Source organism: Salvelinus namaycush, chromosome 11 (genome assembly GCF_016432855.1).
Source record: "Salvelinus namaycush isolate Seneca chromosome 11, SaNama_1.0, whole genome shotgun sequence".
NCBI lineage: Eukaryota > Metazoa > Chordata > Actinopteri > Salmoniformes > Salmonidae > Salvelinus > Salvelinus namaycush.
The window spans coordinates 18,581,840-18,704,892 of NC_052317.1; the positions used below are offsets into that span (position 1 = coordinate 18,581,840).

The 123,053-nt window shown below is 44.2% G+C and overlaps 3 protein-coding genes across 4 annotated transcripts; 1 reads left to right on the forward strand and 2 right to left on the reverse strand.

Moving 5' to 3' along the window:
• The first annotated feature begins 38,956 nt into the window (after positions 1-38,956).
• On the forward strand, positions 38,957-96,544 carry LOC120055885 (zinc finger SWIM domain-containing protein 5-like). Of its 2 annotated transcripts, none has more exons than XM_039003921.1 (13): positions 38,957-39,489; positions 82,753-83,109; positions 84,064-84,212; positions 84,777-84,927; positions 86,273-86,449; positions 86,700-86,876; positions 87,343-87,534; positions 87,749-87,886; positions 89,854-90,111; positions 90,842-90,977; positions 92,084-92,241; positions 92,420-92,583; positions 92,706-96,544. In XM_039003921.1, exons 1-13 carry the CDS (start codon positions 38,991-38,993, stop codon positions 93,648-93,650), a joined length of 3,501 nt encoding a protein of 1,166 aa, XP_038859849.1. In that variant the 5' UTR covers positions 38,957-38,990; the 3' UTR covers positions 93,651-96,544. The 2 variants fall into 2 exon arrangements, with proteins under 2 accessions (XP_038859849.1, XP_038859850.1); XM_039003922.1 differs by having other exon boundaries at positions 87,343-87,489.
• A 6,420-nt stretch (positions 96,545-102,964) lies between these two features.
• LOC120055538 (uroporphyrinogen decarboxylase-like) lies at positions 102,965-107,896 on the reverse strand. Its single transcript, XM_039003404.1, has 10 exons — positions 107,733-107,896; positions 107,016-107,128; positions 106,783-106,862; positions 106,628-106,690; positions 106,198-106,395; positions 105,876-106,037; positions 105,031-105,165; positions 104,372-104,472; positions 104,057-104,123; positions 102,965-103,361 (listed from the first exon to the last, which is right to left on the reverse strand). Exons 1-10 carry the CDS (start codon positions 107,753-107,755, stop codon positions 103,200-103,202), a joined length of 1,104 nt encoding a protein of 367 aa, XP_038859332.1. The 5' UTR covers positions 107,756-107,896; the 3' UTR covers positions 102,965-103,199.
• A 392-nt stretch (positions 107,897-108,288) lies between these two features.
• Positions 108,289-121,661, reverse strand: LOC120055886 (tyrosine-protein kinase Lyn-like). Its single transcript, XM_039003923.1, has 13 exons — positions 121,508-121,661; positions 118,394-118,530; positions 118,174-118,228; positions 117,903-118,008; positions 117,623-117,721; positions 117,350-117,453; positions 117,078-117,227; positions 116,697-116,849; positions 114,879-115,061; positions 114,638-114,714; positions 111,888-112,041; positions 109,588-109,719; positions 108,289-109,166 (listed from the first exon to the last, which is right to left on the reverse strand). Exons 2-13 carry the CDS (start codon positions 118,523-118,525, stop codon positions 108,964-108,966), a joined length of 1,548 nt encoding a protein of 515 aa, XP_038859851.1. The 5' UTR covers positions 118,526-118,530; positions 121,508-121,661; the 3' UTR covers positions 108,289-108,963.
• Between the last annotated feature and the right edge of the window lie 1,392 nt (positions 121,662-123,053).

Genomic DNA, 123,053 nt, shown 5'->3' on the forward strand with positions numbered 1-123,053 from the left:
GTAGTAGTAGTAGTAGTAGTAGGCCTAGAAAAGGGTATTCTTACAACCTAGCTATCTGTGTATTTGACTGGTGTGGCCACTGAGGTATAATAAGAACTAGACTGCATCCAAGATGGCCAACTTTTGTTTTCAACGTAATCTACTCACGTCCGCATACGCCGTTTCGTGGTTGCTGCCAACTTTCTTATTGTGATTACTCCACCTGTGTACTACCACTCTGTGCGCACTGGACAGACAGCAGTATTGTGAGAACATGCTCTGGGAACTCTGTCAGAGCATGTGTACAGCAAAACAAGCCAACCAGCACTTCCCTGGCTAGCTGGCGTCATGACCTCAGAGCATGAATATAAAATGTTAACATCTTTGGCTGTAAGTGATGATGAAAAAATAAATCTGCCTCTGCAATTATAATTTGAATAATCCAATGGATGTTTTGTTCTCAAATTAACTTCTCTGTGGATCCGTCAATGGGAATTGTCTTTCTCGGCCGTGATTTAGTTAAACTGCAGTACATAACCAATACTGTAGGTGTAGTCAAAAGCGTGCTTCCATCCTCTGGCACCTTTGGTATGGCAGTTGTAAGGATTATGAGACATTTCAATTTAAAGGGCAATTCCATCACTTTTAAAACTCATTTTCATTATCTCCAGCACAATACCAGCGTATACATAAGTGAAAACCACACATTTCTATGTTTTGTAGAAAAAAATATTAAGTTAAAAATTTCTACTGGATGACCATCAAAAGTTAAAACACTTTAAAAACAGTGAAAATAACAGAAAATAACCTCCCTCTGGCTAAAAACTTGTTGCAGGTTTGAAAACCACTGTTTTTCTTACTTTTAATCCTACCCTGTGATATCACAGAGACCATTTTTTAGGATCTTTCTTCTTATCTCTTTATCCACAGATCATAGAAACGTGTGATTTTCACATATGTAGACACTGGTATGGTCCTAGAGATGTTGAATATGAGGTTGAAAAGTGGTGGAATTTACCTTTAAGTACTATTCTTTATCCAGAGGTATTATAGCGGTTCTTTGTTTAAAACTACCAGCAACACCAGTTTCCTCTGCCTCATGCCGTTGCCAGCTTGAGTGACACAGTTGTGCCATGAGATGTCATATCGATCAGGTCTGAGCGCTCATTTCCCAGGCAGGTTGCCTTCCCCTGCTCTGTCTCAATGCCTGGACATTTAATGCGGGGAGGCAGGAGGAATTTTCTGATTAATAAAGATATTATGCAAATGTGCATTCCCTGCCTGCCTTGCAGCCCTGAGGTGCGGGGGATCGCAAGGCATATTGTTCATAATGTGCGCCAAAGGAATGACAGTAGCTGGAGGTAGATGGTGAAATAACGAGTAAGCAAGGTGCCATACATGTTAGAATGTTTTTCTTGGAACCAAACTACAGTGCATTCGGAAAGTATTCAGACCCCTTGACATTTTCCATATTTTGTTACGTTATTCTAAAATTGACTAAACCATTTCCCCCCTCATCAATCTACACACAATACGCCATAATTACAAAGCAAAAACAGGTTTTTAGAAATGTTTGCTAATTTATTAAAGATAAAAAACTGAAATATCACATTTAACATAAGCATTCAGACCCTTTACGCAGAACTTTTTTGAAGCACCTTTGACAACGATTACAGCCTCAAATCTTCTTGGGTATGACGCTACAAGTTTGGCACACCTCTATTTGGGGAGTTTTTCACATTCTTCTCTGCAGATCCACTCAAGTTCTGTCAGGTTGGATGGGGAGCGTTGCTGCACAGCTATTTTCAGGTCTCTCGAGAGATGTTAGATTTGGTTTAAGTCTGGGCTCTGGCTGCGCCACTCAGGGACATTCAGAGACTTGTCCCGAAGCCACTCCTGTGTTGTCTTGGCTGTGTGCTTAAGGTCGTTGTCGTGTTGGAAGGTGAACCTTCGCCCAAGTCTGAGGTCCTGAATGCTCTGGAGCAGGTTTTCATCAAGAATCTCTCTGTACTTTCTCCGTTCATCTTGGCCTCAATCCTGATTAGTCTCCCAGTCCCTGCCAGTGAAAACCCCCTCACAGCATGATGCTGCCATCATCATGCTTAACCCGAGGGATGGTGCCAGGTTTCCTCCAGAGGTGACACTTGGCATTCAGGCCAAAGAGTTCAATCTTGGTTTCATCAGACCAGAGAATCTTGTTTCTCATGGTCTGAGAGTCTTTAGGTGGCTTTTGGCAAACTCCCAAGCGGGCTGTCATGTGCCTTTTCCTGAGGAGTGGCTTCCGTCTGGCCACTCTACCATAAAGGCCTGATTGGTGGAGTGCTGCAGAGATGGTTGTCCTTCTGGAAGGTTCTTCCATCTCCACAGAGGAACTCTAGAGCTCTGTCAGTGTGACCATTGGGGTCTTGGTCACCTCCCTGGCCAAGGCCCTTCTCCCTTGACTGTTCAGTTTGTCCGGGCGGCCAGCTCTTGGAAGAGTCTTGGTGGTTCCAAACTTGTTCCATTTAAGAATGATGGAGACCAGTATGTTCTTGGGGACCTTCAATGCTGCAGAAATGTTTTGGTACTCTTCCGCAGAGCTGTGCCTCAACAAAATCCTATCTCGGAGCTCTACGGACAAGTCCTTTGACCTCATGGCTCCCCCTTTTTTCTCCAAACATAATATGGTCATTATGGCCAAACAGTTATATTTTTGTTTCATCAGACCAGAGGACATTTCTCCAAAAAGTACGATCTTTGTCCCCATGGGCAGTTGCAAACCATAGTCTGGCTTTTTTTATGGCCGTTTTGGAGCAGTGGCTTCTTCCTTGCTGAGCGGCCTTTCAGGTTATGTCGATGTAGGACTCGTTTTACTGTGGATATAGATACTTTTGTACCTGTTTCCTCCAGCATCTTCACAATGTCCTTTGCTGTTTGTTGTTCTGGGATTGATTTGCACTTTTCCCATCAAAGTACGTTCATCTCTAGGAGACAGAACGCGTCTCTTTCCTGAGCGGTATGACGGCTGCGTGGTCCCATGGTGTTTATACTATTGTTTGTACAGATGAACGTGGTACCTTCAGGCGTTTGGAAATTTCCCCCAAGGATGAACCAGACTTGTGGAGGTCTACAATTTTTTTTCTGAGGTCTTGGCTGATTTCTTTTGATTTTCCCATTATGTCAAGCAAAGAGACACTGAGTTTGAAGGTAGGCCTTGAAATACATCCACAGGTACACCTCCAATTGACTCAAATTATGTCAATTAGCCTATCAGAAGCTTCTAAAGCCATGACATAATTTTCTTGAATTTTCCAAGCTGTTTAAAGGCACAGTCAACTTAGTGTATGTAAACTTCTGACCCACTGGAATTGTGATACAGTGAATTATAAGTGAAATAATCTGTCTGTAAACAATTATTGGGAAAATGACTTGTGTCATGCACAAAGTAGATGTCCTAACCGACTTGCCAAAACTATAGTTTGTTAACAAGAAATTTGTGGAGTGGTTGAAAAACGAGTTTTAATGACTCCAACCTAAGTGTATGTAAACTTCCGACTTCAACTGTAGACAGATGTGTGCTTTACCAAATCATATTCAGTCAACTGAATTTACCACAGGTGGACTCCAATCAAGCTGTAGAAACATCTCAAGGATGATCAATGGAAACATGATGCACCTGAGCTCAATTTCGAGTCTCACAGCAAAGGGTCTGAATACTTATGTAAATAAGTTATTTCTGTTTAAAAAAAAATCTTTAATACATTTGCAAAAATGTTTTTAAAAAACGGGTTTTGCTTAATCATTATGGGCTATTGTGTGTAAATTGCTGAGATTGTTTTTATTTAATCCATTTTAGAAAAAGACTGTAACGTAACAAAATGTGGGAAAAATCAAGGGGTCTGAATACTTTCCGAAAGCACTGTATTTCAGGTATTGACCACAGGCTGCTGTAGGAATGTTCTCTTCCATCTCTTTCATACTATACTCTACTCTTTTCAACATTAACCACCACTCTTGCTTCTTGCCCGTACTGCTAAGCACAGTGGTCTCATTCTATCTGTGATCTCTGTTTCTTCAAGGTTGGACTGGAGGTGCCACTCGTTCCTGGCTGGACACTACAAGCACATTTAGAAAAGACGAGAGACAAATCTTGTTTCTAGCATTTTCTCTTAACATGTTTGTCCTCCCATTTGCCTATTTTTCATCGTTTGACCCCCCCTCCCACCCGCCACCCCACCACCCCACCACAGCTGGCCATGCTTTCTCCGTAAGACCAAGGCTTTCTCTATTATTACCATGCTTGCCTGGAGTCCTTTGACCCCTCCTCCTCTGAGCAGCCGGGCGTCTCGCGTCCAGGGACATGGGCCATCCGCTCACTCCATCACAGCTCCCCACTTAGCTCTCTTGTTGTAGTCCACCCTCATAAATTTGCCCAGTGGGACTGTTGACCAGGGCCAGGGGTTGGCTGGTAACTCTAGCCCAGTGGCCAGCCTCCTCCTGGGGGACAGTAGAGGTCTTTGTTCCCCTGTCATGCCTCACATTCCCAGAGCAGCCATGGGTCCCCTAGAAGGCAGAGTTCATGGGGAGGGACACAGTGCCATAGCCTCATAACTCCCAGACTGATTCCGTGGTAGCGAACATTCACGTAAACTCGCGAGATCAGGCAGCTTGCGAGGCTAAGAGACCCATTCTTCTACACCATGGTTTCCAAATCCCGCCCCCAGGCATACCCATTGAGAGCAGAGCAGTGATATGGCTCAAGCCCTCATTAAATATGGCAGTTTCAGACAATGGCTTTAGACAGAGGTGCTTGAAGGTAGTTGTTACACCCCTAAGGCTCCGATTGAAAGACATGCAGTTTGGCATCCAGGATTAGACTACTACATAAAGGGTCAATGCATCTGGATTGGAGTGAGGTGGGGGCAGTGAAGGATGGAAGGATGGATCCTTTCAAGACTTATGTTTAAAAGACAGAAAGAAAGGTCAATGGTAGGAGTGAAATTATATTGTTGCTATTTGAAGACACAACAGTTGATGTTGTACGTAAAATTGGGAATTTGGCTTAAAGCTGTAAAAAATAGAAAAAAAACATACCATAATATCATAGCATGTAACATTTGACTGTCCACATTAAATCCACAGTAAAAAAAGATAACATCTGATAATAAGCTACATAAAACCTGATAGTACACAATGTATTTTTCCGTTCCCTGAGAGGAAAAGGACAATCTGAGACAGAGCCCCCTGGCCGCTGTTGTTCCCCCATCCAAAAGAATTGGAGCGGACACTTCAGGCTAGGCCATGATGTCCCCGCAAAGGATTTGTTTAATGGAAATTTGGTGTAGGAGTACATCCCCCGAGGGACACTGAGCTGTAACAAATCTCAAGGACGTGCTCCAAAATATGACATTTACCCGCTGCTGGCATCACAAATCATTCACACCAGGATGTACTAACCAGTGCACACAGATCCAACCAACCGTCACCGGAAAATACATCCCCCTCCAGGACCACGCTCTCTTTTCTTCCTCTTTTTCCCTCCACACTAGCCCACAACACACAGGATTTATTTCTGCACCTCCCGTTTCTACTAAATACCAAGTCTGATGATGGACAGGTTCTTAATTAGAATTATTGACGTGTTCTTAGGGATTTAAGGACAGGTGAGACAAGATGTTCTGTTAAAATATGTTTAGTTCATAGCTGTGTGATTGTAAAGTGAACGTCTAGCTATACTGTATGTGCAGTATAGTTAGATGTACAAATAACATACAGTACCTGACAGTCAGTGATTATTCCAGATAATGAAAAAGGTGAGGCTTTGACAAGGCACTGCATTGCACACAAATACTGGGCTCTGTTGGAGGATAGACTGTTAGGGAAGTTAGCCCAGGGAGGGAGGGGGAGATGGGACGAGGGTGATCCAGAGAGGTGGGTGGGTAAATGTTTCTGATGTGGACAGGAATGAGTTCCGACAGCTAGACTAAGGATGGAGGAAGGAGCTTATTTCACGGCTGATTTGTTTTAATATCTGGAGCAACAGCAGGAGGGAATGTGGGGTAGAGGGCTACGGAGAAGGGTATCGAAGCCAGGCACTGGGAGAGAGAGAGGGGATTGGAGATTGTGTGGTGGGAGGGAGGGACAAGGTGGAATGTTGGAGAAGAAGAAGAAGAAGAACAAGGTTGAGGGTTTATATAACAGGTAACTTAAGAGAAGGGAACATGAAAGGAGGCAGGTGATCATGGCTATAGAAGGGATCATGGCTATAGAAGGTGAGAGGCTAGAGAGAGAGATAGAGAAAGAGAATAAGAGAGGGATGTTGTTCTCTGGAAGAGAACAGAAAAGAGAGATCAGATGGACCGAGAATGAATGAAAGAATGAGAACAAGAAGGGGGGGGGGGTAATCTCTGTAAGAGAGAACCAGTGTAGGGTAGAGGTTATGAGGTATGGGGAGCTGTGTTCTCAGGGCTGAACGAGGTGATGTCAGGTGATGGTCAGGCTCAGAGAGAATCAGAGGAGAGCAGCCCTTTGATGCGATCAGAGGTGAAGAGCAGAAAGGTGAAGAGCACATGAAAGGCCCCAGAGCTAAAAGAGAGAGTGGCAGAACACAGAGAGAGAGAGAAATAGTAGAGCGAGAGAGTGCTCTACCCTGATAGAGGATGAGTTGGAGAGATCACGCAGTTTCTGCATATTACCTGCCTCACCAACAACATCCCATTAGCATGTCTATAGCTGCTAGCACAACATCTAAAATACATCTATGCAGTAATATAAACCAAAATATCATCTTGAGTTAAAAGAAAGAATTATGAGAAATGAAATCAGCAGGAAAGTAATTGTGGTTTGCCTAAGAATGAGCATGGACATTGATAGGAGCTGATTGCTGCTACTGAGAATCAAAGTGAAGAGGAGAGGAAGGGAATATTAGCAGTCCTGCTTAGCCAAGCCCAGCGTGGAGGGACGAGCCCAGAGCCAGGCTAATAGGTCTGTGATCCATGGGTAACATCTGTCAGCAGGACGCAGCTCCCCTGCTGACAACACCATGGATCACAACCTGGCAGCTTCTAGTTAACACTACAGTCTGAATACAGCCCTATATGATCACAATGTGGCAGCTCCTAAACACTACAGTCTGAACACAGCCCCATGGATTGTAATGTGGCAGCTCCTCGCTAACAGCACTACAATCTGAATAGAACACAGCCTCGTAGATCACAACTTGGCAGCTCCTGACAACCCTCCACTCTGCACAGGCCGATAGAGTTGGTTCCAATTCGCTCCTTACACCTTTGTCTTGGCCCTAACCCTTCGATGTTTGCAGATCTGAAGATTCTGGATAGGTATAAGTAATGCTGTGGTGGATCAAGTTGGGGTCCCGTGATGCTCAGTTGGTAAAGAATGGCGCTTGCAACACCAGGGTTGTGGGTTCAATTCCCACTGTGGACCAGTATGAAGCAGTAAAAAAATGATGCACTCACTAGTGTGTTGCTTTGGATAAGAGTGTCTGCTAAATTGCAAAAAAATGTCAAGGGTTACAAAGAGAATTGGGAGCAGCTGATAAACTACCATCAAACTCAGGAGGTACATGTGTAGATACAACTCTTATTTTGAAAGGAAACGCAATTATTCTGCCCATCGAGCGGTGAATGTCTCAGTACTTGTTATCCAGTGCTTGTGTTGTAGTTTGAATCATCCTTTGATTGCCAGATTTACACGGAGAATCCTTTCAAATAGCTCTCTGCACCAAGAGCACTCACTCTGTTGGAGCATTGTTTGGAGGAACCCACTGAAATGTTCTCCCCATCTACCGTCTACTTTGTCTCCCATTGCAAGTGGGCCTGTCGAAAGCCATTTTAGACTGTAAGCACCTATCCTCTTTTATGCATGGCTGTTGTTGAAAGCCAAAGCAGTGTGCTTGTGCGAGAGAGAGGTCCGTGAATAATACTCCAAATACAAAGAATACTTTTACATAATACAGCGCCTCTGTCACAAACCGTTGTCGTTGCTATTGGGCTAGCAGCATATGAATTGATGTCACTTTATTTGGCAAACAGCATCCAATTTTTCTTGTCCTGTGTCCTCTACAGTGACAGCTGCTCCCAATGGCACCTGCTATGGCCTCCTGCCAATTTATTGTACATCTGGTATGTGACATCATTGTGTCACACACTGTCGTAGAGACAAAGTAACATGTCACCCACCACAGCAAAGAAGGCTCTCTCTTCCTACCCCAAATTGAAGGGCAAACAACCTCCCCCTCATCTCCATCGGAGATGGGAGGCAGTGCAGGGAGTTCACTGCCATGTGTGTAGCGGTTATGGTCTAGAGCAGTGGTATTCAAGGTAGGGGTCACAACTCCTAGTGGAGTCGTGGGAGAACTGCAGTGGGGTCCAAAAATTAAGAGTACAGATTATTGTATGAGACAATATACAAACGTTTTTGAGAAAGATCATTAAAAAAATTATTTTATTGAGTAAATGTATTTATTGGTTTCTTTTCATTTTGATAAGAGAGGAAATGTATTTGTTGATGTACTAATTTTAAGGCGAAAAAAAAAATGTGGTCCCCAGAAATTCTGCCCCAAAAATTGGGTCCCTGCTGAAAAAGTTTGAATGCCACTGGTCTAGAGGGTACAGGGAGTGTAGTGTGGGTAGTAGAGATAGCATTGAGTGCAGGGAGTGCAGTGTGTGTATTAGCACTGTCAGAGAGAGAGAGAGAGGCCACTTTGTGTGCAAATATTTCTCTGTCCATTGACAAGCACAGAAATAATTACTCCCTTGCAAATGTGCCTGAATAATTTGCTCGATTACCGTCTCTATGTAGACAAGCACTTCCCCCATTGCATAAATCAATGGGGGGAGAGGAAAAGGATGGTGAGATGTTGGCTTTTGGGAAGTTGTATAGAAAGAGAGAGAGGAAGCAGTGCCTGTGACTTCAGAGGACCTTCTTTGTAAAGTTTATTTGAGCAGGGTTACATGGGTGTTCTACGTGCATGCATGTCTGCGAGTGCGAGACTTTGTGTGTGTTTCTGTGTGTTGTATATGCCACAGCTGTCCATGCAGAGTGTGGTGTCGCTGGTGCTCCAGTTAGCTAATCATCCCTGCAGTCTCCACTCACAGTGGTGTCATTACTGAGCATTCCGCATGGCTGGCCAACTAACAAACAAACTGTGAAAGACATTAAGGGGAGAAATCCAAATTTGCCTCGCTAAAAAAAGCCCTCTTCTGAATCTCTGTGGAAAAAAAGGCTCCCCACTTGTTTTAATATGGACTATGGAAGAGCAAAAGCTTTCATAATTATCTATGATTGGTCACTGCGGCCATGATCATTTTCATCCTCTGTTTTGTAAACAAAACAATTTTGACTTTAATATCTTGAGTACCATGAAATGACCCACCGTCTGCACAACACAATGTGATGAGGTATTTGGACAATGTCAGCTCTCATTCCAGGTAGCAGGCCTGTGATTTTCAGCAAACCGTTGGTCGTATCTTCCCAAAATGGATCGAGTCTATTTACACAGCAATGGGTTATACTTAATTAAATAATTTTAAAGTGAGTTTCACATGATACACAGTAGAAGTGCAGAGGTTCGAGGAGTGCTGATTGCGACTAAATTCAAATTACAACTAATTTGAACTTTCCAACTCTTCCACCCCCAACAGCTAACTAAAGGCCTTGCACAAATAATGTCAAAGCTACATTACTCCATAGACAAAACTATCGTGGTAACAAACACTAGTCTCTCCCCTCTCCAGACAAATGCCAAATGTCTCAGTAACGTTGTCATTTCAGCAGGTCAGAGGTGATCAGGTTCATCACTACAGCCCTATTCACAGTCCTCTGACTCGGCCGTGCCAGAATACTTTGTTTCATCACAGCTGATGGATGTGGACCTCTCTTCCTCTTTCTTAGCCGAGGTGGCTGTTTATTGTTAAAGCCCAGATACATTTTTCAGCCAGGCACTTGGTTTATGTTTGTTACCAGAGGAGTCTCAACAGAGAGCAGGTAGTGAAGATGGTGCCATGAAACAGCTGGGCCAAAGCCAGGCCTCTGTCTCTCTGGTCTCTGTCTCTCTGTCTAGCTCAGACTGTCATGGTGGTGGGATTGTGGTTTGTATCAATATTATCTACCCACATAACTGCATGACTGTGCCCTCCTGGCCTCTCTCTCTCTGTCTCAATCAATTATGTTTTTTTAAGATACTACCCACAGAAAAGGATGCCAGGTTTCAATGTCAGGCTATCTGGTTTTGTTTATGACAATTATTACACACCACTAGAAACACTACATTATACAGGCTCACTTGAAGACCTGGCACTACCCCTGCCACTGGTTGACTTGGGTTTTGACCCTATGATGCACTACCCCCTCCCATATATTCTGATTTCCTATGTTTAGCCACTGGGGACTAGCTTAAAAGAAACACTCCATTTCAGTCATGAATGATGGTGGCAGGTAGCCTAGTGGTTAGAGCGTTGGGCCAGTAACCAAAAGGTTGCTGGATTGAATCCTTGAGCTGACAAGGTAAAAATCTGTTATTCTACCCCTGAACAAGGCAGTTAACCTACTGTTCCCCGGTAGGCTGTCATTGTAAATAAGAATTTCTTCTTAACTGACTTGCCAAGTTAAATAAAGGTTATATCAAATAAAATGATCCATACCCTCCCTGCTCTGCTCACTCTCCTCTGCTCCCTTCATTAAGTGGGGTGTGTGTCAGTGAATGTAAGCAGTAGTGAGGGCTTGGCTGTGTTGCTACACACATGCAATGTAGGCCTAATCAGTGATTTGGATACACAGTGACAGGTCATCTGGTTTGTAGATCAGAGGTTATAGAATTCATGAACTGGTGGAATTGAGGAAGAAAAGAGTAATAGCTGAGACCACTACCTTAATGTGTATGTTTTTATCTACCGGCTAAAGCTTTCATATTGCCTATCCCATATGTTCCAACCTGGGCTATGGATGAGCCATACAGAGGCCCTGATGCTGCGTGGTGGGACTGAGAACACAGATCTAATAGCTCGTGTGGTCTCCATGCCATATGAGAGGAGAGGGGGGAGGGTCCTCATTCAGCTGAATAGCAGGCTGAGTGATGCTGCTGAGTGATTGGCTGACTCGAGGTGTGTGTAGCAGAGTGGAGAAAAAAGAAGGCAGGCTCAAGGGAAACAGAATGAGTGTACGCAATCTCTAATTAAAAAGAGCGATGAAGGCTGACACACCTTGGTCGACTCGTGTTATCAGTCATTAGTGAGAGTGCAGCAGATTATGAGAGGCCGTGACCCTGTGCTACAGTGGATTGCCTCTCTTCCTATACACATCTCCTTTTCTCCTTCTCGCCCTCTAATATTACACCCCATACCTGGGATGGTTGCATGGCTGAATAAGGGAGCTTAGAGAATAATCCCCAATACTGAAATCAACAATGATAAAATTCCAGGAAGGAAAACACAGCTCTACTATCCTGTTTCTCTGGATGTGTTACTACTCTCCAGTTGCATTCTGCTAGCTGGGCCTACGCTACCTCCCACATAGGTTGCCTTGTCAAATTGATACCTCCACCGATCTGGTGCACACCATCTGGTGGTATATTCAACAAACAATGGTCTCATATGAAATGGCTGAGGGGGGCTGAGGGGGGGTACCTTCATTGGGTGCAGTGGTCCAGAACACTGTGTTCAATCAGTAACCCCCCACCACTGGTCATTGACAGGACCAGGCAACTCTAGCCCCTCCAGCCCCCTCCAGAACCATGCTACTGTTACTCTCCATTAACAGGGGAGGGGGAGAGGTAGGAGGGGGGGGGGGGGGGGGGGGTATGGGGCAGGATGTACTAGTGAGTCTCTCGTGAATTGTGTATGATTTAGGATAATTAATTTACTGCACTTCCAAGTGCATGATGTTAAGCGTCCCTGGTGTAGCTCAGAGGGTCAATAGATCGCTGGAGAGACCTGACGTAGGCTATGACTTCTCCTCCCTTTACCTATCGCCACCTCTCAAGCCCAGCCTCCAGGGCCCAGATTCACAAAACACTTCTTATGCACAAACTTAAGAAGTTTCTTATTAAGAAAAAAAAAGAACTTGATTTGATAGTTCGTAATTCCTCACCGCTAATGCCCTGTCTGGTTGTGGCAGTTACCCCAGATGCAGACCAGCTCTCTGGAATAACTTTCCCTGACTGTCAGCGTGTATTTGCTTGTAAATGCAATTTCACAGTGCTGACTAAGTGTTTTCTTGTTTGTTGTGCTTTTGTTTACAGAGGCCTCATTTTCAATTCAATACAATTAATAATTTTTTCAACCTGAGACTCATTGGCATTGGCTCATTTTCTGTGAAGAACATGTAAAAGAACACATTTTCATTGAGTGCACACTGTGCATCCCCCTACACATTTATATTACATATGTGGTGTCCGGGTCTACTGGACTCGAGGGTAATAAAAGTGTGGAAAAGTTTGTGTGTAGGTGAAAACAAGTACACATTTATCAAAACGTTTTGCTGTGTGCACTCTGTCTTTCTCCTCCCTGGGCCTGCTGTTTCAACATAGCACCAATAACCTGTCTGCCTCCCTGCCTGTCTGCCTGTCTCCTGTATTTCTTGCACTCTATATTTACCCTTCGTAGTGTGTGAAACTACACAATATCTTGCGGGAACCTTCACAATGTTATTACAATATATTATTTCAATACACTGTAAAAAGTGCAGTATTTTCCCACACTCTACCCCAGCCAGGTGCAAATTGGGAGAGGGACACATCAAATAAATAGCTTTGCATGTATGGCTCCTTACCACAATCAATCAGTATGGCAAAAATAATCTCTGCCCAGAGGGCCTTAGAAATCATTTTTGCAGAGAGACAAGCTCAGTAGTGTGGAAGGAGCGTCTTACACTTTGGAAGATGAAGAATTTTCCAAATATAAGGATCATGTCTCTGTCAATCTGGAGTCTGACAGTGAGTTGGAAGAAGATGCTGAGATTGACCCTCAGTCAGCCCCAGGACCAGCCCGTCAGCAACCAGTTCATCAGCAGCCTGCAGGAGGAGAAATATGGATGTCAAAAAAAATTTGATATTAAATGGTGTTCTTGCCCAAGGAATGAGCCACCCCGCATGGCTGCCAATGTGATAAGGATGCAACTAGGGCCGACACGGATGGCGGTTATTCATGTGCAGGACATAAAGTCTTCTTTTGAACTGTTCATCCCAGACACCATCCAGGAAATCATTCTGGACTGCACTAATTTAGAGGGAATGCGTGTTTTTGGAGAGAGATGGAAGGAGATGGACCAAACTCATTTACATGCATACTTTGGGGTTCATATCCTTGCTGGTGTTTTCAGATCCAATGGGGAATCCACAGAATCCCTGTGGGATGCAGAAACTGGCAGATAACTTTTCCACATTATTTCCAGTATTATTCGCTTCGATAACCGAGACACCAGACCATCTTGGCGGCAGAGAGACAATCTAGCTGCAATCAGGTCAGTGTGGTACAAGTGGGTGGACCGCCTTCCCCTGTTTTACAACCCTGGGCCAAACGTTCCTGTTGATGAGCAGCTTATGCCGTTTAGGGGCCGCTGCCCCTTCAGGCAGTACATACCGTCTAAACCCGCAAAATATGGAATCAAGGTCTGGGCTACCTGGTAATGCTGCTTCATCATATGGGTGGAACTTGTAAGTGTATACGGAGAAGCCAGATGGAGGAGCCCCTGAGAAGAACCAAGGGATGCGTGTTGTCCTGGCCACAACATCACATTTTTACTTCACACAAGCTGGGACAGGATCTCCCCAAGAAGAAGCTGACGATGGTAGGAACAGTACGAAAATTCCTCTAAGTTTGTGTTTACGGCCGACACGTCCCTAGTGTCCTACATGCCAAAGAAAGGCAAACGTGGTATGCTGCATAGGGATGGGAGAATCTGTGGCCAGGAACATCAAAAAACAAAAATTATATTGGATTAGAATGCCACAAAAGGAGGGGTGGATAATTTAGAGAAGCTGGTGTCTGACTAGAGCTGCAAAAAAAGAACCCTACACTGGCCACTTGTGATATTCTTCAACATCTTGGACATCTCGGCATATGACGCGTTTGTCATTTGGTTGGGGTTGAACCCAGATTGGGACAGAGGGAAGCTCCAGAGGAGACGGCTCTTTCTTGAGGAGCTGGGCAAGGCATTGGTAAGACCTCAAATCCAGAGGAGGCAACATATCCCAAGGACTCGAGCTTCTGTAGCCATCGTGAGGAGGATTCAGGAGAAGGATGCTGGTGCCCCATCCGCCCGACCCACAGAACCAACAACTCCAATACCGGAAGTAAGTGTGAGTGATGATGTTGCATGTGTGCGTGTCTGGCCTGCTGTAGCTACAGTACATATGTGAGTGAGTGAGATTTAGTCAAATTCCTGAACTAACTTTTTTCATCATTCTAGATTGCAACCGGTAGTAACAAGAAGAAGCGCTACGATGTGTGTGGATCCAAGAAGGACAGGAAGACACAGTACACATGCATAAAGTGCAATAAATACAATACATTTGCAACACACACACAGTAAAACTCTGTCCCTCATGTGGTGTGTAGACCGGCCTTAATTTGTGGTTCAATGGGGCTCATTTATCATTTCCATAAAATACTGTACTGTATTTGTCCTTCCAATTTGTTCAGTTCAAAGCAATAAACATCAATAGTGATGAAAACCATGTTTCATTTATAATTTGTTCAAGATAAACATGATTTATTCCACCCATGTCTTGATTATAATTATAACAAAAATCACATTATCAAAAAAAACGAATGATCAAAAAAACCTTTTATTGATAAATGTGATCTAGCAGAGGTAAATGGCAAATATTAACCAAGTATGCTGTCCAAGTATGCTTGTATTTAATGTAAATTGTTATGGCTGTAATGTTTTAGAAACCCAATAATGTTGTGGGTCCATCAGACCCGCAAACATTGGGTGAATAACAAAAACATGAACACCACACAAGGGTTAAACAGAATTATAATTTCACAGGTGCACCTTGTGCTGAGGACAATAAAAGGCCACTCTAAAATGTGCAGTCACACGACTTAATGTCACAGATGTTTCAAGTTTTGAGGGAGCATGCAATTGGCATGCTGACTTCAGGAATGTCCACTAGAGCTGTTGCCAGAGAATTTCATGTTCATTTCTCATTTTAGAGAATTTGGTACGTCCAACCAACCTCACAACCGCAGACCACGTGTAACCATGCCAGCCCAGGACCTTTACATCTGGGTTCATAACCACTGGGATGGTGTGAGACCGGCCACCTGGACAGCTGATGAAACTGTAGGTTTGCAAACTGAAGAATTTCTGCACAAACTGTCAGAAACTGTCTCAGGGAATCTCATCTGGGTGCTCGTCGTCCTCACCAGGGTCTTATCCAGCAACTTCGCAAAGCCATTGAAGAGGACTAGGACAACATTCCACAGGCCACAATCAACAGCCTGATCCACTCTATGTGAAAGAGATGTGTCGTGCTGCATGAGGCAAATGGTGGTCACACCAGTTTTCTGATTGACGGCCCTACTTTTTTTAAGGCATCTGTAATCAACAGATGCATATCTGTATTCCCAGTTGTGTGACATCCATAGATTAGGGCCTAATGAATGTATTTCAATTGAACTGTAACTCAGTAAAATCTTTGAAATTGTTCCATTGTATATATTATATTTTCGTTCAGTGTATTTTGGGCAGTAGACTGTGTCAATTACATAAAAATTTAAACAATGCAAACCTCTGTAGTCGAGGGGCTTGAAAGAGTCTAAGGGCTTTATTCAATCCATAATGCGGAAATTCAGTGTTACAACGTGATTTAAATTGAAACGCAATGTTCCCGTGTTAGCAGAGACTGCATTCACGGTACATGCTGAATATGTCGGCTCAATTTGAAATGACCTTCAAATTTCTATCACGCAATCTGTAATGCTTCAGCGATACAGACTGAATAGAGCCCTAACTCAGGAAGATCCATTCCAGGCTATTGTTTGTCTTTTCTCTCAGCCTCCAAGGTAAAAATCTAATCCATTGTAGAAGGTGATTTTATTACTCACAGTAAGTGGCAAACATGGAGGATCCCTTCAAAAGAGGAATGTCTATATCCTTTTTTACAATAACTTTTGAAAGTAACGTCAAGAAAAAAGTTTACAATTGTATGATACTTTCAACTGTATTCCTGTTTTGTAAATGACAGGGTTGGACAATGTCAATATCAACACAGAGGTAGAATTTGTCAAAGGTCACTTGCAGTTCTGTGGACATAAAGACGGGTGAGGGCAGCATGCAGATACGAGTTGGCAGAATTTAGTGAGTATGTGTGTAGATTTTAGATTACAACAAAATAAATAAAACTAGTCTACTGAAAATATAATGTTGCACTAGAATGACATGTCTTTTTTAATTCAGGTCTGACCCTAACCCTGTGTTTCAGGTATAGATACCCTTTCGATTCCTAGGTTACAATTGAGATACGGCCAACAGAATGTGAGGAAAGTCTCACCTGCACTAAATATGTAAACGTTCTGAATGTTTATGCAGAACTTATATTGGAAAGCTATTATTAAAAGGTGCACATTGCCCTTTTTCATTTAACTAGGCAAGTCAGTTAAGAACAAATTCTTATTTTCAATGACAGCCTAGGAACAGTGGGTTCACTGCCTTGTTCAGGGGCAGAACGACAGATTTGTACCTTGTCAGCTCAGGGATTTGATCTTGCAACCTTTTGCTTGCTAGTCCAATGCTCTAACCACTAGGTTACCTGCCGCCCCCATCAAATGTATTATCTTCAGCAACGTGCCAAGATCAACATATGTGAAAATGGTTGGTTTCTATGTTTTGTAGTCAAAAAGATAAAAGAAAGGAAGGGGAAAGGGGGATGCCTAGTCAGTTGTACAACTGAATGTCTTCAACTGAAATGTGTCTTCCCCATTTAACCCAACCCCTCTGAATCAGACAGAACTGTTTCCGATAACATCATCCGGAGACACTGATGACATCACCTGGCGGCATCATACTTGTTTTTCCTGACAAAAAATAATGACAATAACAAGATGAGATGCCCTGGAAAAAACAATTACTATTACAAATTACTTTTCATTTTAGTTGACAAGTGTAACGAGATGAGAATTCCATGTGAGACTAATGGACATTCAACTTGACATGAAATCTCCTTTTCATCTGTTTTGTCCAATCATAAGCATGCATGGTTTAGCATAATATTTCATGCAATCCTCTCATTGGCCTATAACGTCTTTCAGTTGCGTCTGCTGCTTAAGCAAAGCTGGCAGGCAAACACACACAGTCCCAGGAGGTCACTCGTCTCTTTTTTGAACTGATACGCAGCCAGGACACTTAAATTGTAGTTTACCTCAATTAGAAACAACCATGCATTTGATCATATTTGCTTTCATATAGGCAGGCCATTTTTGCTTGATCACATCAGAAGCTATGTGCGCTGTTATTTATCTGTCTTGCCGCTCTCACGGTCTGCAAAAGTAAGTTGTGGTTGCTTCAGAACATCAGAACAGCGATTACTCACCTCAAACTGGACACAGATTTTTTCTTTAACGAGTTCGATGCGAAGGATATACTGCTTTCTCTAGATCAGGCCCAAATCCCCGTCATTAGCGTGAAGAGAAGATGGAATTAAAGGGGGCGGAGGTCGGGGTGCCTTGTGAGAAATTGGAGGCGAGTAAGTAAACCTCCACTACCATCCGTACTATTGGCCAACGTGCAATCATTGGAAAATTACCTGGATGATCTGTGATTAAGACTATCCTACCAATGGGACATTCAAAACTGTAATATGTGACTCACCACCTGGATTCACTCTTATGTACCAAAATGTGAAATGGTGTTTCTTACATTGGATAAAAGTAGAGACAAAGATTTACGAAAAAGTATATCATACACTGCATTTGAGGAACAATGGGAAAGTAATTCTGCTTTGTAAGTTGATCAACTTGTAAACTCACTTCTGAGAAAATCGCCTTTGAATGTTTTGGTATCTGGTGATCAGCTCTTCTTTGTCTACACCCATTCAGCATTGTTCACACCCTCTTGAAAATTTAGCCCCATCCGTCTCGTTTCGCTCTTGAAGCGCACACTTGATGCACACTTACCTCTGGATAACATGAAAACAGCCTAATCAACTCTGTTGGCAACAATTTCATTACGTTTTAATAATAACGTCCGCTAGGGAGCCAACCAGCTAACGTTAGCTAGGTAGCTAACAGTACACTTTAGCTTAAGACATATAGCTAACTAGCTAGGTAAACAATGAACCTTGGTAGGTAAACAACATTTAAGATCACACACGTCATGTAACGTTAGCGAACAACCAGCCAGCTAACGTTAGCTAGTTAAACAACATTGAACAAAGTGCCAACAATGCCACAGTGCTGGGAGCTAACCAACCAGGTGCAATGTTAGCTAGCTAACATTAGGCTCTAACTAGAAAAGCAACGGCTCTGGGAAACGAATAATAACATCAGATAGGGAGCCAGCCAGCTAACAGTACACTTTAACTTGAAATGAAACCACTTTCTGTCAAAATTAGAAATGTGTAATATCTGAAAATGTTGCTAGCTAACACTAGACTATCTTACCTGTATACATCATCATGCATGATGGACTCAACTCCCTCTCAGGAATGCCATACCACGGTTGCCCTTAGTTTGAAGATGTAATCTGGAGACAGGTGTTTTCTCCATCTCTTTAGCTATCATACTCTAATTCCACCGATTTCAAAACTTGATCCTCCAGAAAGTGGAGAGCAACACATATGCAGCTCAACTACACAATACATTTTTTTTTAAAGCCGTGTTCGACAGGATTACCAACACAGACTGATGAGCTCAAATAGACAGAAGCCTTCAATATGGCAGACCAATCCAAACTCCTCTCTCTGCATGTCCAGCCCACTCATTATCTCAGCCTAGTGGGAAGGTTGCCCCCCTTTTTCTGTGGCTTAACCAACAAGGCTCGTAATTTAACAATTTTATTCGTATTTACAGATGGCATACAAGTTTGTTATTGGGGCACAAGTTATTAAGGCATTTTGATTTAAAAAAGCCATTACGTTCAAACGGCTCTCCTGTGAAGTCGTGACTTGCAACATACGCCTAGTTTCCTGAATCGGGGTCACATATCTTATGTTTCACAGAGTCGTGGATGAACGACGACAAGGATAATATAGAGCCGGCTGGGCTTTCCATGCATCGGCAGGACAGAGCAGCTACGTCTGGTAAGACGAGGGGCGGGGGTGTGTGTCTATTTGTCAATAACAGCTGGTGCGCAATGTTTAATATTAAAGAAGTCTCGAGGTATTGCTCGCCTGAGGTAGATTACCTCATGATAAACTGTAGACCACACTATCTACCAAGACAGTTCTCATCTATATTATTCGTAGCCATCTATTTACCACCACAAACCGATGCTGGCACTAAGACCACACTCAACCAGCTGTATAAGGCCATAAGCAAACAAGAGAATGCTCATCCAGAAGCGGTTCTCCTAGTGGCCGGGGACTTTAATACGGGCAAACTTAAATCCGTTTTACCTCATTTCTAGCAGCATGTCACATGTGCAACCAAAGGAAAAAACAGCTTTACTCCACACACAGAGACGCATACAAAGCTCTCCCTCACCCTCCATTTGGCAAATCTGACCATAATTATATTCTCCTGATTCCTGCTTACAAGCAAAAACTAAAGTAGGAAGTACCAGTGACTCTCTCAATACGGAAGTGGTCAAATGATGCGGATGCTACGCTACAGGACTGTTTTTCTAGCACAGACAGGAATATGTTCAGTGATTCATCCAATGGCATTGAGGAGTATACCACCTCAGTCACCGGCTTCGTCAATAAGTGCATCGACGACATTGTCCCCACAGTGACCGTACGTACATATCCCAACCAGAAGCCATGGATTACAGGCAACATCCGCACCAAGCTAAAGGCTAGAGCTGCCACTTTCAAGGAGCAGAACACTAATCTGGACGCTTAGAAGAAATCCTGCTACGCCCTTAGATGAACCATCAAACAAGCAAAGTGTCAATACAGGACTAAGATTGAATCCTGCTACATCGTCTCTGACACTCGTCGGATGTGGCAGGTTTGAAAACTATTACGGATCACAAAGGGAAACCCAGCCGCGAGCTGCCCAGTGAAGCGAGCGAACCAGATGAGCTAAATGCCTTTTATGCTCGCTTCGAGGCAAGCAACACTGAAGCATGCATGAGAGGCACCAGCTGTTCTGGACGACTGTGGTATCACACTCTCCATAGCCGATGTGAGCAAGACCTTTAAACAGGTCAACATTCACAAAGCCTCAGGGCCAGACTGATTACATGGACGTGTACTCAAAGCATGCACGGACCAACTGGCAAGTGTCTTCACTGACATTTTCAACCTCTCCGTGTCAGAGTCTGTAATACCAACATGTTTCAAGCAGACCACCATAGTCCTTGTGCCCAAGAACACTAAGGTAACCTGCCTAAATGACTACCGACCCGTAGCACTCACGTCTGTAGCCATGAAATGCTTTAAAAGGCTGGTCATGGCTCACATCAACACCATTATCCCAGAAACCTTAGACCCACTCCAATTTGCATACCGCACCAACAGATCCACAGATGATGCAATCTCTATTGCACTCCACACTGCCCTTTACCACCTGAACAAAAGGAACACCTATGTGAGAATGCTATTCATTGACTACAGTTCAGCGTTCAACACCATAGTGCCCTCAAAGCTAAGGACCCTGGTACTAAACACCTCCCTCTGCAACTGGATCCTGGACTTCCTGACGGGCCGTGCCAAGGTGGTAAGGGTAGGTAACAACACATCTGCCACGGTGATCCTCAACGCGGAGGCCCCTTAGGGGTGAATGCTCAGTCCCCTCCTGTACTCCCTGTTCACACATGACTGCACGGCCAGGCACGACTCCAACACCATCATTAAGTTTTCTGATGACACAGTGGTAGGCCAGATCACCGACAATGATGAGGCAGCCTATAGGGAGGAGGTCAGAGACCTGAAGTCTCTTTCCCTCAACGTGATCAAGACAAAGGAGATGATTGTGGACTACAGGAAAAGGAGGACCGAGCACACCCCCATTCTCATCGACGGGGCTGTAGTGGAGCATGTTTTTTTAAGGGCAAGGCATCTCTAACCAACATCTCCAATCTCGTCTCATTGATTGGACTCCAGGTTAGCTGACTCCTGACTCCAATTAGCTTTTGGAGAAGTCATTAGCCTAGGGGTTCACATACACATATTTTCAACCTACTCTGTGAATGTTTAAATGATGTATTCAATATAGTCAAAGATAAATGCAATAATTTGAGTGTTATTAGTTTAAGAACACTATGTTTGTCTATTGTTGTGACTTAGATGAAGAAGAGATCAAATTTTATGACCAGTTTATTTCCGAAATCCAGGTAATTCCAAAGGGTTCACATACTTTTTCTTGCCACTGTATATCATTGCCCAAAAGGGTGAAATGAACTCTGTCACGCAGAAATGGGCCAGGGCTATTATGTTTTATGTGAGGATGGCTTAACCAGTGCCAAACCCTGAACAAATGTGATAAGCACATTGTTTACAAATTTCATTACTTTGTCTATTTTGGATGGCCCGCCAGCCCTCCACCAGCACCCCGGGGTGATGCAGGACAAGACAAGGGAGTTTCATTGGGTCCTCCTAAGGGCATGAAGGAGGAGAAGTGGAATGTGGATCAGAGAGTTCTGGGGTAAGTGGACATCAGCGTTGGGATGGAACTGTCTGAGCTACTGCCGTTGGCCAGGTATATAGTTACGTTCATTTTACTGTGAACTATAGGCTGATCTGCGCCAACTTATTTGTATTCTTTTACATATGGCATTTGTAAATAGTTCACTAAAGTTGTCTGCTTGTACTGGCCTCCTACTTGTTTTTTTTCTTCTTCTACACAAATACCGTCAAGACCTCCAGTGGTGTCAGGTTACATACTGACTGCTGATGGTCCACTGTCCATCCGTTTGACATTTAACATTGTTGCCCTGAGGGACACGATTACAGGGTATATTTGCAGATTTGTTTGAGAGTTACAAAGCAATAATATTACAACCTGAAAGCTTGTATGAAATACATACAAAATGTTCAAAGCTAAAGGCTTTATGCATTAAAACATTAGTCCATTCGGATGAGTGGCACATGAGCCGAACATTGCACAGATTGAGTAACGTTTGTTGTCCCCTCCAGAGATTGGACAGTTTGAGCTGAGCTGGTGATCCCTCTTCTCTGTGCCTGGGGGCATAGAGGAAGGAGGAGAATATGGTCATAGGGAGAGTTACTGGGTGATAAAGGGTTTCCCTAGCCATATTTCCCTGAACACGGCTGCTAGAATCTTGACTAGAACCAAAACAATTGATCATATTACTCCAGTGCTAGCCTCTCTACACTGGCTTCCTGTTAAGACAAGGGCTGATTTCAAGATTTTACTGCTAACCTACAAAGCATGAAATGTGCTTGCTCCTACCTATCTTTTCGATTTGGTCCTGCCGTACATACCTACACGTACGCTACGGTCACAAGACGTGGTCTTCCTGTCCGGGTTGGCACCACCCCTTGCGTTGTGCAGTGTGGGAGATCTTCGTGGGCTATACTCGACCTTGTCTTCGGATGGTCTCAGGATGGTAAGTCGGTGTTTGAAGATATCCCTCTAGTGGTGTGGGGGCTATGCTTTGGCAAAGTGGGTGGGGTTATATCCTGCCTATTTGGCCCTGTCCGGGAGTATCGTCGGACGGGGCCACAGTGTCTCCCGACCCCTCCTGTCTCAGCCTCCAGTATTTATGCTGCAATAGTTTGTGTCGGGGGGCTAGGGTCAGTCTGTTATATCTGGAGTATTTCTCCTATCCGGTGTTCTGTGTGAATTTAAGTATGCTCTCTCTAATTCTCTCTTTTCTCTCTAATTCTTTTTTTCGGAGGACCTGAGCCCTAGGACCATGCCTCAGGACTACCTGGCTTGATGACTCCTTGCTGTCCCCAGTCCACCTGGCCGTGCTGCTGCTCCAGTTTCAACTGTTCTGCCTGCGGCTATGGAACCCTGACCTGTTCACCGGACGTGCTACCTGTCCCAGACCTGCTGTTTTCAACTCTCTAGAGACAGCAGGAGCGGTAGAGATACTCTGAATGATCGGCTATGAAAAGCCAACTGACACTTACTCCTGTTGCACCCTCTACAACCACTGTGATTATTATTATTTGACCCTGCTGGTCATCTATGAACATTTGAACATCTTGGCCATGTTCTGTTATAATCTCCACCTGGCACAGCCAGAAGAGGACTGGTCACCCCTCATAGCCTGGTTCCTCTCAATGTTTCTTCCTAGGTTCTGGCCTTTCTAGGGAGTTTATCCTAGCCACCATGCTTCTACACCTGCATTGCTTGCTGTTTGGGGTTTTAGTCTGGGTTTCTGTACAGCACTTTGTGACATCAGCTGATGTAAGAAGGGCTTTATAAATACATTTGATTGGTTGATCCTCCTATTGGGACAGCCGAAGAACCCATTTTCTAAGAGTGTATTGCGCAACACCCAATGCTTGCGCAACACCCAAGTAGCAATTGTAATCTCTGCTGTCAGTGTTATCCTAGCCTTTTGTTTGTTCTCAAGATCCTATTGCTCTGCTGTGCTTGTTTCCCTGCCTCACACCGTTTTGTCCTCTCGTTGCAGTTCCCGCTCTGTCTCTGGCTCCTGTCTCGTGTACCACATCTCACCACCAACCACCTTGCTCTGGACTTCACTCACCACCATTGCCTTGGATTCCCCTCAGGACCTGTTTTCCCTGTTCAACTCAGTCAACTCCAACCTCACTCTACACTTCTGGTTTTTCTGCCACTCATCTGAGCTACCCCGGTTCTGCACTCCACATCTCTCTGTGTACAATAAACTTTTTGGTTCATTCATCCTGCTTCCGCATCTGAGTACACTCTTGGGTTCCCCTGTGTTCGCTCCGCATAACAATAACGTTAGTCTGCCTAGCTGGAACTTCTGAAGAAGGAAAATGTTTTACACAATTTCTACAATTTCCAAAAGCTAACCAAACAAAAACATCATTACTTTTACGAGACGTGTTTGTAACGTCATGTGCATTAGTAGCACAATTTCTAACCATTTTACATTTGTTTTTACCTATGCTTGTATGTTGACTCCATATTGACGTTGAGGTTTTAAGTTTTGGCTGACTTTTCTTAGCGGATGTACAATCATCACGAATTGAATTATGAGGTGTTTCAGGCCCAAAGTGAACATAATTGTGCACTCGCAAACTCGATCAAAAATGAGGGCTGAGGGGCTTACGTTGCGAACTCCCCTTGTTTGGCTAATCGTTTGGACCAACGTCCAAGACGGTGACGGGGGTTTCCCCAAGGTCATAAGGCGAGGGTAAGTGGACGAGGGTGTGTTTTTCATGAGTTTGAAATGCAGCCTAGAAAATATCCTAGCACCATATGTGAGCAAGTAGCAATTCTAATAAATGGCTTATCTGTAACAGTCATGATAAAAGTATCAGGCATTTTAATGCAATATGCTAACAGTAGTGCTAGCGGGAGCGTGAGTTAGCTAACAAGCCCAACACACAGCAATTATACACAATAGACCACAAAACTTAGCTCCACGTAATTAAACATCAGACATACAGGGATTCAGTCCACAGGAGGCAAGTTCAGCAGGAGGGTAAACTGTAGAAGTTCCCATCAGGATGGGGGAAAGTAAGTTTAAGACCACACAGTGTGTTGGTGTCATAGGCTGCGTTTCAAACTCATAAGAGACACACCCCCCCACTTACCTTATGCCCTTGGGGCCTAATGCCCTTGGGGGAATCCCCATCACCATCTTGGCCATCGGTCCAAACGATTAGCCAAACAAGGGAACTTCGCAAAGTAAGCCCCTCAGCCCTAATTTGCGAGTGTACAATTATGTTCACTTCGTGGCCTGAAACGCCCCATAATTCAATTTGTGATGATTGTAAGAAAAGTCAGCCAAAACTTAAACTTATTCATGTATTTAACGTGTGCCACATAGGTTAAAGAAAAATCGCCATGCATGCATCCAATCTATTTAGTCAGGCAATGTCCACATTATTTTAGAATGTAATAATAATTTGAATATCATGCATTGCCAAGGCCAAAAAAGAACAACCTAATTCTTAAAGGGGTAATGGCCTACTTTTTTGACAATTTTGCATGTTTTTTTTGGGGGGGGGTTCTATATTTGGCCCTATATGTACAATTATATCAATTATACAATTGTATAACTTTGAGGTCCTTGAAAATTACAATTAAGTGCTTGAAAAGTCCCAGAAAATACCTTGAATTTGATTTGCCAATATCTGGATGAGCCCTGCTTAAATGATGTATAGTCCTAGGGCTATGTTGTATAAGTGGAGTTATGGGCCAATTTGCATATATTCACTTTTATTCCTCTAAGTACACATGTGGAACTGCATGAAAATCCATTTAATTTTGTTTCAAATCATTTCGAAATGTTGATCCCAATGTCACACATTGGCACAATTATATATAGAAAGATCCACATGTAGCCTCTAAATGGGCTCCTGAAACCGGAACTAGCAAAATATTAGCCCCCACGAATCGGCAGCGTATGCAACTGTGATTATGTTGAAAACAATGGTTGGCCATCTTGGAGGCTGTCTTTAGTTCTATATAGTATCACAGTATGAGTCATAATACCCATAAAACCTAACGGTCAAACAGGGAAAGGGTTCCAATTGTTTTTCCACCACATTCATTTTTCCCATAAGGGATTTTTAGGAACACTTAAAATAAGGGTTGCGTTTCGTGCAGATTTACCCTGGCGTGACGTTTTGATAACCAGGCAAATATCTCTAGGACAAGGTGACTTTTATCAACATATTTGCCTATATGTACCCACCAAAAATGAAATGCTAATTAGATGCTAATGTGGCTATCATAAAGAACTACAATACCATGATGATCTGGACGAGACTGCTGAATCGAGGCAAAGGTAAGAATCTCTGGATTAACTATCTAATGTTTGCTAAATGTAGTAATGAACAAACAGGCTACATTTATTTTAATGTACAATTCTGTGAACTGTCTTGTGCAAGATCGCAGGGATTTGTAGTTTTTGCATGATGTCTACTTTCATGTTAATTAGCATTTTAGAATCTGAGAGTAAATAGAGCCAAATATGTTGATAAAAGTCACCTTGTCCGAGATTTACATGGTTATCAAAATGTCTTGCCAGGGTAAGCCTACATGAAACACAACCCTTATTTTAAGTGTTTCTAAAATAGCTTATGGGAAATGTGAATGGTGGAAAAACGAGTGGAACCATTTTCCTGTTTGACCGCTAGGTTTTATGGGTATTATGACACCTCCACTGTGTTACTCTATTATAGCTCAGTAGATAAATCAGATCAAACCCGAACTGTACGATGTGGTAGGGAGTTGTAGTTTCCAACAGGCCAATATTCTACATATTAGCACATAAAAAGAGGTAATTAATAACTACAATGACCATAATCCATTGTGTGTGCTTGGAGACAGAGAAGAGAGAAGAATGTGCGATCAAGAGGGATGGAGCAGTTGCTTCGCGAGGTATCTCTTCCTGAAAATACATGATCTACGTGATTGATAGTTGGTATTTAGCAGTCATGAAAGTATGCTTTATTTATTTTGAAGAACTACTCAAATAGTGATTTTGTCAGACAGCATACACTGCACCAAATATAGGTCCTACCCAAGTTTCAGACTTCTAATCTCAAAAGTCTAAATTTCGAGATACTACAGTTCATTCGGAAAGTATTCAGACCCCTTGACTTTTTCCACATTTTGTTACGTTACAGACTTATTCTAAAATGGATTAAAATGTTGTTGTTTTTCTCATCAATCTATACACAATACCCCATAATGACAAAGCAAAAACAGGTGTTTGGAATTTTTTGCTAATTTATTAAAGATAAAAAACTGATCTCATTTACATAAGTATTCAGACCCTTTACTCAATACCTTGTTGAAGCACCTTTGCAGCGATTCCAGCATCAAGTCTTCTTGGGTATGACGCTACAAGCGTGGCACACCTGTATTTGGGGAGTTTCTCCCATTCTTCTCTGCAGATCTCAAGCTCTGTCAGGACTCTCGAGAGATGTTTGATCGGGTTCAAGTCCGAGCTCTGGCTGGACCTCTCAAGGACATTCAGAGACTTGTCCCATAGCCACTCCTGTGTTGTCTTGGCTGTGTATTTGGGGTTGTCGTCCTGTTGGAAGGTGAACCTTCACCCCAGTCTGAGGTCCTGAGTGCTCTGGAGCAGGTTTTCATCAAGGATCTCTCTGTACTTTGCTCCATTCATCTTTTCCTCGATCCTGACTAGTCTCCCAGTCCCTGCCGCTGAAAATATCCCCACAACATGATGCTGCCAACACCATGCTTCACCGTATGGATGGTGCCAGGTTTCCTCCAGACGTGACGCTTGGCATTCAGGCCAAAGAGTTCAATCTTGGTTTCATCAGACCAGAGAATCTTGTTTCTCATGGTCTGAGAGTCCTTTAGGTGCCTTTTGGCAAACTCCAAGCGGGCTGTCATGTGCCTTTTACTGAGGAGTGGCTTCCGTCAGGCCACTCTACCATAAAGACCTGATTGGTGGAGTGCTGCAGAGATAGTTGTCCTTCTGGAAGGTTCTCCCATCTCCACAGAGGCACTCTGGAGTTCTGTCAGAGTGACCATCGGGTTCTTGATCACCTCCCTGACCAAGGCCCTTCTCCCCCGATTGCTCAGTTTGGTGGTTCCAACTTCTTCCATTTAAGAATGATGGAGGCCACTGTGTTCTTGGACACCTTCAATGCTGCAAAAATATGATCTGTGCCTCGACACAATCCTGTCTCAGAGCTCTACGTACAATTCCTTCAACTCATGGCTTGGTTTTTGCTCTGACATGCACTGTCAACTGTGGGAACTTATATAGACAGGTGTGTGCCTTTTCAAATCATGTCCAATCAATTGAATTTACCACAGGTGGACTCTAATCAAGTTGTAGAAACATCTCAAGGATGATCAATAGAAACAGGATGCACCTGAGCTCAATTTCGAGTCTGATAGCAAAGGGTCTGAATACTTATGTAAATAAGGTATTTTTTTATGTATCTTTTTAATAAATTAATACATCTCGTTCATTCTCTTAAATAGGGATGTCTTCACTATTATTCTACAATGTAGAAAATAATAAAAATTCTGACAAACCCTGGAATGAGAAGGTGTGTCCAAACTTTTGAGTGGTACTGTATATTAATTGATGTTCATCATACATTTGCTAAAGCGATAGTCCCCTAAAATATAAAATACACTATATCCTATGGATAACTAGCAACATTTCTAAAGCTTAGCTCTGGATGAGTAAACTCATGGGTGGGGTCATTTTTTTATATTTCGGAAAAACATAATTCCACTTTGACATTATGGGGTATTGTCTGTAGGTCAGGCTGTAAGACAACTAAATGTAGAAAAAGTCAAGGGTTGTGAATACACTGCTTCTCACATGTAATGGACCATGTAAAGGACCCTGTAAAGGACCATGTGAAGGACCATGTAAAGGACTAAGTAAAGGACCATGTAAAGGACCATGTAAAGGATCATGTAAAGGACCATGTAAAGGACCATGTAATGGACCATGTAAAGGACCATGTAATGGACCATGTAAAGGGCCATGTAAAGGGCCATGTAATGGACCATGTAAAGGGCCATGTAAAGGGCCATGTAATGGACCATGTAAAGGACCATATAAAGGGCCATGTAAAGGGCCATGTAATGGACCATGTAAAGGACCATGTAAAGGACCATGTAAAGGGCCATGTAAAGGGCCATGTAAAGGGCCATGTAATGGACCATGTAAAGGACCATATAAAGGGCCATGTAAAGGGCCATGTAATGGACCATGTAAAGGACCATGTAAAGGACCATGTAAAGGACCATGTAAAGGGCCATGTAATGGACCATGTAAAGGACCATGTAAAGGACCATGTAATGGACCATGTAAAGGACCATGTAAAGGACCATGTAAAGGACCATGTAATGGACCATGTAAAGGACCATGTAATGGACCATGTAAAGGACCAAGTAAAGGACCATATTAAGGACCAAGTAAAGGACCATGTAATGGACCATGTAAAGGACCATGTAAAGGACCATGTAATGGACCATGTAAAGGACCAAGTAAAGGACCATGTAAAGGACCATGTAAAGGACCATGTAAAGGACCATGTAATGGACCATGTAAAGGACCATGTAAAGGACCATGTAAAGGGCCATGTAAAGGACCATGTAAAGGACCATGTAAAGGACCATGTAAAGGACCATGTAAAGGGCCATGTAAAGGGCCATGTAATGGACCATGTAATGGACCATGTAAAGGACCATGTAAAGGACCATGTAAAGGATCATGTAATGGACCATGTAAAGGGCAACTATGTGAATAATTATTTTTGTTTCCGTATGACAAGAACATCAAATAAAATTATGTGTAAATATAAGGCTTGTCAACAACAGTTTGAATAGACTGTCACAAACGGATTCTGAAGTCATGTTTTTTTTGTTGATCGACTGACATACATGAAAAAGGGAAATGAAGATCAACAGTATAATAACTTTCTGAGCAAATGGATCATTTCAAGTAGCATTGTTTGCATCATAGGCCTGTACAGTATATTTTTCACTTTTAACAATTTCTTTACCATTATCTCTGGGACCCTTTTGACGGTAAACTGAGGGTTACCTTCAATGCAGCGTCAGGATGGTAACAAAACCAAATAGTTTTGCCCAACAGAACTTTGCCACTACCTGTTGATGACCTGTTGGGGGTTTCTATGCAAGTTATTTTCTAATTTTATTGTCTTCAATTAAACAGAGCAAAAAAAAACAGTAGACTAGATCATGAAATTTGTACCTTCGAAACAGTTTTTGAGACTTCGTACCAACATAAATGTCTGTTAATGTTCAATATTAATGACTCTGGAGCTTATATATGGCTATTAACTTCAAAAGCAAAAGGACACAGAATCCTGTTGGACAATTTATGGCACACATTTAAAATGTTGCCAAATCATCTGATAAAGAATAGCCTTTTGCTTTCAGATGCTGTAAAAAAAAGATTCAGAATAGAACACTATAGAAAGCATAGCCTACACCAAACAGATGTGTCATGCTGTGGGTGGGAACAAGTCAAACAGGCATATTTCGGGAATCGTCTCCCAGCAGCAAACATTCTCCTCTTGGGGGCGCTCTTAAACCCAACCCTCCTTGTCCTTCCTATCCCTAACCAGTGGGTGGACCCATACCAGTCACGCCACCCATATCTTCACCTCCATCATCAGGATTAACCAAGGGCCTCAGAAAGCTAACTAGAGAAATGGCAAGGCTCCACTCGTTGCTTGTGGCCACGTTCCAGACCGAGTGCATTGCAGATGCATGTCACGTCTGCAATGTAGTCGGCATGGAACATGACCTGTGTATTAGTCATCACATGGTAGCAGTGGGCAGGGCCTTGGTCTGCTGCAGTCTGCGTGTGTAATGTCTACACATATCAATGACTATTACTGAGGGACAAACACTGGAGCAAGTACACCAGGATCAGTTCAGAACTCAAATTTCCACACAATTTGTTCCACTGAAGCAACACTGACCATTATACTAAAATGTGCAATAAAATCAAGCTGGTTGCCATCATGTCAAATTGTGAGGAAATGTCAGTACACAGTAGCTATGGGAGGGTGAAGGGTAAAAGAAACCTTTTCATACAGAAATGCCACACATTATATTATTCCTCTGTCATTGCACTGCCAAATATGGGGGGAAAACAAGTCTAAATTGTAATGCAATGTTCTCCATGATGATGCCTTATCTACATTGCTAATCTCTTCTATTTGTCTATCTTTAAAGGGTGGTATTTATTTCAGTTGATTTCAATATATTTAATCTTGTTTGGACATGCAAATGAGGACCTGGGCATCAGCCTTGATCAAATACACCCATCTTGCCTATCACCATAAAGGGGGGCTCCCCCCCTCCCCACAACCGCACTATTCACATAGGCCACTTTGCCAGCATGGAGGCTGATGGAGCCCGGAGACCTGCTGGGTATGAAATCACCCCCTAACACCATTAGAGATATCCCACCAATCAGACACCATAGGCCTGAGACAGGCAACAGCCATTTCAACACATGCCATTTTCATCCAATTAAGCTGAGGCGAGGTGGAATGCTGCATTTTAGACAAGAACAGAGGGGGGACTGGTCATTTCCTGCTTCTTCAGTTCATAGCAGAGGGAGAGAGAACAGAGAGACACATTGAGAGCATCTCATAACAGATGGATTGCAGGGAAAGATATTACTGGAGAAAGAATTCAAGTAAATGGCCTCAATTTGGACACATTTCCCCCTTTTACTTAAATTGCTGCTGAGCATTCTGCAGCCGTAACCATAGAGCCTCTCGGTCATCTGACTGGAATCCCAAAATAAAAGCCAGTGTCCTTTAGATAACACCCATCACTCAAGCCAGATCAGTGGCCGGTCACTCCCTGTGTTTGTGTTTAGGCCTCTCCAGAGACCAACGTCCATTCTCCTCCTCCTGCTGGAACGTCCATTCTCCTCCTCCTGCTGGAAATACCCTCTGGGCCACAACAATAGAGAAGGGCCTCAAGAAAAGAGAGGAGAGAGAAAAGAGAGGGAGAGAAGAGACTGAGGGGTGGGGATTAGGAGAGAGGAGGAGTACAATACAGAGTAAAAAGTGGACAGAGGACAGAGCCACTGCAGTGAAGTGGTCAGAGCCACTGCAGTGAAGTGGTCAGAGCCATTGCTTGCAGTAGTAAGGGTGCAGACCAGGGGGACAGAGACTTGAAGGGCTGCTAAGAGCTTCTACCACCTTTGGTGTTCGGGGGGACATGATGGGCACACTGCCATGGAGGAGGGGGTAGCCTATTTTCTACTTCCACTAATTAACTTCTCATCATCCAACCAGGACTGGGGAAGTGTGGCTAGTTGGGGGGGCTTGGGGGATCAAGCGGCAAAGGGAGGAAGTCCTCCAAGGTGAGCGAGGTACACTTGAGAAGAGCGATCTGTTGTAAAAATCACCTCCATGTCTTGTGCCTTTTATGGAGCTGTGTCGTGCCAATACGCAAACAACTAAGTAGAGTGCAAAAAAAAGATGTTCCTTCCTAGAGACAAAAGTATTTTATGGCAACACTAGCCCATTCCACAGCTACGTACGTTCCCTTCTAGTCGAGTCATAGTGAAATAAAAGGTTGTATGGGTAATTCCCTATTCACACCGGGTGAGTAGTGGTGTTGTGCTCCTCAGTGTCCACTTAAATCTGACTCACATGGTCGTATTGATGGCTGTCTGGGCCTTCCTGATAGGTTGCTGACAGCTCTGGCCCTGAGGATGGGGTTGAGGAGGGCCTCTCTCTGCTGCCTTTGTGATAGAAATTAGGCCCTACAGGTAGTGTTGGGTCCTCTATCAACACAGCCATTGTTTGCTGTACATCAACGGCCGCTGTGCAAAGCCCCAACCTGCCCACAAACTGCTGATGTCACCGAGCAGAAGACGAAGGGCTATCACCACCGTCCTCCACCCCAGCGTCCCAGGGGAATTCTCTGATGTTTCTTTCCATATCTCTCTCCAAGTCTATATCCGAGCTACGCCCATGCAGCTATATACACTGAGAGACAGGTAAATTGATAGGGACTTCCGCTGACGCCACCCGAGCCACATAAAGTGCATTCTTAGGGTGAGAGTCAGAGAAGAGAGTGAACAACACCCCAGTCTATGTTGTGTACAGGCCAAGTCTAAACCAAACCTGCGGAGGAGGAGGAAACTATATCTGCATTTCTCTCTCTCTCTCTCTCTCTCTCTCTCTCTCTCTCTTGCGAGAATGAAAGAGGAAATGGTGGTCAGAAAAAAATAATGGAATTAGAAAAAAGGGGATTGAATAAGACTATACATCATTACAGATGTCATGTATTGTAGATACGTCTGTAGAATACAACACAATGCTTTGGTTAGTGCATTACACACTAACCACACCATAATAGCACATTCACCTGCCTGAGAGATCACTTATACCTCAAACCCTGATTTGAATATTCCTTGTTTGCCATTAAGTCATCAAACAACACTAAGCCTATATTTGTGGATGTCAATATAGCAGGAGAATGACAAAGAGAGCAGTTCTGGCCTTTATCTTGTGGCAGACGAACGAGGGCCTATCAGCTTGGAAGAAGAGAAGCCTTGTCATTATGCAATTGTAATTCCCTCTGAGATATCCTTTGATAGGCTTTTTCCACTCCCTTGTCCCCTATCAATCTTTTTCCAATTACCTGTCTTGTCTCCCCTTAATTTATCATAATCGTTGCCTTGGTAACTGGTTGCATCCACCATTGGGTTTGGGCCATTGTTCGATGTAATTATGCGCCAAAAGGGGATTCTTTGAGACAGGGGACACAGACGTATACAAAGAGAGCAGGGATGTGGTGGAGGGCGATAGAGAATGAGGTGGTTCCAAGTACTTGTTCTAACAATGTTTAGGTAGAAATGGAGTACATGGACAAAAAATAGATATTTTTTTGTCATTCAATTGTATCAATATCACAATCGAACACTGCAAGGAATAGTGTCCTGACAGAACAAATATGAGGGGAGGATTATGGAAGAGCTGTGCAAGCGGACACACACACACACACACACACACACACACACACACACACACACACACACACACACACACACACACACACACACACAAACACACACACACACAAACACAAGCAGAGCATTAGATGGTGTCCTGTCTCTGTGGTGGGCTGTCATCCTGTTATCTTTCCCTCCATGCACTCGACTGGACCGTAGCAGGCATGCTGGGAGTCCTGTCATTACTTACTCTCATACCTGCTGTTTGCTCTGTCTAAGAACACACCAACAAACATACACTGTGTTTACCCAAAACATCCTCCTGTATCACTGTCATCTCTTATCATTGCCGTGGAAAGAGCTGTCATCGTTTTCCCCGTTCAAACGCCACAAAATGTCTGATCTCCCTCATGAACTATCACCGTCCAGTCAGCTAAGCCTGTGCTAAAACATTATCTTCCTTATACAAGGATGGCCCATATGTAGTATCTGTGGGTGTTTGCCTACAAGGAGCAACACCAGTGCATCAGTCAGCGAGCTGGTGAGAGTTGCACCAGGCTGGACGGACTGCTGGGGGCCACCCATGTTGGAAGAACCTTTCTGATTCCCTTTTCACACCCTTCCCACAGCTCTCAGCTGGACTCCAGAACTGGCAGTCTTTAAGATAGAAAGAGGCTTTATAGATCCCTGTGAGCTTCAAAGCACAATGAGGCCAGGCAATCTCATCTCCACTGACTGACAAAACAGCTCCTTGGCCGGGAGCCTCAAAGAGACACGACCTCCTCAAAGAAAAGAGAAGTGAGAGAAAAGGGAGAGAGAAAAGAGAGAGAAGGGACAACAGCAGCCTCCAGAAGTGTCCCTGTCCTTGCAGGGGAATAAGGTGAGGGGCCAGGGCCTCAAAACACACACACACAATGCATTTTCTGCCTTTTGTGTGTGTGTGTGTGACATTGTTAGCTAGTGAAAAACTTTCTGAAACGTTATTATATTTCATCACAAACAGTCAGGGGGTGGCATGTCGGGAGGAGAGGAGCTGCTATCGCCTGACGACAGACATTGAGTTGCTAATCATCCTCATGCCAATCTCTTTTTATTTCTTTTTTTGTGTGTAAAAGTTGTACCTCTCTCTTCACAAAGAGGCCTGTCTCATTCTGATCCCTCTCACCCTTGAGATGCATTTATATATTTTTAAGGTCTGGAAAGGATCCCAAGGACATCTATGCTCTTCATCACTGATGAAGAATAATAACTCGACTTTCACAGTTTAATGTAACATATTTATGGGAAAAGCTGGCTGAGAAATTCAATGGGTGAAAATCCAGAATAGTATTAGAGTGACTTCAAATATATATGAACATATTTATTTTTCATGTACACATGTAACGGATGTGAAATGGCTAGCTAGTTAGCGGGTACGCGCTACTAGCGTTTCAATCAGTTACGTCACTTGCTCTGAAACCTAGAAGTAGTGTTGCACCTTGCTCTGCAAGGGCCGCGGCTTTTGTGGAGCGATGGATAACGACGCTTCGTGGGTGTCAGTTGTTGATGTGTGCAGAGGGTCCCTGGTTCGCGCCCGTGTCGGGGCGAGGGGACGGTTTAAAGTTATACTGTTACACACAGACTGACAAAAAAGGTGTTTGATTCATGATTCCCTATTCCCTATTCACCTAGTTAGTCCTGGGTGACTAAAATTACGATCTAAAAAAGTTTTAAAAAGTATATCATTGTGACAAGCCAAGGCAATGTTATGAATCTCCCAAACACACACAGCCTCATTTTGTGTGTACAGTTAGTGAATTCCCGTTGTATGAATTATTCATAACAATGTTAATTGGAGCAAATACCACTCAGTCACTCAGTCTGGGTTTAATCGAGCATTGATAATGTTTGTCACTGTCTCTAAATGAGGTCTGCATGATTGATCAGAGACACTGGCTGATTTAAACTTCATTACTGGAGATAATATGTATACTTATTCAGGGCTTTCTGATTATGTACCATGCTTATTTTTACCAGTGTTTTCAGTTTTCTGTCACGACTTCCGCCGAAGTCGGCCCCTCTCCTTGTTCGGGCGATGTTCGGCGGTCGACGTCACCGACCTTCTAGCCATCACTGATCCATTTTTCATTTCCCATTGGTTTTGTCTTGTCTTCCTTCACACCTGGTTCCAATCCCATCAATGACATGTTGTGTATTTAACCCTCTGTTTCCCCTCTGGTCCTTGTCGGAGATTGTTTGATTGTATGTTTGTGTATTATGTGTTGGTGCGCGACGGGTTTTGTACCCACTTTTTATTATTTTGGTTTTGGAGTTTTGTGAAGAACTGATTAAACAACTCCGTTTATACCAAGTTCGATTCTCCTGCGCCTGACTTCCCTGCTACCAACACGCACCCATTACATTTTCAAAGAAAAGAGTGCACAAGAGGTAGTTCTAAATGATCCGTGTATTAGTCTGCTAAAGAGGTTTTAGACTACATACTGTAGGTTATTTTTTACATTGGTAGTTACTCACGCCACATACGGTATTGACTATAATGTGCCAGTTGTATATACAATATGAGTATTTTACATACGGTGCATTCAGAAGGTATTCAGACCCCTTCACTTTTTCCCCACATTTTGTTACGTTACAGCCTTATTTTAAAATGTATTCAATATTTGTTTTCACTAATCAATCTAGACACAATACCCCATAATGACAAAGCGAAAAAATATATATGCACTTACATATATAAAAAAATACCTTATTTACATAAGTATTCAGACCCTTTGATATGAGACTCGAAATTGAGCTCAGGTGCATTCTGTTTCCATTGATCATCCTTGAGATGTTTCTACAACTTGATTGGAGTGCACCTACTGTATGTTAAATTCAATTGATTGGACATGATTTGGAAAGGCACACACCTGTCTATATAAGGCCCCACAGTTGACAGTGCATGTCAGAGCAAAAACCAAGCCATAAGGTCAAAGGAATTGTTTGTAGACCGCCGACACAGGATTGTGTCGAGGCACAGATCTGGGGAAGGGTACCAAAATAATTATGCATCATTGAAGGTCCCCAAGAACACAGTGGCATCTGTCATTCTTAAATGGAAAAAGTTTGGAACCACCAAGACTCTTCCCAGAGCTGGCTGCCTGGCCAAACTGAGCAATCGGGCATTGGTCAGGGACGTGACCAACAACCTGATGGTCACTCTGACAGAGCTCCAGAGTTCCTCTATGGAGATGGGAGAACCTTACAGAAGGACAACCATCTCTGCTACACTCCATCAATCAGGCCTTTATGGTAGAGTGGCCCGACGGAAGCCACTGCTCAGTAAAAGGCACATGATAGCCCGCTTGGGAGTTTGCCAGAAGGCACCTAAAGGACTCTCAGACCATGAGAAACAAGATTCTCTGGTCTGATGAAACCAAGATTGAACTCTTTGGCCTGAATGCCAAGCGTCACGTCTGGAGGAAACCTGGCATCATGCTGTGGGGATGTTTTTCAGCGGCAGGGACTGGGAGACTAGTCAGGTGTCAAGGGAAAGATGAACGGAGCAAAGTACAGAGAGATCCTTGATGAAAACCTGCTCCTGAGCACTTAGGACCTCAGACTGGGGCGAAGGTTCATCTTCCAACAGGACAACGACCCTAAATACACAGCCAAGACAACACAGGAGTGGCTTTAGGGCAAGTCTCTGATTGTCCTTGAGTGGTCCAGCCAGAGCTCGGACTTGAACCCAATCGAACATCTCTGGAGAGACCTAAAAATAGCTGTGCAGCAACGCTCCCCATCCAACCTGCAGAGAAAAATGGGAGAAACTCCCCAAATACATTTGCGCCAAGCTTGTAGCGTCATGCCCAAGAAGACTTGAGGCTGTAGTCGTTGCCAAAGGTGCTTCAACAAAGTACTGAGTAAAGAGCCTGTGAATACTTATGTAAATGTTATATTTCATTTTTTTTTGTTATATCCTGTTTTTGCTTTGTCATTATGGGGTATTGTGTGTAGATTGATGAAGGGGGAAAAAACGATTTAATCCATTTTAGAATAAAGCTGTAACGTAACAAAATGTGGAAAAAGTGAAGGGGTCTGAACACTTTTCAAATGCACTGTATCTTGGTGAATATTATTATTGATATTATTTAACTAATTTACATGTTTGAATATATGTCCTCTTCTCAGTGCTGGCATATTTGTAAATGTTTGTGAATACGGTCTGTCAATTCACCAGATCTGACACCTAATGAGTACTCTGAAGATATGTATTTGCTGCATTGGAAACATTGACATTTGTTCTAGAAGTAAATGGTGTAAATTTGATTTGCAAGTCAGTGCTTGTAATACATCTTAAAGAAAGATACTTATTAGTAAAATAGGTCTATGCAGCATAGGCAGGGATTACTGGAGGGAAGAGTTTTCACTACTTGGATGTGTTCATTTTATTTCCATAATGTCATGTTTATTTCAAACACTCTTTATGATTTATTGGACACTAATGTGGTTATTTTGGTTGTCATTCATAATTTGAATATATAGACTAAGGTTGAAGTTGAGGTGAGCATGATGTGTCTGTCTTGTTACAGACTACACACACAGAGCCGCCTCTTCCTATACACCAACCAACCCAACAGGCAGACTACACACTGCGTCCGGTTTATGAACTCAGTCAGAGTGTCAGTTTACTGTTGAGAGTGATAAAAGTATAAATACACAGGGTGCAAGTTCGGAATTTGCTAGTGCATCAGCAGTTGTTCAGTTGTTATGTTAGTCACCCAATTAGCAAATGTCAGCTAAATATTTTCAATTGCTAGGTAAGGTAGTCTAGCCAGCTATCTAAATCTTGTAGTAGGCCTATTCATTACCAAATTACCAACCGAGCATGCAGGGCATGTGCTCAGGGGCCCTAAACCTCCAGGGGGCCCCATTGCTTTTGTTAGTCACTCTCAAACAGATATCATATGAACATGGCATAAGTCATGGCAAAATGTGTACAATTGCTTCAAAACTTTCTCACCATGGCAAAAATGATAGAATCTCGCCTAGGGCCCCCAGAAGGCTAGAGGCGGCACTGCACACACACACACACACACACACACACACACACACACACACACACACACACACACACACACACACACACACACACACACCAAGAGGCCGGTAGCGGTGGCGCGATGTCAGTGCAGTATCGCGATTGGGGAGTGTTTGTTATTGGTGGTGACGTATACACCCCCTCAACCCCACTCCCTCCTCTCTGGTTGTGCAGTGTCTCATTTGTGCAATTCTGAAGCTGGTCGTCTGTTCTCAGTGTTTATCTGGACGTCATGGCGGAGGGACGTGGAGAGCTACCGCCTCAGCCGCCACTTCATCTATCTTTACCCCCGGCCAGCAAGCGACCGTGCTTGCGCCCGGCTCCCCGAGGGCCTGGTCCGGGGCCTGGTCCGGGTTTTCCGAACTCTCGGTTTCGCTGCCCGGAATCTCTGTTGGACTGTGCCGCGAAGGCTGTAGCGGAGAAATGGGCCTTTGAGAGGGTGGAGGAGCGCTTCGAGCGGATCCCAGAGCCAGTACAGCGCCGTATAGTGTACTGGTCCTTTCCGAGGAACGAAAGGGAAATATGTATGTATTCGTCGTTTCAGTGCCGCGTCGCAGGCGAAGAGGGTCCGGCGGTGGGCACAGTGGCTCCCGCTGGATCCGGGTCTGTCCCTGGAGGGGTTACCAATACGACGGCCGCTGCCGGGGCAGCGGGCACCGGAGATGGACTGCCTTTCCGCCGAGGCATACGGCTTTTGGAGACTGGTTGTGTGGAAAATGTCTTACAAGTCGGTAAGTGGAACAAAAGTAGCACTTTGCCCTTGTCCCTCTTCTCCTCTTAAACAGCTTTTCACATGAATCTGTACCAGCTAACTCGGTCAAGGCAGGGTAGGATGGCTTCTAGGAATTATAAGTTTTTCCATACAAACAAAAGTATTGAAAACCTGGTCTATGTTGATGCAATTTTAGCATACGCCAATATTAATTTGGTTCGGATCGAATTAAGTGAGCAGAATGATCTACATTCGATTTGCAAATTCAGATGTCTGGCTAGGCTACTCTGTTTCAGTGGGAAGCAGGATACGTTGGTCTGTATCAGTTTAGCTGTTAATAAATTAAAGGGCTGTCAGTTGAGGAGCCTTTATTGTAGCCGTTTGTTAAAATGTGACTGTGGTTTTACCCACACGAACTGAGACGAAGTATAATTTCCATAGCCTCAATATAGCACTGACTCGCTTCACATTACGTTGAGTCGATTGAGCCGACCCAGCTATGTGTTGGCAACATTTAGCACTTTTCTTTCGTCGTCTAGGGCTACAGTATGGAAGGCTACGCTTTCCGTGCGCCGGACTGGCGGCTGAGGGGATCTAACACACGCGAATAAAATGGATCTCCCTTAGTCAGTTTTACATTTTTATTCTTTTACAACTCGATTGTGTCTTTTTGATAGATAAAGAGTAGTTTGTGTTAGACAAAGGCGGTTATTGGATATCTTATTATAATTAAGCCAACATAAGCCGCTTTGATCCAAATCCTATATCTTTTGTTTATTTGCTAGTTGGACAAGACAAAGGACTCGTATCCAATCTAGTATGGACATTTTTTTTCAATGTTAACCAAGCATCGAACGCAAGTTTGGAAGTATTAAAATAGATCCGGATGCCTTAAATTTTACAAAATCATATTAGTGCTGGGAAAATGTGTCTCAGGGTAGCTCATCTGCTACACAATAGCTTTCCAGTTGAGATTATCAATATCCGTCTCGCATTTCCAATGCGATCACTGCAAAATAGCCACCACTGAGGGTTATTTTAGACCAAGGGACACTTCAGAGGCTCCTCTCTAACGAAATATTGTTTTATTCATGCGTCTGCCTCCATAAAATGTTAGACTTATCAAATCCTCATTATCTAAACCAATGGAGGGTTTGATTAACTTTTGTTTGGGGCTAGTGCTAGGAGCCAGATAAACATGTGGGTTTACACATCCCGACAACTGGAAACGGAATAGGCCTAGAACACGTTTTTATAGGTTACAGCAAAGACTGGGCTATTGGCCTATGTGGAAATGCTTTGATTTCATATTGTTTCTGTACAATATTACTTGAAAATAATAAAGCACACCATATTAATATTATACTCTAAAAACATGATGATAAATCCCAAAGTTCAGTAAGGCATAAGGAAATATGATAGCATGTAGAAATATAAAATCCACATGAATTATGCAGATATGTGTCCGACAAGAGACAGTCAATTTGTGAACTCAAGTGATTTCGCTATGGAAATGTGTGGCTGAGTATGAAAAAACAACTAACATCAGCACAGCGGAGTCTGAGTTGTCCCTTGAAATATAGGCTATAATGTGCCTCAAAAGAGACACTTACCAGAGTTAGCCGTAAATAATGTATTTTCCCTCCGGGTCAATACAGGCCTGTGTTTACCTTTTTATGAGCAAAATGGAAAGCAGGTAAATGTTCACAGATGGGTCCCTGAGATTTCTATAAAGTAGAAATGAAATCGTTTTCTGCCATTCTTTTGTGCATCTTGTCTCTCCAACCTTATATTTGTTTAAAAAAGACTACGGTACATTAACTTTGTTTACACTACCAAGCCTTTCTACAAAGTGCATACATTCCTATGGTATAAACCAGCTACAGATGAGGGTTGCTTGTGCCTTCAAAATATTTAGGATAGTTTTCTACTTGCTCTCTGTGACTGCCAGAACTAACCAGCTCCCTGTATCTTAACCATGCTGTGGGTCTCCTGGCATGTGATTTTTAATTTAGAGGGTTCTGTTTGGTGCTCCAGGCCAGCCTCAGCCTGCAAAGCAGATGGGCTGTTTATAAACTAACAGCTTATATGAAGCTGTGGAGAAACCCAGGAACATGTCATCTTTGGGAATGCAGCCCGTTTATGTTCTACTTTTTGGTATACTCAGTGAGTCTAGATTCGACGACTGGCACTTCTTCCTTGCTTGTTTGATTGTTCAGACAGAACATTCCACTCCTAGTCATCCAAAACCTTGTTACCTGCCTTGAGACGTTTAGCCAACTGTCAGAACAGGACAGGAGCAGGCCTGTTGCTAGCTCTCTCTCTCCATTGCCTCATGTCTGGATGGGCCCACCACTTCTTTTCACCAGAATTGTAATTCACATGCTGCAACAGTAAGCCCAAAAGTCCTTACTCAGCGCTTTTTATTTGTGTCAATGGGGGCAAACTCATCTGCAGTCAGGACAGTTAGCATGCAGTGGCGCATAAATAAATTCAGTGTTTGGATTTTTTAAATGAATTATATAGGTGTAGGTGCGTAATCAGTTGAAGACAAGAATACCAGTTTGGCCCAGATATATGCCTTTGTCTGGTTTTACTTAACTCTAAAGTCCCTTATTGCATGTGAACTCATCACATTGCACATATTAGCCTGTGCTCATAATCTACTCAGGGCTTTAGTCATAATTAGAATAATCAAAGCTAGTTGTGTGTTTGTGTATAATCCCCCACACATGCCTAGCAGTCTCCTCATCGCCAGGCAGAATCTTATAAAGTCCTCAGAGAGGAGGTTCCAGCTTTGAGTCGGGCTTCAGGATTATTGGGTCATGCTTTGTTACCCAGCTGTAGAAAAGCCCTTGTTCACAGAAGGGGAGGAGGAGGGTCTGTGTGTGTGGTGGGGGGGATTGTTATAAACATGGTCCTCTCTCTACCTCACCACGTTGTTTCATAAAGCCGTAAAATAGGTCCCCCTCTTTGAAGCTTCACTGACTTCCACTAGAGACGAAGCCATGCTTATGCTGGATTATGCAATTTAGCTCTTGAGATTCCTGTGACAATGTTTGGGGGGGGGGGGGGGGGGGTTCAAGTCATGTGGGGCTTCTGCTATGAAGAGAGGGTTTAAGGGTGGCAGGTAGCCTAGCGGTTAAGACTGTTGGGCCTGTTGGGTTTGAATCCCTGAGCAGACTAGGTGAAAAACAATCTGTCTGTGCCCTTGAGCAAGGCACTTAACCCTAATTGCTCCTGTAAGTCGCTCTGGATAAGAGTTTCTGCTAAATGACTAAAGTGTAAGTAAAAGGAAGTGATTGAGCTCAGCCAGGTCCATTCCTAGTCATCGATGATGTACCTCAGCCATGACTCAAACAGGAGTCACCCACCTCTTGGATTTTTGTGTGGCAGGGTGCGGGCCTAGTACGATCATGCCTTTTTGTTTTTCCATCTTGGCATCTCATTTGTAATACCTGTATTGTGGAAGGCATTTTTGTGTGTTTGGGGGTTTCGTTAGAAATGACACATGGCAAAATAAGTTGCGTTTAAACTAGATGATGCCATGTTAATGCTGCGGGTAGACGGCTGTTTAAATGTCTGTTTCTCTCCTCTCATTCTGTTACATTTTGGCTCTGCTACCTCCCTACTACAAAATGAAAACTACCCATTTCCTAATGACTAACCCATCGTGTCTAGTCTACATTAGAAAATGGATATGTATAGTTAGTAAATCTGTGCATCTACATATGGACTTTACTTAGGCTATCCATTATTTGTTTTTGATGCAGACCCCTTCTATTTATTTTCGGGCCCTTACTGTATGTTTTCCCAAACTCAAGTGAGTTTGGAGGTTGTTTCTTGGCTCGATTTGAGGCAGATATTAATTTGTTACTCCTCAATCATGTCACTACTCATAGTTAGCCCTATCCACCACATTTTCAAATGTTGCTGTGGGACAGCCAAACAACAGAAGTGATGGAATCGACTTCCACTTTACTTCCCTACTGCAGCCCGCCGGTGGCAAACTTGCCTCAAGTTGCTGGAGTAAATTATTAGGAGTCAATTTATAGAGCATAAAAGTAAAGTAAACATGTATAAGTGTAACGATAAACTATAGGCTACATAGCCTAACTATAAAACGTTTGTGAGTATTAACACTAGAGGGGAGTTTATTGTTCTACAGTCCTACACCTGTCAATCAACCAGTGGTGTAAAGTACTTAAGTAAAATACTTGGAAGTACTACTTATATAGGCCATCCAATGTATTCGGCGCATGTGACAAATAACATTTGATTTGATTTAAGTAGTTTTTTGGGGGTATCTGTACTTTACTTTACCATTTATATTTTTGATAACGTTTACTTTTACTTCACCACATCCCTAAAAAAGTGATGTACTTTTTACTCCATACATTTTCCCTGACAATCAAAAGTACTCGTTACATTTTGAATGCTTAGCAGGACAGGAAAATTGTCTAATTCACACACTTATCACGATAACATCACCCAGGTCATCTCTACTGCCTCTGATCTGGCGGACTCACTAAACACATGTTTCGTTTGTAAATTATGTCTGAGTGTTGGCGCATGCCCCTGGCTATCCGTAAAAATAATAATAATAATTATAATTATGCCATCTGGTTTGCTTTATATAAGGAATTTGAAATTATTTACACTTTGAAACTTAAGTATATTTAAAACCAAGTACTTTTAGACTTGTACTCAAGTAGTATTTTACTGACTTTTACTTGAGTCATTTTCTATTATGGTATCTACTTTTACTCAAGTATACTTTTTCCACCATTGCATTCATCTGATCAACGTATCCTACTGCATGCTGCCTATTAATAAGGTGGTAGCAAGTCCATTCAGTGTGTGTTTTTTGTCATATTGACAACTGATAATAATAGGCTACTTTAATGTACATGTGTAGGCCTAATGAAAAAGAATATAGTAACTCGTATTTAAATGACGCCGTTTAGCCTGCACATATTTTACAGCATGTCAATATTGCCTCGTTGCTCAAATGGTTTGCAAGTGATTTCCATTTTTCTAATGGTTGTCAAGTCCTTTGGGTCTTGTTTTACTGTGCTCATCTCTCTGTCTGTCCTGTGCAACTATTTGCAAATTGCAATGCATCAGTGCAACAATGTTATCATAACTGGCCAAAAGTGATCACACCAATGCACTTTCTCTCCTCAACTTTCCCTGACACTTAATTTGCTGTAGGCTTGTTTTACAATCAGCAATCAGCAAGAGCAAGTCTGCTCCACTATCAGGGCCGGCGTTATGTGCGGGCCCTAGGGGGCCTGGCCCGCCCTACCGGACCCCCTTGCCCGTCCAAATAAATATAGAAATATTTATTATTTATTTGACCGAGACGCATGCCGACAAAAATTCATCTATCTCGGATTTAAGCATCCAAGTGAGCGAAACAGTGCCCCTCTGTCTCAGTATGTGTAGACCACAGGAGGTTGGTGGCACCTGAATTGGGGAGGACGGGGTTGTGGTAATGGCTGGAGTTGTATAAGTGGAATGTTATCAAACACAATAAACATGGTTTCCATGTGTTTGATTCCATTCCATTCCCTCCGGTCCAACCATTATGAGCTGTCCTCCCCTCCTCAGCCTCCCCTGGTGTAGACAATGTATTGAATCTGATGCTGTCTGGACAGAAATAGTATGGCATGTCATACTTTTTCTGGCCAGACAGCATCAGATACATGGGCCACTTATAGTAAGACAAAGGGGTGCTGTTGCTCTCCAGTTTCAGCAGAGAGGAAGAGACGAAGCGAGAGAACCCACTTTTGCCAAAATCTGCTCTGAATAAGCACAATGCGTTTCTATGTGCATAATATGCAGACCTAAGCTTGTCGCCTGCATTCTCGGCTTTGGAACAACGACTCGCGTTGTTAGGGAGGAGACATGATCACCGTATCATTATATACAGATCTCTGGTTTCAGGCACTTGCGAATTAAAAAGGAAAGTTGGCGGGTGAACAATGCACTGTTCGGATGCTGGCTTCCCCTATAGTGTATTGATGTTTTGCCAAAATGTATATAATAATTACTTAATAAAATCCTTCAAAATACTTTACCAGAGAGTTTGACTTGGCCACAGAGGACCATTTAGCTTATTTTAAAAAACCAGCTGTGGATTGTTTCAAATCACAACTGCATAGGCCTATGCCTTTTTGTCAAGCCAGCTTTATGGGCAACGCGTGTGGTAATAGGCCTAGTTGATTACTGAGTTGCATCTGTCAGTAAAAAGCATCTAAAATGTGTGAAGATAATGTATCTGGAGTATCATTTAAAATGTTGAATTCATGCACGCGCATGCGTGGTCCTGTGGAAAAAACAGGCCTGCTTATAGAAATAAATACCCTTCCAACTGATTTTGTTCTGGCTCTGTCCACTATTGATTAGCCCTAGGCCTAAATTTTTAGACAAGAAAATGATTTATTTCTACCTGGGCTACAACAACACAGTGCAATGAGAAATGTATCATTGTTAACAAGTGAGTACACAGTTATTGTCTATAGGCTATAAACTGCTAGCCTGGCTGACTCACAACCCACGTGACTACACAGCGAGGCTGTTGTTAGCAAGACTAGTAAACTGCAGTGATATGGGCTAATTTGAATAACCGCTCAAACATCCTGTTTTGTTTCATGCCGAAATAACTGCATAGCCTACAGCCTAGGCCTGATTATGCAAGTATTTGGATCAGTTTGGGTCTTTTCTCGATAGTTTAGAATGTCCAGAAAGTGTAAAGATAGGCAGCCTACTATAGGCTTCTCCTTTCCAACTCCCCGCCCGTTGTTAATGCTGTAGCCTATTTTACATTCCGCAAGCAAGAGTGTATTTGTCCTCCAATAGGCTCTCAGTGAATAAAATATGTGGAAATAAGTGTCCAACAAGCTTTTGTACTCTGTTTTTTCCTGGGACTGCACAAGATTTAAGAGGAATAGCCTAGGCGGTGGAGAGGCCAGTTGTGTAATTGCGCAACAGAACAATGAAGACAGACAGACTCGAGACGTATAGCCTAACAGGCTGATGACACCACTCTCGTCGCGTGCGGGAGCGTTGCAAAATAAATTAAGAAATCTATGATATTCAATTATTGCACCCACACTACTCGCGTGCGCCAACGAGCGTCTGTGTTGCCAAGGGCTAAAATAGAAATCAGTTCTATTTCTGACGCAGATCGCGCTGCAAGTCCTGTCTCTCCCATCTCCTCATTAGTTTATAGAAGCAGGTACCCACGTGCCATCTCCTCATTGGTTATACCCACGTGGGTGACTGAAAGACGAACGAGGTCAGTGGCGGTAATGCACCTAATTTATGAAAGTTGCCAATTGCAATATAAAGTCAGGAGAAGAAAAAGCCTGGAAGGAAGAGGGATGACTAGAAACGATTCGGTTGACCGTTTTATGTATGGATTAATTGGCGGAGTAGAGGACCTTGTGCATTTCAGGTAAAATAACAGCTCAACGTTTATATCCCAGGACAAATTAGCTAGCAACAGCAAGCTAGCTAAATAGGACAAATTAGCTAGCAAGTGCAAGCTAACTAGCTAAATTGCCATAAATGTTTAATGTTTTTCGACCTGTCCCCAAATTAATATAATTGGTTCAGAGTTTGTTTTGATATTTTAACCTGCGTGTCGTGATCGCGCTTGGCGTGGGGGGACAAAATATATTTATGCACGATGGCACACGCGCGCAGCCGGTTTGGGTTCCATTTAAGTTAGAAGCGTATGCATATTAACCCATCCGTTTATAAAGAGAATATATCAAGTCAATTTACACTGTGGTGGGAAGAAGAAAAAAAGTGATCAGATTGGCTACCTATTATTTCGTTATGTGAACTCCAGTCCCCGGGCACGCAGCTCGAAAAGCTACCGTATTGATTCTGTTTTTTAGGGACAATAAATGTATCCTACCTAGGCTACAACAACACAATATAATGCAGAATGTTATTGTTTTCAAGGGAGTAGAAAACTCTAGTCTGTAAACCACAGGGAATAGCTTATGTCATTTGAATAACCGCTCATAAGCCCAGCGTTTTGAATGCATATTCATTTAGAAATAACTGCATCTAGCCTGCCTAATTGGGCAGTCATTTGGATCAGTTATGCTTCTTTTTGTCGTCAATTTAGCCTACAAGGTCCAGGCACTTTAGCAGGCCAGTAATATGGGTTATTTTCTCAGGATCTATCAGATAACAGAAACCTGCTAATGCAGGGATTCCTAGTGGCACGCATATGAATTATGACAATGTGAGTGTGCAGAGGAAGTCGTTGCATAGTTTCCATGTTATAAAAGCGTCCGAGAACAAGGTGGATATTTCTGAAGGTCTTTGTCTTAAGAGTGGTAACTCTCATTGTGGTCTTTGTATTCTAGGTCAAATATTACTCAGAACCTATACAAGTTTTTAAAAAGGGACCACTAATTCTGCTCCGTCTCTCATCGCCCAGACAGACAATATTTAATCAAGACAATTAATTCCATGCCTGCAAGCCTTAAAGACAATCAGCCAAACAGATCTTCTCTTCACACTTATTAGAACTCTCAGGTTTGAAGGGCACAGCCATTAAAATCCCTTTCTGTCTCTATCAAAGGAGAGAAATTAATTTGGTCAGGGGAAGGGAGCGGTGGGGAGGGGGGGGCTTAAGTATGCAAAAGGATTAATCAGGGGAGAGTACAAAATGCTCCTTCTGATAAAGCAAGGTGAACACACACACACACACACACACACACACACACACACACACACACACACACACACACACACACACACACACACACACACACACACAGAGCCTCTATAGTTGCTAGGCCAACACAATGTTGCTGTGAAGTTGTGGGAATGTGTTTATATAAGCTTTAGTGACTGACCCTGAGGACAGACCATGTAAAGAGGAGCCATGCTGACTGACTGTATAGCCATGCTTCTTCCTCTCATGTGCCACATGGATTCAGATCTAGTCCCCAGTTACTGCTGCTTGTTTTCATGTTTACACTGGAACAAGATGATAACCAGCTACAGCACCATTCACATTCCACTCCTCTCATATAACGTGTGTTGTCTGTAGGGGTTTCATAACAATGATTTACCTTGGGTTCGGTGCATTCTCAAATGCTGAAAATCAATGTGACTTTGCCCCCTTTGCATTTGTTGCCCGCCTCCTGCCCAGCAATACCCTCTGATTGATTGACTTTATCAGTAATACACACTGCTCAGCCCAGATCCCACACTTTTACAGACCTGACTTGTGGAAGAATATGCTGCTTGTTCTACAGGGAGATAATGGGTTTATTCATTCCACTGTCTATCACTGATCTCTAGCTTCCACCATATTGATAGGTTGGGCCCAGTGGTAATGTTCAGGGTCCTCCTCCTCTCCATTCCCTGGCTGGCGCCGAGGGCCCCATGCACATACCTGCTGGTGGGTCATGTGCGTCAGTCACTAACCATTCCGCCTTTCATCCGTGTTTTATTGGAGCTAACAGCTTTCTGTAGCACACACATACACTGTTCCCTGCTCAAAGTCATAACACAGGGTCAAGGAGAATGACTGCAAAAGTTAGTTCCTATTGAAGCCATCATGCGTCAGTGGTGAGTTATCCTGTTAGTCTTTACACCAGCAGGTATATATTATAAAGTTGTTATCACAAGGTGCTGCTGCTGCAATGTGACTTATTGTGGCCAGCTTGGAGATTATTATTACAGAGCTAATACTGGTTGTTGGGGTGGGATTGGCGTCTGTGGGTGGCCTTTCACAATTTCTTTGGATTCCTCATGTCTTAATCATGTTTGGAACAAATCGGATGTTAGGTACTATATTTATAGGAATCCTATAAATGTAAAATGATCGATTTGGGTGCAATACTTTTAACTTAATTTCTAAGAGATCAAATTTATATTTCAACAAAATAATGTTGCAGAAATGCTAATCTTATCTGTTTCTAACCACAGACACAATTTCAGAACAATCTGAGATGGTGGGGGTCAAAATCCTCTTTCTTGTGCTTTTAGAGGTGGAACGACTCTGAAAAGATTTGTCATGGGTCCTGAAAAATGTCTACAGCTGCACCATTGAGAGCATGCATCACAGGTTGGTATGGCAACTGCTTGGCATCCAACCGCAAGGTGCTACAGAAGGTAATGCGGACGATCCAGAACATCACTGGGCCAAGCTCCCTGCCATCCAGGACCTCTATACCAGGTTGTGACAGAGGAAAGCCCTAAAAATGGTCAAAGACTCCAGCCACCCAAGTCGTAAACTGTTATCTCTGCTACTGCACGTCAATCAGTACCGAGGCACCATGTCTGGAACCAACAGCACCCTGAACAGCTTTTACCCCTAAGCCATAAGACTGCTAAATAGTTAGTCTATCTATTTTGTTAACTATCTGCATTGACCCTTTTTGTACAACCTTTTTTTGACTCATCATGCTGCTGCTACTGTTTACTATCGGTAATTTTATTCCTAGCTATATGTACACATCTACCACAATCTCATACCCCTGCACATTAACACGGTACTGGTACCCCTTGTATATAGCCATGTTAACGTTACTTGTTTTACTTTTCTATTGTTTTGCTATTTTCTTTCTCTTTGCAATGTTGGGAAGGGTCCGTAAGCATTTCACTGTTCGTCTACACCTGCTGTTTACCAAGAATGTGACAAATAAAATGTAATTTGATTTGAAATGCAAAATATCACCAGGGGTAATAAAAAGGCCATGGAAAGAGACGGCAAATCAGCCCAAGGAATGGAAAAAGTGGTTGGGATACACAAATGGAATAGAGAGTAGGGAGAGATCATTAATCAACCCATATCCTGGGCTACTAAAGGATTGTGTGAAGCCAAGCAAAAACTCCTCCGACTTCCCTTCTGTCAAAGTCTTCAAATTTAGAGAGAGTGGCATCGGCACTGGGAATGTGACATAAAACTTGGAGAGGAGGAAATGGAGCCACAGAGCAACCAGCCTCTCCCATACAAGCCTTTTATCCAGCTGACTTTTGTGTGCTGGGAGTTGTGGCCAGTTCACATGGAAACTTAATTTTCTCCATCTGGACTGCAGGGAAGGCTAATGTGTTGAAGAAGGGGTCAAATATCCTGCCAGAGGGTAGAAACAGGAGAACGGGAGAGAGAAAGAAAGAATGAGAGCGAGGCCTCTGTGGCAGTCAGTTATGTGTGAAACATTATGCACATTTCTAATGGGGAGACTCAGATTGTTGTTAAGATGCTTTGGCTATGTAAAAATCCTCTCTTATACAGTAGATGCTCTTCTTTTTGCTTGCTGCTCAAGTGACTAGTCTGGCATTGATCAAATCAAATACAATTGTATTTGTCACACGAGCCAAATACAACAGATGTAGACCTTACAGTGAAATGCTTACTTACACGCCCTTAACCAACAATGCAGTTTAAAGAAAAATAAGTGTTCGGTAAAAAATAAGTTGGAGGAAGAAAGAAATAAAAAGAACAAATTAAAGAGCAGCAGTAAAATAACAGTAGTGTGGCTATATACAGGGGGTACTGGTACAGAGTCAATGTGCAGGGGCACAGGTTAGTCGAGGTAATTGAGGTAATATGTACAGTTGAAGTCGGAAATGTATTTGGCTAAGGTGTATGTACATTTCAACTCACTTTTTCACAGTTGCTGACATTTAATCCTGGTAAAAAAATTCCCTGTTTTAGGTCAGTTAGGATCACCACTTTATTTTAAGAATGTGAAATGTCAGAATAATAGTAGAGAGAATGATTTATTTCAGCTTTTATTTATTTCATCACATTCCCAGTGGGTCAGAAATTTACATACACTCAATTAGTATTTGGTAGCATTGCTTTTTAAATTGTTTAACTTGGGTCAAACGTTTTGGATAGCCTTCCACAAGCTTCCCATAATAAGTTGGGTGAATTTTGGCCCAATCCTCCTGACAGAGCTGGTGTAACTTGAGTCAGGTTTGTAGGCCTCCTTGCTCGCATGTGCTTTTCCAGTTCTGCCCACAAATGTTCTATGGGATTGAGGTCAGGGCGTTGTGATGGCCACTCCAATACCTTGACTTTGTTGTCCTAAAGCCATTTTGCCACAACTTTGGAAGTATGCTTGGGGTCATTGTCCATTTGGAAGACCCATTTGCGACCAAGCTTCAACTTCCTGACTGATGTCTTGATGTTGCTTCAATATATCCACATAATTTTCCTCCCTCATGATGCCATTTATTTTGAGAAGTGCACCAGTCCTTCCTGCAGCAAAGCACCCCCACAATATGCTGCCACCCTCGTGTTTTACTGTTGGGATGATGTTCTTCGGCTTGCAAGCATCCCCCTTTTTCCTCCAAACATAACGATGGTCATTATGGCCAAACAGTTCCATTTTTGTTTCATCAGACCAGAGGACATTTCTCCAAAAAGTACGATTTCTGTCCCCATGTGCAGTTGCAAACCGTAGTCTGGCTTTTTTATGGTGGTTTTGGAGCAGTGGCTTCGTTCTTGCTGAGCGGCCTTTTAGGTAATGTCGATATAGGACTCGTTTTACTGTGGATATAGATACTTTTGTACCTGTTTCCTCCAGAATCTTCACAAGGTCCTTAGCTGTTGTTCTGGGATGGATTTGCACTTTTCGCACCAAAGTACGTTCATCTCTAGGAGACAGAACGCGTCTCCTTCCTGAGCGGTATGATGGCTGCGTGGTCCCATGCTGTTTATACTTGCGTACTATTGTTTGTACAGATGAAGGTGGTACCTTCAGGTGTTTGGAATTGCTCCCAAGGATGAACCAGGTCTACAAGTTTTTTTCTGAGGTCTTGTCTGATTTCTTTTGATTTTCCCATGATGTCAAGCAAAGAGGCACTGAGTTTGAAGGTAGGCCTTGAAATACATCCACAGGTACACCTCCAATTGACTCAAATGATGTCAATTAGCCTATCAGAAGCTTCTAAAGCCATGACATCATTTTCTGGAATTTCCCACGCTGTTTAAAGTCACAGTCAACTTAGTGTATGTAAACTTCTGACCCACTGGAATTGTGATACAGTGAAATAATCTGTCTGTAAACAATTGTTGGAAAAATTACTTGTGTCATGCACAAAGTAGATGTCCTAACCGACTTGCCAATACCTGTAGTTTGTTAACAATACATTTGTGGAGTGGTTGAAAAATGAGTTTTAATGACTCCAACCTAAGTGTATGTAAACTTCTAACTTCAACTGTACATGTAGGTAGAGTTAAAGTGACTATGCATGGATAATAAACAGAGTAGCAGCAGTGTAAAAGAGGGGTCTGGGTAGCCCTTTGATTAGCTGTTCAGGAGTCTTATGGCTTGGGGGGTAGAAGCTGGTAAGAAGCCTTTTGGAGGCTTCTTAACAGCCTCCAAAAGTACTGCTTGCCATGCGGTAGCAGAGAACAGTCTATGACTAGGGTGGCTGGAGTCTTTGACAATTTTTAGGGCCTTCCTCTGACCGCCTGGTATAGAGGTCCTGGATGGCAGGACGCTTGGCCCCAGTGATGTACTATGCTGTAAGCACTACCCTCTGTAGTGCCTTGGAGTCGGAGGCCGAGCAGTTGCCATACCAGGCAGTGACGCAACCAGTCAGGATGCTCTCGATAGTGCAGCTGTTGGAACTTTTTAAGGATCTGAGGACCCATGCCAAATCTTTTTAGTTTCCTGAAGGGGGAATAGGCTTTGTCATACCATCTTCACGACTGTCTTGGTGTGTTTGGACCATGATAGTTTGTTGGTAATGTGGACACCAAGCTCTCAACCTGCTCCACTACAGCCCTGTCGATGAGAATGGGGGCGTGCTCGGTCTTCCTTTTCCTGTAGTCCACGATGAGCTCCTTTGTCTTGCTCACATTGAGGAGAGGTTGTTGTCCTGGCGCCAGGTCTCTGACCTCCTCACTATATGCTGTATCATCATTGCCCGTGATCAGGCCTACCACTGTGTCGTCGGCAAACTTAATGATGGTGTTGGAGTCGTGCCTGGCCATGCAGTTATGGGTGAACAGAGAGTACAGGAGGGGACTGAGCACACACCCCTGATTCCTCGTGTTGAGGATCAGCATGGCAGATGTGTTGTTACCTACCCTTACCACCCGGGCGGTGGCACGTCAGGAAGTCCAGGATCCAGTTGCAGAGGGAGGTGTTTAGTCCCAGGGTCCTGAGCTTTGAGGGCACTATGGTGTTGAAAGCTGAGCTGTAGTCATTGAATAGCATTCTCACGTAAGTGTTCCATTTGACCAGGTGGGAAAGAGCAGTGTGGAGTGCAATAGAGATTGCGTCATCTGTGGATCTGTTGGGGCGGTATGAAAATTGGAGTGGGTCTAGGGTTTCTGGGATATGGTGTTGATGTGAGCCATGACCAGCCTTTCAAAGCACTTCATGGCTACAGACGTGAGTGCTACGGGTCGGTAGTCATTTAGGCAGGTTACCTTGGTGTTCTTGGGCACAGGGACTATGGTTGTCTGCTAGAAACATGTTGGTATTACAGACTCTGACACGGAGAGGTTGAAAATGTCAGTGAAGACACTTGCCAGTTGGTCAGTCCATGCTCAGAGTACACGTCCTGGTAATCCGTCTGGCCCTGCGGCCTTGAATGTTGACCTGTTTAAAGGTCTTCCTCACATCGGCTATGGAGAGCGTGATCCCCGTCGTCCGGATCACCAAGAGATCATTTTGATGCGGTGCACTTTAAGATCCATTCTTCATTTTATTGACCAAAAAATGTAATTTCTCTTCAGCCAATATTTTCGTGTTTCATTGAATTAATGGGCTGTTTTAACAGCTCTGAATATTGATGTAAACTAAACGATTCAACCACAGCACGTCTCTACTATAAAATTCATGGTATGGCCACAAAGTGGAGGTCGCATTTGCACACATTTTGTTCTTCCGAAGCCACCTGATGACCTTTTTTCTGTCTGGGATATGTCCTGTAATTGCTGTCCATATAAATGTATCAGAGTATCACCCTGTCTCCGTACTGCTCTAGAGACTGAGGCGCTGCCCCAAATGGGACCCTATACTCTATAGTGCACTATGTAGTGAATAGTGTGCCATTTGGGGTGCAGCCTGGGATGAGGTAGAGATTTCAAGATGAGCATCAAGGATTTTCAGAGCCAATTAGATTTGGCCTTTTAACTCTGTCCATTATAGCTGTGTTTGGTCACCATTGTTTGTTCTGTGTCGAACAGCAAATGTCAATGTCACAGACCTAGGGCCGTTACAGTGGTAACTCTTCAACCTTTCCATATAAATGAAACAATTTCCCCCCAGACCTGAAAGGCAGTGGGTAATGCTATTTGTAGTCATTTGAACAGATATTGGTCAGAAAGTCCGTTTCACTCAAAAACCGGCAGTTACTATTGCAATGGTCACGTGTTGAACAGCAGGCCTCGACAATGGGGTGCTGTTACTATAAGCAAGACAGTAACTGCAGCCCATAGCTCCTTATTGTGGAGCACATTAGCATGACGTTCTGTTAAGCCATTTCCAGTTGTCATGGAAAATGTCTATTAGCTTCTTCAGCGTTACAATTGCTGATAGTTAAGTGAGCGGGAATAAAAAGACATTCCACCTCTGTTGTCTTGTGTTTTAATGGTAATTTGTCCAAGCCGACTGTGTCCTCTCTGCGTTCATAGGTGTTCATGTAAGTGAGGTCTTATTATTGTCATAGAGCATTAGGGTCTGCTAGCAACTCTATTTATAAACACAAAGAAACAGAAACAACACAACCACCACAGCCGATACAGGCCCACACCTGTCCATGAACAAACACAAGTACGCAGTAACTCTACGCCAGCATCGCTCAATTGTCAGTTATTAGGCCTACACCAGAGACGGGGGAGTGAATATCTAGCTCTAAGTTATTCAAAGCAGTTAAAACCAGTCCCTGTTTTTGCATTGAAAAATTGTACTCCCTGTTAAATATTGATAGCCTCCTCAAGCTAAAGCCTGGCTAAGTAGAAATGGTGCATAATTGTATTGTGGGGCTGCTACTCATTACTCAGGCTTGTCTATTAAATGAACACAATATAAATACCAATTGCTCTGGTCTCTCCTCTCTCTCTCTCCTTCTGCCTACCGGCTCTCTTTTTCAATATGGGCTAATGACAGGGCTGCGTTTCCCTGCAGTGGTTCTGCTGATACGGCCCATTAGGCACTTGGTTCTCACAGCCAGGCAGCTGAATGAACAGATGACTGCAGGAAAAAGGGGTGGAGGGTAGAGGAGGAGGGGTAAGGGAAAAAAGAACTGAAAGGCAGAGTAAATAAGCAACCTGTCACCTCCCCCACCAGTGGTGACAAAAAAAGCTCCGGCACCCCGGCGAAGGAAGCTGGCGTCAGAGACACCTCATTAGTCTCCCACAACCCTGACTGACACACTGCATGCCACGGAGAGAGGGAGCGGGGGAGAGAGGGAGAGGGGACATGCAAACATGCAGAGAGAGAGAGGGGACACGGACAGAACAGCCAGTACGCCTCTTGCCCTACCCTGCAACATGATTAATGTGGGCAACAGCCGCGGGGTTGTGGGCTGCGTCTGAACCCCTAGCCCCCACGCTCTCTTTCACAGCCCCCTAACCTCAAGCTGCACCTCCTCCTCCTCCCGTCCAACGTCCCAGCTTTCCCCGGTCGCTCGGCTCACTAACAAAGGTGGTGCCACTGAAGACGCAGTATGGAATTGTAATCCAATATGGCCTCTGACTGCAGCCTAGCTGCCCTGCATTGAAAGGAGACGGAGGTGGAACTCACTGGTTGTGTCTGAATGGCACCCTATTCCCTACATAGTGCACATAAATGGTTCTGGTCAAAAGTAGTGCACTTTAATAGGGAATAAGGTGCAATTTCAGAAACAGCCATTGGCTTGGCTCAGTTCACCTCTTGTTCCCCCCACAAATACCGGGAAACCAAACCACAAGGTTGGCTGTATAAATTGAGCTCAGGAAGTATAGTGACTCCTCTGGACATGTATAAATGGTACTGGTATTCCCCTGTCATTATACCGAACTGGTACTTGAGAACATTCCCCCTCTGCTCCCAATGTGTGTCTAGTTTCCTGTCCTTCATTTTACACTGAATTTCCAGAGTGTCTGCACTGTACAGAAGTCATGTATGTGGAGTAAGGGGATAGACAACCATGGAAATCCCTGGTCTGCCTGCCCAGCGCTGCTGATGGCCAGAGGTGAAGGGGAGGCGACCCACCCGGGTGAGTGTGTGTTTGAATGGAGAGATTCTGGTAGATGTCATGGTCTAACAGGATCAGGCTGCCCCCCCCCCCCCCCCCCCACACACACACACACTACCACCACCTCACTCCCTAAGCCCCTTTTTCTTAGCATAGTGGTATTATGAAAAGCACTAGCAGTGGATATGATATTGGTGTTTTATAAGCATGGTTCTAAAAAAAATGATACTACATACACCTTGGTCCCTAGTTATTAGTTGACTGGTAAGGTTTAGGCCTAGTAGAAATGTGCTAAGCCTGTTGTATACAATACTGACCGTCTCTGAAGTGCTGAGCAAGCACTACAACGACAGACTAGCCAATCATTCATCAGCTACACTCCACAGGCGCTTATTTAAATTAGACATATGGATGTTCGTGGTTAATAACTACCATTAGTAGTTACTCACAGCTGTAGGATCATTTGAACAATGAGGCCACGCAGCCGTTTTAATCAATGGTGGAATGTGAGCACCGAGCGGCCTGTTTATGTTTCGGGGCGTGTAAGTAGCTAGCTAAATACAGTGGTCCAATTTGTTCCGTTGACACTGTTGCTGTGGTGGGTTTGAGGGTAGAAGAGAAGCGATATCTTCTTATGACTTCCCCATCTATTTTCATCCCCATGCAGTCCCAAACTCTATTCCTCCACCACCACTTTTGATTTTAAATTCTAATTTTTACTTAGTTTAATTTTGCCTCAAAAGAGGGAGGGGCACGCTAAGCACTTTTTGTGCTGCGGCAGCAGAAAGAAGCAGCCAGTGTGCGTCTGGAAAATGTAAATCAGTGTTGAAAGTGTTATGCGTTATCTTGGGGAGGAAACTGCCTGCTGCAACAATAGGATTAAAGCACAACGGATGAAAGAAGCAATTAAACATTATCTGATAAGATTACCTCAGAAAGGCAGTTTATTTCTGAAGTTCCACCTCTTCTTATAAGGTGTTCCACATCCTCTTGAGCTATAGTGGTAGTGGGGAGAGTTTCTGGCAGGTAAGACGAATGTCTTGATGAAAGGACCAGGCTGTGAGCTCTGGAACATATTTCATACAATAGTAATGCAGTGATCAAGAGAATACATGAATGTAAATTCACACACCAATCATTTACCCTTTCTCTGAGTTCCTCTGATGCTGTGGAGGCCAGATCAGAACCTTCAATGCTAGTGTGTGTGTGCCACTGCTTGCGTGTGTGTTTTAGAATTGTTCTGCAATCGCTTACCTTTATGTCCAAGTGAAAAGCCATTACTTTGACTTAAATGTGATATTAGTCCTCATGGAAACCTATACAGAGAACATTTCAGAATTATACTTTTCTATGGCAGTACATTCCGTATATCGAGGTGATCCATTCGGGTATGCATTGAAGCATCCCCATACACATTTTTGTTTTCATCAACAGTAAATGGTGGATTACCCTAGAGCCACACAATGGCTGGCTAATAAAGGCTATAGCTGTGGCCTTGCTCATCACACACACAACTAAACCTGGCTGAAAACAGGTGTTCCTCCATGACCGATCGTGGCTGCATGGGGCTGGGGAGAAGAGTTTTCACACTGAAGGAGGGCAAATTTTTTGGGGGATAATATTCATGACCGCTACCTTTCATCGTTTTTCATCTCTTGAATCCGGGGGCCGTGAAAAGAAAGGAGTAAAAAGAGGGGGAAAAGAAACCTCAGCAAGTAAATCAGTGGGTGATTGAAGAGGCCTTTCCTGGATAATTCCGTTTGATTGGAGACTCAGGCTCTCATTACTAGCCCTGCCCAACAGGGAGAGGAGAAGGAATGCCCATGCCTAAATGCCCGGCAGACCGCTTCTCTCTCTCTCACTCTGCTATACCTGGCTGCCCCTCACCCTGGCCCCTTTGTCCTCTCCATGGCTTCCTCCCCTCATCACCACTGTATTCTGTCCATCATGACTGGGCTCTGACATTAGAGTTAGCAGGAAGACACTTCCGGATGTATCCTGATGGTAGAGCTCACTGCGGGCACAATAGTTGCAGTTAGAGTTGATTTTAGGGTTTGTTTTCAGTTCTTTCCTGCTTTCAGAATGAAATGTTTTTGTATTTTGTTCGGTAAACAGCATTTTGACCATCTTAACGGAAGCCATGCATATTGAAGTGTGACTTTCTCTGTGGTTGCCTGGTGATTTCGTCTCACCTGGTGCTTACTTAATCTGTTTCTCCATCTACTTTTGTCCTATTTGTCACACAAACCCAAACTTGAGGAAACAGGCTATTATGCTCAATTTTGAGTAGATTATCTCTTCATCACATTCAACTTGCATTAACACGCTCAACAACAAGCAAAACAATAACACATCTGCAATTATAATTATGACTAATCAAGTCTTATTTTAGTGTGGTGTTCTTTTGTGTATCAGAACAGTCATCCTCCAATGGCAACTGATGTGCACTAGTGCCTCTAGGCTGGTCCAGTATTGCAGCTGAAATAGCTGTGATGACTGAGGCTTTGAAAGTTAAGTTGTGCCATGCTATCCACTCCTGGAACAAAAGCAGTCATGCTGGGAACTCCCCCAGGGAACTCAGTCTGCAGTCTGGGGTCAATAGTGGAGCTTTGTGGCAAACCTTGAACTATCATCAGACCTTCTCAATTGTCAAGTCCCACCCCTTCCTTCCTCCCTCCCTGGGTTTCTGTCAAGTCCAACATATTTGGGCCAGCCAGCCAAACACCTAGCTAACTGCGGTACTAACCTTGCCTTTTCTTGAACAAATGTAGTTATTGCTACTGGAAACGGCCTAGTGAAATAGAAGAGCGTTTGTCTGTTGCTAGGTGCTTTTGCTAGGCCACTATTAGTGAAAAGAGGCCTTTCCTGCTACTGCTAGCCTTGGCTATGTGTTTCAAGGCTTGAAGAATGCATTTGACATAGACTACAACCAGCTCATACAGTTGAAGTTGGAAATTTACATACACCTTAGCCAAAAACATTTAAACTTAGTTTTTCATAATTCCTGACATTTTATCCTCGTAAAAATTATCTGTCTTCGGTCAGTTAGGATCACCACTTTATTTTAAGAATGTGAAATGTCAGAATAATAGTAGAGTGATTTATGTCAGCTTTTTATTTCTTTCATCACATTCCTAGTGGTTCAGAAGTTTACATACATTCAATTAGTATTTGGTAGCATTGCCTTTAAATTGTTTAACTTGGATCAAACATTTCGGCTAGCCTTCCACAAGCTTCCCACGATAAGTTGGGTGAATTTTGGCCCATTCCTCCTGACAGAGCTGGTGTAACTTGAGCCAGATTTGTAGGCCTCCTTGCTCGCATGTGCTTTTCCAGTTCTGCCCACAAATTTTCTACCGGATTGAGGTCAGGGCTTTGTGATGGCCACTCCATTACCTTGACTTTGTTGTCCTAAAGCCGTTTTGCCACAACTTTGGAAGTATGCTTGGGATCATTGTCCATTTAGAAGACCCATTTGCGACCAAGCTTTACTTCCTGACTGATGTCTTGAGATGTTGCTTCAATATATCTACCTAATTTTCCTTCCTCATGATGCCATTTATTTTGTGAAGTGCACCAGCCCGTCCTGCAGCAAAGCACCCCCACAACATGATGCTGCCACCCCTGTGCTTCACGGTTTGGATGGTGTTCTTCGGCTTGCAAGCCTCCCCCTTTTTCCTCCAAACATAACGATGGTCATTATGGCCAACTAGTTCTATGTTTGTTTCATCAGACCAGAGAACATTTCTCCAAAAAGTATAATTTTTGTACCCATGTGCAGTTGCAAACCGTAGCATGGCTTTTTTATGGCGGTTTTGGAGCTGTGGCTTCTTTCTTGCTGAGCGGCCTTTCAGGTTATGTCGATATAGGACTCGTTTTACTGTGGATATAGATACTTTTGTACCTGTTTCCTCCAGAATCTTCACACGGCCCTTAGCTGTTGTTCTGGGATGGATTTGCACTTTTCGTACCAAACTACGTTCATCTCTAAGACAGAACGCGTCTCCTTCCTGAGCGGTATGATGGCTGCGTGGTCCCACGCTGTTTATACTTGTGTACTATTGTTTGTACAGATGAAGGTGGTACCTTCAGGTGTTTGGAAATTGCTCCCAAGGATGAACCAGACTTGTGGAGGTCTACAAGTTTTTTCTGAGTTCTTGGCTGATTTCTTTTGATTTTCCCATGATGTCAAGCAAAGAGGCACGGAGTTTGAAGGTAGGCCTTGAAATACATCCACAGGCACACCTCCAATTGACTCAAATGATGTCAATTAGCCTATCAGAAGCTTCTAAAGCCATGACATCATTTTCTGGAATTTTCCAAGCTGTTTAAAGGCACAGTCAACTTAGTGTATGTAAACTTCTGACCCACTGGAATTGTGATACAGTGAAATAATCTGTCTGTAAACAATTGTTGGAAAAATGACTTGTGTCATGCACAAAGTAGATGTGCTAACCGACTTGCCAAAACTATAGTTTGTTAACAAGAAATTTGTGGAGTGGTTGAAAAACAAGATTGAACTACTCCAACCTAAGTGTATGTAAACTTCCGCATTCAACTGTATCTCCATTCAGTACCACTGTCTGACCATGGACACTAGTCCAGGAGGCTATATCTGAGCTTGAAGTAAGACAAAGCTAATGTGTGAGTTAATCTCTCAACCTCTTATTGCTAGCAGTCTTCCTGGTCATGTCTGTCTAGGGAAAAGGGGTTTTCCCTGCCTGTCTCCCTTCTCTCCCTCGGGTCCTCACTTCCAATAGAGGTTAAAGCCGCCTCAAATGGTGCACATGTGTGATAAACACTCCCCGAGCTTTGAAGTCAATTGAGCTCCTACAATGGCCGCCTGCTTCTCAAATTCCCCCAGTTTGAAAACCGAGAAACCTCTTTTGTACATCAGGCAGCCTTTGTGCCAACCCCTTGTTCAAAGTATGTAGTTTCACTCCAGTTATGGAACACTGGATTCCTATTATAGTAATGTCTGTGGTTTATATCATACAGTTCCTTCAGAAAGTATTCATACCCCATGACTTATTTCACATTTTGTTGTTACAGCCTAAATTAAATTGCTTTGTTTCTCACCCATCTACACACACTACCCCATAATGACAAAGTCAAAACATGGTTTTGCAAGTTTATTGAAAAATTAAATATCTCCTTTACGTAAATATTCACACCCCTGAGTCAATACTTTGTAGAAACACCTTTGGTAGTGATTACAGCTGTGAGTCTTTCTGGGTAAGTCTCCAAGAGCTTTTCAGACCTGGATTGTACAAAATTTGGACACTTTTTATTGTTTTCTAAATTCTTCAAGCTCTGTCAAATTAGTTGTTGATCGTTGTTAGACAACCATTTTCAGATCTTATCATAGTTTTTCAAGTATACTAAACACAAATATAAACGCAACATGTAAAGTGCTGGTCCCATGTTTCATGAACTGAAATGAAAGATCCCATAAATGTTCCATATTCACAAAAAGCTTTTTTGTTTGCACACATTTCTTTACATCCCTGTTAGTGAGCATTTCTCATTTTCCAAGATAATCCATCTACCTGACAGGTGTGGCATATCAAGAACGTTATTAAACAGCATGATCATTACACAGGTCTCACAACCGCAGAACACGTGTATGGCCCCTGGCACGTGTATGGCCCCTGGCACGTGTATGGCCCGTGTATGGCCCCTGAGTGTCTCAGCAGTCTAAGGCACTGCATCTCAGACACCCTGGTTCAAATCCAGGCTGTATCACAACCGGCCAAGATTGGGAGTCCCATAGGGCGGCGCACAATTGGCCCAGCGTCATCCGGGTTTGGCCGGTGTAGGCCGTCATTGTAAATAAGAATTTGTTCTTAACTGACTTGCCTAGTTAAATAAAAATAAAGGAATTCAAAAATGGCATTGTGTGGGTGAGCGGTTTGCTGATGTCATTATTGAACAGAGTGCCCCATGGTGTGGTTATGGTATGGGCAGGCATAAGCTACGGACAACGAACACCATTGCATTTTATTGATGGCAATTTGAATGGACAGAGTCACCGTGACGAGATCCTGAGGCCCATTGTTGTGTCATTCATCCATCACCTCATGTTTCAATATTTATAATGCACGGCCCCATGTTGCAAAGATCTGTACACAATTCCTGGAAGCGTACTTCCATGGCCTGCATACTCACCAGACATCTCACCCCTTGAGCCTTTTTGGGATGCTCTGGATCGATGTGTACTACAGCGTATTCCAGTTCCCTCCAATATCCAGCAACTTCGCACAGCCATTGAGGAAGAGTGGGACAACATTCCACAGGCCACAATCAACAGACTGATCAACTCTGTGCGAAGGAGATGTTGTGCTGCATGAGGCAAATGGTGGTCACACCAGATAATGATTGGTTTTCTGATCCACGCCCCCACCTTTAACTTCTCTGGGGTAGGTGAGACGCTAACGTCCCACCAGGCCAACATCCGGTGAAGCTGCAGAGAGCTAACATTTTAAATACACCATTCGTTGTATTAAACATTCTTGTAAATACATGTATCTTACATCATTTAAAAGATGAACGTCTTATTAATCCAGCCGCTGTGTCAGATTTCAAAAAGGTTTACTGCAAAAGCAAACATGCGATTTTCTGAGGACGGCGCCCCACACACACAAGTATTACTAGCATTTTCCAACCAAGCATTAGCATCACGAAAGTCAGAAATAACAATAAAATAAATCGCTTACCATTAAAGATCTTCCTCTGGTGGCAATGCCAAGTGTCCTAACTACACAGTGAATGTTTGTTTTGTTTGATAAAATCAATTTTTATAGCCTAACACGAAACATTTGTAAACCCGTTGCGTCGGGATTTCCGTCTCGTTCAACTTTGGACGAAGCGTTCGTGGTAATTACACACACTAAACAAACGTTTATCCAGCCATGGTTGGTTTCATTGCAATCCTCTGGTTATTACTAACACAACCATACATGATGGCTCTTTTCCCGGGACGTATTGACCGAAACAAACCGATTTGAAGACACCAATCAATGACCTCATTGCGCACCAATGGTAGGACCGGTCTATCGTTGATTGACTGTATTTTGGCCCAATGGCCACTGATCATCTAGAAATCTAGCTTGGAAGATAGCCAATGAGCTGAGGTAAACGGCAATATGTAATGGTTATACGTTTGAAGACCAGCCTTTGTCGTAAACTCTGGCGTAAAAGAGGTTAATTCGCCATTGCAAATCCTACTTGACGGAGCCACGAGTGTTACGCATAGCAGTACATATTCAATAGCATTTTCAACAAGTTTATATATTTAAATTATGGCGAATAAATCAGGAAAAGCTAAAACAAAGTCTAGGTATACAGATTTAACCCAAATTATAGAGGAAATTGATAGAGACAGCCCCCCATCTCACAGCTAGCCTCCAGGGAGCTGCTCATCCAGGAGCTTGCTAGCTACAGCAAGTCCACTGCAGCACCTTCTGCTCCAACCAGTGGTGTTCACCTGCTCAGATTCATCTCTGCAGGCATGAATGTGCCTCAGGGCAAAAAGGGCACAGTAGGGAGACGTCGTTGTGCCCTTTGTCACAGGAAATGCCCCATCACCTGCACCACCTGTTCAGTAAGCCTCTGCTTTACAGAAGAAAGAGACTGCTATGGGCCATGGCACCAGCAGCACAATATTGTGTAGAGGACTGGGGGTCTTCACAATATTGTAAATAGAAAATGTGTAAATAGTTACCCTTGTTATTTGTTTGTTTATTATTTTATTTGTATTTTTTTTTCATATATATATATAAAAAAAAAATTGGGGGGGGGTGTGTTAGAATAGCATTTATGTATGTTGTATATAGTTCTTTCCTTCAAAATGTATCACTGTACCAATTCGGCCACTTGGCTACATTTGGGTACATTTGTGTGGGACACCTGGGTGACTTCATGCTCAATGTCATGTAGCTCGCTCATTTTTGAAGTTATCTGTCTAAAACTTTGCTCAGCTATTGGTGTTATCTTATGTTCTTCATTCAAATCATCCACAGCATCCTATCTGTATGTTTCGCTGTTCTTGGTCATTTGAAAGATGATGCAGCAACAATAAAAAACAGAAAACGTATGTTTATTTCCTTGTATTTTCTTCTACCAGATCTATTGTGTTATATTCTCCTACATTCAATTCACATTTCCACAAAATTCAGAGTGTTTCCTTTCAAATGATATCAAGAATATGCATATCCTTGCTTCTGGGCCTGAGCTACAGGCAGTTAGATTAGGGTATGTCTTTAGGCGGAAATTGAGAAGAAGGGGGGGTACCCCAAAGAAGTTAAATTGTTTTTTTATCTGTGACCAACCGATGCAGATCTGTATTCCCAGTCATGTGAAATCCATAGATTCGGGCTTAATGAAGGTATTTCAATTGACTGATTCTTCCTTATAAACTGTAACTCAGTAAAATCTTTGAAATTGTTGCATATTGCATTTTAGATTTTTGTTCAGTATAAATTTTAAGTCAACTGTATCACAGCCACTCAGGAACATTCACTGTCTTCTTGGTAAGCAACTCCAGTGTAGATTTAGCCTCGTGTTTTTAGTTTTATTGTCCTCGCGAAAGGTGAATTCATCTCCTAGTGTCTGGTGGAAAGCCGACTGAACCAGGTTTTCCTGTAGGATTTTGCCTGTGCTTAGCTCCATTGCATTTATTTTTTATCCTGAAAAACTCCCCAGTCCTTAAGATTTACAAGCATACCCATAACATGATGCAGCCACCACTATGCTTGAAAATATGGAGAGTGGTACTCAGTAATGAGTTGTTGTATTGAATTTGCCCCAAACATAACACTTTTTATTCTGGACAAAAAGGGAATTGCTTTGCCACATTTTTTGCAGTATTACGTTAGTGCCTTGTTGCAAACAGGATGCATGTTTTGGAATATTTTTTATTCTGAACAGGCTTCCTTTTCACTCTGTCAATTAGGTTAGTATTGTTGAGTAACTACAATGTTTTTGATCCATCTTCAGTTTTCATTTAACTCAACTGTTTTAAAGTCACCATTTGCCTTGTGGTGAAATCCTCTACGGCAACTGAGTTAGGAAGGACGCCTGTATCTTTGTAGTGACTGGGTGTATTGATACACCATCCAATGTGTAATTAATAACTTCACTATGCTCAAAGGGATATTCAATGTCTGCTTCTTTTTTTTATCTTTTTTTATCCATCTACCAATAGGTGCCTTTCTTTGCGAGGCATTGGAGAACCTCCCTGGTCTTTGTGGTTGAGTCTTTTTTGAAATTCACTGCTCAACTGGGTGACCTTACAGATAATTCTGAGTGGGTTACAGAGATGAGGTATTTATTAAAAAATCATGTTAAACACTTATTGCACACAGAGTCCATGCAACTTATTATGTGACTTGTTGAGCACATTTTTACTCCTGAACTTTTCATTGAATTTTATTTAACCTTTATTTAACTAGGCAAGTCAGTTATGAACAAATTCGTATTTACAATGACTGCCAAACCCTAACCCGGACGACGCTGGGACAATTGTGTGCCGCCCTATGGGACTCCCAATCACGGCCGGTTGTGATACAGCCTGGAATTGAACCAGGGTCTGTAGTGACGCCTCTAGGACTGAGATGCAATGACTTAGAACGCTGTACCACTCGGGAGCCCCATTTTAAAACGTATTTAGGCTTGCCATAAGAAAGTGGTTGAATACTTATTAACTCGACAATTTAGCTTTTCATTTTTTATTAATTTGTTAGCATTTCTAATAAACATAATTCCACTTTGGCATTGTGTGTAGTCCAGTGAAACAACATCTCAATTGAATCCATTTTAAATTCAGGCTGTAACACAACAAAATGTGGAAAAGTCAAGGGGTGTGAATACTTCTGAAGGCATTGCAAGTGAATGTTCAACCTCAGCCGCCCATTTACTAACTGACCTTTTGATGCTGCTAGGCTAATTTCCACCCCCATCAGCGGTAGTAAACGCCAGTCTCCATTTGTAGACTTACATGCTGACAAGACCAGGGCACGTGTGCGCCATCGTCCGCGTGTTGATTTTGTCCATCCACACCAGACGTGATCAGGACACGCATGATGAAATATCAAAAAGAACTCTGAATATATTCATTTGGGGACAGGTCGAAAGCCATGAAACACTCATGGCCATTTAGCTAGCTTGCTGCTGCTAGCTAATTTGTTCTGGGATATACACATTGGGTTGTTATTTTACCACAAGGTCCTCTACTCTGACAGTTAATCCACAGATAAAAGGGTAAACTGAGTTTGTTTCTAGTAATATCTCCTCCTTCAGGCTTCTTCTACCTCTTTGGACTTTATATGGCAGTTGGCAACCAACTTTAAGGTGCATTACCACCACCAACTGGACTGGAGTGTGGACCTCATTTCATCTTTCAATCACCCATGTGGGTATATGCTCCTAAAAACCAATGAGGAGATGGGAGAGGCAGAACTTGCAGCGCATCAAGCGTCAAAAATAGAACTAAGTTCTAGTTTAGCACCTGGCAACGCAGTGTCAGATACCGCAGAGGCTAATGAAACCCAGTTCGACTAGCGCTGCCGCTGCCTGCCTGCTCCCTGCCTGCTCCCTGCCTGGCACGGGGGGAAAGAGCGCAAGCAGTTTGGATGAAATGATTGAATAACCTGTATGTGTAAATTTATATTGTGGTCAGCATGTTAGGCTACTGTGGTTTCTCGATATGAATGTTGTGTATTTTAGAAATAAAACCACACTGGCAGTATCCCTCTATTAATATCTGCAGAGCTCCCCTCAGCCTCCCCTCCCAGCATAGCCTGCATTATTAACGAGCCCTCTACCAATTAAAATGGATGAAACTGCTCTTGAGGATATTTGATCAGGTAAGATCTCTGATTAGCATATCTGATGGATCTGCCTTCACACACTGATTAGAACCTTCCCAAAGGCCCCGGGGCCACTTTAAAGGAACAACTCCTGCACAAATTAGACTTAGACCTAAAGCACACTGGGTTGCTGACTAGCCTAGACGCCCATGACTTTTGAATCTGTGACACCCAAACCGCCGGGCCCACTTAGCCCAGCACCACTGCTGCCTCCTCCCCTTTTGTGATGAAGCTGGCTTTTCATTCATTTCTTATTTGGACGTGTATAACAGGATTAGTCGTCTTTGTATTTGGGAGCCAGTGTAAAGAGAGGTGCGCCCCTCCTCCCACTGTAACAGTGAAGCTCCCTCCCGCAGACAATGGTTGAGACATTGGGTATGCGTGCGCATGTGTGTAGCTGCTAAATGAGGCCAGGAACACAGTCCCAGTGCTAGGAGATAAGGAGGGATCTCCTGTGTATATGTGCAGGCCAGATGGGACCTGCGCTGCCAACCACGATATAAACTCTTCTCCTTTCTTCAGGAGTGTGGGAGGAGACGAGCTTACTCTTTGAGCCAAGTCCAATCATTCTTGCATGGCTTGGATGCTAGCTTTCTGGGCTTGCCAGCTCCAACGCATACATTTGGGATGAAGTACGTCAGTCTCTGCTTGTGGCTGGTTAGCCACAAGTTCAAAGAATAGGCCTACCTAGTAGACAGACCGGGGACTGATAATGTAATTGACGATATGCAACCCAATTAGACATGTAATGTCCCCTATTTTTGGAGGGTGATTTGCACTTCTAGGACTAAAGCTTATTCTTAGACGTTGGCCCATTCTAAGAAGGCCTACTTAGATTCTCAGTGTATGGGCTGAGGTGCTGAAGGGCTCAGCAGTAGGTAGGATAATCCTCCTCCAAAGCTATATGTCAATGCTTGTCAGTCTAGTGGTCTGACCATTGCTCACCATCTGTCTGTCTGTTCAGAGGTGTGTAGCACATCTAAACTGGTTTTAGTTGGGCCTGTGGCGTGATTTAATTTTTTCCCCCCTAGAATATGCGAGTGTGTAGGTCTGTGTCGTAAGTGTGAGAGCCAGGGTTGACCTGATTGCAGCAGATAGAGCCGCTCTCTAGTCTACTATCCCACATGCCTCTGTGTGCTGCTGGCCAGGTCTGGCAGGCAGCTGTAGCTAGCCCTTGTGTGGTTTTGATGTCAGCACATCTGAAGTGTCAGATACTGCAGAGGCTAATGAAACCCAGTTCAACTAGCGCTGCCGCTGCCTGCTCCCTGCCTTCCAATGCCTGGCACGGGGGGAAAGAGCAGCCAATTAATAGCTACTGCAACAACTTGTTACTGGAGGAGGCTAACTGACTGTCTGCTATGGTGCCTGGTGGAGAGATTGGCTGAGATGATCTTTACTGTGTTTTCACAAAGGAGTTTGGGTCAAAATACTGAAACATTGGGTTGTGCTGCAAGGTAGTTTTAGAATGGTGTACTCTGCACTGTACGTTGTTATTCTGTTGTATTTCCTTTATCAGTTTGTTGTTCCTATTCCAGTCATGGCCCTATTGGTTCTCTGTGTAGAGGGGCTGTGTTGCCAGCCGTCCCCTATAGCCCACCAGAGAGCAACCCTTAACCTCCGACTAGTGATGATTGAATTGCCCTCACCCCCTGATACACAACAGACTAGAACACTGCCTCTTGCCCCTTTCTCTCCCTCTCTACGTTTTTCTTCTTCTTTGTATTGTAATGCCGGATCTTGGCTCAGTGCCCAGTTTCATCCATTGATGTCTCTCTCTCCCTCCCTACTCTGCTCTGTTTCCTCCCTCGCTCCCTCGGTTTCAGCAAAGTCCAAACTCTCCTCTCGCTGTTGCTGTGGCGAGGGAGGCAGCATACCTCTTTGGAATGCAAGCATGCACATTCCTACACACACACGCACACGCCCAGGAGACATCCACCCACCACCCACCCAACCAGTGCCCTGGCAGCTCTGTAGGTCATTGTGTTTGGCACGTGGCCCTGGGTAGGGGGGTGTCCCACCACCCTGCATCCCCTCTACCCCCTGCCTGACTCCACTGGTCCCTGGCAGACAGCTCCTGCTGAGTAAGGAACGGAGCATCTCTTTTGTTCTCTGTCTGTAGTCAGGCTAAATAGATAGGCAGCTACTGCTGCTGCTACAACCATGCCCATCATTTTCTGATGAAACAATCACTTTCATTACCACACTCCTCCATGCCCCATGTGGTGTGGTAGTTCAGACTGTCTATCTCTCCCCCTTTAAACAAATTCAATTTTTTCTTTCCCAACCCATAAGTCTATCTTTTTTGTGAAATAGCAGATGTTTAATCTAGTTGTGGGATCAACCTTTTCTCCCTCATTTCACATAGTAACCCTACCCTGGCTCTCCTCTCCAGGCGTTATGTCTGAACAGACAGAAAATCTGTTCAAGGTGGAGCTTCCTGGCATTCGTTACCCCGCAGGATAAAGTTGTTTCATAATCTACATTCACGACCACATTCGTGAGCATAGTACTCTACTGTGTGTGTGTGTGGTGCGTTTAATTGCCTGGTGCTGGTAGTAGTGTGTAGTACTATTAGCTGTGTTTTGTTGTGTTTACTGGAGAGGCCAGTGTTTGGCTAACTGCCGGCCAGGTCCTAGTCTGAGGTTTAAAAACATAAATTTTTAACAAAGGGGCAGCTAGTCAGCCCAGAGCCCAGACGAAAGCCTTTGTTTTGACGTCCTCCTATTCATTCACTTGGGTAAAGAAAAAAAATGTATAATTGAAAAACATCCTCACTTCTCACAAGAAAGGAAAATAAGAAAAGGTTTATTTGAGTGAGGACCCTTTTGAAAGCAGGCTTTTATGTACCTGGAGAGTTGTTGCTGTATTGCCCAGCTAACTCAATCAAGGACGGACAGTGACGTGTGCCAGGTCAGGCGGGTCCAGCTGGCGCTTGCCCATGCTTTTGTTTTACCATGCTCAGTATTCAGTCCACGGCAAACATTGTTGTTAGCGTTCACTGTCTTTTTGTGATGGCAACGACCTTGATGTGAGGAGGGAAGGAGGGACTGGGAGGAGGTGAACCCAACAGCCTGTATTGTAACTAAGCCATGTTGATGAGATGAGCCACTGTGGTTTAAGGCACCGGAAGGAAACCACATTGCTACTGCCTGCTAGTGAAGGTTGTTACTAGTCCTCAGACAGCTTAAGTATTTAAAAAAAGACAATGAGGACTAGTAATAGCCTAACCTTTCAATAACATGAAAGTCCTCAGCGTTTCTGATGCCACTTCCTTTGGGGTTAGATTATGTCTGTGTGACACTGGCTGGAAAACATCTCCATCCACTGCAGTATGATCACTATGGGTCTTTAAGCACAGGAGGTTATTACATGCTAAAGAGACAAACTTTTCTCCTGCCATTCTGTCTATTTAATTATTCAGTGGAGAGGAGGCGGGTTCAAGCCAACTCAGAGGAGTTGTTTGGTTGGCTGTCTCTCTGTGCGGTGTCCTCTGGTAGGCGAGGCTCTTTAACCAGTCTGGAGTGCTACTTTATGAATATTCACCCCAGCATCCCTGGTGACCAAGGCAGTGTTTTAAATCTACATAATTTGTCTTTAAGTGCCTTTCAGACGGCTTTTTCCTTTCTGTTGCTCTCCGGAAAAGGAGCCATGCTTATTAATCAAGCTCTCTTTGTGAGAGAAGGCTGTGGCTGGTCCAAAAGCTACTCAAACGCTCCTGCTGGATGAAGCCAAAGGCCATTTTTAAAGCACTTGTATCAATGTCCATTCTCTTCACGTACAGTTTAAATGAGATACACTACATGGCTAAAAGTATGGACATTAATATGGAGTTGGTCCCCCTTTTGCTGCTATAACAGCCTCCACTATTCTGGGAAGGCTTTCCACTAGATGTTGGAACATTGCTGCTGGAACTTGCTTCCATTCAGCCACAAGAGCATTAGTGAGGTCGTGCACTGATGCAGTGGCGTAAAAAGACGTAAATAGAAAATTAGGTATCTTTTCTATTTATATTTTTGGCTACTTTTACTTCACTACATTTCTAAACAAAATGATGTACTTTTTACTCCATACATTTTTCCCTGACACCCAAAAGCACCAAAAGTTCCATTTTCAATGCTTAGCAGGACAGGAAAGAAAACGTCCCTGGTCATCCTACTGCCTCTGATCTGGAGGACTCTCTGAACACAAAATACTTTAATTTGGTTATCAGTAAAAAAAATAACATTGTGCTGTCTGATTTTCTTATTATAAGCAATTTGAAATTATTTTTTGCTTTTGATACTTAAGTATATTTAAAACCAAATACTTTAGTAGTGTTTTTCTTGGTGACTTTAACTTGAGGCATTTTCTATGAAGGTGTCTTTACTTTTACTGAAGTATGACAGTTGGGTACTTTTTCCACCACTGCTCTGATGTTGGGTGATTAGGCCTGGCTTGCAGTCGGCGTTCCAATTCATCTCAAAGGTGTTGGATGGGTTTGAGGTCAGGGTTCTGTGCAGGCCAGTCAAGTTCTTCCACATTGATCTTGACAAACCATTTCTGTATGGACCTCGCTTTGTACACGGAGGCATTGTCATGCTGAAACAGGAAGGGGCCTTCCCCAAACTGTTGCCACAAAGTTGGAAGCACAGAATCGCCTAAACCATGAAAAACAGCCCTAGACCATTATTCCTCCTCCCCCAACCTTCAGTTGGCACTATACATTGGGGCAGGTAGCGTTCTCCTGGCATCCCTGAAAACCCAGATTCGTCCGTTGGACTGCCAGATGGTGAAGTGTGATTTATCACTCCAGAGAACGTGTTTCCATTGCTCCAGAGTCCAGCTTTACACCACTCCAGCCGACACTTGTTATTGCGCATGGTGATCTTAGGCTTGTATGCAGCTGCTCGGCCATGGAAACCCCTTTCACGAAGCTCCCGACAAACAGTTCTTGTGCTGACGTTGCTTCCAGAGGCAGTTTGGAACTCGGTAGTGAGTGTTGCAACAGAGAACAGATGATTTTTATGTGCTAAGCACTTCAGCCCTCAGCGGCCCTGTTCTGTGAGCTTGTGTGGCCTATAACTTCACTGCTGAGCCGTTGTTGCTCCTAGACATTTCCACTTCACAATAACACTACTTACAGTTGACCGGAGCATCTCTAGCAGGGCAGAAAGTTGCCGAACTGACTTGTTGGAAAGGTGACATTCTATGACTGTACCACTTTGACACTCACTGAGCTCTTCAGTACATGCCATTCTACTGCCAATGTGTGTCTAATTTTATACCCCTGTCAGCAATGGGTGTGGCTGAAATAATAGCCAAATCCACTAATTTGAAGGGGTGTCCACATACTTTTGTGTACATTGGAGTACGGGTGGAGAGAATGGTAGGTGCTGGATGTGTATAGTGCAGTGCATATTTGAATTACTCAAATGATAAAAGGCACTTGTTCTAGCTTTTCTAATGATGTTTCAGCCTCCCTCCCTCCCTCCCTCCCTCCCTCCCTCCCTCCCCTCCCTCCCTCCCTCCCTCCCTCCCTCCCTCCCTCCCTCCCACACTGCAGCATGATACACACAGCTCAGCTCTTGGATTTCAACACTGGCCATGCTTGTTTTTACTGGCACCCATTGTCTATACATCCAGAATTGTAAAGCTTGCATTATTGTTGGTTTAGTCTGAAGTTGTCTTTCTCCACTGGCCTATTGTTTTTTGGGGTGTGCCTATCAATACAGGCATCGCAGCCTAATGGGCACTGAATGCACACCACCCCCTGACTCTCGGTCTGCCACCCCTGATGCCTCTGTCTGCCGTGAATGGAGTGCCATGGAAAGCCTCTATTTACCCATAGACCGCCTACAAAGCAGAGGCGCCCTATGTGGAAAGGAGGACAGAGAACGAAAGAGTAAGCAGAACCTAGACAACATACCACCCAACACTCGTGTCATGGCTCAGGCTCACGCGCTCTGTGGGTGTTGTAAGGTTCCTCATCCATGTCTCATGGACTTTGGTTCACAATGTTTTCTGAATGTTGGGTCAGTATGAAAATGGGGAAATTGAAGGAAAGATTCCACAGGACTTTGTAGATGGACACAAAGGTAGACAGAGAATTCTGTCTCCATGCAGGCTAGTTTCTACTAATGGCCGTCCCTCTGTCTGGATGGAATTTGGTACTTTAGAATGTGGGTCCATTGAGTGGGCTGGCTTTATGTGTCTCTCAGCACTTGCCTTAGAGGGGCTGTCACTGGTGAGCTGCTCTTTTCAGAGTGTCAGGGCCATGTGAATGAATCATGGCTGTCTAGGGATTGGGCCTTTTCTTTGTAAACATAGCAGAGCCAAAGTGCATTGTGGTATTGTTTACTGAGCCTTTTATTCTGGCTGCATGCGCATGTGTGAACGCTTGACATTATTTGGTGCGGGCCTGAATGAGCTGGTGTCCCCCAGGTTATTGAGCTGACATGTTTTTTGGACTCTAAAATAAACTGACAGCAGAGACAAGTTCGCTGTTCTCATTTTTACATTGTGGACTCCGTGTTTTCTGCCGAAGAGAGACTGATATTTCACTTACCGAAACTGGCGTCATACCAACAAGATGTAAGGTCGGTTTAGTGACTGCGGAATTACTGTTGGAATGTTTCACCGCAGTGCTAGGTAACCGTGAGGGATTGTGTTCCGAGCGCCATCAATGTCCTTTGGCACCTCATATCTTATTTCTGTTCTTCTTCCTCCTCCTTCTCTTTCTTTGCTATGCAGCATCTCAGTGGCAGCAGCAGTGGTTTCCAGGGCCCTGCTTCCAAGCTGACGCCTGCTAACCGCTGTTTAGGCTTTGTGGGCAACAATGGCAGGCCAGGCCTCTGCCTGAGGCCTAGACAGACCCGGCGAGAACAAAGGGTCCCTGTGAATCCTGGGCCCAGTGGGCAGCCGGTGCAGGGGGAATAAAGCAGGTCACAGTGAGATTAAGACTGCACTGTGTGCATGTGGAGGGGAGCGGGGAGCGAGCGCATCATTGGGCTTTTTTCAGGGTGCGTGCCAGCTCACAAGGCAAGGCAGTCCCCTGAAAGAAAGGAAGGGAGGGGTGAAAGAAGACGGCCTAGAGAAGGGGGCAGACAATGGAGGGGTTTGAGTTGGAGGGGGAATAAGGGGAGGAGTGGTAATTAGAGATGCCGCCGTTACATTGCCTCGCTTCTACTGATCTGAAGCCTGTCTTTACAGAACACAACTCACCTTCAAGGTCCCAGGCAGCATCATAATGCATGCAAGACAAAGCTTCACATCGAGCTCCATCCTTTGTTTTCAGGCCCTCTGGTTTTGTCATTGTCCATATGCTATGCTTGGCTTGATGAGCATTTTATGAATTCGACCAAGAGCCCAATTGCGGATCGGAGATTGCTAGCTTGTTATTGGACCAATGGAGATGTCATCTCACCTCAGTCGTACATTTGTTCTTAACTGCCGTGTCATTATGGCCGTTGTTGTGCGAGAGAAATGGTTTGGCGTGTGAGGTGGGGTGAGGATGAGGTTGGAGTCTCGACAATCTCCCGGTATATTTAGACTTTCTAAGCTTCTTATAAGGTTCTTGTCCTTCCTTGAAGTTTACTTCTGTTTGTTTCCATCTGAGACTGGTTTACAACTCAAGGTAACTAACTTTTGTTAGAAATGGAGATGATAAAACTGAGCGTACAAAACATTAGAAACACCAGTTCTTTCCATGACATACACTGACCAGGTGAAAACTATGATCCCTTATTGATGTTCAATCCACTTCAATCAGTGTAGAGGAGACGGGTTAAATAATTATTTTTCAGCCATGAGACCATTGAGACATAGATTGTGTATGTGTGCCACTCAGAGGGTGAATAGGCAAGACAAAATACTCAAGTGTCTTTGAACAGGGTATGGTAGTAGGTGCCAGGCGCACCGGTTTGAGTGTGTCAAGAACTGCAACGCTGCTGGGTTTTTCAAGAATGGTCCACCACCCAACGCACATCCAGCCAACTTGACACAACTGTGGGAAGCATTGGAGTCAACATGGGCCAGCATCCCTGTCGAAGGTTTTCGACACCTTGTAGAGTCTATGCCCCGAAAAGTTGAGGCTGTTCTGAGGGCAAGGGGGGGGGGGGGGGGGGTGCAACTCAATGTTAGGAAGGTGTTCATTACGTTTTTTTGCTCTGTGTATTTGCGCAACAAATGTTTTGCTTTGTCAACAGAACAAATGTTAACTTCAGAGCCTGTTTCTGTCTTTAGTCACTTGCCATTCTTTGCACATTTTCACATCGTTGACGGCAATGTTTTGCTTTTGTGAGTTTTATGAAATATAAGCCTCTTAATGCTTAGTTATCTAGCTCTGCAGACCGTGCTTCAAGAACAAACACGCCTCAAAAGAGGCATTGTGCCGCTCTGACTGCTCCTTGTCAATCACAACAAGATGGCGGCAGATGGTTTCGTGCGTGCTTGCGTAGTTAACAGGAATCCTTACATTTTAAGGGAATGCATGACAGAAGGCCAACGTGCCTTAAAAGATGAGCAATCCAGCGTTAGATGGGTGCTTTAGGGGCCATTCTGTAGAGATTGGAGAGACTAGAGGCGGTTGACATGAGCATCGTGGCAGGGTAGTGTTGAGGGGCTGAGCTGGCCTGATCTATCAGTAATTGGGGGATAAATGCAGCTTTGTGACCTTTTGGGAGCTGTCAGCTTCTCTTCTGCACCCTAGCTGCCCCTCAGCTGACCGCGGCTCCGTCCCTCCACACACAAGGCCAAGGCACAATGCGAGGTACGCAAACAAAGGCTGCAAAACACCAGATCTCTATCTTTTTTATTTATTTTGGCCTTGGGTAAGAGGTTTGCTCACACACACACAGGAGGAGGAGAAGGCTGGCCAGCTTTCTGTACACACCACCAAGGCCCTGGAAGTGCTGTACTGTGCATTGATTGGAACAACCCAGGTGTTTGTTTCCGAGGAACATTGGATAAACTGAATTTTTTCCCCCTTTTGCTCTCTGATTGCACAGTGCCATTCAAGGGGAATTAAATTTACCCCCAACACACAAGGAACCTTCACTGTTGTTGCCCCACTACAATGTCTTAACTTGGTTGGGGAAAGGGGTTTGAATATATGCTTTCTCAACTCTGCATTTTGTATGGCAGGCATGAAGACCTTGAACTTCGCTTGCTCTTTTTTATTAAAAAAAAGAAAGAAAAATTAACTTTATTTAACTAGGCAAGTTAGTTAAGAACAAGTTCTTATTTTCAATTGCGGCCTAGGGAACAGTGGGTTAACTGCCTTGTTCAGGGGCAGAACGACAGATTTTTACCTTGTCAGCTCAGTGATTCGATCTTGCAACCTTTCGTTTACAAGTCCAACGCTCTAACCGCTAGGCTACCTGCCTCTAACCACTAGGCTACCTGCCTCTAACCGCTAGGCTACCTGCCTCTAACCGCTAGGCTACCTGCCTCTAACCGCTAGGCTACCTGCCTCTAACCGCTAGGCTACCTGCCTCTAACCGCTAGGCTACCTGCCTCTAACCGCTAGGCTACCTGCCTCTAACCGCTAGGCTACCTGCCTCTAACCACTAGGCTACCTGCCTCTAACCACTAGGCTGCCTGCCTCCCTCTAGCTCTCATATTTCTCTCTTCCTCTAAGACTTCTCTCCTGCCTGCATCTATGAATGATCAGCAGTAGAATAGACTTTAGCCAGGTCTGGTTGGCATCAGGTGCTGAACGATTGTTCTGATCTTCCCCTGTGCTGCGTTGCTAGCTAATGCTACCAACACAACGACTAGCCTACAAGCTTAATACACATCACAAGGTAATTGGAAATTGGCTGAGGCATCTTATCTTAGATTTCCATAGACGTCAGTGCCTGTGTTTTAAGGGACGCCCAGTGAAAGGCAGTTGATGAAACATTTTTCCCTCCTCTGTTCCATGCCATATAATTGCAGCGAGTCAGAAATAAATTGAATGTGATCATGACAATTTTAATATTAACCTTTTATTTGAACAGGGTGCCATTGAGACCAAGTCTCTCTTTTTTCCCCAATGAGCCCTGCACAATACAAACACACACATCATCACAAAATACTTCAATTACAAAACATGATCATAAAACACACACACACGCCATCTTCACTTCCAGTAGAGCATTCCCCACATGGCTCCCAGTGCTGGGGCCATGATGGTGCTGTTGGGAAATCACAAATGAATCAATCAGGCCTTTATCTGATCAGCGGAGCCGGGGCCTTGTGTGATGCTGAATGTACATATACATGCGTGTTATGTGGAGATGGACTGGTGGGGGGCAGGGGTGGCTGTGTTAACCTCCTTGCTGCTGGAACAGATGGAGGGGGTGCTGGGGAAAGCTGGGCTGGGGCTGGGGTAGGCTGGGTAGAGAGAGGGGGGTCCTAGGCTGTACTGTGTGTGCTGTTGGCCCTGCCCCAGCTCCCTGTCTGCCTGCCTGCTTGCCATATAGATCTCCAGCTCAGCCTCCACGGCTGATTAGAGGTTAATGGTTTAAGAGTGGGGAGGGACTGCCCTCTGATTGGTTGGCGGGTCCCGCGTGGGAGGGCCGGCGGAGTGGCAGATGGTGCAGACCCAGTGAGTGGAGCGGTGAGGGAGGGAGCACACATATGAATGGTCGTATTACAAATGTTGTATGTTAGATTGTGGTGTAATAATGTTATCTACTGTTTTATTGTTTTTGTTTTTGCCTTCATTTGTTTGGACCCCAGGAAGAGTTGACTTGGCAGCAGCTGATGAGGATCCTTAATATATACAAACGAGGGGGTTCTCTCTCTCCCTCATCTCTTTCGTTCCCTTCCTCGCTCACCTGCTATGGAAGGCCTACGCGTATAACCTTACCGCTGCATCCAGCCAGCAGCCATCGCTGCAGTAGACAGATGGTTGGTGGATGAGTCTAAAAGCCCAGGCTAGCCCAGGCTAGCCCAGGCTAGCCCAGGCTGAGGGAGCTGCAGTAGACAGATGGTTGGTGGATGATTCTAAAAGCGCAGGCTAGCCCAGGCTGAGGGAGATGCAGTAGACAGATGGTTGGTGGATGAGTCTAAAAGCCCAAGCTAGCCCAGGCTGAGGGAGCTGCAGTAGACAGATGGTTGGTGGATGAGTCTAAAAGCCCAGGCTAGCCCAGGCTGAGGGAGCTGCAGTAGCAGCATCCCCTCAGATTAATTATGACTATTAGACACTGCAGCATACGGATCAATGAGCTGATCTCCGACGTCTCAATGTCTTACTGCCTAACTCCGCCTAGCTCCTACTCAGACATATCAGGACTCGTTTTACCTATAGAGGCTTAAAACAAGTCGCTTGAGATGGATGGATGGATGGATGGATGGATGGATAGTATAAAGTGTAGAGTAAGATTCATGAAAGGAACCCCCTCCCTCCCCTGGCTCAGTCATATTGTTCATGTAGCATCCATGCAGGCTGCATCCTACAAGCTCCTCCCCCACCTTACAGCTCTTCCCCAGGGGCAGACAGCCATGTGCTTCTGCTCAGGATCAAATCAGCTTTGTGGGGCTGGCAGCGCTCCCAGAACCATACATTAATTTATCTGTTTAGGAGCTTTACCCACCCGGCCCCTCGATTACAACAGTACCGAATAACCAAAGATAAAAAATGCTATATCTAACTGTGTTGCTGTGATGGTTTTGCATATCGCTGTCATAATGAACAAAGCCAGTGTGGTGAGAAGGGTAGGGACGTCTATCGTGTGATATCACAGCCCCAGTAGTGTTCTGGAAAAGAGAAAAGGGAGGTTCAGGGAGCTGGTGATTTACACTGCAGTGCCAAGAGCCTCTTACTGTAGTTAGTGCTGCAGTGACTAGGGCGGGTGCCACGCTAATTCATCTGCACTCTGCTACCCCTGGCCCGGTCTCTGACGCAGGCCTCACCTGTTTTTCTATAGCCACTTCTCTCTCCGGGCTGTTTTGGTCCGGCCCGCACAAGCTTGTATACGTTAAACATTCTGGCACATGGTCCCTCCTCCCCCTCACCTCTTCCTACTCCTCGTCCGCCCTCCCCAACCTCCAAAATCAGCTGTCCTCTTCTATGCCTGGCTGGCCATGGCATCCTGCTTGGGACTCTTCAAGGAGCCAATTGATAGTTGCTGCGGAGTGACAGTCTGACCCATATTAGCAGTGGCAGTGTGTTGATTACTACTCCCTGACTGACTGACTGACTGATGCAGCAGCAGTGTCTTGCCTTGTGACTGAACTGTCACCTACACTCCTTTTGCTGACGATACCCAGACCCTCCTCCTCAGGCCACACACACACACACACACACACACACACACACACACACACACACACACACACACACACACACACACACACACACACATACACATACACATACACATACACATACACACACACCTCATCTAGAAGAGCATCAGTGTTTACAAGGTCTGGGCCAGGTACAGGAAGTACACATACACACAGTGCAGAAGGAAGGAGGATTGAAAGAAGAGGGGGATTCCATTTCTCTGAGCTTCTAGAGAAGGACCATGAAGAAAAGAGCAGCGGAAAGGGACGGCAGGATCACATTCAGCATCGTGGCCGGCCAACAAAAGACGAGCCGAGGGGGCGGGGGTTGGGGTGGCTGGGTTGAAACGGGAGCCCCTGGCTGAAAGGCGAGGAGGACCCTTCACGTCCATCAGCGACAGATGCCTGGCTCTCTACTGAAGGGAGAAGTGTGAAAGGAGATGAGGAGCCACCCTACCTGCCCCTCATAACCCCAGCAGCAGGCTGTGGTACTGCAGCAACTGTCAGATTCAGACACACTGCAGAACAGAGATGGGGCCTCCTAATCATCACCCCCAGCACAGGCCCCTTACTGCAGTCTGCACCCACTCTGCATACACTGACTGACCACAGAGGTGAGAGAGGCCTCTGGGTCTAACTAATGACTCTGTAGAAGACCTGCATAGGTGGAACATTGTAGCGGTACTCTACTTATAGTTGTCAGGCCTTGTTTTTTTTCCTAGTTAAAGAGACCTCTTGATATGATTCTGAACCCCATGCACGTCTCTTCTTGTGCAACTGCCAAAGACAGTGATGGCCGTCAGCAGTATTCCATGTACGTGTTTCAATTCATAAGATCACGTTTGTTCTGTAAACAAAACCTTTCAGTGCAGAGGTTCTTTCCTCTCATCAGCTCTCTGGGAGCTAGATCCCATCTCTTCAGAGCTGTAAGACCGAGAATTAAAACGCATTAGTCGTCACCTCTCGCTTCTCTGTGTTGTCCACTCCGATTGCTCACTGTTACATCAAACAGAGCTGCCATGGAGGAGCATGGTGATGAGCAGTAACGGAGTTGACATGAGGGGTGACATGAGGAGAGCAAAGTCCTGTTAGTAACAGAGATGACTAGTTTTTCCCCTTAGTCTCTGGTGGGTTCATTAGGATTGTTGGAATGTTTTAGCATAGGTTTCTAATATTATTAGGTAGGTTAAGGTTATGACATACGTGCTGTAGGTCTGCTGTGAAATAACTCAAATCCTTACAACTGGAGAACTGTCATTCTCCAGTTGAGTCTATTCATCTGCTGAAAAACGCAGAGTATCAGAAAGAATAGTGTCCCACATCTTACTAGTTCACTAATTTGTTCCCTTGTTTCTGTCACACTGATATACGGCACCAATTTTACAAGACTGCCTTGGAAATAGACAAGAGCATACTTGTACAGTACAAGATTTGATTGCTGATGCCTCGAAGAAAAATGTACGCGGTAAACACAAGTCCGCCATTTTCTCCGCCGGGAAGTTTCAATGCATCGTTGTCTTTCACCAAATTCACTTTGAACTCTGCATTGTGCTGCGAGTAATTTGCAACACATAGGGGTAGCCCCTTTGCTTTCCTTTTCTTTTATCAAAATGAAAACAGACATCACCATAAACTCCCCTTAATCAGATGGGCCTGTGGTTTTGGCTCTGCCTGAAAGGGCTTGGCAGTAAATTGGACGTTTCTTCCCCCGGAGAAGAAAAAAAGAACTGGGTAAGAGGGGGGCTAGTTTCTCAGAAGAACTCGTCTGGAAAAGCCTTTTGTGGGATTTGGCAAGAGAACGGCAGGCTTTACTCATGCTTATTAGGCACCCCTGTCTCACTACTCTAACCCTAGAATGAATTGTGTTTGTGTGTGTGTGTGTTTGTGTGTGTTAGCCATTCCAGGTCTGTTACAGTTCACTCGCTATGATAGCAGTGATCTTCTGAAGCCAGACAGACAGGAACCCATTTGGCGTTAATTAGCTAAGCCTCGACTTGCTGAGCTCACTAAGTTATTTATATATATATATATATATATATATATATATATATATAATCATCAATGGTGTGTGTAGTGTACCCTCTGTCCTGTGTGTACTATGGGTAGTCATGTATGTTACCATAGCCATGCAGCCAGTGAGCATAGAAATTAAATGAGTAGAGTGTGTTTAAGGTCAGAACATACCCCTGAAGTGTGTGTGTGACTGTAGCAGGCCTGGTTGCTATGGTTTAGTGTGGTACTGTGATATAGTAATCCATCTCTGTTCTCCCAGCCCCCTCTCTGGGCCTCCCTCCATCATTAATAATTTACCAGTCAAAGTGAGCTGCCAGACTTTCTATCAGACACACACTTCCCCTTCCCATCCCCCTGCTGCATGCGCTCCCTTTCTCCCCTCCCTTTGGCCCTCACAGACCGAATGACTGACTTCAAGCCACAAATATGTCACCAGCTAGCAGGCAGGAGCATTTCCTTTTGAAAAGCTGTTTCATGTGGTCCAGACGTATTTTACTGTATCAGCTTTCTACTTCACTATCTTATCTACTCCCTTTTTGTAGTTAACTGATAAGATAATCCAACGTTTCTTTTCGAGTCCCTTTATGAACTGTAACCTGCCCACACTGTTTTTATTATTCTAAGACCATTGTGTTACGTAGCTTGAACTTGTACCTTCCCGTGAACTGATTGTGATACTGCTACCTCAATCCCAGAGTGCTTTGGGGTAGATTGTTTTTTTTCCATTGGTGCTCTCTTTGTAAAGGTTAACAATCACATAGTGCTACGCAGGACGCTTTCTATGGGTTTGTGGGTACGTTGCCAGACAGGTTTGATAACCCCTTCATTGCTCATGTGACTTTTTTTTAGGGTGCGGAGTCACAACTGTCCTTCATCTGAACTAAAGGGGAAGGTGTGAAATCACAGCTGTCATTTAAATGTTGATCAAGTCTGCTGACACCAGTCTTCTCTCTCTGTCTCTCCAGGTTTCCACCTCAGTGGCACGGTCATGGAGCCCGCCTCCCAGTCGGAGCCTGAGGTCACTCACAAGGTGGCCATCAGCTTCGACCGCTGCAAGATCACCTCGGTCACCTGCGGCTGCGGTAACCGCGACATCTTCTACTGCGCCCATGTGGTGGCACTGTCCCTGTACCGCATCAGGAAGCCAGAGCAGGTCAAGCTGCGGCTGCCCATCTCAGAGACCCTGTTCCAGATGAACAGAGACCAGCTACAGAAGCTGGTGCAGTACCTCATCACAGCCCACCACACAGAGGTGCTGCCCACCGCCCAGAAACTGGCCGACGAGATCCTCTCATCCAACTCTGAGATCAACCAGGTCCACGGTAAGAAAGACACATGTTGTTGGACATAACATAAGGTCCCTCTGTTCACGTTTTGGTGACCAGTTTGTTCACATTTAGCACCGGTGTGTAGACCTGGAACGCCAGGGTCTCAGAGCCTATAGGACCTACAAGTCACAAGATGGCCACATATTGTGCTTCACCCAGAGCCTCTGCCAATCCCTTACACTCCTTAGTTTCTACCCCAATCATCCTCTGGTGGGCTTGAACAGCAAGGTGGGCCCAGTCTGGCAGAGCCCTGATTTGCAGTACCAAAAGCAGCAGCGAGGACTCCGAGGCTTCAAACAGCCTGTTTGATGTCTGAGTCTCCCAGCCTGTTGGTGCTTTGCATTTCTGAAAATCTGAAAAAGAGTCAAATGAAGAAAGTCAGTCAGACCCCGAGCCAACGTTCTAACGTTGCTAACTACTCTAGCTTGGCATGACCCCCCCCCCCCCCCCCCCCCCCTGTTATCCTTCTAGTCTGGAAAACAGAGGAACTCTGCAGTCTGCCATCTCTCCACATCACTCTAAATATTTACCAACCCCAGCCTCTTAACAAAGAAGTCCATCTCCCAGTTTCCAGGTTGTTTGCTGTGGGGAGTCAGTGGGTTGAAGTGGGAGCCCCCCATGACAATGCTATGAGTTGGGGCTTTGATTGTGGAATGTGAACGTTCGGATGCAACAGTGCCTTGGCAGGACTTCAGTTGGTAGTTCTAGGCAGATCAAATGGGTGTTGGGGTTACCTATAGGACGCCAACACACCTAGGGTTCACCCTCTGTTCCTGTTCTTTCGGTGTTTGCTTAATTAGAAAAATATTTAACAAAATCCTGGTTTGATGTCTTATGAGGTTAGTTTTGAGGTGGGATTGATATAAGGCATGTTTTTGGAGCCTAGCTTCTGGTTATGTGTTTAATTTACTCTTTGGTCTGACATTGTCTTTCTGTTTGTCTTCCCAGGGGCCCCGGACCCCACGGCAGGGGCCAGCATCGATGATGACAACTGCTGGCACCTGGACGAGGAGCAGGTCAGGGAGCAGGTCAAACTGTTCCTGTCTCAGGGAGGGTACTATGGCTCTGGGAAGCAGCTCAACTCCATGTTCGCCAAGGTACGGCTGTCTGTCTGTCTCTGTCTGAACATTCAGTATCAAAATCAATCCCGGATGGGGCCTCCCGAGTGGCACAGTGGTCTGAGGCACTGCATCGCAGTGCTGGCTGTGCCACTAGAGATTCTGGGTTTGAGTCCAGGCTCTGTAGCAGCCGGCCGCGACCGGGAGAACCATGGGGCGGCGCACATTTGGCCCAGCGTCGTCCGGGTTAGGGGGAGGGTTTGGCCGGCAGGGATGTCCTTGTCCCATCGCGCACTAGTGACTCCTGTGGCGGACCGGGCGCACTGCACGCTGACACGGTTGCCAGGTATACTACGTTTCCTCCGACACATTGGTGCTGCTGGCTTCCGGGTTAAGCGGGCATTGTGTCAAGAAGCAATGTGACTTGGCTGGGTTGTGTTTCAGAGGACGCACGGCTCTCGACCTTTGCCTCCGTACGGGAGTTGCAGCGATGAGACAAGACTCTAACTACCAATTGGATACCACGAAATTGGGGAGAAAAGGGGGTAAAAGAAACAAAAATATCACTGTATATTACGGTCTATTAATGAATGTTTTCTGTAGGTGCGGGAGATGCTGCGGATGCGTGACTCTAACGGTGCCAGGATGTTGACCCTAATCACTGAACAGTTCATGGCCGACCCTCGCCTCGCTCTGTGGCGGCAGCAGGGGACAGGCATGACGGACAAGTGCCGGCAGCTATGGGACGAACTGGGTAAGTCCCTCTCACTTTCTTAAATGTACAGTGTAGAGGTCCAATTCACACAGAACACAGTTCTAGATGATTATGAGCGGCTATTAGCCCCAATGTTTTGCATTATAATGCATTGCAGAAGACTATACATGCATACATAATGCGTTATGAAGAGGGTATTTATAGAAATGGTAACTGACCAACTGTCTTATTGCTGCTTGGATATTATTGATTTGCTTCCGTTTAAAACCTTGTCCAAAGCACTGTGGGTACTGGCAGGTCCTGAAACACAGCTGGAAAACCTTGCTACTCAAAGAGCAATTCCAAACGGAATGTGGCCTCACCACTTCGATCAGCACAGCTATGTAACTATTACCTAACTGTAAAGCCACCATGGTACATGTGATGTGAGGTATCTCTCTCGTGTGTGTGTGTGTGTGTGTGTGTGTGTGTGTGTGTGTGTGTGCACTGCGACCTGCCCGTTAAATCCCCATGCGTGTGGCCACATCAGTGGGTCAGTCGGTGACTGTGCAGCAGTGCATACATCATGGCCAAGCACTCACCTCGATTGGGATTGCATGAAAAAGGGCTGGGATCAATGGGGTTTTCAACCTCCCTGGTATTGATCGGGGCATTTTAAAGGGGTCGATGACTGCACACTACACATCCTGAGGAAGTTCATTGGAGAGCAACAGTAGAGCAGAGAGAGGTTTGCTGTGCCCCTCTCCTCCGCAGGATAAACCCCGGCTCAGGGGTTATGTTTAGTTACCGGGGAGCGACAGGACAGGGCTCTCTGATTGGCTAGGACTGCCACAGGCTGTCAGCATGATCACCAAAGTGCCCAATCAAAGGTGGTGGTGGTGTTGGAGGGTTTAAAGCGACCGTGCTGCACTAACGGGCTGTTAGTGCGATCAGGAGTGAGCACCCTAACAAAGTGCTGTGAAACGAGGGTTTAAAAGGAAGCAAACAGAAGGGGGAGAATTCTGGTCATGTATTAGCTGGTGATGGGGTAGTGAAAGGAACTAAACTAGTTTACCACTCACATTCCTTAGGCTATACTAAATACCTGTCACATGTCCCAATATACCCTGGGCCTTTTGATTTAAAAATGAGACTTTAATACAGTCCAACCTGGGTTACAAATTACTTTTATGGCTCACGTGCAATATTAGCATAGGAGGACTCTATGCTGGATTAAATATGATTTCTGTATTGTATAGGTCCTCGACTCCTCACTCCTCCATACCCAAATATACATTAACATAGGATAATTAACTGCTGTTATGGCTCCTTCTCCATACCCAGGTAGTCAAACAATGGTTATTCTCCCATTGACCTTTGCCCCCTGACCTTTGTCATTTTCCAGGTGCCCTGTGGGTGTGCATCGTGCTGAACCCGCACTGTAAGAGCGAGGAGAAGAGCGGCTGGCTGAAGCAGCTGAAGAAGTGGGGCGACATGGACATCTGTCCCCTGGAGGACGGCAACTACGGCAGTGAGTTGCCCAACATTACCAACGCTCTACCACAGAGCAACCTCGCCCAGGGTCAGTCGCAGTCTGTAGCAATAACACACACTGGTATACCTACACATAGAGTACTCACACTGGGCCTGTACACTTCCACTTGAGTTACAGCTACATCCCTTCCCTGTCCCAAACCATGGTTCTGATGCACTGTTTTTGTTGTCTTCTGATTTGGTTGTCTCTAGTAAAAGTAGTTCAACTCAAAATATGACTAATAAAAGATATTTTTTTGCGCTGTGCTCTGTCTCCCTCCCTGTATGTCCCCCTCCAGACTCCCTGGCCCGACCCAGACGGACAGTGTTCAAGCGGGCCATGGAGGCCTGTGATCTCCACTGGCAGGACAGCCACCTGCAGAGGATCATCAGCTGTGACTACTACATGTCCCCAGCCTACCAGAGAGAGGGAGAGAGTCTGCTCTTCAACCCCCAGGGCCTGCCTCTATGGCTAGGTGAGAATTACACGACCAGATTGGATCTGGTCTGCACAGTACACAGTCTTAGCACTAGATGTTATATCAATTCCAGATGGTACTGGAAGGCCCTCTCAGTATATGTTTTTAAACCATATACACAGACACACGCACATACAACCTCACACACAAGCCCAGCTCCTGGCAGTTTAACCTCTGTGCCATGATAGTGGTCCGTTTGTTCAGTGCCAGTTCTTGGGTTTGGGGCTCAAATGTTCCTCTCTGAACACCACCCCTGTTTAGTGTTCTAAGCCTCCTTTAATTCCACTTCCACTGAATCCTGGAGCTGGAGTAAGCAAGTTCCGGGGGAAGATTTGTCCTCATTATGCAACTTAAGCCTGGGTATCAGAGTAGTGGGTTTCTTTCTGCTGAGGCTGCATCCTGCCTGTCAGCCTGCCTGGACATTGTGTTGTGCTAAGCCCGTGTCATGTGATTTGTGCCGTAGATCACGTCCCCACGGCGTGCGCGCGGGTCGATGCCCTGCGTTCCCATGGTTACCCCCGCGAGGCACTGCGGTTGGGCGTGGCCATCATCAACACCCTCCGGCTGCAGCAGCACCGTCAGCTGGACATCTACAAGCACCAAAAGAAAGGTAGCGCCCCCTGTCTGCCTGGAGACAGTTCACTGTTCTCATTAGGTGAGCCTCTGGGCCATACGTAACAGAATTAATGCGTTTTAAAATACAATGTACAGTATGTTGGTGTCATCTTGTTGTGTAGCCTATTATTGGGGCCCTGCGTTTTAATATGGTTAGGAAAATATCCTAGCCCTACCTGAATACTGTTCTACTTTTGTTCATGTGATAAGATGTATAGTATGATGCGGTCTGATCTTGTTCCTGTGTGTGTCAGAGCTGCTCCAGAAGGGGATGACCAGCACTACTAACCTGGAGGGCTGGGTGGGACACCCCCTGGATCCCATCGGCTGTCTGTTCACCACCCTCACTGAGACCTGCCGGGTAGAGGACGACAGCGCTATGGACACTGGAGGTACGCATCTGGCCAGGCCCAGGCCTACCCAGGCAACGTTTACATTCTACTTCAATCGAACTGGTCAACATGGTGTCAGTCCAGCAACCATAACTGATCACCCATACAGTACAGTCACATACAATTTGGCCAAGGCAACCAGCAACCATTTCACTCAACTTAAACCAAACTGGTCAAAATGTTTTATTTTTGTATCAGTCAACCATCTCGTGTTGTCCCAAAATGAATCAAGGCCATCAGATTGTAAAGTCACCCATTCAATCCAGTCCTGGTCTATAACCCCCCTCATGGTCCTCTTGTAAGCAGCCCTGAGATGAATGGCTGTGCTGCAGAAAGGTCATCCAGCCTACACAGTGGTGGAAAATGGATCAAGTCCAACAACATTTGCATTCCATACATTCTTTAGCCCAGCCAAACAGAGAGCAGGGATTTGTACGGCCTATTGTGACAAACCTACAGGGAGGCATTGTGTGCCGGAACAATCCTGGCGAGTGGTATGGTGATTTGGGTGGGCAGAGGGGGAGAGTGTGTGAGTGTTAGAGAGTGAGAGCGAGAGAGTGTTAGAGAGACCAAGAGAGGGAGCGAGGAAGTGTGTGGTTTATGGCTTATAGGGCCGTCATCATCACAGTCCTTTGTTTGGTTCTGGTGAGTAGCTGGAAACATCTGGTATGGAGGCAGGACTTAACTTGAATTCTGACCAATCAGGGAGCAGCTGTCCACAGTCTTTACACATCAGCAGCAGCAGAAGCAGCTGGCCAGCAGAGCCTGAGCCATAACAGTGGAGGGAGGGAAACATGGAGGCTAACTACTGTGGTTGCCGTATGAGAACTAACCCGGGTCGCCCGGGATTCCACATGGTTAAATCCACCTTGGCACTGACCTCACACAACACATGCCAAAAAACCTAGAAGCCCAAGCCTTACGTCCACTCATATCAAACCTCCTTCACATCTAGTTAGCAACTCCTACGGACAAAGAAGTTCTATAGCATCTATCCAGTGTTGCCTAAAACATGTTTGTATATTTTTTTAAGTAGAGGGGTACAGTACATAGAGGGGTACAGTACATATACAGCGTAAATGGGTCAGACCTACATGTAGTACGAGAGGTCAAATATTTCCAGAGGTATGACAACAAAGCGGCGTGTTATTGAAAAGCTCCTGGACTCTCCAGGTGACTAGAGGTTGTTTTGATCCAGCGGCATGAAGGGGAAAATCACTGATATCCTCTCTAATAAACAGGATTGTCGTAGGGGGGAGGGATCATTTGCCAGGGGGATTTAAGCGTAAGCTGGCCGTGGGTTGGATCTTAGTTCCTGTCAGCAGATGTTAGTGTTTTTCTGGGACCTCAGGGACACCTCTCCCTCTGGTGCTGCCTGGCATCCACAGCTGCCTGGGGGGGAGAAGTGGAGCTAGAGAGTTTCCTGTAGATGTGGAGCTAGAGAGAGGTTCCTGTAGATGTGGAGCTAGAGAGAGGTTCCTGTAGATGTGGAGCTAGAGAGAGGTTCCTGTAGATGTGGAGCTAGAGAGAGGTTCCTGTAGATGTGGAGCTAGAGAGAGGTTCCTGTAGATGTGGAGCTAGAGAGAGGTTCCTGTAGATGTGGAGCTAGAGAGAGGTTCCTGTAGATGTGGAGCTAGAGAGAGGTTCCTGTAGATGTGGAGCTAGAGAGAGGTTCCTGTAGATGTGGAGCTAGAGAGAGGTTCCTGTAGATGTGGAGCTAGAGAGAGGTTCCTGTCTGTGGCAGCTGCTTTCCACACCCAGCACCTTTCAGGCAAAAAAAATGTGAAACCAGACAGCCGTTTTGGATTAGTGTTAGCTTCTAGCAATGTCTCATAATCCCGCTAGATCATTGTTGCAATTGAGAATTGGTTCTAATTGACCTAAAAGTTTGAATAAAGGTTTAGTAGAATGAAGTCTCACTTCCATGACCATCCGTGTAAACTAAAAACCTCTCTTTGTCTCTTCAGACTCTGGAGAGCCCAAGCCGCCTGTGTACCATCATGTGCCCGTGTGGGGTTGCCCGGATGGTGGGGAGTCCTACCTGGCACTGGCCCTGGAGGTGGCGCTGATGGGCATGGGGCAGCAGAGGGTGATGCCTGAAGGCCTCTATGCCCAGGACAAGGTGTGTCGCAATGAGGAGCAGATCGTGGCCAAGCTGCAGGAGATGGAACTGGATGATCTGCTGGTCCAGACGCTGAGGAAACAGGCTATCCTCCTACTGGAAGGTATGAAGGCTAGTTATATTATTGTCCTCTACTCGTCTCATTTCATTGTCTATCGCTTCTCTGTTGCCTTCAATCTCTCTCACTCTTTGACTAACTTATCCTCCCTTGCTGTCCCGTTCTATTCTTTCACCCTCCATATCTCTCTCTCTATCTGCCCTGCTTGCTGCCTCACTCTATTTCTTCCTTCGTCTCTCTCTCCTTCCGCCTCTCCCTGCCTCTATCTCTTTTCATGTCACCCTTTCTCTTTAGCTGTCCCATCCCATCCCTCTCTCCCACCTGGCTCCCCTCCACTGGTCCTGCCTCGCAACACCCAGCTGAAAATGGGTCTCAACCCTGGCCTTTTAACACTGTCTAACCCCCTTTCTCCCGCTTCCCCATGCTAGCTATGCTATAGCCCTCCCCCATCTGGGGCTTTAGGGAATGTTAGCTGTGTAATCCTAGAGCAGACATCTGTCGCTGCTAGGGAGGAGAGATTTGGTTAATACCCAATGGGCAGTGAGTGTATGGTTTCCTGTCTGCTCTGTCGCCCCCATCAGGTTGGGAGAGGTATAACCTAATATTGCTTTTATTCACTGCTCTACTTTGAGCCATTAGCTGTTTATACTTTGAATATTCACCAAAAACTGAGCCAAATCATAAGTGTGTGTGGCTGGACTCCAAGATATGAATGACAGTGACAATTCTGATGTACTTTGTGACATCAAATAGTGACAACTCTCTGTGTGTTCAGGTGGTCCGTTCAGTGGCCTGGGTGAAGTCATCCACAGGGAAAGCGTTCCCATGCACACCTTTGCCAAGTACCTGTTCTCAGCCCTGCTGCCCCATGACACAGACCTGGCCTACAAACTAGCACTGCGCGCCATGAGGTAAGATCCCCCAACCTACATTCATATCCAACCCTATTCAGGCTCATTGCTCTGTTTCAAGCACCTGTATGTGTCTCCGGCATTCAAAACCATTTAGCTATTACAAAAAGAACACACCATTTTACTATTAACACTTAGAAACGTATCATGTTTTATTGTCAACATAATGTGATGCGTCTATCTGGCTGCGTCACAGTGTCAGAGTCATAGATATTTAAACCAGTAGATAGTGATAGCGCTGACGTCATCCACATGAACTCCTATGGAAAAGTCCCGAGGGCGCACGAAGTCGGAATGATTTGAATTTGATCGTAACTAGCAAAGAGTCATGGTCGACGTAGTCGTTTTAATCCTGCCGGAGTCAACCGGGGGCCTCCTCGTAGCCTGCCTGGCCCGTGATTGGTCTGTGTCAGCACGTGGTCTTGTGTGACGACAAATGTAGTAGTCAGAATGGATCACTATTTAATGAAATATCTCCATTTGTAGAAACTTCACCGTGGGCATCAAACGTAATAATATATTTTAGAGCCCAAAACTGCCGTCAAAATGATTTGTTTGGGCCGTTCTGGTGATCATCATTTATATAGGCTTTTTAGGGCAGACCAGGGCTTTTGGCACCGCTAGGTTGCTACGCATTAGCCGACCAGCCGAGCTCCTGACTTCACACACCAGACCGGACACTGGGGGCTCCCTCCCTCTACTTGTATCTATATATTGAGAGGCTGGATGATGAATCCCTATGACTGAATAATCCCCATCTGTACTGCAGTGTGATTATTCTACTGAGACTCCTCAGGGTCCTGGCTAATACAAAATCCATCACGGGGCTTAGGGCTGCACACAAGCACACATGTGCAAGCTCGGATGTACACACATTCGTGCATATGTAGACGGGGGGGAGGGGGGGGCTCTAATGCAGCTATACAGACTGGTGTGTGTTTCAGAAAGCTCTAATGCAGCTATACAGACTTGAGATGGGACGAGGCAGTGTAATAATGCTGTAGCCTTGGAAACCTTTTTTGAGTTCAATTTTGAATAGGAAACTTTTTCTTTATCATAATAACTCATCTCATCACTCCCTGTCTCTCTCTGTGTGTGTCCGCTAGGCTCCCTGTGTTAGAGTCGACTGGTCCCTCGGGAGACTTGGGTCACCCCCACCATGGCATCAGCATGGTGCCCAGCCGCTACCCGCGCTGGTTCACCCTGGGCCACCTGGAGTCTCAGCAGTGTGAGCTGGCCTCCACCATGCTCACCGCAGCCAAAGGTCAGCTCAGCTCTCGTTACCAGAATGCGCACAGACACCCAAAACATTTAACCACGCCACTACCAGATAAACACTCCCAAGGCCTTGTCCACCACTACAGAACACCACAGTACACATGCAAACTGTTGGATGACAAATGTTGTTTTTCAATCTAGTACTCTATTGTTTGTACCTCCAGGAGATATGTTGAGATTGAGGACGGTGCTGGAGGCCATCCAGAAGAACATCCACTCCTCCTCCCTCATCTTCAAACTGGCCCAGGATGCTTTCAAGATCGCCACTCCGGCTGACAACCCCCCAGACATCACCCTGCTCAATGTAGCTCTGGAGCTGGGCCTGCAGGTACTGATGGCTAGATGGATAGTAAGCAGTGTGTGACATTGAAAAAATGTGCTGGTGGGTGGGTGTTGAATTACTGTGCACTCTGCCTTGTCTGACATGTTTCAACATGTCTCTCTCTGCAGGTAATGAGGATGACTCTGTCCACTCTGAACTGGAGACGCAGGGAGATGGTGCGCTGGCTGGTCACCTGTGCCACAGAGGTGGGTCTGCGAGCGCTGGTGAGCATCCTCCAGAGCTGGTACACCCTGTTCACCCCCACCGAGGCCACCAGCATCGTCGCAGCCACCGTCATGTCCCACAACACCATCCTGCGCCTCAGCCTAGACTACCCCCAGAGAGAGGAGCTGGCTAGCTGCGCCCGGACGCTGGCCCTGCAGTGTGCCATGAAGGACCCCCAGAACTGCGCCCTCTCGGCCCTCACGCTCTGCGAGAAGGACCACATCGCCTTCGAGACGGCCTACCAGATCGTTATCGACGCAGCATCAACAGGCATGACGTACTCTCAGCTGTTCACCATCGCCCGCTACATGGAGCACCGCGGCTACCCGCTCCGAGCCTTCAAGCTGGCCTCGCTGGCCATGACCCACCTCAACCTGGCCTACAACCAGGACACCCACCCGGCCATCAACGACGTGCTCTGGGCCTGCGCCCTGTCCCACTCGCTGGGCAAGAACGAGCTGGCCGCCATCATCCCCCTGGTGGTGAAGAGCGTGCACTGCGCCACCGTGCTCTCGGACATCCTGCGTCGCTGCACCATGACGGCCCCGGGCCTGGCCGGTATCCCCGGGCGACGGAACTCTGGGAAGCTCATGTCCACGGACAAGGCTCCGCTCCGGCAGCTGCTGGACGCCACTATCAGCGCCTACATCAACACCACCCACTCCCGACTCACTCACATCAGCCCCAGGCACTACGGAGAGTTCATAGAGTTTCTTAGTAAGGCCAGAGAGACCTTCCTACTGGCCCAGGACGGACACATCCAGTTTGCCCAGTTTATAGACAACCTCAAACAGATCTACAAGGGCAAGAAGAAACTCATGATGTTGGTACGGGAACGCTTCGGCTGACCCCTGGGGTTGCCCCAACAGGACAGGCAATATGGGGAACTCCTTTTATTTCCACTTAATCATTTATTTAAGTTTTCATTTCCATTTCATTTGTCATTTACGTGTCAAATTCTATATTTGTCCGGGGGGGTTGCCAGTTTTTATTTTTTTTCTTGTGAGCGACAACCAATGTTTGTTCGCAATGTTACTCTGCTAGGTAAAGACTGCAGAGAGGGGGGGGGGGGGATCTGAATACAAAAACGTTTGAAAAAGATTATGATAATGATGAAAAAACATTGGCAAATAATAAAAAACCAAATGATGTATAGGGTATTTTGAGCCAGGGAATGATGTCTGCTGTGGTGAGATACTAGTGGTTTTTGAAGGAAAGAAAACCTGTCATTCCAAAAACACTGACGCACATAGTGTTGACTTACTGTTATACCGCAATCGTATTCCAAGGGTCAGCTTTAAACTTTTCCTGTTAAAAGGTCTCGTTTCAAGGCATTATGTGTGGAGGAGGTGGAATGCTGAACTTGGATGTGTCAGGTCCAGAAGCCAAGCCTAAATATGCCAGACTCATCAGGTACATACTGAGTCCTCTGACTTGACCAAGCCACTCACACTCTCACATATTCTCTACCACCTTTCCTAGGTGTAGCCTGATCGATTTGTCTGGTACCTGGCAAAAAGAGACAGATGTACAAAGAGAGAGACAGGTTGCGGCAGATTGGTATTTGGATTCGATCACGGAAAGCTGGATTGACTGGCCTGAGAGTGATACTGCCACTGTGGGTTTGGGTCTGTGAGGAGTGGCTTGTGTTGTCAGAGTTTGGGTTTATAACATGTGGAAATACCATTGCTGAAAAACATCTTGTATCTTTCAAAGCAAAACGTGTATGAACGTGTACTTTTTGACAACATGCCTTGGTGTAGCCGGTTGGGGTTAGTATTCCACATACAGGCCTAACTATAACTATCAACCTCTCAGACCCTGTAGGAAAAGTTTTATATTAGCCGTAGTACTATTGTTATACAAGCACTTCAAAAAATGTCATGTACTCAACACCATTCTGTCTGCTTGAGCAATTATTTATCGATCATTAGAATAATCTGTGTGTGAATGAATACTAGGAATACAAACAGCATAACTATATTTAACATGCAAAAATAGGAATATTAGACAAAAACATTTGAGGATAAATGTTGAGGCTATGAAAAGCGTTCCATGTCAGCTTCCACATTCCAGGTGACCTAGGGCCACAGAAGTACGTCTGTTTGACGTAGTACAGTAAAGAAACAATGACAGAAAAGAGAAAAGAGACGCTGAACTCAGTTCTCAGGGAATCACTTAAAGAAACAAAAACAAAAAAAAGTAGTAGCATAAGCATTTAAGATATTGTAAATATGAAAGTGTCAATTAAGAAAATTGTAAAGTTATAATTATTTATGATAACTGTATGTTTTTGTGGGATACTTGAATGTGTTGTGGGCTGGGAATGTGAGGGCAGTTAGATGGAAATACATTTCTCAGGTGCTCCTGTGTACATTTCTCTGAATTTTGAGTCAATTTTTTTATTTGTATGTTTTGTTTAGTTTTTGCAGTGTTTTCTAAGAGGAAGCATGTTATTTCGAAATTAGAAAAGCAGGCATACCATTATGAACAGAAAGCAACCTGACTATGCAGAAACCACTTGGTGGTTTGGTCCCCTTCTCTGGAGTCACCCAGACGAATGTCTGAGGGGGGCTAGCCACTATCCTAAAGAGAACAGACGAGGCAAGACACGGCATGTTTGTATTTGTAAGTAGCCTGCACATGCTGCAAATTGGGACGGACGTTGCCTTTGACCAATTTTAATGTACAATTTCTCTCTTTGGACTTAAGCCTTTAGTGTCTTCTCAAAGTACCCGTGTCAGCGCTTGACATGGTAACGAGAGTTTAAGGAGAACAATGGTCCAAAATAAATGAAAATAAAAACCCTGCATGCCCCACGCAAAATAAGGAACTGGCAGATAATATGAATGGGGGAGTCTGTTTTGCCAACCCCTATCGTCCGCCCTTGTATTTCTTCATGCTTTTAAGCCTATTCAGTTCCCTTCACCTGAACGACCATGGCCATGCTCTTAACCATTCTCTACAACCCCTACGGAGCAGCTGAGTTATTCTGCTCCTTCCTTCCATCCATCGCCGGTCTTTATTCCTTCTCTTTTAAAAAGATTTTGTTAACTTCCTCCCAAACGTTAGTCACAGGATTCAGTAAGACTGCAGCACTGCCTGTACCAGTGCCATATGCACCACGACATAACACCTGCTTTCCAAACCAACCTACCAACCTACGGCAGTCTCCTCTGTTTTGTCATTCACTAGCTGCCACAAATATTAACCACTACTTGAATCTGAGATTTGTGAGTTACAACGAGTGGACAAAACAAGATTGCAGTTTAATGTAAACCTGTCTGTTATATACACACGTCAAACAACAAGCATTTTCTGTCGCTGAAGTAGTTGGTTCTACGGCATTGCAAAAAAAGTGGGGGGGGAAACTCCTCTGGCTTTTCATTTCTCTCTCCCATACTCTGTGTCTGTGTTAACTGTACCAGTGTTTTGACCTGTCACTAGAATTTAGAAGGAAGTAATAATAATCGCTGGTAGATTGTTCACTAGTTCATCTACGGTTTGATTATTTTTTTATTTAAGGGAAAGTGTTTGTTGCCTCTTTGTGCTACTGATTAATAAAAAAAGGTATCCAGTATTTGTTGCCACAGAAGTATAGTTTATCAACAGTTTGTTTGTGCAACCTCTTGAGCTAATGTCTATAAAACAATTTATTACTATTTATGTAACGCTACTACCATTTTATATCATTTGTGTTGGAATCTCAGTGCTTTTCTATGAATAAAGTGTGAAACACGTATATTGACTCCTGCTACTTTCTAAAAACTGAATTCTCTCACTTTAGGTGCCACTCTATTCCTGTCAGTGTAGTTGTGATTTATCCTCTAATAAGACTCTATCTCATCTATCTCATTGCAATTCTCATTCATTAGGGCATTCATGCAGCTAAACCTGTGAATCAGGTCATAAAGAATCCTAAGTGTGTGTGAGAGGCAGGCAGCACGTCTCCAGCCCAGATTGATTGCCTCTCTAAATGAGCTTATTAATTATCGCAGCAGACCGCTCACAACTGTCTGATTCCCATTCTGTTCTTAATATAACACCACCTCAATTTGTTCTGTTACCTCCTACACATGGGATTGGACTGACAGTGAATTCTATGAATCGGTTTTGGGATTCAGTGGTGACCAAAAAACGGTATATACGTTGGCTGATATTGAACGTGCTACACGTGCTTGTTGACTGACAGGTTGGTTTAGCTCTAATTTTATCCTGGGTTAAAGGCAGGGGTGTTTTTTTTTGCTGCTGCTGTACGAGCCAATCTGTTACAACTGTAAACACCATGAAGACCAAATGTCAGAGTGATTGGTAGCGCTGGTTGGTGATGCTGTCAACAAACCCAATACTCTTCGGACCTGCTTGTACAAACTACACGGCTTCTCCCCTGGCCTATCCATGGGGGAGTGCTTCACAGATGGGCTCTGTCATTGTGTTTTGGACAGGGAGCACAGAGTTTGCCTGCTGAAATATGGATGGCTGCTGGGCCTGCCCCCCTCTGCTCCACTGGGGAGTGTTTGTGCTCCTGTAGAGGGGGGTGATTTAGCTGAAGTGACATGTAGGGAAGAGACAGACGAGTAATTGGCTCCCCCACCTTGCTGTGTGGTTCCTGTGTCGGCTGCTGAGGCTGTCAGCTGGGGGAAAGAGTGGAGAGAACAGGCATCGATGTGAGACGAACGCTGGGATGCACAGACATAGCACCAGATTGCTTATGTGGTCCTGAAGCCAGGTGCTTCGTTCGAACACTAGAGCTGCACTGTATGTTTATTAGTAGACAATTGGTCAGTCGAACCCCAGCAAGGACCAACAGGTGGAGGAAATTCCTCCGGTGGTCAAGTCCACCTCCAAATTGGCACACACTCATGCTCCGAGAGCACTCTGACTGTCTGTCCACGAACTGTTTGGCAGTTGAGTCTTAAGTTCTCTCTCTCTCTCTCTCTCTGCACCTTGGATGGTAGGTTGTGCTGTCAGCATTATCAAACATCTCGTTCTTCAGGGAGCTGATTTGGAGAGCTTTGTCCTGCCGCTCTGGCTTTCTAACATCCCTCAGTAATTGGGGTGTGTGAGGGGCTGGGCAGGGAGGGTGGGGTGAAGGAGGGATCAGGGAGGAAGGGAGCTTGGGGGAGAGCTAATGAAAAGGAGTAACTGCAGTGGCCCTATGATTCTATCCATTCCAAATGATTCTTTCTTTGGATCATTTTGGATTGGATTGAATCTTTTATTGAGAAATGCTGGGGTGTGGGGACTGGGGAGATGAATGACTGTGGTCTTAGCTGTGGAACAATAGAGATGATGGTGATGGATGAATCAAGGCTGGACCACAGGGAGTTAGGCTCCCTCTGATAGTATCTGTGTCATCCAGCTCCACTATCATTTGGCTCCATGTTAACTAGTGATAAGGTGACAGGAACAAACAGCACATTACTCTCTGACCTAGTTGGGGACTGACAAGCATATTTCTTTCAACACCCACTTTGTGTAATGGCACAACTCATACAGTGTGAATATATTACACAGGTTAAGGTTTACAAGTGACAGTGACCTTAACACAACGACATGGACATGTCAGTGGCTTTCTAAAGCACAGGTCCCAAGATGGAATCCACACAAAGGCTGTGTAGCGACAGTGCCAATATCACATTCCCACAAAATATTGTCTTCACTTTTTCCATAGCAGCTACAGTATGAAACATTGGAGCCAGCCAGCAACTCCTCACTGAGAAGTCTGATTTGGGTTTCTCCATTGCCCTATGTTAATATTTCAAATCAATCACAGTCAACGGCAGCCCATACGATAAAGTGCTGATGGTGCCAGTCCCTGACAAATGATGTACAGCCTGCTGTCTCCAGGAGCAGATTGGATTTTCAGGCCTGCTGATTTGCTGAGAGATTGTGCCTGAGACCCCCACAATCCATCCCCCTGGTCCTCTTTGTAAGGAGGCCTTGAGTTTTTTTAAAGCACCGGATTCATTGTTGCATTTAAAAAATAATGCCTGAAAAGCCCATGACGTAACGCACACACATGGGGAGAAACAAGAAAACATAGCCTTGCTCTACTTGGTCCTTAAACAGCGAAGTGTAAAATGACAGCACCTTTAGAAACCTAAAGCACTAATCAGCAAATTAATTGTTTTTTGTGTTGAATTCTTTTTTTTTCACGTCGGCTTACAGGGAACAGCACCTAACAGCAAAGTCGGGCTAATCCTGCATTGTCACAACAATTTACCGTTTGGGTCCAGCTGAAAAGGAGTGCGCCACCGCCACGGTTTGAGGGTCAGACATCCAGTCAATCAGGAGACTCTTAGGCAGAGCTACTTCCTCCTTCCTCTATCAATGTTTCACACAGCAAATCAAGGAGCATCCGTAAAGGACAACTAACCAAAACATGATGCATTTTTGTGGAATCCTATTCCCACAATTCCAACAACAAAATCAACTGGATTTGAACCGCTCTACTTATCTCTAGTGCTTAGCTTCCTTTCAGAGAAAAACACCCGTTGGGATTAACTGTCTTTATTCCTCGTGTAAATATCAGTCTGTAATGACAATCATTTCCTTTAAAGCCAAAAGAAGTAATAAAATGAAGCCATTTTTTATATGTATGTTCAAAATGGAAACAAATGAAGTCTGGATAGATTTGTTCTGGTACTGGTTTGAACAAAATCATGTACAGTATGCCAACCATACCCATCCCCGACTCCCAGTCCCTCACTACATCCCCGACTCCCAGTCCCTCACTACATCCCCGACTCCCAGTCCCTCACTACATCCCCGACTCCCAGTCCCTCACTACATCCCCGACTCCCAGTCCCTCACTACATCCCCGACTCCCAGTCCCTCACTACAGTCGTGGCCAAAAGTTTTGAGAATGACACAAATATTAATTTTCACAAAGTCTGCTGCCTCAGTGTCTTTAGATATTTTTGTTAGATGTTACTATGGAATACTGAAGTATAATTACAAGCATTTCACAAGTGTCAAAAGCTTTTATTGACAATTACTTGAAGTTGATGCAAAGAGTCAATATCTGCAGTGTTGACCCTTCTTTTTCAAGAAATCTGCAATCCGCCCTGGCATGCTGTCAATTAACTTCTGGGCCACATCCTGACTGATGGCAGCCCATTCTTGCATAATCAATGCTTGGAGTTTGTCAGAATTTGTGGGTTTTTGTTTGTCCACCCGCCTCTTGAGGATTGACCACAAGTTCTCAATGGGATTAAGGTCTGGGGAGTTTCCTGGCCATGGACCCAACATATTGATGTTTTGTTCCCAGAGCCACTTAGTTATCACTTTTGCCTTATGGCAAGGTGCTCCATCCTGCTGGAAAAGGCATTGTTCGTCACCAAACTGTTCCTGGATGGTTGGGAGAAGTTGCTCTCGGAGGATGTGTTGGTACCATTCTTTATTCATGGCTGTGTTCTTAGGCAAAATTGTGAGTGAGCCCACTCCCTTGGCTGAGAAGCAACCCCACACATGAATGGTCTCAGGCTGCTTTACTGTTGGCATGACACAGGACTGATGGTAGCGCTCACCTTGTCTTCTCCAGAACAGCTTTTTTCCGGATGCCCCAAATAATCGGAAAGGGGATTCATCAGAGAAAATGACTTTACCCCAGTCCTCAGCAGTCCAATCCCTGTACCTTTTGCAGAATATCAGTCTGTCCCTGATGTTTTTCCTGGAGAGAAGTGGCTTCTTTGCTGCCCTTCTTGATGTAACCGATGTGAAATGGCTAGCTAGTTAGCGGTGGTGCGCGCTAATAGCATTTCAATCGGTGACGTCACTCGCTTTGAGACCTTGAAGTAGTGGTTCCCCTTGCTCTGCAAGGGCCGCGGCCTTTGTGGAGCGATGCTTCGTGGGTGACTGTTGTTGATGTGTGCAGAGCGTCCCTGGTTCACGCCTGGGTTGGGGCGAGGGGACGGACTAAAGTAATACTGTTACATTGACACCAGGCCATCCTCCAAAAGTCTTCGCCTCACTGTGCGTGCAGATGCACTCACACCTGCCTGCTGCCATTCCTGAGCAAGCTCTGTACTGGTGGTGCTCCGATCCCGCAGCTGAATCAACTTTAGGAGACGGTCCTGGCGCTTGCTGGACTTTCTTGGGTGTCCTGAAGCCTTCTTCACAACAATTGAACCGCTCTCCTTGAAGTTCTTGATGATCCAATAAATGGTTGATTTAGGTGCAATCTTACTGGCAGCAATATCCTTGCCTATGAAGCCCTTTTTGTGCAAAGCAATGATGACGGCACGTGTTTCCTTGCAGGTAACCATGGTTGACAGAGGAAGAACAATGATTCCAAGCACCACCCTCCTTTTGAAACTTCCAGTCTGTTATTCGAACTCAATCAGCATGACAGAGTGATCTCCAGCCTTGTCCTCATCAACACTCACACCTGTGTTAATGAGAGAATCACTGACATGTTAGCTGGTCCTTTTGTGGCAGGGCTGAAATGCAGTGGAAATGTTTTTGGGGGATTCTTGGGGTTCATTTGCATGGCAAAGAGGGACTTGCAATTCATCTGATCACTCATAACATTCTGGAGTATATGCAAACTGCCATCATACAAACTGAGGCAGCAGACTTTGTGAAAATTTATATTTGTGTCATTCTCAAAACTTTTGGCCACGACTGTACATCTCATTTGTAATTTAAGAGTTTCCCCTGATAATCTCAAGCACCAGTGGTATAGTGGTAAACGTGTGGACATAGGATTGCTAATTCATCTCAAATTGGGAGCTTCCCTTGAGAGCTTTGGTGAACTACAGAGGTCAAAATCTATGGAGCACAACAAGCTGAACCAACAGTCCTGGATGAAGGCTTTACCAAGGCAAAAACAACCAATATAAATCCAATATATAATTTATTCGATCTCATTTCAAATACAGGTCCAATTCCAAACACAATCATTCTTAAATTTGACTGAATAAAAATAAACAGGGAAATAAACACTAGTGCTTATGCTTTAGTACATGTCACAGTCAAACAACAGTGTTTTCCATGAGACCAACACACAACCTTTCAAGATAATCACATTAAACCCTTCATGTTGTTGTAAGATGAACTACCTGATGAAAAAACGGAGCAGAGGTACACATAGGAAATATTACAAGGTCGTGCACTACTTCAATGTTTTTCTTTTGTCCAAGGATTATCTATAGAATATAACCAAAATATTATTTACAAAAGAAAAATCACATACACTACCGTTCAAAAGTTTAGGGTCACTTGAATGTCCTTGTTTTTGAAAGCACATTTTTTGCCAATTAAAATAACATCAAATTGATCAGAAATACAGTGTAGACATTGTTAATGTTGTAAATGACTATTGTAGCTGGAAACTGCAGGTTTTTAATGGAATATCTACATGCAACCATCACTCCTGTGTTCCAATGGCACAACGTGTTAGCTAATCCATTTTATCATTTTAAAAAGGCTAATTGATCATTATAAAACCCCTTTGAAATGATGTTAGCACAGCTGAAAACTGTTGTTCTGATTAAAGAAGCAATAAAAAACTGGCCTTCTTTAGACTAGTTGAGGATCTGGAGCATCAGAAGAATTTGTGTGTTTGATTACAGGCTCAAAATGGCCAGAAACAAAGACCTTTCTTCTGAAACTCGTCAGTCTATTCTTGTTCTGAGAAATGAAGGCTATTCCATGCGAGAAATTGCCAAGAAACTGAAGATCTCGTACAACACTGTGTACTACTCCCTTCACAGAATAGAACAAACTGGCTCTAACCAGAAAGAGGAGTGGGAGGCCCCGGTGCACAAGTGAGCAAGAGGACAAGTACATTAGAGTGTCTAGTTTAAGAAACAGACACTTCACAAGTCCTCAACTGTCAGCTTCATTAAATAGTACCTGCAAAACACCAGTCTCAACGTCAACAGTGAAGAGGTGACTCCGGGATGCTGGCCTTCTAGGCAGAGTTGCAAAGAAAAAGCCATATCTCAGACTGGCCAATAAAAATAAAAGATTAAGATGGGCAAAAGAACACAGACACTGGACAGATGAACTCTGCCTAGAAGGCCAGCATCCCGGAAACTTGTATTAGCTAACACAACGTAGTGATGGTTGCTGATAATGGGCCTCTGTACGCCTATGTAGATATTCCATTAAAAATCTGCCGTTTCCAGCTACAATAGTCATTTACAACATTAACAATGTCTACACTGTATTTCTGATCAATATGATGTTATTTTAATGGACAAAAAATTAGTAGCGTAAGTCTGGATTTGTCCTGGGATAACATACTTGATAAGACCTGTTGGTAGATTGGTTTTCTGTGAATACATGATACATTGTCTCTATAATCCAATGCAATGTTGCTTAGTTCTTTGGGCGCTGCTCTCTGCTAGTATGATGACTGTGGTCAATGTTGCCAGGTGACGGGGGTGTTACTTGAGGTTGAGGTGGCGAGAGTGAGTGTGGACAGCTTCTACAAAGGCACCCACATTCTCTGGGTCCATGTCAGGGTACAGCCCGTGGCCCAGGTTGGCTATGTACCCTCTGGTCCCAAAGCCTTCCAGCATCTTCTTCACTATCTCCGATATACGCTCCTGCAGAAACAGAGACAAATGAGCATCACTTTTGAAAGTGTGCCGTACAAGTAAGAGCAGCAGTTTTGGGGTTAGCAAGTGCCTGGTTCAAGAACACAACAGTTGCTGGGTCATGTGCTTGTACTGTACAGTACCTTTGTACTCAAACATCTCTCTGTACCATGTGTTTTCTATTGTCAATATTATAGATTTATTTTTAAAATAATATAATAAAATCATTTTCGGAATGGTCAAACGTTTTCAGTGTAAACTTAAACGACTAAAACCAGATATGAAGTATGTAGAAAAGATAATGGACTTATATATTTTTTAAATAAGATAATCTTTGAGAACAAACAATCTCCAAAACAAAAAACTAGACAGTCAGGGAGAATCAAGAATTCAAAAAAATGATGCATTCAGGAGTATTTTTGTCATGGGGCCCCCATTGATTTTGAGTCACTCATATAGCGTAAGAACACAGCATTAGTCATGGCAAGATGTGTATAATTGCAGGAAATTTGCTTTAAAACTGTAAAATGTTCTCTTCGCCCCATGGCAAAATGTATAAAAAGGCAGGAAATTAGCTTTAACACAGCAAAAAGTTTGTCTCTGCGGCAAAGAGGGCGGCTCTTAAATGTTCAGTTGGCGACTGCACCATTGGCCACGCCCACCACCTAAGCCCCATTTTGATCCAGAAAAAACCCAGTGCTTACCTTGGGGGCATAGAGTGCACAGGGGTCCATGTTCCCCTGGAGACTAACCTTTCCTCCCGTCCGTTCTCTGAAATCACAGAGACAATAAGCTCATTAGGAAGAGTTAATTTACAAGTTGTTCAGTGGACAAAGCCAGGCATCCCCATTTTTATTGTTGACAGGATAAAATGTTATAAGAGTGATTCCAATACAATTTAAACATATGACACAAAACGTCTTTTGCAAACGTTGGCTCGGCCATTGACTGTCTAGGAAGCTAACTCTCTGGGAATTATTCATAAATTGCTTTCTGTGAAAAGGGTTCATGTCCATTACCGTGCTGAGCGTGGATCGATGGTCCAATCCAAACCAACAACCTCATAGTGGGACTGAGAGAGGTCCTCCAGACCATAGTGGCCGTCCTTGGCAAACACAATCTGGAACAGAACATACAGGACACGGGGGGTTACAGAATGGTCCAGGGAACTTAAAAGACACACCCGTGAAAAACTAAAATTACAAAACAATTGTGAAATATTTAATTATGAGCAGTGATGTACAGAAAAAAAAGGCTTCAGGTCGGCGTGAAAAAAAAGGTAACTGTTTCAATGCGTTTTTCAGCAAAAAGTGGGTTAACTGTTGGGCAATAAAAAGTTGGGTGAACTGTGTTAACTTGCATTTACCCACCACTACACTGCTGATTATGAGACCTATGACATGCTATATAATGATTCAAGGCATAAAAAAAAACCTCTAATGTATTTCTGACTATTCAAGATGACGTCTGTAGAGAAAAATCTTTGACCGTATAGTGCCATCTAATGGTGAAATATCACATCACACTGGCCAACATATCTCACTGCAATAAAGGCAAGCCTTTTATAAGGACAACGTAGAAGATGATAAACAAAAGCTTGTCTTGAAAATCTAGTGACATAAAATCCACAAAAAGGAGGTCTGTGTTGTTTTGTGAATGACAGTCTGTGTGGGCTCACCATGGGAACATCCTGGCCTGACTCCTTCAGCTGGTCTTTGACCTTACGGGCGATGTCTCGGAGGTAGGGCAGGGAGAACTCCTGGAACTCCACTGGGCCCAGACAGCCAGCATGGGACTCAAACACCTGCAAGGCCTGGGGAAACACAGGGATGGGGGATGTATCTACGTAGCACTACACTGAGTGTACAAAGCATTAGGAACACCTGATCTTTCCATGACACAGACTGACCAGGTGAATCCAGGTGAAAGCTATGATCCCTTTTGATGTCACTTGTTATATCCACTTCAATCAGTCTAGATGAAGAGGAGACAGGTCAAAGAAGGATTTTTTAGCCTTGAGACGACAGACATGGCTTGTGTGCCATTCCGAGGGTGAATGGCCAAGACAAAAGATTTGACTGCCTTTGAACGGGGTATGGTAGTAGGTGCCAGGTGCACCGGTTTGAAAACTGCAACGCTGCTGGGTTTTTCACACTCAACAGCTTCCCGTGTGTATCAAGAATGGTCCACCACCCAAAGGACATCCAGCCAACTTGACACAACTGTGGGAAGCATTGGAGTCAACATGGGCCAGCATCCCTGTGGAACACTTTCAACACCTTGTAGAGTCCATGCCCTGACGAACTGAGGCTGGGGGGTTCAACGCAATAGGAAGGTGTTCATAATGTTTGGTACACTCAGTGTATGTCTTTTGTATAACTTTAAGTGCTGTAAATAAAATGATCTACCTTCTATTCACCTGATAATTTTCCCATGTGCAAGAACTCTGAGCTAGCAGTACACCTGAGGATAAGCTGTAGTAAGATACAGCTGGAACTCAATGTCCCATGATGCCTAGCTTACCTGTGCCCCTGCAGCCACCTGTCCCAGCAAGTACTCTACGATGACATCAGTCAGCATCTTTAGCAGCTTGTGGCTGGCCTCAGGGTGACGGTACAGCCAGCGCTTAGCCTTGGAGTGGGTTGTTGAGCCTCCCCCCTCAATCATATAGGCCATTAGGGTCCACTACAGGGGAAAACAGATGATGATATGGGCCACTTTACCGAAGCCACTAGTCTAAGAAAACCAAAATACAACACATTTTTTTCTTCTGACTATTGAAGCAACCAATAGATTCTTTATTGAAAAGTGTTGTCTCTCTGTGTGTGTGTGTATGCCATCTCACCGGGGCACCAGTGAAGCCGATCAGAGGGACCTTGCCATCCAGTTTGTGGCGTGTCAATGTGATGGCCTTGAAGACATAGCCCAGCTCCTTGTTGACGTCCACCTTGTGCTGCAGGAGCAGCAGGTCTTCTGGCTCCTTTAGGGGCTCTGGGAACGTAGGGCCCTTTCCTGACACCATCTGGACATCCATACCCATGGCCTGGTAGCAGGAGCACACATAAACCCAGACATTCATTGGGCAGTTCCATTCCTCATACTGTATCTGAGTTATGTATTTCCTCCTCTCCACATACTACACAAAGAGATGACCATCTTACTGTACCTCATGTCATCTCTTTGTCTAGTATGTAGAGAGGAGGAAGAACACTTGTAACTGAATTGAGTAAAGTAATGGCAAATAAAAATATTTGTCAGACAAGGACTATTCTTACCTGTGGGATAACCAGGATATCTGAGAAGATGATGGCAGCATCAAATGGGAAACGTCTCAATGGCTGTGAGAAGACAACAACAAAAAATAGGTGAATGTTATCAATCAAGGCTAAGATGTTTTGTAGATCGTTTTATACCTGTACTGCTTAGCTACCTGGAGAGTGAGTTCACAGCAGGCTGCAGGTGACCGACACGTTTCAAAGAAGTCCTTCCCAGCTCTGAACTCACGGAACTCTACAAACAGACATGTCAATACCAGCAACTCATTAAAAGATGGATGGGTCCATTCAAACAATAACAACTTACTCATATTTGATTTAGCCTAGTGCTTGTTAATGTTAGTCTCTTATGTCAATGAAGAGAATATGAGGGTGTAGTGAGGCCCACCTGGCAGGTAGCGTCCAGCCTGTCTCATACACCATACAGGAACATGGTTGGTCTCCTGGCCTTGGCATGCACGGAGGAATGCATCATTCTTCAACTTAGGGAAGTCTTTGGGGCTAAAAACGAAATATCATGTCAAAGATGGAATGAGACCATATGAGGTCATATTCTTATCAGAGGCAAGGCCTACTCCTCCCCTTATCCTAGTTATCGTGTTGGCCACCCACTATAGCGTGCTGTAGGAGCATGTGATCGAAAAAGATAAGTCCCCCCTCTCTGTTCTCAGCTGCACATTGTGAAACGGTTGAATGAAATTATGCAGGTTCTCTCTTTCTCATGCAACTTCATAGTGACACTGTCACAAATGCTTTATGTACCAAGCCTAACCCCTGACAATACTTCAATGTGACATGCTGCAAGTCTTCATCGTGTTCCTTTAGTGACTGAGGCAGTTGCCTCAGTCAGCTGTTAGCAGTTAACTAGCTAGCTTCTTAGCACACAATTAAAAAAAGAACTAGCTAGCTACAATCAAGCATTAGAAGAACACAAACAACACTGCATGCACTTGAATGTCGACGTAATAGATAGATAGCTAATGGTTCAGTGTTTTGTAACGCTACGAATAAAATTTATATTATTCTATACAAGCTAAATGGTAAGCTAGCTAGTCGGCTAACAATTGCTTGCTTTAGAGTATCTAGGTATACAGAATATACGTACAGTATTAGATCGTCATTTTCCATGATGGGACAGATGATACAATGGTTGAGAAAGTGTAGAAATGATGTTTACTTGTCCTAGATGTCAGTGGCACAATGCTGTCTGCTTCTTAACTGTCATCCAGAATGTTGTACAACTAAAATTATGTCACACCCCTCGGTTACAGGGCGCGGCCATCTTTAGAAAGTCACGTGACCACTATGGTTACGTTTCAACTTTTTGCCTCGCGATCCCCGAATCTTGAATGTTGCGCACTGTGATATCGGTAGTTGTCCGTTTATAACATCTTTTGATTGATATTTTTCATGTTTTGTAAGTTAATTCACTGACTCAAATGATCTGATTTTAAATCAGATCTCACATCGCATGGAGAAGTGAATTAACTGAAAAGCGCTAGTACAAAAAGAGGACATGGAACGCCACTTGTCTTGTCTGAAGATAAATACTTATATTTCTGGCATAGATAGTATATAATATAACTTTCTAGTGCTGATGACACTTTTCAAATGACTTATTATAGGCCAAAATTATGAAATATCTGCAAATAAGTATTTTTATTGATACATATCATTTGCATTTATTCAGGTTAATACAATCACAAACACGTGATGTCACACATCAATATCTCATTGCAAATAAAACTAAAATACAACAAATATACATGAAATAAATCATTAGTCTCATTATTTTCGTAATTCAGAAAATAACCCAAAAGACCAGCTGCTAAAATAAATCAATGTACCTTGAAATATAAAGAAAAATAGAAATGTAATAGATGAAAAGGTAAGCATCTGTACTAGTAAAATGTATGCTTGAATTCAACATGGCAAACAGATATGGCTAAAGTGATAATAAATATGTGGTAGAATGTCTATTTTGTGCTGTTTTTCAATGTGATAATTATTCTACAGGTTTGATCAGTCAGTCAACAGTAAGCCATTTGTTATTCGATCATTTTCCGTGAAATGCTGAAATGCACAAGCAGGTCTATACTTCAATATGAAGTTGAATTCATAGATTCATCTTTAGCTTGCTTAACAAATAAACAAGCAGTCAACTTGTCCGACAATATCTACTTCCGCTGAATAGCTGATATTGTTGCTGGTGGATTGACTATTTCATAATGAAACTAGCACATTGGCAGATGTATGTACATCCCAAATGACACCCTATCCCCTACATAGTGCACTACTTTTGGCCAGAGCCCTATTGGGACTCAAACATTGACTTCCTAGGGCTGCTGTTGGTACTGGCCCTCTGTGGCGGTGTAAAAGTCATCTAGGACACTCTGGATGTAGTCAAATGTAGGCCTGTCATCTGGCTTGCTCTTCCAACAGCTGGTCATGATGTCATAGAGCTCGTTGGGACAGTTCTCAGGGCGGGGCATTCTATAACCTCTCTGCACGGAAGTCATCACCTCACCATTACTCATCCCTTGAAAAGGAAAAAGGGAACAGAAAGATTCAGAAGTGAGGCGAAGCAGATACTCTGAAATGCAGGTCGACCCAAATTGAAAAAAGCAAATGTGACCAATTCTATTTTCTGTGGGGAAAATGGTTGATCAATAGCGGAAAAAATACAAATAAAGTCAGCAGGTATTTGGTATTTCCTGACGCATCACAATAAATACCATCAAACCAAATACAGGGTCCTTCTCTGGAGAATACCCCTCAACGATCTCATGCAATATCTGTCATTAACCAGCAGATGGCGATGAATATATATTAACGCCTATTATTTCGTTCATTCAAGCTCTATATTTGGCAGCATATCGTGGGGAAATCAGGCTTGAGTAGCTAGTCTTAAATATGAAAGTATTGTGTGTGTTTATGTGTATACGGTTGCATGTAATTACCTGGGTAAGGTATTTTTCCATAGGTAATGATTTCATACAGGAGGACTCCAAAGGACCACATGTCTGATTTGATAGTGAAGGAGCCATAGTTGATGGCCTCTGGTGCTGTCCACTTGATGGGAAACTTTGCACCTGTAATGGGCAAACAATCACATATTCAGAGGACGGAATAGTTTGACACTTATCTGCCTAACCAACCAACCAAGGTACAATTATATACACTAGTACATGTTTGGACTGCTGACAGAAGCATTCTTGTACAAACCAATATGCAATGATAACCAGTTTGCTTCTAGCATGTTTAAATTGCTGAAATGTACCTCTACTTCCTCATTGGCATAACAAAAAACAAACACACTATGCAAAGCCTGATCCAAGTCCCTTAGATAAACATCAACATCATGTCCCTCAGCAGTACTGGTCTCTACAGATACGATCTTACAAAATATACACAATTACACTACTGTAATAACTCTAGAGAGCAACAGGGAATTTCTCTATACTGTCTTGCTCAGCCAAAGATGTGACACTAGACAAATCGTTTTGGGAAAAACTCACGACGCATGATTAATCAGTTACAGAACTGATTAACAGTAGTTACAGAACTACCCACCACAAGCGGACCAAGCAGCGTGGTATGGAGGAGCAGAGGGTTCAGGACTCCTGGACATGGGAGGAGATATTGGACGGACAGGGACCCTGGAGACAGGCTGGGTAATATCGCCGCCCGAAAGAAGAACTGGAGGCAGCTAAAGCTGAGAGGCGGCGATATGAGGCAAGGCAGCGCAGCAGGCACACGGGGAGATTGGCGGAGTCAGGCGATAAACCTGAGCCAACTCCCCGTGCTTACCGGAAGCAGCGTGGTACTGGTCAGGCACCGTGTTATGCGGTAAAGCGCACGGTGTCTCCAGTGCGCACTCATAGCCCGGAGCGCTATATGCCAGCCCCCCCCAAGTGCCATGCGAGAGTGGGCATCCAGCCAGGGCGGATTGTGCCAGCTCAGCGCGCTTGTCTCCGGTGCGCCGTTTCGGCCCAGGGTATCCTGCGCCGGCTCTGCGTACTGTGTCTCCGGTGCGCCGTTTCGGCCCAGGGTATCCTGCGCCGGCTCTGCGTACTGTGTCTCCGGGGCGCTGGAAACGTTCAGGTCGTCCTATGCCTGCGCTCCGCCCTAAAGTGGGCATTGAGCCAAATGGAGAGGTGCGAGTGGTAAGCACCAGATCTCCAGTGCTCCCCCACAGCCCGGTTCGACCTGTGCCTGCACTCTGGAGGGGCCGGGCTAAAGTGGACATTCAGCCTGGAGGAGTGGTGCCAAGGGTGCGCACCAGGGCTCCAGTGCTCCCCCACAGCCAGGTTCATCCGGTGCCTCCTCTATGCACCAGGCCTCCTGTAGGTCTCCCCAGCCTGGTGGGCCCTGTGGCAGCTCCACGCACCAAGCTGTCTCTGTGTCTCCTCCCTCCAGAGTCTTCCTCCAGTCCGGACCCTCCAGCGACGCCCTCCAGTCCGGACCCTCCAGCGACGCCCTCCAGTCCGGAGCCTCCAGCGTCGCCCTCCAGTCCGGAGCTCCCAACAAGGGTCCCCAGTCTGGGGCCCGCTACGAGGGTCCCCAGTCCGGGGCCCGCTACGAGGGTCCCCAGTCCGGGGCCCGCTATGAGGGTCCCCAGTCCGGGGTCGGCGGCGAGGGTCCCCGCTCTAGAGGCGCCACCCAAGTGGGCCAAGCCAGAGGTGGAGCGGGGTCTATGTCCCGCACCAGAGTCGCCACCGCAGAGAAATGCCCACCCAGACCCTCCCCTATAGGTTCAGGTTTTGCGGCCAGAGTCCGCACCTTTGGGGGGGTGTACTGTCACGCCCTGACCGTAGAGAGCTTTTTATGTCTCTATTTTGGTTTGGTCAGGGTGTGATTTGGGTGGGCATTCTATGTTCATTTTCTATATTTTGTATTTCTTTGTGTTTGGCGGGTGTGGTTCTCAATCAGAGGCAGCTGTCTATCGTTGTCTCTGATTGAGATTCATACTTAGGCAGCTTTTTCCCACCTGTGTTTTGTGGGTAGTTTTCTGTTTTGTGTCTGCACCAGACAGAACGGTTTCGTGTTCCATTTTATTATTTTGTCTCAGTGTTCAGTTTAAATAAATAATCATGAGCACTTACCACGCTGCGCTTTGGTCCGATCCTTCTCATTCCGACGACGAACGTTACAGTTATGAATATTATCACATGAATCACACATATGTATAACAGTATGGCCAAAGTACAGTATTAATATTGTACTAACTAATTCTAGCATGCACATATGGAAGGCTCACCCTCTCTGGCTGTGTACTGGTCATCTTCTATAACTCTAGCAAGGCCAAAGTCAGCTATTTTACACAGCAAACTCTCAGACACCAGGACATTGGCTGTTCTCAGGTCACGGTGGATGTAGTTCTTCTTCTCAATGTAAGCCATTCCCTCTGCAATCTGAAAAATGATGAAAGTTCCCCTCAGGGATTAATAAAGTACCTATCTATCTGAAATGAAACTCAGTTCAGCATTCGACCCAAATCAGTAAAACTTTACGACTCTGACTTGTGTCGTTTTGTTCCCATAAAACAGTACTGAAAATGCTTAATAACTAGACTTCTCTTCTGAAAAAAATTCAGTATGGCAAATGTGCAATGCTGCACAACATGCACCACATGACCAAAAGTCTTTGGACACCTGCTCGTCGAACATCTCATTCCCCGTTCTGCCAGTCACATTCTCTTAAAGTTCCCCAAAGCACACATCCCTGGGTCACTCCTCTTTTCAGTTCGCTGCAGCTAGTGACTGGCACGAGCTGAAAAAAACACTCAAACTGGACCGTTTTATCTCCATCTCTTCAATCATGGACACTCTTACTGACTGTTGTGGCTGCTTCGCGTAATGTATTGTTATCTCTACCTTCTTGCCATTTGTGCTGTTGTCTCTGCCCAATAATGTTTCTACCATGTTTTGTGCTGCTACCATGTTGTGCTGCTGCCATGTTGTGTTGCTACCATGCTGTATTTTCATGTGTTGCTGCCATGCTATGTTGTTGTCTTAGGTCTCGCTTTATGTAGTGTTGTGGTGTCTCTCTTGTCGTGATGTGTGTTTTGTCCTATGTTTAAAAAATAAATAAAAAAATGTATCCCTGTCCCCACAAGAGGCTTTTTGCCTTTTGGTAGACCACCATTGTAAATAATAATTTGTTCTTATTAACTGACTTTCCTAGTTAAATAATGGTTTTAATTTTTTCTATAACATTCTCCAATCTTCTGGGAAGGCTTTCCGCTAGATGTTGGAACATTTCTGTGGGGACTTGCTTCCATTAAGCCACAAGAGCATTAGTGAAGTTGGGCACTGATGTTGGGCGATTAGGCCTGGCTCACAGTCAGCGTTCCAATTCATCCCAAAGGTGTTCGATGGGGTTGAGATCAGGGCTCTGTGTAGGCCAGTCAAGTTCTTCCACACAGATCTCAACAAAACATTTCTGTATGGAACTCGCTTTGCGCATGTCTGCATTGTCATGCTGAAACAGGAAAGGACCTTCCCCAAACTGTTGCCACATAGTCGGTAGCACAAAATCGTCTAGATTGTCATTGTATGCTGTATCATTAAGATTTCCCTTCACTGGAACTAAGGGGCCTAGCCCGAACCATGAAAAACAGTCCCAGACCATTATTCCTCCTCCACCAAACTTTACAGCTGGCACTATGCATGTGGGGAGGTAGCGTTCTCATGGCATCCGCCAAACTCAGATTCGTACAGAATCTGCCAGATGGTGAAGCGTGATTCAGCACTCCAGAGAACACATTTCCACTGATCCAGAGTCCAATAGCGGTGAGCTATACACCACACCAGCCGACGCTAGGCATTGCATATGGTGATCTTAGGCTTGTGTGCGGCTGCTTGGCCATGGAAACCTATTTCATGAAGCTCCCGACGAACAGTTATTGTGCTGACGTTGCTTCCAGTGGCAGTTTAGAACTCGGTAGTGAGTGTTACAACCGAGGACAGGTGATTTTTACGCGCTACAAACTTCAGCACTCTGTGGTCCCGTTCTGTGAGCTTGTGTGGCCTACCACTTCGCGGCTGAGCCGTTGTTGCTCCTAGACATTTCCACTTCGCAATAACAGCACTTACAGTTGACCGAGGCAGCTCTAGCAGGGCAGAATTTTGATGAACTAACTTGTTGGAAAGGTGGCATCCTATGACGGTGCCCGGTTGAAAGTCTCTGAGCTCTTCAGTAAGGCCATTCTACTGCCAATGTTTGTCTATGGAGATTGCATGGCTGTGTGCTCAATTTTATACACCTGTCAGCAACTGGTGTGGCTGAAATAGCCGAATCCACTCATTTGAAGGGGTGTCCACATACTTTTGTATACATAGTGTAGGTAATGTTTGTATTTTACCTCTTGGTAGAATTGAATTAGCTAACAAACATTTGACTTAGTTATTACTCAACAGGTTTAAGTGAGCTGGCTGAGTCCATTCTGGGAAAGGGTTGATCTGGTAATCAGACAATTGTTTCATTTCCCCAACTGCATCCTCTTTCACTTTGTCTAACACGTTGTGCAACTGTGGCTAGATGCAGTTTTCCCAAGCCAGAACTGACCACACCTCTCAGTCAATCCACAAAGACCTGATTAGGAATTTCTATTGAACTAATCAGTATCTCAAGTGTACTGACCTACATGGAATTAGGTATTTTCCTTTCAAAATGTGTGACCTTTTTTAGGTAGTTTACTTCTTTGGGGAGGCATGTTATCAATGGTACCTTATGAATCATCATTTCTTATACTTCCATGAGACTCATACTTTAATAGGCGTGTGAGGAACCACTGGATGGTCTTCACTTGTCACTTCTATGTTCTTAGTTGGTTGCAACTCATTTGGAAAGTGTGTCACAAAATAGTATTTAGTTGCTATTCCTCTTTCTGGTTTACCAATGGAAAAACTGACATCATCATCTATTTCTTAAGTGGAAATGTCTGTAAAGTTGAGCCATAATCTTAATCCTTGTGACATATAGAGATGTAAGAAGAACATGCATTACCTGTGCAGAGAAATCGATGAGCTTAGGTAGCTGAACTTTGCAGCCTACCTCACTTTTTAGGAAATCTAAGAGGCTACCTAAAAAAGGAAAGAAACAAAATGTAGGAATAGAAACCAAACCAATGAAAATGTGCAAAGGTGACATACAGAACACTTATATAACTTATGTAACATCAAATGGTGTGTATTGATGAAAACATGTCGGCAAAATGATTAGGAATTGGACTTGAAGTGTGTGTTACCGTTGGACATGTACTCTGTGATGATGTAGATAGGCTCGACCTTGGTGACGACGGCGTAGAGGCGCACCAGTCTGTCGTGTTGCAGGGTCTTCATCAGGTTAGCCTCCTCAATGAAGGCCTCAGCTGACATGGTGCCTGGCTTCAGTGTCTTCACTGCCACCTTGGTCGTGTTGTTGTAGAACGCTGTAACAAGGAGGGTTTTACACAGTATGAAGTATATAAAAATGTCTTCTGATCTCTAGGGCTACCTACTGTATTTTTTTGTCTTTTTATTTGAATGACATTTTGATTGGAAGATTTCACATAAACAGGTGACAGTGATTGCATGCAGTTTCACACGATTAAGTAACAAGGGAACCAATGGCAGTGACATAGAGTAGTGAAGCGAAGTTCATACTCAATAAATAGGAACGAAGGAATTAAGCTGTAACAGTTCAGAAAAAAACAGTTTGTTTGAGAGAGCTAAAAGTAGACAGCAGGAGCCTTGAGACAGATACATTTTCATGTTTCAGCTTCACTGCCCTCTGAACAAACATCATCTGTAAGATGCCTCAGGGGAATGATGATAGAACTGCTAGAGAGACCATTGATTCAAAACAATAACTCTAAGTGTACGTCCCAAATGACAGCATATTCCCAATATAGTGTATTACTTCTGACCAGGGCCCATAGAGCTTTGGTCAAAAGTAGTGCACTATGTAGGGAATAGGGTGCTATTTGGGATGCACATAATAAAATACAAGCTAGGGAGTTTCTCTGGATATATTACTGATTAACAAGTGGAGTTTCAGTACAAGTTTGAGCATTTTGAACCCTCCGTCCAGAATAGCATTTCTTTATCACATAAGTCTCCAACAATTTTATTGTTTCCACTGTGCTAGGTGAACAAGCCCTGAACTTCATCCTAATCTAAGCCTCTTAATTCCTCGTATTCATAGAGAAGAGGGGACTAAACTCTACAGAGACATAACAAATACAAGGAGGTGAATGAGAGGAAACAGGACTGTCGACGGCTCCATCTGGCTGGCTGGCTCACTGTGCCATAGGAAAAGCCCTTAAAGCCAATGAGTTCAGAGAAAACAAAGGAAACATCTTGAGCGCCGTACAGGAGCCCCACAGTCCATTTGGATATTTGCAAAGATGACAACTTCCTGCAATTCATCAAGGCTGAGGTGCGTGAAGGGAGGACTTGAATAATAACAAAATCCAATGCAAATTCGAAGTCAGACATACTCACATTTCCTCTACAGATGCCTCTGATAACAGCGCCAACAGTTCCTTGTACCAGTCCCATCCCTCCACTCTCTAAGGCTGCTCACAATCTCATAGAGACAGTAGGATCAACATTTGACTGTCTGTCTGTCTCAACCGCCCTACCCCTGATACAATTACACCACAATAAAGTGATACTATTCAAAAACAATGGAGAATTCTGACCAAAGGCCTGCCATGACTCATGCATCCACTTACATTACAATAAAGATGACTTACTAATTTGGGATATCTGATAATCACCACTACTATGTTCTTGGTGAAATGACACACAGTCACATACTGTACAACCGTGGTTCCTAACCAGGGGTACTAGGACCCCTGGGGGTACTTGGCCTATCCACAGGGGGTACTTAGGAAGACTCATGAGACCATAGGCCTACTGATAAAATGTACATGAGGGGGTACTTCAGGGGTGCTCCAGGCAGAGCAAAATTCAGTTGGCGGTACAGTAACCAAAAAAGGTTGGGAACCACTGCTGTACACTCACACACACATACACAACACACTCCTCCAACAGACAGGGAGCATCTTTCGTTGACTCACCCATCCACACTTCACCAAATTGTCCTGCTCCTAGTTTCTTCACCATCTTGATGGACTCCTTGGAGATCTCCCAGGCATCTTTGTCCCATGGCTTCTGAGCTTTGGGTTTATCACACAGCTTCTCCAGCTTTCGACAGAGACCATCCGATTGTTCTGACAAGCACACAACAAACCAATGTTGAGACATAGCAGAGTGACATTACTATATTCTTCAGACAAGATATTCTTTATTTACTTTTAGTGAATAGAGAAGTTGAAAGTTTAAATTTGAAAGAAGCCAAGAAAAGTTTAAGGTCATAAATGGTCAAAGAGAAGAGTAACCAAGCAAGATGTTTAAGTTGGTGTAATATTACAGGTGGGCTCAAATACAGTGGTACTCACTGTGATAATGATTTATCATGCTGCCAATATCAGGGAATGTGATCTTAGGAGAGATGTAGAAGCCTCCGTTATCCAGCATGCGGATCTTATAATGTTTCACAGTGTCCGTCCCTTGGGCATCCACATCTCTGATAGACATGGAATAACTTCCTGATAAAGAGAAAAAAACGATCACAATTATACTCATATATTCAGACATCCAAATACAATAGAGTGATTCATGGACCATCTATTTTCATTAGAAAGACTTAGTTTCTCCAGTGGGTCCTTACCCTTTGATGTCTCACTCTCACGAATGAGGTAAGATCCTGCTTTGTTTGCAGGCGCCAAAAGTTGTCTCTCTGCGTCCTTCCTTGTAATTTCCTTAAAAAACCATCTACACAGAACAGAAAAACAATACTATAGTGACACAAATTAGAAATACACTCTTCCCCTGAAATGAACGAAAAATAACAGCTACAGAATGTGCATCTATTAACAGTGAATAGAAAACCTTGTTGGCTCTGAGAGAAATGTGTAAAAGTAATTGTGATGACGACACTCACTCCTCTGTCTCCATGGTATTGGCCTCAGCAACATAATTGGAGGGTATGAACCCTTCTTTCTTAGAGGTCAGAGACTTAGCCTTCCACCATTCACCATGCCTGAAAACAGTTTTGATTCATATGATGTCAATAAAGGGGCACAACAAGAATATACCTATTCAATGATGACACTATTATCTTTTTATAAAATGCTTGAACAAACAAAATTCCTCTTAGTCCTACATTGGATTGGTTTATGTATAAAATCCAACACACTCAAATATGGAGAACAGGCACTTACTCTTCAAGAACCTTAAGCCTTTCCCCCTTCTTGAATCCCAAATCGTCTTTGTGTTTTGCATCATATGGGTATAGTGCAATAACTATTTTACCAGACTCAGATTGCTCTGTGTGAGATAAGAGGGACAGTGGGAACATTTGTCTGCAATCAAATAGTATTGGAATAATGCACTGCACAATGCACTGCAGAAGAAATGGAACCACCATACAATATTTGCTCTGCATCAAATATTACTGTAATAATGTGCAATAAAGAAATAAAACAAGCATACCTTCCATTTTCATGAATACCTGACCAGGCAGGAGACCTCCAGGAGGTGAGTTACTCTGTATCAAAAGATGATTTCAAATCACTACTCTGAACAGTAGTTTTTCAAATGTTGTCATGGTTTCATTGTGCTAATCTATGAACAGTAGTTTGGATCAAATGATAATCACTACAAGAATAATCACTACAAAATAAATACTGTTTCCCCTGACAGTACTACTTACTGTAGCATTTGGTTTACTGGAGGTGGGATCTCTCACATATACAGTTTGGTCAGGACGTACTGGCCGTTGGTTCTTGCCATCAAGCACACCTCCATTCAGACCGTCATTTAGCTTGGATTTTTTACAACCCATGTTGTCTGTTGGAAAAGACACAGAAGTTAACTTTAATGTATTGACCTCGTCTTTTCCATTGGTTAAAACCACAGATGGCACATAGAATTTTGAGCAAAGCTTGCTATTCATCATTTCAATATTCCAACAAAATGGCCATGAAGGAATGAGTGTCGAGAAACGTAACCCAGATGATTATCAAGACACTAATATCAAACATAGATAAACATTGACAGTGTGGCTGTGTGTGTGAGACCTACTGTACACATGATCACTGCTCATAAACACAAATGACTTGTTAATACATACAGTAGCTGAGAAGTCCTGATAAATGCAATGGCTTGGTTCTATGTCATAATGACAGTGCACAATAGAGTTGATAATTAATCAAAGTGCACTGATCAGGATTCAACTGTGTCAATACACTATAAATATAGACCTATTTATTTGCCTTAACATTAACAGCACTACAACCTAACACAGATCAAACCTCACTCGCTAATTTAACATTTATATATTCACAAACATTAACAGTGTTTGTACATTGTCAAGTACTGATAAGTCCTGATTTAAGTCCTGATTTGTTAGGCTTGGAAATGAAAAAGGGTTTCATATTCAGACCATGTACACATATCTGAGCAACAAGCCTGTAGGAACTAACTATGGATATTTGAGTTAGGCTCTTTCTGTCTCAACAGCTGGGATCAGTTAGACATGATAGCTCAGGGGAGTTGAGATCTTCACTGTACTACACTACAACACCACTTGATTCAGCAGGGATTGAAAATTAAATTACATCTCAAAATAGAAGAGAGTGGGTTATTGTATATATACAACCAGCAGTGGTTGCAAATCAGTATCTTTCACTCACTCACACACTCTTTCTCACACACACACACACACACACACACACACACACACACACACACACACACACACACACACACACACACACACACACACACACACACACACACACACACACACACACACACACACAATCTTAGATCTGTACATGTTTTGCTATGTACAGTACATTAATACCATAGACATACGATACAAGCCGCGGTTTGCTATTACCGGCAGGAAACAGGGTTGTACAGCTGGTTCACTGATACCAGGGGCAACACATGATTTCCTGTGTCAAAACACATTTACTCACTCCAAAGACACTCCAATGCTCAGTATCCAGGAGAATTCTCCAATGATTTCAGTTATAAGTTACAGATATCGTCTTATATCAAGAGCTACAAAATAATATAATTAACACAATAGGCCTATTGTTTGATCTTAAACCAGTGTGTCACTAAAACTGAGGGAGGGAAACATTAATTTGTTATTAACTATTCCAGTCAAAATTAAAATTGATTTTATCAGTGTGAGGTATTTTTCTTCCTTTACTTTTCTTTTCTTCCTTTTTTTCCTCAAACTTTGGATCCCTAAAAAAATATTGATCAGTTTTTCTTTCTGGCCAACTAACAGCTTAAAGGTACACCATTCATTTGTCCTAGTCTTGTATTTAATTTACCCCAAATGGAAACCAGATCAGAAACTATACTGAACAAAAATATAAATGCAACATGCAACAATTGAGTTACAATTCATAGAAGGAAATCAGTACATTTAAATAAACTAATTTGGCCCTAATCTACGGATTTCACATGACTCGGCAAGGACACAGCCATGTGTGGGCCTGGGAGGGCATAGGCCCACCCACTTGGGAGCCAGGCCCAGCCAATCAGAATGAGTTTTTACACACAAAAGAGTTTTATTACAGACAGAAATACTCCTCAGCACCCCCTCAGACTATACCGCAGGTGAAGAAGCCGGATCGGGAGGTCCTGGGCTGGCGTGGTTACACGTGGTCTGGGTTGAGAGAAATAAGCTTTTTGTGCATGTGGAACATTTCTAGGATCTTTTATTTCAGCTCATGAAACATGGGACCAACACTTTACTTGTTGCATTTATATAATGGATGTCTGATTGTGAACCATAGCATTTGTTTGTACTAATGCACTGTTGTTGGATGATATGGACAATGCATTAGACCATTAAGCAAGATATCTGTGATAAAAAGAACACATTCAACTCCTCTAGTGCTCTCTATCAAATGCTGAAAAACAACCCCAGCCCTGTTGGGTCCTTTGGGTCTCAGGCTCTGGCTGTCACAAGTGTTGAGGCTGATCTTGCTTGGTTATTTATATGACAGCCAGGAAACGGCTGCAGACAACTTAGAAGAAGACAAATACAGAGGCTATGTGCTACTGTGGCTTCTGTACACTTCCTCATTTGACCAGCCACTGTCTTTTGTCAGACAAGCGAAAAACCCTATCTGCATGTATTTCTGTCTGGTGTTATTTAGGTCAAGGAATATTCCATTTTCTTTAGGAGTTAAGTTGGTTAAACAATACAGAAAATGCAATTCCATTTAGCAATGTTTAATACATAAAAATACACTTAGACCATGCCTCATACACTTTAGAGGGCACAGCCCATGTGGGCGTGCACACGACAGGAATGTCCATCACACCATTGTGAAGTGTGAGCGGGGTGGTGATAGGAACCTATCGCATAGAAGTCTCCCACCGCAGACTGGTTGCCTCGCGCAATGTATCAACGCTACTAGGATCAGGTTTACGAGACTAGCTGCATAGTGCAGTCTACAGTTGAAATAATTTATTTAAAACACATACTTTGGGGTAATAATATGTCCACTCTTAAAACATCCCAAATTGAAAATATAGGCTACGCCAAGTTTGTACACACACCAATTTCTTTAGACAAAGGTTTCAGAACAATTTAAACTTGCGCCCTAAACTGTGGATCGTATCCCGATTTTTAAAAAGAGAAAATGTGGACTATTTTGCCAAATAAACGGACTAGCCTAATGTCTATAGAAATAAAAATGAAGTCATGCTTGATTTAAAAAAAACTACTGATACCTTTAAAAGACAGCTAGGCTATAGAATAGAGGTGCAATGCCATAATATAGGCTAGACTTACCTGTCAAATTTCACTAGTTATAGATGCGTTTTAGCCAAATAAAGAAAAATTGTTGTAATCCACAACTTTCGTATATCTTGCTCTTCATTAGAGCCGAGAATGGACTGTCATAGACTGTTACATTCACCGAACAGAATGAGGAACTTCATATGCTAAATTGTCGGGATTTTTTTTTTACTGTAACTTCCTGGTACAATGTTCATTCGTCCAAAGTATTTGCATAATAGCGCACAACTGAACACATTTGAAAGTCCAATACCTTCAAACATCATGCTAATTACACAGGTAATTTGAGGTCAAAGTCATATATTTACTACATACCTTTTACCTTACACTGGGTTATTTATTTTATAAAGTCAGAGGCACTACAATTTATGAGGTGGACAGAGGGGACATTGTGGAACTACTGCCTGTGTGTTGTTATTAGTGAGAAGCAGTATGATGAAAAGTCAGCCAAAACAAGATATTTATTTCCCAAAAAGATACTAGAAATAAGGATGTGGCCATGTGTCTCTTGCAATTCTGCAGGGGCCAATATTATCATAAGACATACTGTATAATATAATAGCTGTCTGTATAACATGATAGTGTGATATGTGATTTTTATTGTCTGCTTAGATACGCATGCTGTCACGCCCTGACCGTAGAGAGCGTTTTATGTCTCTATTTTGGTTTGGTCAGGGTGTGATTTGGGTGGGCAGTCTATGTTCTATGTTCTATGATTTCTATTTCTATGTGTTTGGCCGGGTGTGGTTCTCAATCAGAGGCAGCTTTCTATCGTTGTCTCTGATTGAGAACCATACTTAGGTAGCCTTTTCCCACCTGTGTTTTGTGGGTAATTATTTTCCGTGTGTGTTTGTGTGCAGCTCGGTTGCGTCACGTTCTTTGCTGTTTACCTGTTTGTTTTTTGGTTGTTTTTCGGTTTCACTTTCATTAAAAGATGTGGAACTACATGCACGCTGCGCCTTGGTCGATTTATGACAGTGAGTTTGAGGATAGCGAGCGTGACAGAATTACCCACCACAAGAAGACCAAGCAGCATGCGCCAACCTGGAGGACGAGTTGGACCGGGGAGGAGAGAATGGTAGAGGACAAGACCCGGTCACTGAAGCCCGAGAGGCAGCTCCAAAACATTTTTGGGGGGCGGCACACGGGGAGTGTGGCACAGTCAGGTTGGATACCTGAGCCAACTCCCCATGCTTACCGTGGCGAGCATGGGACTGGTCAGGCCCTGTGCTATGGGGTGATGCTCACGGTGTCGAGGCGGAGCATTCACAGGCCGGTGTGCTCGGTGCCAGCGTCCCGCATTTGCCGGGTGGAAGCTGGCATCCAGCCAGAACGGGTGGGGCCAGCTCTGCGCTCGAGACCGCCAGTGCACCTCCACGGCCCAGTGTATCTGGTGCCTCGGCCAAGGAAGGGGCCTCCTGGATGTCTCCCCAGCCCGGTGAGTCCTGTGCCTGCTCCCAGAGCCAGGGCTCCTGCCCGGAGCTGCCAGAGTCGCCCTCCTGCCCGGAGCTGCCAGAGTCGCCCTCCTGCCCGGAGCTGC

What these genes read in the sequence shown, in the direction of transcription:
- LOC120055885 (XM_039003921.1), top strand. Translation starts at nt 38,991, where the DNA reads ATGGCGGAGGGACGTGGAGAGCTACCGCCTCAGCCGCCACTTCATCTA. An exon ending in GCAGCTATGGGACGAACTGG is followed by an intron (nt 84,928 to 86,272) that starts GTAAGTCCCTCT and finishes GTCATTTTCCAG; the next exon opens with GTGCCCTGTGGGTGTGCATC. An exon ending in CATGCTCACCGCAGCCAAAG is followed by an intron (nt 92,242 to 92,419) that starts GTCAGCTCAGCT and finishes TTGTACCTCCAG; the next exon opens with GAGATATGTTGAGATTGAGG.
- LOC120055538 (XM_039003404.1), bottom strand. Translation starts at nt 107,755, where the DNA reads ATGGAAAATGACGATCTAATACT. An exon ending in GAAAATGACGATCTAATACT is followed by an intron (nt 107,129 to 107,732) that starts GTACGTATATTC and finishes TTTCGTTTTTAG; the next exon opens with CCCCAAAGACTTCCCTAAGT. An exon ending in GCTGTGAACTCACTCTCCAG is followed by an intron (nt 106,691 to 106,782) that starts GTAGCTAAGCAG and finishes GTCTTCTCACAG; the next exon opens with CCATTGAGACGTTTCCCATT.
- LOC120055886 (XM_039003923.1), bottom strand. Translation starts at nt 118,525, where the DNA reads ATGGGTTGTAAAAAATCCAAGCTAAATGACGGTCTGAATGGAGGTGTG. An exon ending in TGAGAGTGAGACATCAAAGG is followed by an intron (nt 117,228 to 117,349) that starts GTAAGGACCCAC and finishes TCTCTTTATCAG; the next exon opens with GAAGTTATTCCATGTCTATC. An exon ending in CATGATAAATCATTATCACA is followed by an intron (nt 116,850 to 117,077) that starts GTGAGTACCACT and finishes TGTGCTTGTCAG; the next exon opens with AACAATCGGATGGTCTCTGT.